General features: G+C 41.3%; 1 protein-coding gene across 3 annotated transcripts; it reads right to left on the minus strand.

The window, feature by feature from the left end:
- Window positions 1–18,735: 18,735 nt before the first annotated feature.
- arid1ab (AT rich interactive domain 1Ab (SWI-like)) lies at window positions 18,736–97,478 on the minus strand. Of its 3 annotated transcripts, none has more exons than XM_038302678.1 (20): window positions 96,178–97,050; window positions 59,895–60,116; window positions 54,727–55,338; window positions 53,919–54,026; window positions 30,706–30,946; window positions 30,536–30,625; window positions 28,977–29,147; window positions 26,657–26,960; window positions 26,438–26,583; window positions 26,258–26,355; window positions 25,966–26,175; window positions 25,656–25,860; window positions 24,739–24,871; window positions 24,250–24,425; window positions 23,662–23,791; window positions 23,457–23,576; window positions 23,287–23,383; window positions 22,374–23,196; window positions 22,166–22,296; window positions 18,736–22,092 (listed from the first exon to the last, which is right to left on the minus strand). In XM_038302678.1, exons 1-20 carry the CDS (start codon window positions 97,048–97,050, stop codon window positions 20,170–20,172), a joined length of 6,813 nt encoding a protein of 2,270 aa, XP_038158606.1. In that variant the 3' UTR covers window positions 18,736–20,169. The 3 variants fall into 3 exon arrangements, with proteins under 3 accessions (XP_038158606.1, XP_038158607.1, XP_038158608.1); XM_038302679.1 differs by having other exon boundaries at window positions 20,170–22,092; window positions 54,727–55,029; window positions 96,178–97,478; XM_038302680.1 differs by lacking the exon at window positions 96,178–97,050 and adding an exon at window positions 97,175–97,477 and having other exon boundaries at window positions 20,170–22,092.
- Between the last annotated feature and the right edge of the window lie 46,701 nt (window positions 97,479–144,179).

Here is a 144,179-nt window from a genome sequence, read left to right on the forward strand (position 1 = left end):
TTTGACCATCCATGTGACGTCACGGTGCTGTTGATCAAGTCCCAGTGCTGTATCTGGTGTTTGTCACAACGCAATATTAACCGTTATGGTGGCGACCAGTGCACTATGCGAAGCAGAGAGTAACGGGTTTATAACGTCTTTTTTCTCTTGCCAGAAGTTTGATGGCAAATCCTCCATCTTCAAGTTGGCAATCCAATGACATCCAGCTGCCATGCACGTGGGCATTGTCAGTTTCACTATAGCTCTGGTGAATTTCAATGGTGAAGTCCTCTGGAAATCTTCAATAATTGTTGTTGATAGCAGATGTGTCTAGTAGTTCCCATTGATTTTGCTTGTAAAGCGGGGAGAATGGCGCTAGGCTTACCGCACCGTGACGTCACTGCTGGAAGATGGCAGGAGTGAGGTGTTACTATATTTGGGCAAAAATGGCCGCTCCTAGACTCAGTGATTTTAATTTTTTTACTAATTGATGCTAAATTTATTAAGTCACCACAAACGTATTAATTTTAGGTGTAAATAATGATCCATTGACTTCTCCTTTAAATGGTCCGCTTGTTCTGATAGCTTGGTTTTAGAGTGTTTCCTTAACATGATCTTACCGATTTGTCTAATTCCAGGAGAGCTCACAGGGTTATGAGCCTGAACCAGTCTGCTAAACTTTTTTAGTGGGGTGTCTTATTTATTTTTTTTGCAGCATTGTAACCCAGGAGAGAAAAGCACATGCTGGCTTCCTGATTATCAATGACAGGGTGCACAGAGCTTTATTTCCCTCCTTCAGTCTAGAACATTGGTTATGATCTCAGACTTTAAACACATCCTCAGTCACAGCCAGCAGCGTACATGGAGGAGTCTAAAACAACGCCTTCAGGTCGGCCTCTTATCTGTCTGTAGTAGGGAACCCTCCTCCTGAGGCTGGATGAGCTCACCAACCAGCCAGCTTGTTAGTCCCAGTTTTCTCATGGCCCATGTAGTTCTGTTTGGATGCAGTCCCTGACCCTGCCATAAGGGCTCATCCAAGGCCAGGGGAAGCTCACCCCCTACTGCAGCTGGGAAGTCTTATCTTATTTGGTATAGTATGTTAGAGCTAATTCTGAACATTTACAGGATAATGTGTGACAAACTGTCCCTAAAACAAGAAAATCATTGGAACTTGGAACAACAATGTCCTGTGCTGATCTTCGAGGTTTATTGTTGCTCTTTTTGGTTTTTAAGGAAGATCAATGAAAGCCTGAAACCAGAAGCTTCCATCAGAATCTGAGAATCTGCCATGTATTTTAAAACCTGATTGCTGCCAGTTTTAAAGCTACGTTACCCATGATGCAGCAAACCTTAAAGGTTACATGTTTCTGCATTACTGCATTTGTTTGGATGTTCTCAGATTTGCTTTCAATATCAAAAGGCTCAAATATTTTTAAAATATTAATCTATCTGATCATTTTAAACCTGTGCACACATTACTGCCACAAGTGAACAGTTGTGGCTTCAGCTCGTCTGTTCTGTTTGGCGGTTTTTCCGGTGTGGTCCTGTTTCTCTGGCTGTGACTGGCTTAATGTGCTCTCTTCATCCTCTGACATGGGACATTACAGTTGCCAGTTGAACCCCAGTCGGCCTCTGCGGTTGGCGGCTCACACTGAGCCTGCTTCTGCTGGAGGTTCCTTCCTGTTAAAAGGGAGTTTTTCCTCTCCTCTGTCACTACAAGCATGCTTAGTGTGAGGGATTGCGATCGAGTCAATGAAATCAACTGGTTTTCCTCAGATAGAAAACTTTGAATCAATCTGACTGTATGATCTGGTGAACTGTAACTGTAACTGAGATGACATGTGTTGTGAATTGGCGCCATATAAATAAACTGAATTTAAAGGCAATATTTATGTGATGCATTCAGAAAATGTTCCCAGTGATCATTTTCCTTATGCCAAAGGAGTCACACGTTTGCAGCACAGTAGGACTAATCACTAGTGTTGCACCGATGCAATTTTTTGGCCCCAATACCGATATCTGGCTTTGCAGTACTGGCCCATAACGAAACCATCGGTTTGAAAATGATGTGTGTGGTTTTATATATGAAGAACTGCATACTGCTTGGATGTAAAATAGTTGCCATCATGGCCGTATCAGGCTGCTGCCTACCTTTGCGAAGCAGGAAAAAGACTAATACAAAGTGAATCCAGTAGAACTTTTTATATCCTAACTGGAATGGGTTACAATAGTTGAATAAACCTTTGGCTCTCAAAATGGTATCGGTGCCCTATTTGTCTGTACTCGTCGATACCGATGCCACTATTTTAGTGCTGGATCAGGGTGCTGCCTGATATTGGTATCAGTGCAACACTACTAATCACTACACAGGTACTGATCAAATGTTGGTATGTTAATGAGTAAAATACAAAAATATTCAAAATATAACATAATCAGAAATAAATTCAGTTGTAAGAAACTCTTTTCCTAATCCTTTTTTAGGATTTAAAACACAAATAATTACAGCAGCTAAAAAAAAGGAAAAGCATTTGGGCATCTGCTCACACATGTATGATATTTGTTCAATTATGAACGTCACACTCAAGCAACACAGTTGGAGTAAAACAAGAGGTCTCACTTTGACATAAACTCTACGACTGTGTGTTTCTCTTGGCATTTTGCCCAAAAAATAGCATCTTTTTTTTATTCAATAAATAATAATAATAATTAAACTTTATTGATCTCACATTGGAGAATTTTACCCATTGTGTGGCGCCTGGGGAGCAATCAGGGTTAAGGGTCTTGCTCAGGAACCCAGAGTGAAGGCAGTGGGGATCAAAACCGTGTATTTACAATCTTCTCAGAGCAGAAGCCCACTGCTCAACCCAGGAGTCATAAACGTTTTCTAGGCCAAGGACCCCCAAACTGATGACAAGATGGAGCAGGGACCCCCTAATGATATATATGGTATGAAATTATGTTCTATCAAACTGGTCCTATAGTCCCTCTATTACAGATGGAGTCATGTAACGAAAGTAATTTCTCCCTGGGATTATTAAAGTGTTTCTGATTCTGATTCCTGGTTGATGGGAAAGGTGTTGTGAATGAAACGGTGCCCAGCTTGAAAGAGCTCCTGTGTGTCGCTGAATGTGTGCATTGATGACTGAAAGACATCTACTGCCTCCATTTATCTGTTTGCTACAGTGAGTTGAATTCATTTTAATGTCAATTTAAATACATTTCAATTAGTGGAAGAAATTGCAGTGGAGAATTTAAAAAAAATCTAATCAACCAAAACTATTGCGAGCCCCATGCAGTACCTCTGTGTGCCCCCTAGGGGTCGCGAACCCCCTGTTGAAGACTTCCGCTCTAACCCACTAGGCCAACACTGCCCTAAAGTTATTTATGTAGGGAAGCACAGCCAGAAATGTTATTCAAGAGTAGTGACCTAAACCATAAAAACAGTAGAGCAGATCTTCTCCTCAAACAACATTTTGTTTGAAAAGTTAAACAGGTGAATGTATCACGTGTGAATAGTAAAAGATCATTGGTAAGTGCAGGAACAAATGATGACGTCGATGTTTTTTTTGAGAAACGAGCTGCAGGTTGTGATTCAGTTCATTTCCACCATGTAGGGAAGCAAAAATGACTTTATGTTGGTTCGGTTTGTTTCTTCTGTCCATGCTTCCCTCAGTCTGACTGATCTTCCTACTCTCAGCCATCAGCGCCATCATCATGACATCAGCACCATGGGATGTATTTGGGCCACAGTATCACTATCATGGTCAAAGTCATGTATTGTTCATTCTAATCTTGTTGTTTACCACATGTAGGGACAGAGTCTTGATAAAAACATCAGCTCTATCCAAGGTCTAGTTAAGTCATTTAAAAGCTTGAAGTAGCAGAAAAGATCAAGGACATTGTTTTAATGATTATTCTGCATTTGAATCAGTTTTATTTTAAAATACTGAATCAGTAAGGTGCTTTTTATGAATATTAAATAAGAGTTGACAAATTTTTTATTAAAATTTAAAGAAGAAACACAAAAAGATGAGAACAGAAATATCAGTTTCTTTCAGTCTCTCTGTCTATCTATAAAATTTATAACTAATTTATAAGAAAAAAACATAAATTGTTCAACTTTCAGAAGCATCTCTTCATCAGAAGATGATAAAGAGAGTTTGTCAGAAGAGGCTGAAGTTTGTTAAGGTTCAAACAAAGAATCATAATATGGACCTATATACTGTTATATTTTAACAGTAAATAATTAGATAACATTTTAGTAAAATAGATCGTTTTTCACAAACATTTTATTATTTCACTTCATATTTATTTATTACATGATGTCACCATAAATAAATAGAAAATTCAGTAATGAAAAAGGATATTTATTTATTTAATTTTACATTTCATCATATATTTACATTTATTCATTTTAGGTCATACTTATTGTTTTCAGTTTGGTGATAGATGTGGTCCAAATCCTTCTGTACTAATTGAACCTCATTTGTTCCTCTCTCCATGCCGCCCTCACAGGCTCTCATCCTTTGTTTTAGCAGTCGGGGAAATGTCTGAACAACTGGTTGCTTATTTATCCAAACGTCAATCAGAGTGGATGATAAACTGACCAGCCTTCACTGTGTGTGTGTGTGGTGGTGTACCTGTCTAGCCCTCAGAATGAGGACCATTTTCCCAATTTCACCATCAAATTGAGGACCAGTTGTAAAGTGAGGACATTTTGCTGGTCCACACAAGCTATTTTGCTAATGGTTAGGTTTAGGGCTAAGGTGTCAGTTGGTTTAGGGTTAGGGTGAGGTATGCATTGCTAATGGTTAGGTTTAGGGCTAAGGTGACAGTTGGTTTAAGGTGAGATATGCATTGGTAATGGTTAGATTTAGGGTTAGTTTTAGGGTTAGGGCATAGAAAGGGTTGAAAATGCCTGAAAATCAATAAAAGTCAATGGGAGTCAACACATGGTCCTCACTACATATAGCATAACAAGTATGTGTGTGTGTGTGTGTGTGTGTGTGTGTGTGTGTGTGTGTGTGTGTGTGTGTGTGTGTGTGTGTGTGTGTGTGTGTGTGTGTGTGTGTGTGTGGAGAAAAATAAAAAAAAATCAGCTTCCTAAAACAGCTTTATTGCTCCCTTACAGCTTCCATAGATAAAGGGACTAATCGTTCGAGGGTATTTTTTAAAGTCACAATTTTCATTTTAGAGATGTCCCCTTTATTTTATTTTATTTATTTATTTTTTTCAGACTCCAATCTTTAGCGGTAGTTTCAAGTCAAGTCTAAAGTGATGAAAATGTTCTCACCAAATCCACCGCACCTTTGCTGTTTTGCCTCCGGCCTGAATCCCTAAATGAACATTTAATATTTAGCTTTGAATCCATTCATTTTCATGAAAAATTATGTCTTTTTGTTTATTTACACTTAAATAAGCATGCCTACAGTAAGTAAACATGTAGTGTTTACTGAGCTGTGCAGCTCAAACATCCTTTAAAGGAGAATTCCGGTTTTTTACACTTTAAGCCCATTTTCTGTAGTGTCCAGGATGAAATCGAATACTCGACACCAAAAGTTTGACAATTGCTCCTGTCTCTGCTTTTTGGCTCATTTAGAATCCACCCCTGGCTGCTTCATAATGGCTGCCATAGTGCATGTCCAATAATGTCCTTAAAACAACCTTAAACGTTCTTTTTTTTAAATATGCTACTCACCGTGTCGTCAGCGCTGTTCAATGACGTTCCAAAAAAAGTTTCGTGAAGAAAAAACGTTCCTGTAGTGTTTTATTTAGCATTTTGTAAATCCCATTGAGTTCTGTTGGAATAGTCAATATTCCCCTGCCACCAGAAACGGAAATGGGGCCTGTTTACACAGTTGTAGTCTTTTCGCTTCACTCTGTGTACTCCAACGTCGAGGTGCTAACGTCTCTGTTAAACACTTTAAAAAACTCTGAAAATGGAATACGAAAGGTGGATTCTTGATTCTCGACGTCGGAGTACACAGAGTGAAGCGAAAAGACTACAACTGTGTAAACAGGCCCCATTTCCGTTTCCGGTGGCAGGGGAATATTGACTATTCCTACAGAACTCAATGGGATTTACAAAATGCTAAATAAAACACTACAGGAACGTTTTTTCTTCACGTAACTTTTTTTGGAACGTCATTGAACAGCGCTGACGACACGGTGAGTAGCATATTTAAAAAAAAGAACGTTTAAGGTTGTTTTAAGGACATTATCGGACATGCACTATGGCAGCCATTATGAAGCAGCCAGGGGTGGATTCTAAATGAGCCAAAAAGCAGAGACAGGAGCAATTGTCAAACTTTTGGTGTCGATCATTCGATTTCATCCTGGACACTACAGAAAATGGGCTTAAAGTGTAAAAAACCGGAATTCTCCTTTAACTCCCAAGATCCCTTCAGGGTCGAGTCTCAGATCTGGAGTCGGTCTCTCGGCTCACACTGATCCTGGTTCTGCTGGAGGTTTCTTCCTGCTAAAAGGGCATTTTTCCTCTCCACTGTCGCTACAAGCATGCTTAGTGTGAGGGATTGCTGAAGAGTCAATGAGTCGATGTAATCAACTGGTTTTCCTTAAATACAAAAAACTCTAAATCAATTTGACTGTATGACCTGGTGAACTGTAAAGTGCCTTGAGATGATGTGTTGTGAATTGGCGCTATAGAAATAAACTGAACTGAATTGAATCTAAGTCAAGGCTCAAGTCTTTAGGTCAGAAGTCTAGGTCCCATCTGACCTGGTGATTAGTTCTTTAAACAGCAATGGGTGGCAGGATGAAACAAACCCGTGCTGGTTGATACATTATAACGCATGGTGGTGGCAGCATCGTGGCATGGGAATGACGATTTCCTACAGGCTCATGGGAGTTAATGTAAAACCAATATTAGTGTCATACTTAGTGTGAGGAATTGTCTTTGAGTCAAAGAGTCGATTCAACTGTTTTTTTCTTAGAAAACTTTTACTTTCAGTTTTATTGTATGATCTGGTGAACTGTAAAGTACTTTGAGATGACGTGTTGTGAATTGGCTCTCTATGAATAAACTGAATTAAATGGAATCTAATTTGAGATTAGATCTGATCTGATTGAAAATTATAAATGCCAAACCTTCAGAAGCGCACTTGAATTAAATTCTTGAAATCTGAATAGATAGGCGAATGGTTTAGATCAAAGCTTCTGCATGTTTTAAAATGGCCTAGTCAGAGTTCAAACTCAAATTAAGAATATGTGGCAGTGCTTTAGAAACATTTCCATTCAAAATATTTTCCCCCAATGCTGACAGATTTAACTTCCTGGCTTCATGTAGATTTGTTTAGGCAAAGATAAAGTATAAACTTGTTGAAATATATAATAGAGTCCAAATATGAACTTTGTAAACTAAAAGAAATTAATCAACAATAGAAACCATAAAAAACTGTGTAGTTTGAAAGCAGTCCACGGGTGAGCAGGCACTGCTGCGCTTCTTGTTCTGAACAGAGGAGGGCGCCAAAGCATCAGAGACACTAGAGGATCCAGCTGAAATGAAAGGTGATGTTTGGAACTTGATCTGAAATTCAGTGAGTTTCTGAGCGTGTTAATCAGAATGTTGGATGTGTCTGGATGAGTGGGACTGAGCTTTGAGGGATTTGTTCAGTATTCTCTTGATGGGATTATAACAGCTTGACAATCTCTTTACTGGGCTGGGAAAGCTTTGGCAGCATGTGTTTACCTCTGACTGTTTGTCATGGCTCTGCAAAGAATCCGTGACAGATGTCCTTAGTGCTCTCTGTTCTTCAGGTGACAGGATGAATGAAATTTGAAGCATGGACAACTTGATGTTTCCATGGAAACCTGATTGTTTGGGTTTTGTCTGGGTAGATGTGAGCGGAGGAGTCCATGTTGAATCTAAAGGGGAAATTGTTTACTCATAAATTAAATTAAATTTAGTTCAGATTTCTATAGCGCAAATTCACAACAGGTCATATCAAGGCTTTACAGATACAATTCAACCAGATCATACAGCTGAACTGATTCAAAGTTTTCTATCTAAGGAGAACCAGTTGATTGCATCGACTCATTGACTCGAAGGCAATCCCTCACACTAAGCATGCTTGCAGCAACGGTGGAGAGGAAAAACTCCCTTTTAACAGGAAGGAACCTCCAGTAGAACCAGGCTCAGTGTGAGCGGCCATCTGCTGAGGCCCACTGGGGTTCAAGGAGACAGAAGCAGAGATACAGAAATAAGCAGAGATACAAAAGGAACTTGTCAACCAGCTCCACAGGCTGCTCCCGTCCAGGAAACACACAGCCATGTAAGCCAGTCCCACGTCAGGGGACGAATCTTTAGGGATTTGATGAAACCGATCAACATCACCCCATCATTAATGGGTTCCTACGTGTGAAAACAGAAGAAGCTGCAGAGATCTGTGGCTCAGGTGAGAGAACCTGTGATCGGAGCAGGTTGTAGCTGGGAACTCTCCAAATGTGGATTTATAGAAGAGTAGCAAAAAGAGAATTACCGAACTACAAGAGGAAAGGAAAAATCTTGAAGTAGTTTGAAACAAATCGTGTAGGAACACAAAGGATGCGGAAGATTCTCCTCTCTAAGGAGAACATTGAGTTTTCACACTTGAAAACTGACAGGACAGCTCAGTTTGATCACAGCATCCTTAAAGTTGTGTGTGTGTGTGTGTGTGTAGGGGGGTGGGGTGGGGGCTGTTGCTCCGTTTTGAAGATACAATCAGTCTGCTTCACCAACTAATCCTGGATCCTCCACCTTATCCTGGCGTTCGTTGGTATCTGAGGTTTTCAGAGCTTTTTGGTTCACTTGGTGTTTCAAACAATGAGCAGTCACCTTATCTTTTGTTTCATTCCTGCGTCAGGTGCACCAAGCTGCCCCCCGTGTAAATGTGGTCTAGAATTGCCACTGGACTCCTCATGCTCTGTAGCACCAGAAACATTGAATGTCCCAATGCTAAAGGACCTGAGAGAGGAAACATACCAGCTCGTTTTATTTTTGCCAGCACTTATCATGGCGGCTGCTCTGATTTGCCTATTGAGTTCCTGACTGATTGGACCATTTCTGACAGGGATTGAGACTCAAGTAACTTTGAGTAACTTTGCTCTTTCCTCAGATTTTTTTTTTTTTTTTTGCTTTTTACATTTTTCTCATATTTTATTTTTTCCAATTTCTCTTTTTTAGATTGAGTTTTATACATTTGGTTTTACAGATAGCATTTTATGGATTCCTGTCAGTATGCATAGACATTGGTGACATTTCAATTGATCAAGAGCTAGCGTTCGTACTGGGCCAGAGAGCAAAGACAATATGAGGTTTTTATTTTTCCAAAGTAAGGACTTTTTTCTGTATTGTGCTTCACTCATCAAATCTAGAACAGCTAGTTCTACACATTTATTTCACCACAGTGCCACCCCATGTGCGTGGCTGTGGCTCTGTGCTGATTGTTGACATGACGTCAAACATTTTCCCCTTTCTTTAACCCTTATATTATGTTAAGGGTCAATTTGACCCATTTCAGTTTTTGTGTTGATCAAAGTACTGGTTATCTTTTTTTTTTCTTCATGAAATTTGGTGACTTTTCCTCATCTGGGCTCATGAACATGTATGGAAAATCTGGCCACTCTGATGTGTAGTGGAGTGTCTGTGCAGAGTATGTATACAAATATGATGTTGTGGGTCATTTTGACCCGGACACTTTAATGTGGGTAAGTAGCCATTCAGGTAAATAAAAATGGCTCTTGATGTACTTTACTCTTTTCATTTGCCTCTGAGACACAGACCCAGGTGTGGTAAGGGAGAAAACTTTCTTACAATAGTTCTTTTCACTGCTCTCACATCATCTATATGAAAAAACTCAGCAAAAACTGAGCTCCTGAAGTATTACAGCCGAGTAGTCTTTTTCACAAATTTTGTACTGGGATAGTAATGCAAAGGAAGAGGCTTCTAAGGCAGAGGATATTTGAGAATCAGAAGACAAAGTTATTGTTGACCCACATGATCAATTCTCCTACTATGAGAAGAATTCAGAGGAAGAGTCTTCTATTATCCCCCTTACAGATGAAAGTCCAGGAATGAGGCAATCATCTTCCGCAAGAGTGACAACATCACCACACCAAAGTTGATGCAGACTATCATCAGCTAATTTGATAAAACTCCTGGTCCTACCAGATTTTCGATCACATGAATTGAGGAGATTCAGTCAGCATTTCTCAGAATACCCATATCATAATATGGGCAGCCTGATGTGCAAAATCCAGCTATGCATGGAATATGCAAGTATATACTGGAAAGCTACCTGGAGGAAAAGCTTAGAAGAATCAGGGGATGTGTGTGATGCTGCATGTGAGTGAAGGGCTGCAAGTCATAACATCACTTGTGACAACCACTGTGTCCTACCTCCTTGGAGAAGAACTTTAGAAAAGAAAGCTTACCATGTTGGGAACAGAAGGTTCTTATTATGAGTATAATGCAAGCTGATACATCTCTGAACACAAGAAAGGACTTGAAGGCACAAATGATCCTGGATTATAACTCAAACAGAGGAGGAGTTGACAATCTGGACAAAGACACAGCAATATATGGCTGTCAGGGCAAGACTGCCGGCTACCCAACCAACTTAAAGTGGAGACGGGTGAAGAGAAGAGGAAAAGATCCCAGCTCTATCCCTCTTTAGAGGACAGTAAAACAAGTACATCTTGTGTGAAATGTATGAATTCCATCTGCAGAAAGCAGTTACATTCTTCCCATCATGTGGAGAACTTTAAAATTGTTGAATGTTTAAAATATTAGTATCTAGCGAATTTTAAAGGTAAATTAAAAAAAAAACAAAATTTGTGAAGAGGGAACATTTTAAACCTAAATAAAGTGTGTGAATTAAAACTGTATGGTTTGTCACTTGACTAAATGTTTAAGTAATCTAAAATAAATTGGCTATTGGTTTAACCTGTTTTCTTGACTATTTTGCATGTATTTACACAGTGTGGGTCAAAATGACCCGCAACATAATGAATGTAATTTTTTTTCAACACAATATACAGGTGCTGGTCATAAAATTAGAATATCATGAAAAAGTAGATTGATTTCAGTAATTCCATTTAAAAAGTGAAACTTGTATATTATATTCATACATTACATACAAACTCATATATTTCAGATGTTTATTTTGTTTAATTTTGATGATTACAAATGACAACAAATGAAAATCTCAAATTCATCATATCAGAAAATTAGAATATTACTGAAGACCAATAAAAACAAAGGATTTATAGAAATGTTGGCCAACTGAAAAGTATGAACATGAAAAGTATGAGCATGTACAGCACTCAGTATTTAGTTGGGCCTCCTTTGGCCTGTATTACTGCAGCAATGCGGCGTGGCATGGAGTCGATCAGTCTGTGGCACTGCTCAGGTGTTATGATAGCCCAGGTTGCTCTAATAGTGGCTTTTAGCTCTTCTGAATTGTTGGGTCTGGTGTATTGCATCTTCTTCTTCACAATACCCCATAGATTTTCTATGGGGTTAAGGTCAGGAGAGTTTGCTGGCCAATTAAGAACAGGGATACCATGGTCCTTCAACCAGGTACTGGTAGCTTTGGCACTGTGTGCAGGTGCCAAGTCCTGTTGGAAAATGAAATCTGCATCTCCAAAAAGTTGGTCAGCTGCAGGAAGCATGAAGTGCTCTAAAACTTCCTGGTATGTGGCTGCGTTGACCCTGGACCTCAGAAAACACAATGGACCAACACCAGCAGATGACATGGCACCCCAAACCATCACTGACTGTGGAAACTTTACACTGGACTTCAAGCAACGTGGATGAAGTGCCTCTCTTCTTTTCCTCCAGACTCTGGGACCTTGATTTCCAAAGGAAATGCAAAATTTACTTTCATCAGAGAACATGACTTTGGACCACTCACCAGCAGTCCAGTCCTGTTTCTCTTTAGCCCAGGCAAGACGCTTCTGACGCTGTCTGTGGTTCAAGAGTGGCTTGACACAAGGAATGCGACAGCAGAAACCCATGTCTTTCATACGTCTGTGTGTGGTGGTTCTTGAAGCACTCACTCCAGCTGCAGTCCACTCTTTGTGAATCTCCCCCACATTTTTGAATGGGTTTTGTTTCACAATCCTCTCCAGGGTGCGGTTATCTCTCTTGCTTGTACACTTTTTTCGACCACATCTTTTCCTTCCCTTCGCCTCTCTATTAATGTGCTTGGACACTGAGCTCTGTGAACAGCCAGCCTCTTTAGCGATGACCTTTTGTGTCTTGCCCTCCTTGTGCAAGGTGTCGATGGTCGTCTTTTGGACAACTGTCAAGTCAGCAGTCTTCCCCATGATTGTGTAGCCTATAGAACTAGACTGAAAGACCATTTAAAGGCTTTTGCAGGTGGTTTGAGTTAATTAGCTGATTAGAGTGTGGCACCAGGGGCCATCAATTTTGAACCTTTTCACAATATTCTAATTTTCTGATATGATGAATTTGAGATTTTCATTTGTTGTCATTTGTAATCATCAAAATTAAACAAAATAAACATCTGAAATATATGAGTTTGTATGTAATGTATGAATATAATATACAAGTTTCACTTTTTAAATGGAATTACTGAAATCAATCTACTTTTTCATGATATTCTAATTTTATGACCAGCACCTGTAAGGGTTAAAATAAATGTATACAGTCAATTAAAAGTATTTCAGATGTAGAGGAGGCCGTCGTTGGGTACCAACCCAACAGCAGCACAGTCTTCCATGAAGTTCCCAAATATAGCCCAACCCTTTGTACTGTCTGTACAAAGAGTTAGAAACAGACTCCATGAGGATGGTGTGAGGGCCCAACATCAAAGATGGACCAATACCATGCAGGATGCATTGGATTTGCCAGAGAACACCAGAGTTGTCAAATTTGGCACTGGTGCGCTGTACTCTTCTCAGATGAAAGCAGGTTCAGACTGAGCATATGTGACAGACGTGACAGAGTCTGGAGAGACCGAGGAGAGGGATCTGCTGCCTGCTGCCTTCAGCATGACCGGTTTGGCAGTGGGTCAGTAATGGTGCTGGGTGGCATTTCTTTGGAGGGCCGCACTCCCCTCCATGTGTTCGCCAGAGGTAACATGCCTGCCATTAGGTACCCAGATGGAATTGGCAGACCCCTTGTGAGACCATGTCCTGACCTCATGTGGCTGGAGCAGTTCCTGCCTGACGAAAGCATTGAGGCTATAGACTGGCCCACCGCATCCCCAGACCTGAATCCGATCGAACACATCTGGGACATCATGTCTCGATCCATACACCACAGACTGTCCAGAAGTTGGCGGATCCTTTAGTTCCATCAGTAGACCATCCACCATCTCATGAGGAGCATACCCAGGTGTTGTAGGGAGATCCTAGAGGCATGTGGCATTCCCCCGAGGAAGAACGCACACACTCACAAAATCTTCAGTGTGTGAGTGTGTGCGTGAATGGGTGAATGAATGTAGTGTAAAGCGCTTTGGTCAAGTCTCCTGACTTGAAAAAAGCCGATCTATAATTACATGCCATTTACAATTTACCATGTGGAGGCCACACACAATACTGAGCCTCATTTTGACCAATTTAAGAACATTACATCAAAGTTAGAGCAGCTTCTAGTATTTTTCCACTTTAAATTATGTGTGAATCCAAATCCAGGCCTCCATTAATACATTTGATTTCCATTGATGATTTTGTTGTCAGTATGTTCAAGTTTGTGCGTCACAAAGTATTCAATGAGAATCTTTCATTCATTCAGATCTAGAATGTCATTTAGTGTTCCCATTATTTTATTGAGCAGTGTATAATTTATCATTATAGGGAAGAATGGGTCAACACCACGCATAGTCACCTGTTGATGCAGCGGTATTAAGGTTTAGAACGTGTGTGCCCTAATTAGGGCCAATGAAATATTTTTGTTAAAGAACTCAAACAAAAAAGTTGTTTTTACAGAAAAACATATGAACAATAAAAAATGCTGTATTAATCAAATAGAAAAAAATAATTCTTATAGAAACCAAACATCCTTAAAGTCTGTAAAACTTCTACATGTTAATTTAAATTAACAGGCGTTGCTGTGGAGAGTAAATGATTTCTATTTAGCACAGTAAAAATAGGATGAGCATGGAAGATGGATGTTTCTAGGAGTACAGTCTAGCCAGGCATGATAAAGTTCACTATTTCTACATACAATTTCTAGGTTTTTAAAACTTGCTCAATACCTTTTCTAATTACCAAATTACTGACTTGATCATTCACGATTGCATCGTATCTAAGAGTTTTGCCAAATACCCGACAAGCAAAGCAGAAAGCTGCATTTCTCTGAGAAGCATATTGCAACTATTTAAAGCAGGGGTCTTCAACGTTTTCCAGGTCAGAGACCCCCAAACTAATGGCGAGATGGTGCAGGGTCCCCCTAATTATATATATATTGTATTAAATTGTTTTATATTGAACTGGTCCTATAGTCACTCTATTACAAATGGACTAATGTAACGGAAGTAATTTCTCCCTGGGATTATTAAAGTATTTCTGATTCTTATTCTGGGTTAATGGCACAGGTGTTGTGAATGAAACGGTGCCCAGCTTAAAGAGCTCCTGTGTGTCGCTGAATGTGTGCATTGATGACTGAAAGACATCTTCTGCCTCCATTTATCTGTTTACTCAGTCTGTTGAATTCATGTTAATATGGATTTATAGACATTTCAATTAATGGAAAAAAATTGCAGGGAGGAATATAAAAAAAAAAAAAAGTCTAATCACCCAAAACTTTTGCAACCCCCATGCAGTACCTCTGTGGACCCCCTAGGGGCCGCGGACCCTCCTGTTGAAGACCTCCGATTTACAGTATTTGAACCAGTTGTCATGAAAGACTAATTTCTGTGTGCCAGAATGAGCGAGGAGGAACTAGAACAGTTCTAAGTTCACCTCTTCCTCTCTGGAGAATTATAATATGGATTGTATTTAGCAAGATGAAAATATACAGTTGAGTTTAAAAGGTTAGACACAATGTCATTAAAGAAATGACTAAATTCCCAACAGATTTTCTAATAATAAGAAACTGAAAAAATGTAAATGATAAGTAAAAGAAACAAAACAATCCCAGACACACTGGAGCACATTGCTCATGATTAATTCACCAACAAACCATCAACAGGTGCAGGAATCTGACAGCATTTCTGATTGCAGTGATTCCCTCAAAGTGTTGCTAAACATTTTAGTTCAGGTTTAGTTTGTTTATCAGCAATATTTCTATTGAACCATCACTAGTTTTCCCTCCTTTTTGGTCACGTGACTCCAGCTGCCCGAACAGTTCCTACACCATCTTTGTTCTCCTTTGCCCGAAAACAAATCCCATGATGCTTTGCGAGGAGAGCTCTTCCACATCATTCTAAGATATATCTGCGCATCTATGGACCATGGATGCACCACACTTTTCACGGTGCATTGTGGGAAATTTAGAGTCCACTACCTTTTCCACCCCTAGATATTCGAACACTCAGGCTGTGTCCAAATGTCCTCCCTAATAGCGGAGTGTTGGCCTGGTGGTTAGGGCAGTGCGCTTGTGCTGTGAAGGTTGAAAGTACCCGGTTATCAACACAGCCTTCACTCTTGGTTCCTGAGCAAGTTCCTTAACCCCTGGTGGCTCCCTGGGCGCCACATAATGCCTGCCCACCACAACCCAAGCAGACGGGTTAAGATGCAGAGGTAAATTTCCCCAATTTGAAATCAATAAAGTTCAATTCAAGTGTCATTATATATGGCACTATATAGAGGCTAGTGGTGTCAAAAGTACACACATTACTTAAGTAGAAGTATAGATACTGCAGTATAAAAACACTCTGATAAAAGTTGAAGCATCAACTTGACCTCTTTACTCAAGTAAAAGTGAAAAAGTAACTGCTCCAAAAACTACTTAAAGTAAAAAAGTATAAAGCTACCTTTATGAACTGAAAGCTCAATTTTTCGACTATTTCAAGAAATTCTTTGAGATAGGGCCAAGGATGAGGGAGGTCTTGATGGTCTCCGTCTCCCGATACGCTCTCGCTTGAGTTCGACCTTTCAGACATTTCTACATCTTTTTCTGAATCCATCATTGTAGCATGGTATAGACAATTCACGTCTGCAGTTTGAAGAACACCTGCTTGCTTCTGATGATTTCCTTTAGCTAACCAATGAGTGTTTGCGTTCTATGACTCATCCAATGACACTAGTTTTCACTAGATGTGGATGGAGCCAATGATCTGCATTGGATGGAGCACATGGCATGAAATGAATATTTATAAACATTAAACCAAAGCCAAGAGTAACACGTAACGTTTGTTTTAAAAATGTAAGGAATAGAAAGTACAGATACTTCTGTGAAATTGTAATGAGTAGAAGTCAGAAGTAGGAAGAAAAATAAGTAATGGAGTAAAGCATAGATACCTAAAAAGTGTACTTAAAGCTACAGTGTGTAATAATTACAGGGATATACAGTCAGAAATGTAATATATTATACATAACTATGTTATTTTATCATCATCTACGAGCTCAGCCTCTTAACTTAATATTTGCGTTGCCTTAGAATTCGTTATTTATAATTACATAGGAGCGGGTCTCGCAGCCATGGAGGCAGACATCTTTGCGCTACGCAGCGCAGAGCCAACAAACTAGCGATTGCGAGATCGCCCATTACGCTCGAAAGTAACTACGGCAAGTTGAGAGAGATGAACTGAGACGGTACTGAACAATAGATGGCAGTATTATGCCTGAGAATACTATCTGTAAAATTATCTATGTAAACAAACCTCATCACTTGAGAAGGTAGGTGATGCGGACGTCGTGGAAGACATTTTGTCCCGTAACGCTCGCCGTATTGTTGGGGGGGGAGAAGCGGTGGGGGGGAGATGTTCATGTTGCTGCGGTCTGCAGTCTGACCGCTAGATGTCGCTAAAATTACACACTGTAGCTTTAAGTATGGTAACAAAGTATTTGTATTTTGTTACTTGACACCTCTGACAGTGGTTGTGCTATTGTAGATGAGTCCACATCTAGTGGATGAAAAAGTAGTGGACCCCCAAATTTACCACAATGCACGTTGCAAACTAGTGATCATCTGTAGTGATCATCTAAACAGTAAGTCCACTATATGGTCCCCGCTCTATAAAGTAAGGGACGTTCAGACACAACCTCATATATGGCGTAACCACAGGGGTTAGGGCGAAGGTTAGGACACAGCCTTCGAATCCGGCGCCGCTCTATGATGTAATCAGTGGACGAATCTGGCCTTTAAAGGACGCAGCCGGGGGATTCTAACACAGCATCTGGTTATTTTGAACGTTTTAAACGTGCAGATTAAATCCATGAATTCCCAAATAAACACCAACATGACTTCATGCTGCTCCTCTGCTCTCTTGCTTTTTATGCGCCTGTAGATTCTCTCCTGCAGCAACATTTGTCACTTTGAGGGTTGAACCAACCCCACAAAGTAAACTACCTGCTATCAGCTACCTTTCAAGAAATCCCGCCTCTTGAAATGGTAGTTTTCCTTCTAGATGTTGATAGTTAACGTTAGCAAAGCATCTTGGTGTGTTTTAAATAAATCTAATCCTATTTATAACAGTATTCATTCATTCATTCATTCATTCCCTCCAATCACAGAGTCTAATCCCTCTGTGTTTCAGATTAAGCTAACTTTATGGGATTAATATTTAAACAGAGCTGTTTAACTCAATTGGTAAAAAAAATCTTTTCAAACATTGCTCTGGCCATATATATATATATTTTTTTTTTGTTTATTCAAACTCGCTAAATGATAAAATGAAAAAAGAACCTGATATTTGATGACCTAAAACAAGGACAGGTATGCAGCAAGTTTTTCTCACAGGGTTTATACGGGAATAAGTAACTCTAATTTAATTATTTTTAGTGCTCTTAGAAACAAAATTAATGTCAACCACAAGTACCCACGACTGTGTGTGTATATATAGATATATAAATAAAACACAGCAAAATCCGTCATCTTAACCGTCGACAGGCTGCAGCCATGTTCTGAATTCGTTTTCCAGCCACTTTTGTTGAAATATTCATTTTACCGTTCTCTAACGTTTTCTCCACCTCGAGCTTCTTTTACAAACATACTTTACAGGTTTTACGATCAACTGGAAGCAGTTCTGCACGAACACGCAGAACCAGTTAAATCTGATGTATCGGACAAAATTGTTTTGTAATATATATATTTTTAATAAATCATTTTAAAAGCCACAATAAATACATGTAATTAACTTTAATGCCAATTAAGGCCTTAATTTAAAACATAATAACTTTTAATGACCTGCAGAAACCCTGTTTCAAATGTAAGAGGGTCACAATTTTACATTCTTTACTGCTGCAATGCCCCTTTACCCAACTAACTCCTCCTAGCCTGGTTAGTTAGGGGGTGGGTTGACTTTAACCACCCTGATCGCTGAGGTTAGGAATCTCTGCAGCTCCTCTGGAGAATACCTGCCGGCTATGGTCTTTATGACGCTATTCGTTCTACGATTATGGTTGTTTAAAAAAGAAAAAAAAAAAGAAGGGGGGTAAATACAAATCCACTCCCCACTTTTTGAAATTTTTTTTTGCATAAATAAAAAAAAAAAAAAAAAAAAAAAAAAAAAACTTGTTTTCTGCTTCTGTTTGACATATCTAAAAGAAATCATACCAATGTTGGAATTACGCTTGCAGGTAAAAAAAAAAGGTTAATCCAAAATAAATCCACAGCAAACATGTTACGAAGATTTAATGTACATTTATTCTTAACACGTGGAACATATAGTATAAAGATTTCATACTGAATAAATGATATTCATTAAGCCAAAAAAGGGGAAAAAAGGAATTTACATCAAGTCTTTAGCTACATCTGAGATACAAATATGCAGAATGCGCATCACTGGAAAAAAAAAAAAAATAAAGATTAAAACCGCCTTCTTCATCAAGGTTTAGTTTGTCTTTGTGAGGGCGCTCCAATCAAACCACAGACCTGATCTGCTTTTTTCAACCCTCAGAGCAGAGACAAGCTGAAACTCGACGTTTGTTTAGATGTGGCATCAGACAGCAGCTGGACGCCCTCCGCGGGGCGCTGAACAGAGCAGGGCGCGCCGAAATAACGGAGCGGGGTGGCCTCAAGTAAATCACATGGCGTTACTTGATGCAGGGTGAAAAAAAACAACAAAAGAAAACTCAAAGATTAAAAACCATGAAGAGCAACAGAAGCTGAGAAAGAGAGAAGTGTAATGTACAACGTGATATTTACACTGCAGCCTGGACTGCGTCTAGCGTTAAGGACCAGTCCTATAGGTGACTTTTTAATATAAGCGGGTCAGGTCATACAATCAAGGGACAAAGAGAAGAGGTCGGGGTGTTGTAGGTTCACCATACTTTGGGGGGAAAGCCGTTTTCTCTCGACATGAACTAAAACTGTTTTTAAAAACTACAGTTTGCTGCCAAGCCAGCATATCTCAGTGTGAAACAGTATTATTACAGTATGTTTACAGTTTTTTAAGGTGTACAGTACAGAAAAAAGTCCTACAATCTACTGCACAGGCCTCCCATGATAGATGTCTGTTCACAGCCAATAACGTGGTTCTGGTGAGGCTGAGTATATAGCATCCAAAAAATTACAGCAATTATACCACACCACAGTCCGGGAGTCTACGTAACCTTGACGTGAACCAGAATATTGTTTCCTTTGTGGCCCTGCAGGCCCCCTCCCTCTGAGGGAGAATGCGAGCGCGTGGATCTATCCCCCAAACTCACTGTAAACGAAACAGCAACTTTGGTTACAGTTTGTTGTTTTTTTTTAGCTTTTTATTTTATACCTTTTTTTCCTTTTTAAATGTAGTTTTTGTCTTCCTTAAAAAAAACCAGAGTCCAGTCTGCAGGGCAGTGCATTCTGTCCTATGCCTGGGTCCTGATCGGCTCCTTCCTGCCGCTAATCGCTCCGCTTGAGACGCTTTAAATCCACAGCTACTTCATGATATTCCTTCCTTTAGTGAGAAGCAGGGGGGGTAAAAAGACAGAGTCCGAGGTGATTTTTGCATAAATTAAAAACAAAGGACAGTCGGTTCGTACTCGTTTCACTCATACCACGCATACATTCGCACACATACGAAAAAAGGAGATTGGGAGGGAACGGAAAGAGGCAGAGCGGAACGCCGCTGGCGGCTGTCATGACTGGCCAATCAGAAACAGAACGTCACAGATGACCTGCGACACCAGAGGGTTCATGAGAGGCGACACAGAGATGTCTAGTAGGCGCGACTCGTACAAAGTGAACTCTGAGTGGTTTTCCTCCACCTTAGCCAGGGCGTGCAGCGCCCGGGCCGCCCGCCGCATCATGTCCACGCTGGTAGGCTCAAAATGGGGGCCGCCCTGCATCTGAAGCAGGGAGCTTTGGCTCTGTTGGTACTGCGTGGCTGCTAGGCTGTCCTCCAAGAAGCCCAGCAGGTTTCCCACGCTGCCTTTCTGCACAGCGATGGCCCGCGCTGCTAGGCTGTCGCCCTGAGCTAAATTGGCTAGCAAAACCACCGCCATTTCCCGGCAGACGGCCACTTTGCGTTCGCCGACCAGGCGCACGAGCGAGCCGTAGAGCTTCTCCAAGCGGCTGAACGGCGGCGTCGCCAGGATGAGGTCCACGTTGTTGTCCTGGATGCTGAGCTTACTGAGGGTCTCGAGGACCAGTCTCTGGGGGGAGAGGGAGCTGTGTGGCCCCAGGGTGGGGAAGGGGTCCAAGGCTTCCGCCGAGGGGCACACGGCCCAGTGCAGCAGGCCGTCCAGCAGCGGCAGGCATATACTCTCTGGGTAGATGGAAAGGTCCAGCTGGCCGGAGATGTTGGCCAGAGTGACCAAGCAGTTCTCCCTCAGCACCTCCAGGCAGTCCCACCACCACTCGTCTCTGTCGCAGCTCACACCCTCGTCTTCCTCCTCCTCCTTCTCGTAAGTGACCGGCGCCTGTTTGCGCTCGGGGTGCCTGTGGTGGAGCAGCACCAGGCGGCCCAGCAGCAGCAGGAGGCCCGGGTGTTTGGACAATTCTAGGTCGTTACCGGGAACGAAAGAGAGGCTCCTGATGATGTTGGAAACGCAGATGCAGCGTCGCGCCAACGAGTCCTGCCAGTCCGACAGAGTGCTGAGGGGGGTTTCGTCCTTGCTGTGAGGCTCGTCTTCTAGTATTTTGACGTTGCGCCGATTCTGAGGGTCCGGATTGATGCTGAACAGGTACTTGCCGTTCTCTTTCTGCTCGTCCACGCCTCCTCGGACCACCTCCATAGTGACCGACCCCGGTCGGGCTGACAGTACGTCATCGATGGTGGCGGTGACGGGAGCCCCTATGGGCAGAGAGGAAGGGGTCTTCTCCGACGAGGCGTTGTCGGGATCAGAAGACTGGGCCGGCTGCTGGTGGACCTTGTCTTCCGAACAGGACTTGGATTTCTCAGAGTTCTCCGTCGTCGGGCCCGGCAGCTTGGCCTTCTTACGGCCTTCGGCAGCAGGCGGCGAGCGTTTCCGCAGCTTCAGAAGGTCCGTCTGACTCTCGAAGTGGGTCTGGATGTGTTCAGTAGTGTCGCCACCGCCAATGCTCCAGTGTATCAGGCCGCTGTCAAAACTCTGCCGCTGCCCCAGCTTGGATGAGTGGTTTAACTGGAAGGGGTTCTTCTTTTTACGCACCACCCAGATGGGGAGTTTATCAAACTTGCTCGCCTGCTTGGGCTTTTCCGAGTGAATGTTGGGGTCCTGAGAAGACCCTGAGGTAGAGCTACCGGCTTCCTTGGTAGAAGACTCCTTCTTCTCTTCCTCGTCGTCAGAGGATTTGTCTTTCGGGGAGTTTTCTTCCTCCTCCTCCTTAACCTTCACCAGTGAGGAGGTCTCATGGTTGGGCCTTTTCTCCTCGTTCTCCTCGTCTTCATCCTCCTCCTCATCTGTGTCCATGTCCTCACACTCAGGCAGGGGGATTTCATCGTCAGAGACCTCTGCAGCATTGGGGTCTATCAGGGTGCGCTGACCGGGGTCTCCCACCTCGTACTCTTTCAGGATGTCGAAGATCTTTATGAGGCAGCGCCTGAAGTACTCCACTATCAGCTCCAGGAAGCCAGGCAGCTGAAAACCAAAGAGTCAAATTAATCCGATTGAAACGACCGACTGCTTGAGTTTGCAGAGCGGAGGTTCTCACCTGACAGAGATTAAAAGTAGTAATGCTGCCGTCGTCATACAGTAAGATGTTAATGGTGTCCAAGGCCCAGGTGCTTTCAGCCAGTAAACCGGACTTCAGGGACATCATAACCCTCCAGGCCTCAGGAGTTCCTTTGTAGGCAAAAGAGTCAAAACGATCAGAACTTTCTTTAAGCATCTAAATCACAGAAATGAAAGCAGTTACTCACCGATGTCTTTCATGGTGAGCCTCCGTCTGGGTTTAAGGTGGGGTTGGGTCGCCTCCACAGAGCCGGGGGGGAAGGCCACATCTCTCCGGATCATGGGTTGCTGCACGGGGGCCTGGCCGATATGCGACGCAGGCACCGGAGGGCCGGCTTTCTGCACCTTGATGCCAGGGTGCATATAAGGGGACTTGCTGGGGGACGTCCTGGCCTCCATGGGCCGCGGCATGGGAGCCGGGCTCGACACCTGAGGAATGTGGTTCTGAGAAGTCTGGTAGGTAGAGGGTAAGGGTCTGGTCATAGGTGGTCCAGAACTGGCGGGTCCAAACGGCGGCTGCCTCTGGTTAACGTGGCCGGGCCACTGGCCCTCATGGTTGATGCCCCGGTCTGAAGGCATCATCTCCTCTGCTGAGCGGTTCATCCCGTGGTACCCGGGGCCCTGGCCCGGTACTGGAGGCCCCTGTCGGTTGGGGTAGTTAGGGAAGCCCATCTCGTTGCGACCCTGCCACATGGGGCCCTGGGGCCCATCGTGACCAGAAGGCATGGAGCTGGTCATCATCTGAGGCGGCATGTGGGACTGGGAGTTTGGACCTGCAGATGAAGGTCCTCGATCTCTTCCAAAGGGGAAGGGGAACTGGCCCTGCGGGGCCGGTGGTCTGCGCTCCCCTCCTGGATACGTGTTATACTGGTTATACATGTCCTGCTGGCCCTGGTGTCCGGTGGCCTGGGGCCCAGGCTGCTGCTGACCGCTGTAAGGAACATTGTACATTTCCCCCTCATGGCGCTTGGCTGGAGGACCGTACACGCCGTCTACAGGCCGCTTGTAGTTCTGTCAGCAGGAAACAATAAGAGGACATGTTGGTTTTATGTTTGGAACAACCAGAATCAACATGGTGGTAAAACTAATAGATGTCCTTACAGGTTGCTGCTGTGGGTACATTCCTGGCTGCTGATTCGGGTATGGGCCACCAGGGGGAGCCCCTTGGCCAGGGTATTGATTTGTGTATGACTCGTGCCTGAAAACAAGAGTAAGAGTAAAGAGCAACTCTGCAGCTTGAGATGGGATGATAACCCTGCCGTGGTACTGACCGTTGCTGTGGCGGGGGGCGGCTGGGTGAATACATCCCTGCGTCGGCACCAGAAGGCATCATACTGGGCTGAGGTGCTCCGGGGCCCATGTTTCCCTCAGGGCCCATGCCTTGTTCCTGCCTGTAAAACCAACCAAAAGCCGTCATCAGCTTCCATAACCCTGGCTTCATTAAAGCCTACACCAAACAGCCTGCAGTGTTCTGACCTTCGGTCGTATCCGTATGGGTACTGCTGCCTCTGACCCATTGGCATGGCCCCCATGGGTCCTGGTGGTCCTCTGTTATACTGTTCCCCCATGCTGCTGTTAGGGTTCGGTGGCATGAACTGTTCTCCCGCTTATAAAGAACAAGCAAAACCATAATGTTTTAATTCTCTGGTTTGTTTTTACACCAATTTGGAAGGCTAATGTATGTATCTGTATTAAATAATCTGTATTAAATAATCTATATTAACTAATCTATATTAAATAATCCAATTCAAATCACTATATTTCTATAGCGCCAATTCACAACATGTCATCTCAAGGCATTTTACAGTTCAACCAGATCATACAGTCAAATTGATTCAAAGTTTTCTGTCTAAGAAAAACTAATTGATTGCATCGACTCATTGACTTGAAGGAAATCCCTCACACTAAGCATGCTTGTAGCGACAGTGGAGAGGAAAAACTCCCATTTAACAGGAAGAAATCTCCAGCATAATGGAAAAAGTGTGGCATAGAACACATTTTATTTATTTGATTAGCATTTTTCACATTAATAAAGAAGAATAGGTTTATTATTACAGCTCCTACCTTTCCTCATGCCTCCAAATGGGTCTTTGTTTGACTCGTACGGAGCCATGCGGCTCATCATCTCCGGACCGCCCATGCCCGGCTGGTAGCCCTGAGAGTTAGGAGTCATGGTGTTTCTTCTGGAGAATGCAGGGTCTCCGCCGTCGGCAAAAGGATCCTGAAGATTCACACTACTCCTGCAGAAGGACAATTTGTTAGGTCCAATATCAGCACGGATCATTTCTATCATACCCCTGGATGCAGAACAGGAAGCTCGAGTTCTAAGAGAAAGTACTGCTTGATTGGCTTTTCCTTTCACTGAGACACTAAATAATATGTAATAATTAGAATAAAAGCCTTCTAAGGGGCGATGGGTAGATTGATTACAGAATCCTTCTGATTTCTGCTGTAATGCTGCAGTTCCACCACTAGGGGGGAGGTTTCATGTTATTAATGTGACTCCAGATAAAACGAACATGAAAACATGATTTTCCGGCTTCAGCTTCTTACCTGACGCCGGGCATCGGAGGCATCTGTGAGTGCGGGGTGGAGGCTGGCGTGGGGGGCTTCAGGTCTCCTCCTTCTGCCATGGAGCTGGTGGTTGACTGGGGAGTTTGTGGCCCTTGGAGGGACCCTGAACCAGCTGCAAGGACCACAACATAACACTTTAGCTGCAGCAGATTTCTCCAGATAAACCGTCTCATTAGGATTCAATGAAAGTGTGTTTCTGCTCGGTCGGTGTTCACTGTTCCACCTCCTGACTCTAAACAGATTACTGATGCTTTCTAAAGGGGAGGGGTGTGTGAAAGAGTGACTGATGGTTTGTTTGTGTTCAGAGTGCGTGTGACATAGTATCGCTCATCCTCAACTTGAGCTCAGGACTTCTCACTATTACGTCTGGTGAGTCACAGGTTCCCATTCATTAAATCACCACACAGTCGGGTCACCAGCAGGTCACAGTTATTCACATTTCTCACATCAGCCTCTTCTGTTCTCACACGGCACCTCCCCCCCTCCCTCTGGGCAAGGATTCCCCACCAGTGTAGACGATTGGGGGGGGCAGAGATGTGTGACACGTGTTCATATAAACACAGAGAACCCCTGAAGCTCCTTTAACCACGGTGCTTATCTCCAGGGAGCGTTGCTGCGTTGCCATGGCTCCGGGCCAAAGGCAGGAAGCTCCGCTACGGTCACAGCACCTCATCCTCCTGCCACGCCGCCTCTCTGCATCGGTTCTTCCTCTGAACGTCAGCTAACAACCCCACCCAAAGCAAACACCGGACCACCGGGTTTAACCACAGATTTTGCAGCAGACAGAAGAGCACAGAAAAAGATGGCGGCTCTACTGGGTCTCGCTTTAAACATTACTGAGGGAGTTGATGGGTTTAGGGAGCTCTGTGGGGGGGTAACCTGAGAGCAGCTCTCACCTGGGCTCGGAGGCTGGATCTTGGGCTGGTTCTTCTTGGTGTCTGTGTTGAAGAAGTCAGGGGGCGGGTCCTCGCCGCGCTCAATCTTACACTCAAAGGCGTATAAACACTGGATGTACTGCTTCTTGAGCGAGCTGGCGGCGCTGCTGGACGTTCCCACGTTCAGGCTGGTGGCCAGCTCCCTCCATTTCTTATTCTTGTTCACCTGGTAAGGCAGAGAGACGAGGACAGATCTCAGGTTAGACACTAAACATTCAAAGATGTTTACGTTGAAATTTAAAAAAACAAAAACAAAGTGAACCCAGCGAACCTGGGTGAGGCCACCGATCTCTTTGACAGACACGTAGAGGCGGAAGAGGTCGAGGGGCTTGCGGCCCACGGCGGGCAGGTTGCTCATCCCCATGGCTTTCTCCTCAGCGAAGGCCAGGTATCGATCCACCCACATCTTCCTCTCAGGCTCGGGGCCCAGCTCGTACAGCCGGGTGATCTTCTCGTTGGTGATGGTGGAAGAGCTGGACTTCTGGAGTGACACAAAAACGAGCAGATGAGGAAGAAACCAGGAGAAACAAACCAGCGCTCAGATGACGGTCGTTGGCTCTTACCTTTTTGGATTCAGGTTTTGGAGTCGCATCCACTTTGTTGTTGATCTTCTGGGCGGGGGTCATTTTGTCCATGCCAAACTCAGAGCCTGGCGCCATCCCTGGTGGGGGGGGAGAACAGCGCTATCAGAGCAGGTCTTACAGCAGCAGCAACGTCTGATGGGGAGCAGAGGGTCCACTCACCGGGGGTGTTGTTGGCCATGTTTCCTCCCACTGGATAGGGCCCCGGCCCTCCCTGGTTCATCACACCATGCATGCTGTTCATCCCCGGGCCGTAGGGGGGGCCTGATCCCATCATGCCCTGGGACATGTTGGGATATCCTGGGGGTCTGAGGGGAACAGTTTGATGATGAGGACCTGTTGTTTTTGCTCCAATCAGACTCCAAGTTCAGACACACTCACCTGTTGTGTATGGAGTTGGCTGCGCCATGGTGCATGGAGGGGCCGCCGTCCTTCCTGTTCATGCCGGGAGGGGGGCACATGCCGGACCCCACTTGAGGCGGCATGTTCCCCATGTTGGGGCCCATACCGCCAGGACCAAAGGGCCGGGCCCCCATCTGCCCCGGGCCTATCCGTCCGGGCGGCATGTTTCCGTACGGAGCCCCGCCGCCCTGACCCGGCATGGCGTTCATGGAGCCGCCCATTCCGGGTCCACTGGGGTAGTTAGCGTTGGGCATCCCTGTGTAGCCGGGCTGCCTGGGGTAGCCTGGAGGATTAGGGATCTGGTTAGGCCCTCAGGAGCAGGAAGCGTTCCACCAGCTCAGCTCTAAACTTCAAACCGCTGCTGCCTGTGCCAACAAGACGTCTGATGCTTTAGCCAGCTTCCACCGCTGGCGGCCATGACTCACTACACAACCTCGAAACCCACAGAGACAGTTCCAGACCTTAAAGCAGCGGTTCCTGACCGAGCTCCTCAGGGACCCTGCAGGTTTTAGGGGTCTCTGATAACAGGCGGCGATCCTTTGGATCGAAGGAACCAGAACAGAGACGATCCCTGAGGAGCAGCGTTTGGAACCACTGCTTTGTAACTGAAGGCATTTCAGGAATAATCTGAAGGTTTAACCAAGTTAGGACTGGATTTAGAGTAATAACTTAATATTTTGGGTCTGGAAGGTGATTAAACTGCTTTTATCCTTAAATTGCTGGTGAAGATTCTCAGTCATCCAGATTGGAGTCATTCCAAAAAAGACGTTGAAGACGTTTCGCTTCCCATCCAGGAAGCTTTTTCAATTCGAAATGTCAGAAATAGCGTTGAGTTCGAGGACACATATATACATTAGGGGTGCACTGATAAATCGGCCGGCCGATCGATCGGCCCCGATTTCCTTAATTTAGGGTGATTGGCCGATATATACATAGGAAACCGATCTTAACCACCGATCTATTTACCTCTGCGAGTGTCTTAAAATCAAGTCTCTTTTCCATATTTTTTCTGCTCTTAGAGACGGCTGACTGAAAGACCCGCCCACCGGGTCGAGTGAACTGTAACAACATCCGGTGTCGCAGTTCACAGGTCACCAGGTGCAGCTATGTCGTTGGTTTGGAATTATTATACTGTTAAAGAAGGAGACGAAAAGCTCCCAATTTGCAATTCTTGTAAGGCCGAAATTAGTCTGGATGGAACCACTTCCAAAAGCTTTAATACTACAAACCTCGTTCGCCATTTAAGTAACCACCAAGCCGCTGAATATGCAGCATTTGAAAAGAACAATCAAGCTAGGGCTAAAGCAAAAGCCACCGGAAGTCCGTTGGTGGCCCGCTGTTAGCTCTTATGAGCAATGAAAAAAAAAAAAGCTACTACGAGGAAACTTATCTCTCTGCCCCATGCACAAGCATTGAAAGTGAACGCCTGTTTAGCTTGGCTGGATGAGTAAAGATCGCCTGAGTGGTGAAAAAGCAGAAATGCTTTTATTCATCAAGAAAAACCTGCCACTAATGCTCAAGTGACTCCAATAAGACTGAGATCAACGCTTACCCCTGATAATGTTGTTAGAAGATTTAGTATTGTAAGATTTTGCAAGTTTCTGTTTAGATGGCTTATACATTTAAATGGACATAAAGCTTCTGCATCGGGGGACTTTCTTTTAAGTTGCTAGTATGTTCTCAAAGGACCTTGAACCTTGTGATTTTGTAAAAGCAAAATAATACTGTGCACTTTATTTTTGGTAAGAACCTTAAAACAGTTCTCTAATCTGATCTTTTGTTGAAGTTTTGTTTTTTGAAATGTAAAAAAATCAAAAGACCAATGTTGTAGTCTTAAGTTTGTTTTATTTAATTAATATTTATTATTTAATTCATTTCTATGTCAAGGCTCTACCTCAGTTTAAAAAAAGTTTATAATGGTTCAAGGCTTTTGTTCAAGGGCATGTTTTTCAAGAAAAGATTGTAACATTGAAAGTGAATTGCGATCTTGTAACACAGTGTTGGTTATAGCAAAAAAAGAATCAAATCGGTATCAACCAAAATCAGAATCGTCAGGTCAGACTTTTTAAAAGGTCGGTGATCGGAAATCGGCCAGAAAACCGCAATCGGTGCACCCCTAATAGATATATATATATCCTTAAATTAAAAATTCAACACAGACGGCAACAGTTTAAAGTCATTAAATTTCTCTTACTGCCTAAAATCAAGCAGATTTGAACCCTGCAAACCTTCTAAATAACCTCTTGGAGAATCACCATTTCTTCACGCTACCTGCTGCTCATCGTTAATGGAGCCTCACCTTGTGGGCCATACTGGCCCCCCTGAGGGCCATAGTTCCCCATGGTATTGTTCTGAGGATATGGTCCCATTCCGCTATGCATCTGGCCTCCTGAGGACTGGCGTGGGGATAAGGCAGAGCCAGGCTGTCCAGGGGACCCATACGGAGGCATCTGAGGGTTACGGATGTATGCTGGAAGGGATCCAGAGGGAAAGGTCACTCATGTAGGCAGAACCGCAAAACGTAAGAACGTTTATAGGCAGAAGAAAAAAACTGAAACCATCCTTCCTTTGATGTATGGAGTGGATTTTATTCCATTATTGTTGCAAAGAGCAAGTTTAATAAGAGGGAATTTGAAAAAATCAATACAGAAATGAAACTTTTGGTGGAAACTTTGACGTTTTCTCCAATTATGAAATATGTAGTTTTTACTTTATTTTGGGATTTATTTTCTGACGTTTTTTGGTTTTTAAATCTTTTTCTGTTCTTCGAATTGTGTTTTATGGATCACATTGTCTGCCCCTCCAGGGTAGAGTGAGAAACAAACCTTTGCTCGGTCAGTGTGAGCATTTGGTTTGGGCTTGAAATTAGCAGAATGTGGTCTGGAAAACTATATTTAAAAAAATTATTTGATAACAACCTGAAAGAAATGTGAAAGAAATAAAAATAAAATAAAAAGCTAAAAATCTATAAAAAAGTATTTTTTTTGGGGGGGGGGGAGAAAACATCAAAGCCTTTGCTTACATATTAGACATTTCTCAGTTTTTTTTTTTATTTAATTTAATTTATTCATTTTTTTATTATTATTTTTTTATTATTTTATTTTTATTTTATTTAAAAAAACAAAATTTTCAGTATTATTGCTGATAAATGTCCATTAAAAAATTACTTTTTTATTTATTTATACACTAATGGAACAAATATCACTCCATAAATACTGAAGAAAACAACCAAACTTTGTTCTTTTAGCAGGAACATAAACAGAAGCAGCAATCAAACCACATGCATCCAGTTTCTAAAGATACTAAAAGCTCAGAGAACTCCTGATGAAGACCATGGAAAGATTCCTGGAAGCATAATATAAACATGGAGGCGTGGCTCAGGCTAAGTAACGACCCTCATTACTTCCCTGCTGATGACAGCCCCGTTTAAAAGGACTGCCCACAAATTCTCCACAGAAATTAAAAACATGCCCACGTTGACATTGCTGAAGGTGGAGAACGATCCTCCGCAGCAGATTGAAGAAAGCTGGAAACAGGACTAATAAATCCAGCCTGTATGGATCCAACAGATCAGCCTCTGTGATTCGCCCACTGATCATCACTGTGGGATCTGACTCTAAATCAGAAGACATCCCAGCAGCAGCCTGAGCTCGGATCCAAACGCCTTCAGAGTTTCTGCTCTCTGATTTAAGGCTGGACACGATGCCGGCTTGGCCTTCTGCTAAATGACCCCCACCCCCACCTAAAAGACATTTTCTCAGATCATCTAACAAGGATCCCGCTGCTTTAGAGCTATAGATTAATAGACAATAAATTCTTTTGTCGGTCCTGAAAAGCTGAATTTCTACTTTTCCTCACCTCTATCTGGACCCATGGGTGACTGGTTCATGGAAGAATGCATCATGTTTTCTGATTGGACGCTGGGCGGCCGGGGAGGCATCTGGTTACCTGAGGGACAGCAGAGACACGTTGGCGCTGACCATTCTGGACCCATTGCGGTCCGTTTAACAGTTGGACAAATAACCTACCTGACACGGCGGCCGGGGACAGCGGCCCGCTGCGAGACGGGGTCACGCTGGCCGGGGAGCCCACCGGAGAGGGCGAGGGCCCGCGTATGCCGGGCAGGTGGGGAGGGGTGTGTGGGGAGAAAGGCGACTGGGCGGGGTTGCTCTGCTCGCCCTGACAGCTGGACACACCGGAGGTGCTGACGCCCGGACTCAGGACGGCCTCGGTACCAGTGGGCAGGTCGTCGATGGAGCCGGACAGATCCTGGAGGAAGGAGAGAGAGAGCTTTGGTTCAGTAGGGGTTAAATCAGGAGACCGTGACCTTTGACCTGAAAACGAACTGAGCTGTTGCTTCACGATAGAACCCGCAGGAAAAAAAACTTGGAACAAAGTCGTGTGAAATAAGTGAACCCGGCAGAAATCTCTCGCTTCATTAGCAGGAGTCTCGTTTCTCCAGTAGGAAAACGCTCCACATTCCTCCTGGAAGTCTGAAAATGATCCATGTTGGCAAACAGAGAACTCTGTCTGCATGAGAGGAGGGGGGGGGGGGCTTTTTGAAGCGAGTCATCTCAGGAGGCAGCTGATAGAAGCGGCGCTGGCCGCAGCCTGCGCTGCCATGTGGTGTTGTTATTGAGCCGCCCGGCTGGGACAGAAACAGGGAAGGTGAGTGTTTACACATCGGCCCGTCACGTGGAGAACATGTGCTCGCTCTCAGAGATGCTAGCTCATCTGCCAGTCACACTAAAGGAGGAGGAGGAGGGAGCCGAGGGAGGAAGGGAGGAGGGGAAAAAAAGAAACATGCTTTGGAGAAAGGCCAAGTATTCCCATAGAAATCTCACACTCACGCTGGCTGCAGCCCCGAAGCCGGCGGTTTTGCACTTGAAACGGCGTCCGCTGCTATTTTTGGGATGTGACCTGATGGAGGAACCCCAGAGGGAGTGACAGGAGGAGAACGCTGATTCAGAATCCTCCCCCCTCCTCCTCCACAGGCCTCTCCCTCCCTCGCTGCTACCAAAGCACAGGCTTAAAGCCTCCTGACCTGATGTGGGTTCAGTAGAACCAAGGTTCTTAGTGCAGCAGGACATCTGAGCCCAGTGAGGCAGACAGCGGGGATCAAACAGCACAAGGTTCTGACCCGGCCCGGATCCTTGCTCAGCTGACCCGGCCCTCAGTTCTCCTGTTTGGACCCAACTCTAAGGAGACATCACAAGACCGGTCATCTGACGGCGGGCTGAGCCGGTCCCAACCAGTTTCCACAAGGACAACCTCTTCACTGCCTGAGATTCAGAACCAGAACCAAACAGACCGGGTTCATTTAAAAGGATGGGTCCAAATTATCCCACCATTTCCAACCTTTGTACTGCAGATACATTTAGTTCGTATTTTCTGTCATACTTTGTCCCCCAGAAAAAACAAAGAAAAGCTAGGCTAAGCTAGTTTTTACATTTCTGTCCTGGTCACCATAGCAACACATACAACAACTGGATGTAAAAACTTTTAAAGGGTCTTAGAATGCAAAACAGAGATTCCATTGTCATAGATGAATAACGATAGTTCAGTGGGTGAAATGGACGTACAGAGGAGTTCAAACCTTATCTACGCTTCCTTTCTCTGAAAATCTCACAATTCCAAACTTCCACCTTAAAACGGGAGAATCCAAACATGACGTAAAATCGGGGGTGTTGTCTTATTTGTCTGATTTTCTTCCTCTCAGATGTAAACACAGAAGCATGGCGGGGGTGACCTACGTTAAGTGTCAGTAACTCATAAATTGTGGCATCTAGGTTATCCAAAACCTATGATTAATGTGTGCATAACTTCTGCATAACCTACCGAGAACTTGTCTCCAACGCATATCAACGTATCTGACGTGTTCCAGACGAGCGCTGCACATGTTTCTAACTTACAGATACTGTATAATGGCATATTTGCAGCGTTCTGGTATAAAGGGGTTTCACAAGAGGAAACCGTCCTCGTCCAGACTGCATCCCCATCATAGGATGAGCGTGAAGGTGAGTGTGATTGATCCTCCCTGCATTCGACCACGACCATCAAACTTCCAAGCAGACATGACGCTGAATCTGCTGCAACTGCAAACCTTTCTTTCTTTCTGGCGGGTGATAAACAGCAGCTAGGTTAATACCGCGATCAAAGAAATCTTTTTATCCAGAATGGACGCCTCCAGTGCATTGCTGCCCCTCTCAGGACACTGGCTCGTGACATTCATGGACATTACGCTGCCGTGCGTTATATATAAGTTAGGCTGTCATTGAACATAGGTTCTGGAGAACTTATGTACTCTATGTATACGCCCAAAATTAAAAAAATACATAGAAAGTTCATCTTATGCAAGCACTTTAGGAGATTCTGGGACATCGGGCATACGCTGGCTAAATCTAAGGTGTGAGAGGGCCCTAAAAGATTAATAATAAGTTTGTGGGTTGGTTTCATACCTATAACATAACTGATTAGGCCTCTTCTAATATACCTCCCAACAAGGTGAGCAATAAAGGTGCCTATTATTGGTGCTGATCAGTATCGATATCAGTCGATGCTCAAAGCTGCAGCGTCATATCCAAATGGGACAAAAAAAAGGAAAATAAAACTCCTCAATAACCACATTTAAAACTGGACCAACATATCTATTAGGATCAATCTTCCACAAAAATGTAAACACTGTAAATATTCTTCAAATATGTACAGAAGTAGAGTAACTAGAATCCATGAAGGTAGTTTCTCTACCTTCCAGTAAAACACAACGAATCCAATAAAATAAAGAAAACAGAAAAGCCATAAAGGATTAAAGAGCCAAGAAGCAGATTTTATTTATATACAAAAGGGTTCGACTTTACAGTATATTTGGCCCAAAAGAGGAGCTGCTGGTGAGAAGTTTTCAGGAGGGACCAGAATCAGATGTCATAAGAGAAGCCTGACCTCCCAGTTTAATGCAAACATGAAGGTTTTATAAGAATAATAATCCATAATTCAACAGCGACACAACTAAATCTAATCCAAAAAAGATTTTTTTCCCCTCTCGGTGTGAAAACAGCAGCTCCAAACAAACCCTTCTCAGAGCCTACAGCGGCACATATCGTATGCACGGCTTACAAAGTGAGCTCTCCTGACATTCTGTAAATATCTGACAGCTCTGATTCCTCAGCCTGGCTTTGCACAAGCATTGCACACACACACACACACACACACACACACACACACACACACACACACACACACACACACACACACACACACACACACACACACACACACACACACACACACACACACACACACACACACACACACACACACACACACACACACACACACACACACACACACACAGGCTCCTACCTACTCCCACTCTGCAGTCATTGATTTTTCCTAACTCAATACTGCACAGCACCAGCCTGTTCTGCTGACTGCACAAGCTGGACAGCGAGAGACAGATATGGGGGGGGGGGGACGCTGCTATTGAGGCTCTCCTATTCAACACAGTCATTATTAGACGGCAAATGATGAGGAAAACGTGGAGCAGCCATGAGTGGTGGGGTGTTTAAATAGGTCTGATCTGTGAGTGTATGTGTGTGTGTGTGTGTGTGTGTGTGGGGGGGGGGGTATAATGAGCTCTGAGGAGGGTCACAGCAGCAGCATCTATAGATATAACTGATGCTGTGAATTTAGTGTGAAAAGGAGGATTTTTATTTTTGTTGTTAACATCCAGGAAAAGCAGAGAAAGCTGCTGTGGAGCGAAGGAGAGAGCTGCAGGTCTCTGCTGTAGGAGGCTCTCTCTGTGGCAGCCATTTTGTGCCTTTCCCAGCACTGCCTAACATGGAACTACAGAGCTGAGAACTGCTGAACAGGATTCATCATCGCTAAACATCCCAGAACCGCCCCCCCACCCAATAAAGTCCTGTCTGTAAACATCAGATGTGTCAGAAAAACAAAACAAACACTGAAAACCACCAAGGAAAATTTCCAGGATTGTTATTATTTTGGGTGACGATGCTTCAGTGTTTCCCAGCGTTCCCAATGTTCTCTGCTGCTCTCTGAGTCATCTCCTCAGCTCTCCGCCGTCCTAATGTATTCCATTTGCAGATTACTTCACTGAATCAATCAAGCCTGAACAGAGCCATTAGGCTGCCATGCCCCCCCTTTCTTTTCTCTATTCCCAAGTGTGAGAAGCAGAAAGGAGGCAGCGGTGGAACGTGGAGGTACGACCGAGGCCAGTGGTGTCACCACAGGGCGTTCAGCCCTGCAACTTGTTCTCATCCCACTGCTGACGTTGTGGAGGGTTTATTGGGATTTCCTGCTACATAACGTACGCTAAAGAGCTAAAACAGAGATAGGAGCTGTTAAAGGAGAGCTCTGCGTCTGCACCTTGAGGCTTTCCCACTCGGGTTTGGTTTCCTGAAAAGAGATTTCTCTGAACAAACTTTTTAAATAACACTTCATAATGTATTTGTAGTAAATAACCCTGAGATATACCAACTTTTTTTTGGAGTTTTTACAGCACTAGTGGCTGTTTTTTTAGACAGTAGGCTGACAGGAAAGAGGGTATGAGAGAGGGAAAGACCACAGGTCGGATTCGAACCCGAGTCGACCACCTTTAAGGACTAAAGGCCAATTTAAGCTTCTGACGCGTAGCCTCTGCAACTGTCAAAGCTGTCTCTGTGCGTGACCACGCCCCCCCGCACAGAGGTTCTGCAACTGTCTCCTCAAACCTCAAAAAAATGCTGACTACGCGTTGGACGGTCGCAAACACATGCAGACCTCAAGTGGAAGTGCGCAGACAAAAAGCAGCTGTGATTGGTCCTTGGTATTCTTTTCTTGGTATTCCAATTCGGTGCAGGAGCGCGCCATTTTTAAAAACCGAGGAAAGGCTACAATGGACAACTGCGACGAAAGCTTAATCAAGGAGGTTCGCTCCATTAACACAACCTGTTCCTCTTCGATGTCTAGCAACTCTAGATCCATCTCCGCGACCGTGAAATCTTGCAGACACAACACACTCCCAACGGCGCCGCCAAAGTCCTTGTGAGCATCAACCGAAGTTCTCGCGATTTCACGAATGTGCTTCCCCTTGAGCTTTGGCAGGAAACTGTTTTGTGTCCCTAGAAATTCCAGACCGACGGTGCAGAAGCATAAACTGGTTCGCGATCAGACCCAAACGACATTTGATGCTGCAGAAGTCTAAACTGCCCTTAAGGCCTCCATACATGGGTCATGTGCGCTAACCACTGCGCCACCAAAGCACGACCAAGACAACAGATTTTGATACAAATTGTAATCCTACTCAGATCATAGAAGTTACTTAGAGTTACAGAAGGCAGCTGCTCACCAACCGGGCTCACCTCACGGGAAGTGGCCCCAATTAACAGTTAGAGGCATTTTAAACATCATCACATTGCTACATCATACACTTTAGCAGAGGAGACATCCATGCCTCCAGTCTTATCAAAATATTACACTTCGTTTTTAGCTGAAGGACTCCGCTCTCATTCCAGTCCTAAATTGCTGGAGGAACTGGCCTAATTAGATAAACTATTGAGGAAAACATCAGTTCTGATACGCAACAGGCAGCTAATATTAAGGTGTAATAAACTCACAAATCATCAAGGATAATTATCCTACCAGGACTAAAAGATAAAGGTCTGCATGATGATACATAGTGGTGGCAGCATCATGATGGGGAGACCAGCTGATGCTTCAGGTATTTTTTTTTTTGGAGAGAGAAGGAAATCTCTTAGCTTGGGAGACATTTTAAAGGCGGTTCTACAAAGTTCTGACCCGCAGGTCGGCACACAGAAACACTTTTCAACAGAAATAAATCTGATCTGAAAGGAAAACAGTGAAGTTTGTGGTTTTAGTGGTGAAGCCTGAGCTCACTCCCTCCAGGGTCGACTCAGGCCTTATTAGAGGAGGGGGAAGAAAACTGGCTGCATCTGTATCGCTGCCATGGTTACCGTGATCCACGTGGTTGACACATTAGAGCCAACAGTCCCCCCCCTCCGCCCTCCTCTGTCTGCCTGTCTCTGGGAGGCCTCCCTGCGTGCCTGGCAGGGTCACGGCGCAGTCAGAGACTACAAAAGAAGAAGCCTGTCATTGTTACAGGAAGCGCAGAGCCGCTACCCCCCCGCCCCCCCATCCTCTGTCGCCGCCTGCACTTTAATTACAGCAGGCCTTTCACGCTCAGGACGCCTGACACTCCATGAGAGGACAACCCCCCCCTGCCTCCTAAATATTCAGCAGTTTTTCTCCTGAAGTTCCTGCTCATTTTCCAACCATCTCGCCTCCCCGGCCGGGTGAGGGGGGGGGGGGCATGGCAGGAGGCGTTTCTTCCGTGTAAAAGACAACATCAACTGAAACTCTAAGCTCAGCTACTTTGACACAAACTCATCAGAGCGCCTCTGTCCAGCGTGTTTGGACGCAGCGCCGCCACCGAGCATCAGCAGCAGACAGACAGGTGACCTGTGTGCAACTCGGCCACCTGGCCTCATACGCCGACTCAGAGGTCCACCATGAGCTGGAGGAACGGCAGCTCTAACCCCCCCAAACACACACCGCCCCATGCTGAAGGTTTGCAGGCCTGAGCACAACCATAAGGGGGCACTCCCACCCTACTATGAGGGATAGAAATGGAGAAAAGAGCTAAAGCAAGGCAGCAGCAGCCATTACAGGATGGAGAGGAGCTACTCTGTGAGTGGGAGGGTGGGGGTTTGGCTGGGGGGGGTGCTCATATTTCGAAGGACTCTTCCAAATATGAGCTAGCAGTTAGCAGGTTAGCAGCATCTAAAAGAAACCAGGAACAGTAAATCCATCCTTCAAACTGAGGTGTAAAAGCTTCACTTTAATATTGGGCCTAAAATATTGGGAAACACTTCAGCAGCTACAGAGATGGGGAGGGAGGGGGGCTTTGAATAATGAGGAGAATGGGTGGGGGGTGGTGGCGTGTTTTTTGTATAACAATAGTAGCACCAAACGCAGCAGAGCGAGGCAGCTGCCCAGCCCGAGGTGAAGGCTGCTGGGTTACAACCAGAGGAGGGAGACCGCTCTCCTGGACCGCCGTGGCCCCTCCCCTCTCCTCTAACTTGCACATAAACAACCTGATCTGGGGGGCTGGGGGTGGAGGCGCATGACTATTAGTGATCTAACGAGGAAGAGGGAAAGGTGTTCCTCTGCCTGCGACTGTTTCCTCAGAGCTGTGTTCATCCATCCAGCCTCAGCAGATTTTTTCCTCAGCAGAGGACAGACGGTGCTGCAGTCAGCCACAGTCTTTGTGCTGCAAAACTAGCTCAGCCCAGCAGAAATGGAGGCAGAGGGGAGGGGCGTGTGAGAGAGTGAAGCTAAACGAAAAGAGAGTGTTCTGGGTGTGAGTGAGCGTGAGGGGGGGGGGGGGGGGGGGAGCTAGCAGAGAGCGAAGTACGCTTTTCTGCAGCAGAGAAACAGTCCAAAAACAACGCTCTTCATCAGCAGATTGGATTTTCTCAAGCACGTTAATTAAAAATCATACAGAGGGAAGCAGAGAGAAGGAGAGGGAGGGAGGGAAGGAGGGAGGGGGGCCCTGGAACCTGAATGAGACACGTCCACACAGGAAGCCTGGGCCCCAGAATAGCAACAGGAAGCTGGCCCCGGACTCTGAATAATGTCAGCGTCAGAGGCTTCGCAGAGCAGAGCTGCGCTGCACGGCGTTATGAAAGCTGATTTACTGAGAGGAGGGGGGGGGCAGAGGGCACAGGCGAGGGAAAGAGAAAATGAGACTTTAGACTGAACAGGGACTGAGAGGAGAAATATAGGAGTATTAAACATGAAGAGAAAGAATAAAACAGTAACGTAGCAGAGAAGCTAGAGGAGGCTGGGAAGGACGGGAGCAATCAGAGAAGGCCGACAGCTATGTCGCAAAAACAAGCAGCGCTGCTGCAGGAGAGCCGAGTCCAGGCAAACTGGGGGGGTGGGGGGGTACAGGAAAAATGGAAGATCATTTACTTTCACATCAGGGGGGTTTGTACATAAAATTAAAGGTCATTAAGAGAGAGGACCTGCTGCTGGGATGGAGGTGGTCTATGAGCTCACAGTAACTATATTACTGAGGGAGGGGGGGCTCAGATAGAAATTAGGGGGAAAAATTACCGGTATTAATATATGTCAGTGAACGCAGCATCAACAGCCGTCAAAAACAGACCGGCCTGCGTGATGTCTGTTAATGAAGGTCTTGAAAAAGTAAATTTTAGAGGCGAGGAGAAATTAGGATTTTGATAATCGAATCTTTTTTCTGTAACTTGAACGCATCAGGAGAGAGAGCAATCTCTGCCGAGGAAGTTACCGTTTCTAAAAAACAGCAATCACTAATAAAATTAAGAAATTAAGAAATGGAAATGTCATAAGAGCTGTAGAAAATGAAATGACAACAAAAGATGTCTTAGTGTCTAAAAACAACAACAAAGCACAGAGGGCTATTTATTAAGAAGTTTTGGAAATTAAAAGATATATGAATCTATTTTAAAACTATTTTAAATCCATTGAAATTTCTTTATTACTAATGTTGCACTCAATAGTAGATTTAGGTGTGCCAGTATTTTCTGTAGGTTTATATAACCAAGTTAAAAATGTCAGTGTGTAAGATAAGAACAAAAAACGTACTTTTTGTCCATTGCCAGTAGAGATTATTTTTGCTCTTTATAGCTATTACAGGGTTCATACAGGAATGAGTAACTCCAATTTAATGCTCTTAGAAATAATTTTAATGCCATCAACAAGTACCCAAGACTCTCATGTATACACGGCAACATTTTTCGTCATCTTTACCGTCGACAGGCTGCAGCCATGTCCCGAATTCCTCGTTTTCCAGCCACTTATTGAAATTAGCATTTCCCATTCTCTAGGTTTTTCTCCGACCTTCTTTTCTGAACGTACGGCTTTACGATCAACCGGAAGCAGTTCGGTGCAAATATATTGCAATGTATCTGACAAAATTGTTTTTAGAATCTTTTTTTTTTTAATAAAGAATTTTAAATGCCACAATAATCACATTTAATATATTTTACTACCAATTCAGGCCTTAAAGCTACAGTGTGTAATTTTTAGCGACATCTAACGTTCAGACTGCAGACCGCAGCAACATGAACATCTCCCCCCCACCGCTTCTCCCCCCCCAACAGTACGGCGAGCGTTAGGGGACAAAATGTCTTCCACGACGTCCGCATCACCTACCTTCTCAAGTGATGAGGTTTGTTTACATAGATAATTTTACAGATAGTATTTCATTAGTCTGTGTAGGGTATAGATTTCAGTACCGTCTCAGTTCATCTCTCGTAATGGGCGATCTCGCAATCGCTAGTTTGTTGGCTCTGCGCTGCCGTAGCGCAAAGATGTCTGCCTCCATGGCTGCGAGACCCGCTCCTATGTAATTATAAATAACGAATTCTAAGGCAACGCAAATATTAAGGTTAAGAGGCTGAGCTCGTAGATGATGATAAATAACATAGTTATGTATAATATATTACATTTCTGACTGTATATCCCTGTAATTATTACACACTGTAGCTTTAATTTAAAAAATAATAATTTAATGAGCTGATGAAGGTTCTCAGTCATCCAGGTCATAGTCATTCCGTAAAAATTTTGAATTTTTTTGAATTTTTATGGAATAATTTAATGACTTTTACTTATTTTTAATGACCCTTGGCAACCCTGTATTAAGACCAATTTAATCATGTTTCTACCAGAGCAGCAAATGTTTCTGGATCCAACTTTTGCTATCTCGTCCTTCGGGGACTCGGGTAACCCTGAACTATCTCTATTGTTATGCTGCTAGATGCTCAGGCTCCTGGAGGACATGGGGGACACTATTGATGATTTTGTTTCTTTCCATTTCTATTCTGCACTTATTGTTAGTTTCACTCATTACTTCAAGCTCTCTCTGGTTTTGTGTGTAGCTTCATCTAGTCTGCTCATGTTCAGCTGAAACACCATCCGGGAGGGAAATATAAGCAGGGCTGCTGCCATCAACTCCTTCGGTTGTTGCTTATAGAGTTGGGCCAGCTTTGGGCCAGTGCTTAGTCCTGTTTCCCTTCTAGACAAACAGTAGCAGCCATTCAAAATCGCCCTTCCCAGTTTAACGCCAGCTGAATGGCAGCCTACTACCCTGCAACTCCCAGTAAATCCCCTCCAACTTGCAGGCACTGGCCTTCTCCTGGGCATAAACTGTTTACTCTGACTTTTACTCCAACCTTTCACTAAATTAAAGGCTCTGACCAGGGGTGGAGGCTTCTATTTAGATCTTAATGTCCACAAATTATGACGGAAAGAATATTTTAGTACAAAGATTGATATTTAAAAAGGAATTGTAGGGGACCAGCCAAGGACTCATCAAGGAAAGAGGGAACATTTTGAATGGCTTCTACTGTAGCTATGGGCTCAGCTTTTACTGTCAACAACTTTATGTGCTCCCTTTCATCCCTTTGACATGAAAACTGTCTCAGAGCTTATTTGATTAACCGTTTCTCTCCTCGACAAGCTACCTGTGGAGCTAGTTGATCTTTTCTACGCTGAAAAACTGACTGTTGTTTTCAAAGATTGCACCACAAACTTCGTTTAGTTCAGAATTGTATGAAAAACATTGCCAATATTCTAATGTTGTGCTAATCAGTGATGTTTCCTTTAAATAATAAATGCAATTCTAAACTCATTTGAATAGTTTGTTCCCATGATAGCTCATTACAGGATAGGGATAGACAACCATCCTTCAAGAACATTTTAGGAGAGCTTAGCGTCGCCAATTAGGCTCAATACTGAAAGAAGCAAAAAAAAAAAAAAGTAGGAAAAGGCTGAAAAATTATCTACTTTACTATAAATGTAGGGAGGCGAGCAGGAGAAACATTAGATACGTCAACAAAGAAATGATTTGTTTGACAAAAAACACTTAACCTGCCCTCAAAAGTTGAAACCCATTCAGATGAAGATGTTCAGGCTGGAGTGATCAGAGAAACAAGGAGCAGCAAATCTGAAAAACAAACTTGGGCGTGAGACTGTGGCCACCATGTGACCTTCTTCTGAAACCCAAAGCACTTTCAGGCATGTAAGAGAAGAAGAGCGCTACAAGAAGTGGGCGTCGCTGCCTGGGATTAGCCCCTCAGGGTGTACAAAAGAGTAGAGGGAGGATAAGGAGTAGATGTGTGTGTGTGCGTGGGGGGGGATGTAGAGAGGGAACGAGTGAAAAGAAGTTAATGGTGATCTGGTAGTTTAGCAAACGGTAACTGGAAGTGTTACATCCAGTGAGCAGATAAAACCTGACGGTGACAACAAGAGCCTGGTCTGCCTCCATCTGCTCCCGGCCCCCCCACAGAGAACACACACTGATACAAACTTTCAGGATTTTTATCAAATTGGTGAGACTAAACATAAGGTAGAGCACACGCTGGAGGGAAATGGAGCACAGTGTTTATTGCTCTTTAAACAAGGTTTATACAGAAATATGTAACTCTAATATATATATATATTAGGGATGCACGATATTGGAATTTTGGCCGATATCTGATATGCCAATATTTTAAAACTCATGTAGCCGATAACCGATACCGATACCGATGTTAAAGCTGGACAAAAATAAGTAGTCATTGAAAATAGCAGTTTTGTTATCCATTTCTGACACTTTGAAAAATAATATACTCAAATATATTTTCATATGCCGATATCAAATTGATTTTTAGAAACTCTGTATCGATCTATTTTACTTTCAAAATCTCGTGAAATTTCATTGTTCTGTTACAAACTATCGTGATATTTTGCTAATTCTTGTGAGATTTTGTTAGTAAAATAGATCGATACCGCGTCAATATATCAACATATAAAAATATGGCAAAATTTCGTGAATTTTCGGGGGATTTCGTAGCATAACGATGACATATAGCAATATTTCATTAGTAAAAGAGATTGATATGGTGTTTTTAAATGGCAATATATCAGCATATGAAGATATTGTGATATTTTAATGTATCAATATTTTTTCCCTCGTCTTTAGAAGTTTTTAAGTCTGTAAAAAAGAAGTTTTTGAGGAAGAAGAAGAAGTAGTATTTTTTTTATTTTTTTTTTAGACTTTAGAAACTCAGAAGCTGATCAAATATCGAGTTAAATATCGGTGGGGTGGCCGATGTCCGATATTCAATTTTAAGGCCAATACAGACCGATACTGATAGGGGGCCGATTATATCGTGCATCCCTAATATATATATATATATATATATATATAAAACAACAAAATCTTTCATCATCTTTACCGTCAACAGATGGGAGCCATGTCCTAAATTCCTCGTTTTCCAGCCAAGTTTGCGGTAATTTAATGAATTTAGCATTAATCAGTAAAAAAAATTAAGATAATAATCTTTGTTGTGATCACTGAGTCTGGGAGCGGCCATTTTTGTCCAAATTTAGTAACCCCTCCCTCCTGCCATCTTCCGGCAGTGACGTCACGGTGCGGTAAGCCTAGCGCCATTCTCTCCGCTTTACAAGCAAAATCAATGGGAGCTACCAGACAAGGCAGGCAAAAAAAGACATTTTTGTTTTTAAAAGCCCCTAAGGGGTTCAAACAATAGGCCCCCCCATTTCAACAAATGAGTTTTTTTTTAGACTAGAAGAGTTCTGCCTTTTAAGACAGGGAAGTATAACAGTTAAAGATGCTACTTGAGAAAATACTGAACCATAGAGATAAAAATAACCCTGTGATTCAAATTATAAATTGTATTTGGAATAAAAATGAGAGAACTAGGGGTGCTAAAAAACACATCCTCCAAAGACAGATATTTACATGGGAATGTGGCATATAATTAATTGACATATTACTGATCTTGCTGGATTTTATTCTGCTTTACTTCCATAAATTGCAGGATCTTTACTTTATCTTTGCCAGAAGATTTAAACTTTAAAAGCCTTGCCCTCATAATTTGCAAGTTAATTTATTTATAAAGTAAATATAAACGCTGCTTAAGCTAATTCAAATGAAATTAAAAGTAAAACAAGTAGCCAACCTTATCACTGTCTGTAACCTACTAACAAGGTAAGGAAAGCATCAGATGAGCTACCTGAGAAACTAACGTTACGTTTTCCCACTTTAAAACCAAACAAACATGGTGGTTCCGTGCCATGTTAATTTGTTTTGACAAAAGTTGCATGTTACGACTTTTTTCAGGCTATTTTAATTATTGTGATCAATTTGCGCCGTCAATCCCGGCGCATGCGCGCCTCATTTGCAGTCTGGACGCTGAGGGTAAACATCCTGCTGCTCTGACTGCAGCGCTGAGAGGGACTCCTGCAGAGTAGGAACGATACATGCTTTCACGTAAGAGTCTCCAAAAGCCGCCAGTGACACCGTAAAAAGTCGCCAGATTTGTCGCTAGTCGCTTTTTTGAAAAATAATCGCTGGAGGGGTCTGAAAAGTCGCTGAGTTGGCAACACTGCACCTGCAGCGCTGGCTCGCTCTGCCGTATTTTTCTTCTTCCCCCGCTTCAGTCAAGTGGATGTGATGACGGCGGCGGCGGATGACGCATTAATCACGCGACACAACTAATCGATGATGAAATTCGTTGCCAACGCTTTTAAAAGTCGATTTTTATCGATTTTATCGATTCGTTGTTGCAGCCCTAATTTTCATGATGACTTGGATAATAGCGCGTTGTGACAAACACCAGATACAGCACTGGGACTTGATCAACAGCCGATACCGCACCGTGACGTCACAAACCGGTAGGGGGCAGTAGACTTCTTTGACAAACATGGATGCCTCCAGTAAAGCAAATTCAAATTAAATGACTCTTAATTAAAAACACCTATCATTTATTAAACAGTATGTAATAATTTCATATTTAAAGTACTTTCAGAAGTTTGTATTCTGAATATGACCGGACTTTTCCTTTAAATACATAAATCCCACAGGCTTTGCTGCCACATCAGGGAGACACGCAGTGTTGGTTTCCCGACGCACAGCCTTTCCTCATAGGGCCCCAAATAATGCAAAACGGTAGCCTAGTAAACTAGCCCCACCCGCCAGGGGCCAAAATAATTTTTGCCTGCGAGTGGCCTAGCCTCGATCAAGGCCCCAGGCCCTAGAAGTGGCGGGCCAATCACAACGCAGAGATGTGTTTTGAATTTTTGGATGCAAAGCGGGCGGGGTTTTGAGGGCATGACAACAAAGCTCCACAACGCTGGAGAAAGCACAAGGAAGATGGCAACAACTATTGAAAATTTCTGGTTTGACTCAGCTTTGGAATCAGTTTTGGAAGGTTTAGACTTTTCGTTGAAACTTGAGCAGGAAGAGGTTCTATGCATTTTTAAGAAAGACGTAATTGCCGTTTTACAGACAGGCTGTTTGTTTACTCTCCCCCACTGGATTTCTGTTGCGCTTACTACGTCACAGTCAGTTGTGCTAATTGGCCAATAGGCACAGACATGGTTTGAAAGACAGCGGGTTGTTCTCATCAACAATCTTCCGATGTCTCATTCATCGGGTCCAGACTAAATTACACATTTAATCTCACATTTAGTCTGGTTTACCAGGCTAGCAAAACATGGCTCTTCAGGTGTTTTCTGAGGATTCAGATATCTTTTCATAAACAAGCTGCCCATGTCTGCTGAATCTAAACTAAAGCTCAAGAGGAGATAAAGATAATCAGTAAGTGATTTCTCAGCTGAACATCAGAATCCTGGTTATTCTTTACAAATAAATGATCCTCAGACTGAAAGCAGCCTAACTTCCCGCTCAGCGTTTCTCTCAGCAGCAGTGCTGTTTATTCTCTGGCTCATGATTTGATTTTTCTCCCTTCTTCTGGGTTTTATTTACAGCCATCTGAGTTAACAAAATGAATCCAACATTTTTCAGATGTCTGTCTGTAAATACAGTTTTTTCTTCAACTTTACGATTATCTGCCGTTTGTGTCTCTCTATCATATCAAATCATGTAGTTTTTGTTGCATCGATTTGAATGTGAAATCATTTGAGGACGTGAAGGTTTCGGTTATTAGCCGCCGTAAGCTTATGAAATCCATTCTTTTAAAAAAAAATTTAAAAACACCTTTCTGCTCTGATAAAGCTCCCAGAGAACGTCTTGAAAACATGGCTGAGTTGATTGCACTGAAAGCTCCCAGAGGAGCTGCAGCAGACATTCATCGACCGTTTTCACTAGCTGTGCAGCACTCCTGGTGAAGAGCAAAACCCTTCATGAGTAAAACTGCTGGAGAGCCCTTTTAATCAGCAACTAGGGTTATTCATTACAGACTAAGTCAATAACAGGACTCATTGAAGAGGACAAAAATGTCCCGTTTTTTCCCCCTTCCCTCCTCACAGCACTTTATTCATTTCCTTTCCTAGAAATGACAAACGTTTGTAGGTCACAGGATGAGCTGGAAAACCACGAGGGCTTCGAATGAGGAATTCAGCTGCATTGTTTTGTGTGCTGCCTTCACTGAACGCTCCTCCAGCTCAGCTTTGTGCACCGACTGTTAAAACGCAAAGAGGTTTCAGTTCAAACAACGGTTAGACTGTTCAGGTGTCCCAGTACTGAGGTGAAAACAAACCAGGAACCAGTCTGGCCTGCTCAGCTAGTCCCTCCCCCCCCCCCCTCCACCACAACACTACTGCTGCTCCTCTAACCGGCACCTTCCAGCAGACGCTTCTCAGCACTCACAGCTTTAGCAATGCTAGCTTTAACGACGCCTGGTGGAAGATGACTGGCCTGGATGAGGAGACGTCTGGACGGCTGTTCATCCTGCAGCTCATACCAGATACAAACAACAATCTGAAGCAGGAAATCTGTCAAACGTTTACTAAATACTTTCCCTTTAAAGTCATAAATGTCAAATCATTCTGACTTAAACACGTATAGAAATGTGCTCTTTATCAGACGATATTGTCCCAAAATGAAAAAAATTTCTATATAAAAAAAAAAAAAATCCTGTCTTAAAATCTATTTTCTTTCTCGTTATTTTATGCAGGTGAGTTAGTTATAAGTCAGCCTGAACACCTAAATTCAGCCAATCATATATCAACGGTCATCTGTCAATTACATTTTTACGGTCATAGCATCTTGATTCATATGTCGCAGCTAATATACGCAATGGTTCAAATAAGAATCATTTCCTTTCCCAGTGAGTTCTGTCCCAGTGTTCACGGGGATGGACGTCTGTGTCTTCAGCAGGCGTAGAGCTAACAGAACTGGCAGCGTTGCGAGGCAAGGGCTCAAACATGAACGGCTGGAAGCCTTCTACACCAAACCAAGCTTCTGCCGCCCTGACGTCCGCTTCCACAACATCTTCATCCCGCTTTCCTCCTCTAAATACAAAACGTATGACAGAGGAGACTCATCCACGACCTCCGACACTAAACTCTCCTCCTCTCGCATTTTTCCTCTGTCCATAGTGTTCCTTGACAGTGTCGTTTCTAAGTCACCAATTTAGTGCTACTTGGTCCCAATGGAATTTCCCATTGTGAACCTACTAGCACTAAGTTGCTAACTGGTTAGCAAGATGCTTCTGACAAACCGGCCACAACCAAAAACTTGTGAATCTTTCGGCACAACAATCCCACCCCCTTGATAATCGACCAATCACATTCACTTTTTCCACTCCTGTAAAGTCGTGCACCACTCAGGAGAATTCGGAACTGCAACGGTTAGAACAGCCGCTTCCCGACGACTTTAACGTCAATCTGATAATAATGGAGCTGTTTTGATCAGAAAAAATAGAACTACAAATCAGTTTAATGTTTTAAATCAATACTTTTAAAAGTTGTTGTTTGTATTTCTTAATAAGACTCCATAGAAATTAAATGACCCAACCAATCTTAGTGTTTGCTGGACCACTGAGTCGGATCATTGGTCAATCAACAGGACTAAGACTTGACCGTTTGCCAACAACTGGGCTGCTTCCAACTCATTTTAATGCTGTGCAGAGTAATAAATAAGCTCCACTGTAGCAGAAATTTTATTGCAAATTTACACAACATACTGTTAATGTTCTGTTTATGTAAAAAACAAACAAACAAAAAAAAAACATTTTCTCCTGCTGTGTTTTCATGAAAACATGTATGCAATGAAAAATCACTGTTAGATTAACATGACAACTTATTACAAAAATTAAAAAGTAAAGATTGACCGATGAAGGATTTTTTTAAGGCTGGTGTCGGTCCAACCGATTGGGCTGATCCTTGAAACCGATGTCATTTTCTTTCCCTCCATTTAAATGGTCAGAATGAACCAATAATAAATGTTAAACAAGTCCCATTTTAAACAAGAGAGAGACATTTTTAAACAAACCAAAGAAAACATTAACAATGGAGGGCAAACGAAGGGAGCAGAAACACCTGAGCTTCAGTGTATGGCGTCTGAACGCAGTGATCAATCAGTTGTTCGGGTGGAAGCTGAAACAAGACGAACGCTAATATTTTACAAAAATATCCATCTCTATAATGACCATGAGAAAACAACAGACCATCTAAACAACGATGTAACTTTGTGATGAAAGTTGGAGGAGACGTCCTAGCCCCGAAATCCCACCTCCTCCGTCACCCGTCACCGCCCCGCTGTTCCTCTCATCTTGCTCTGCTCTGATTTCCTCGAAGCTCGAAAACATGAGCGATATTATCAAATTCATAGGAGCAAAACGTGGAAATGAACGCTTAATGTTTAACCCTTAATTTAATATGACATATAAAAAAAATCCCCATCAGCATCCAGCATATGTTCAGTTTCTGCCCCAATATTTTATTCTTGTTGTGGATTTTTCTAACAGGAATAATTAGGATCGAAATACTTTTTTATGAACTGTTTGTTCTCTACTTCAAAACTCAGCATCTCTTCATCCATTCCTGCGATAAGAAGTTTCTTTTAACTTGATTTGATTAAACTTTTAAACCTCTCGGTATAAAATAAATATTTTGATGGAGATGAGAAATCTGCTTCCTGGTATGTTGAAGTATCAATAGTTTGCATCCAATCTTTTAAATAAACGGCTGTAGTTTTTTGTAATATATAAGAATTATGCTCTAATTTGTAGCTACCGATGCGTTGTTAGACTCGTTACTATATTTTAATTTAACAAACCGGATTTTCTTGACCTTCTTTTCCCTGTTTGGTGCAATTGCAAAATTGCTGATCTTGACCTGGCCAGACCAGAGCAAAAATAGCTTGGCTCCGTATTTTGATGGTGACGGATGGAGAAACTGTACGTGGACGATGATGTGCGGAGGAGTAGCGGCGGATGTGGAACAACTCTCTTTGATTAACATGACAGACAAGTAGTCCGCATGACGTACATGAGCGGAGCGGAGTGCTGACGGTTGCCCCTGCAAACGTCAAATCCGTCTCTCAAAAAATCCTGACTACGCATGGGGCGGTCGCAAACCCTCGAAGACCTGAAGCAGAACTCCATTAACCGAACCCGTTCCTCTACGATGTGTAGCATTTCTAGATCCATCTCTGTGACCGTGATATCTTGCAGACGCACCATTGTTGTTTTGGAAGATAAACACTCCTGCCGGTGCCGCCGAAGTTCTCACAAGTTCTTGAATAGACCGACTGTGCAGAAGCATAAGAGCAAAACTGGTTTGCGAACAGACCCAAGCGACATTTGATTTGTGCGGATGCAGAAGTACGTTCTGAACATAAGGGCGGTGGTGACCTACAGTTACTCGACACAAATGCTTTCAATAGGGTTTGTATTTCCAAAATTGAGCTCAAACAAACTTTATTGAATGCTTTCCTATAGTTGAGAACTCAAAAGGACCAAAATACACTGATATTTATATTAATGGGTAGCTGGATATTTACGTATTAAAAAAAGGATAAACAGCCAATTCCGATTCCAACAGCAATATATAATGCCTCCCCAGTATGGACACAATTTCAGTTTCATTCATTCATCCATCAATCCATCCAGAAAAATGTGGATTGGTCGATGGATGTTTTCCCTTTCAGCTACATGAGTGATTATCTTCTTTCAAAAGCGGCAAAATCAAATTTAGAAATTAGTCTCACATATTGTTGAGAGACAAAGTCTATGTATTGATATCATTGGTGGGGACATGTCCGCACCAGTCCTTCAGAAAGTTTAGTCAAATTAGTTCTGAACTTCTGACCGCCTCATCCTGGTGCAAAAAATCTTAACTCAAAATCGTCCTTTGAGCAGTTATTTTTATGATTTAAGAGATTAAAGTGATTTGGTGATGATTGGATCTGTTTTCCAGGTGTTCTTTCTGGATTTGGAAGGAGCTGCAGTTATTTCTGTCTTTTTAAAACACAGACGGAGTCTCTTCAACCTTTCGGTTCATTTTTGGGTGTTTATTTTTTGAGCAGAGCTCGTGAAGCAGTCTAACTCCAGGTGCAGCAGACACCCCAGGTGAACGTTAACCGAAAACACCTGTAAGAATCAGCCCAGCTGTTTTCCACCGCCGCTGTCAGAGGTCTGTTCACAAGGCTCTAAATCTGCACCCAGATGTGAGGCTCTGCAGGGGGGGGGGGTTGGTTCACGTCTTCCTTAGGAAGATTAATGCCTCTCTCAGCCAATCATACGGCACCAATAGGGATTCCCTGAGAAGTTAGGAGGAAAAAAGGCTAAATAAAAATAGCTCTGGCCCAATGAGTTCGGCCCACAGAGAGATGTATAAATAAATCAGAGAAATAAATAAAAGAGAAGGGAAACACATCCTGAGGGCATCCCCTAATGGCGTAGACAGCTCTGCCTCTCATCCCTCCCTCCCTCTCTCCGTCTCCAACTCCAACCAATCATTCACACCATTTAAAGTTATTTGCTTGCAGTACCTCACCCCCCCACCCCCACCTTTCCTCCTCGCCGACTCGACTCTCCTCACTTTCATTCTCTCGCATTAATGATCTCATTTCTCACTCTCCTTCCCCGAGGCCCAGAATGAGGTTAGCGCCACAGTCTGACCTATAAACACTGCCATGGAAACTGCAGCACGTTTCTGCGAGGCACCTCTTCACCGGGGCGGGAGGGAAGGCTAGGGCTCTCACCTTTATCTTAGCCAGAGGGCTATCACAAAAACTGACTCTTTACTTTCTACACAAATAGCTTCCCTCAGAATACTTTGGCCCTGTGAGCCATCCGTCACTTAAAGCGTCAGCCTCTTGGTGAGAGATCTCTCTAATCCCGTTGTTTTGATCAGAACCAGCTCCAGGAGCACAGAGTTAATTCTATAAAGATCCACCAGCTCAGTTTCCACCTCCACACAGACACTGAGATCCAACTTTTCCTTGGATTTCTTCTCCACTTTATGTTCAAACCTTCCTCTAGTAAACACTGAACTTTTAGGGAAACGCTTTACAGCGTTTTTTTATTCTAATTTTTCCCCCAAACTTCTGTACATCAGGTGGAACGTGGTGCTAGCCTCTAAAAAAGGTGTCAAAGCTGACAGAATAACGAAAAAAAGACAATTAGAGAAGAAGAGATGCACCGAGGTAACAGCTGATCAGCACCAGACGACTGAGGCTCCATGAATGCACCATATCCAAGCTCTGCAAGGTGCATTAAGGCGACGCTCTTCAGCGTGACTCAAAGTCAAAAACAGTCAAAAACAGAAACTGTTATTTTCTTCCATTTTTCAAGATAAATCCTGCTTCTCAGTAATGCTGCGACGGAGAGCAAGACTTCCAACAGAGAACAGGAAGGACAGAATTTTAAAAGGAGCTTTGATTTATACTATTGAGCATTTAGCCTCTGTTACAGAGCAGACTAGATTAAAAAAAGGGGAAAATAAAGGTTAGGAGGGACCAAAAAGATCTGCTGCTTTTAGCATCACCATGCCCCCAAACCTGAGGTGGGACATAAGCAACATAAAGCAGAACCACTTCATCAACATCACTAAGGGGAATCATTTCAGATTCTTAAAGGAAAAGTCCGGTCAAATTCAGAATTGAAACTTCTGAAAGTACTTTAAATATGAAATTCCATCCTGTTCAATAAATGATCAGTGTTTTTAATTAAGAGTAATTCTCATTTGAACGTGCTTTATTGGAGGCATCAATGTTTGTCAAAGAACACTACTGCCACCTAATGGTTTGTGACGTCACGGTGCGGTATCGGCTGTTGATCAAGTCCCAGTGCTGTATCTGGTGTTTGTCACAACGCGCTATTATCCAAGTCATCCTGAAAACATTCTTCTTCCAAATGTTAGCTACATATTACAAATTTTTTCTCTGGCCATAAGTTCGATGGCAAATCCTCCCTCTTCAAGTTGGCAATCCAACGATAAACCCGTCCGTGGAGGATCAGGAATCAGAAAGGTGGAATAGCTTTTTCTTTCACTTTTACCCAATTTATTAACACATCCAGCTGCCATGCACGTGGGCATTGTCAGTTTAACTATAGCTAGGGTTGGGAATTGATAAGATTTTCCCAATTCCGATTCACTTATCAAATCTGTGAAACAATGAACTTGGTAAGTGCACGGTGACATTTGTCTACGTTCGCCTGGGACATTCTATTTCCTCTGGGAAAACAGAAGGCAGTCTCGTCTCGTCACAATCATCCAAAAGACAATGGAGAAGGCATTCGTTTCATGAAAAAACATTACTGTACAATTTCGGCAAACAAACTAATCTCCCCCTGATTTAAATAAACGAGCGTCACCTCTCCCTCGCTCCATGAAATGCGGAGCAACTTCCCAGCATGTTTAACAACCCCAAAGAGAGGTAGGAAACTGGTTTACTTCCAGATATAGCATATGATTTACAAGGAACCACATTAAGCATAGCCAGTGATATAAAACTAGCTACTTACCACCAGAGTTGCCTTCCATGCTGTCGTAACTTTAGCTTCTGTCCGGAAGCATCAAAAACACGGCATTAGTTAAAATGTATGCCATGTTGTGTGCGCAGGTGTTTCTGCATGTTGGATGCATTTCCTCTTGCGGATGTAATTGCCACTTTGCAATGATTGCAAAGCTCCTTGTTTCCATCTTTCTCTTCCTTAAAATGAAGCCAAACTTTCGAGCGCTTTGGCCGTCTTAGTTTTGCTTTTCTAGATTTACGCCTGGTCACGTCATATTTGCTTACTGAATGTCGTATGCGAGACTTGCGTAAAAAACGTGATGTAAGTTGTGCTGCCCAGCGCAAGTCTCTGGTGCTGCTCGGAACTGTTAAGAGAATAGTGAAGCAAGCTGCCAAACGGTGCCATGGAAATGGAAAACACGGAACCGGTTCTGAACAAGAACCGGTTTTTGATTTCCATCCCCAACTATAGCTCTGGTGAATTTCAATGGTGAAGTCCTCTGGAAATCTTCAATAATTGTTGTTGATTGCAGATGTGTCTAGTAGTTCCCATTGATTTTGCTAGTAAAGCAGGGAGAATGGCGCTAGGCTTACCGCATCGTGACATCACTGCCGGAAGATTTCAGGAATGAGGTGCTACTATATTTGGGCAAAAATTGCCACTCCCGGACTCAGTGATCACAAGGAAAATTATTGTTTTTATTTTTTTACTGATTAATGCTAAACTATAATTATAGTATTACTTTTAGGTATAGATAATGATCCATTGATTATTCCTCGCTAAACTGACTTTTCCTTTAAACTAACTGGTCTACTGACCAACAAACCCAAAGTAACGCTGTGATGAGGGAGCCTTCCAAATGGCTTCATTCCTGCCAGCAGCTAACCGGATCCGGATTCTGCTCAGCTCGCTGCTTATCAAATCATTTTAGAATCTCTGATATGAAAATCCACAGAATATTAACAGCGCTGTTTTGAAGCTGATACCACACATTTTCCTTTGGACACCAAGAAGAGCCGACCGCAGCGCTGACATCACTTCTCTGCTTCTGTTAAGCACAATCAATGACCAAAAAAACAACACGCAATAGAACGCCTTCTCTCAAACAAAAACAGAAACCACATGGAAAAAGACATCGGCCCAGATATTATTATCAAAACACTCATCTCTACTTCCAACTAAACCAGACTAAACTCACTGTACCTGCTGTTTACCTGCTGACACAATGAGATGATCAGAAACCATCTGGAACCAAATTCCTAAAAACATCTGCCAGTTTTCAAAACTAATAAAGGAGATAAAGGGAGACCATTTTGGGCTCTCAGTGGCACCTTTCAGTCTCCATCTCCCAGGATCTGAACACAGAAACCTTCAGACAGCTCTCAGGGTAAACGTCTAGATTTTATACTGAATAAAGCTGCAAGCCAGACTCAAAGAATAGATCCGAGTCGGAGCGAATTTCTCACCGGCAGGCTGGACGGTCGGCCCTGCATGCTGTCTTCCTGTCCACTCTTGTTGGGCTGGTTGGAGGGAGGAGCGCTGGACTGGGAGCTGAAGGAGTCCTGGGAGAGCTCCTGGTGAGAAGAACAGACCACAGGTGAATTTCAGCTTAAAAAGAACAAAGGCTTAAGCCCCATTTACACTCCCCTTTTGAAACCGTGCTAACTGAGATAACTGATGAATGTAAATGGCCGGTAAAACTGAACCGGATCGTGCCAGACACAACCGAACTGCATTAAACTGATACTAGTTCATCAGTACGGCTCGGCACGGTTCAGTTCTGGCTCGATTCCCAGAGAACAAAGAAAAAGCAGACCGCATCATTTCCTTACAGTCAGCCTACATAATCCTGAAATTTCAGCCATTCATAAAAATACTAGCTTCTCTACCATCCCAGACGATGATTCTGCTTAGCAGTGTGATGAACCTCAACATCTGTGGTCGTTTCCTGCGTCTGTAAGCCCTGATTAGACAATCGTTTGTCATATCTACTTCTCCGCAAACAAGGAAATATCACAATTATAATCCAACGCCGCCATGTTGATTTGCTTGTTTCCCTCTAGAGAGCAGTAGTACCGTGGTTCGTCCCTAGGAGGCGAGGAACCACGCTGGCGTGGCGTGTAAATGGTCGAAAGGAACCGAGCTCGGCACGGTTACCTGATCTAAGCTCGGTCTAAACTCGGCAGGGATCGGTTTTCAGAGGGTAGTGAAAATGGGGCTTTAACCTGGATCTAAGGTGGAAGAATGGCTGGTTTTCTGGTGTGAAGGTTTTACCTGTGGAGGGGGTGGGAACCTCTGAAATGGAGATTGCTGCTGAGGCTGTGATTGCTGCTGCTGCTGGGGTTGCTGCAGGGGTGGAGTCTGGGAGTACGGCGACTGCTGGTTCTGCTGGCCGTGACCCGGGGGCTGCTGGGCCGCAGCGGACGGACCTCCCGGCTGTTGCGGTGGCCCTTGCTGCTGCTGTTGGCTCTGCTGCTGAGGTGTCTGACCCGGTCCGCCCGATTGTTGGTACCCGGGTTGTCCCTGAGGGCCCTGTTGACTCTGCGGACCAGGACCCTGTTGTTGCTGCTGCTGCTGCTGTTGAGGAGGAGAGACGTAAGGTGGCTGTCCTGAATGGGACTGTGGGGGCTGGCTATAGGGGGGCTGTCCTGCAGCGGGTCCATGGGGCCCTTGAGATTGTTGGTATGGGGGCCCTGGCTGCCCATGCTGGCCAGGAGGTTGAGAGGGGTGGCCCTGCTGAGTGTAGGGAGCAGCAGAGCCGCCCTGGGTGGGGCCAGAATATGAGGACTGCTGCTGGCTGGGGTGAGGGGGCGGGCCATGCTGACTGTAGTAGCCCTGGTTCTGTTGGCCGTAGGCTCCTGGACCCTGCTGTCCGTAGGCAGACATCTAGACAGGAAACAGGGGAACCGCTTAAAATCAAATCAACCTTCTGTCATCGGTTAAAGATTACGGGTTTAGGATTTCCCTCAGCGGGTTGGGGGAGTGGCATCATCCTGGTACCGGGGTGTTCTGATCCAAACGGGCTAGTGACTGTATCTCGACAAGCCCTGAACTGTGAACCACTGGTCTCTTTTGCATCATTCATTTCATTAAAAACAGACTTTAATGAATCGTTTGCTCCCCTGCAGTTTTAGTCGTTTTAAACAATTTTAATTGTTTTAGGGATCAAAATGCTGAACCAGAAAAGCTGCTTTAAAGACTCAGCAGGAGTCTGAAAAAGTTATGGTAAGGCTCTAAATTATCTAGAGAATAGTTATTAATTCTCAACACTACAAGTTAAATCCTTAACTTAGTTACCAGTTTGTTTTAAAAAAGGTAAAACCTAATTTTACACCAGATATAAACTTTTCTGTCACTACCTGATCCGTACTGGATGTTATGTAAAATGGATTATTTTATTGTATTTTATTATATTTTATTATAAAAAAACTGAAAATACAGTCATATGTTTATATTACTGTTGTAATGTATTTTTTTACTGTTTTCAAGGCTGCACTTTAAAAAATGAAATTGTCTAGAGCTGTTCTTAATGACATTTCTTTTTGTTTACACTGGTGTAAACAAAATGACAAAATAAAATCTAAGTCTAAACCTTATGAGAAACCAAGAAACTTAAAGTATTTCCAGAGTTTCTTCTTTATTATCAGCAGCATGATGACAAAACACTTTGATTCAGTGTTTTTACATGCATTTAACATCAGCATTATTATTTAATTCCTCAGTAAGTGAGGAACTTGTACTCTTGTATGTATAAGAATAAAGAAAGAGAGAAGAAAAGTGTCTTTTGTGAGAGGGATGGGGGGGAGGGGGGTTGTGAACTACTTGAGGATTCAAAGAAAATCGAGGATGGTAATAAAGAGCTGCGGCGCATTTAAAACAACATCAAGTGTCTGTATTGTATCAGAGCGGCGGAGGCTGTTTTCCTCTCTGCAGGGCACTTATCGAGTTCATGGTCAGACACCAGCCAGGCCAGTATGACATAATCACAGCGCACAATGGGCACGAGACCACCGGCGGCGGACGGGGAAGAAAAGCCTCCGCTCCGCGGGATTCCCTGCGTGCGTCTCTCAGTTCAGACGCCGTTCTGGCTGAGAAGTTCAACAAGGGTCTGCTTTCCTGGCTATGTGTCAGTAGCAAGAGCAAACTGGATGTTTACAGTGTTCAATTGGATGGAGGTGCTGCCCACTGTGCCTGACAGCGCAGCAGGAACCGTCTCCATCTTTTGATTTCATGTGTGAAAATAAGAGCCGACGGTGGAAACCTGATTGCTCCTGTATTTTTCATTGGTAGAGGGGATGGTTGCTCACTTTGAGGGGGAGCCAGCGCTCAAACATCCACTGCTCTTTGCTTTGGAAGCTTTTAAAGGCCTTAAAATGCATCCCAACTCTGTTAAAGAAATCATTCTTTATTAGCTGATACAGGCTTGCAGTGACTGTATGGATCATGGCTTGCCCAACAGTTTTCAATTCAATTCAGTTTTATTTCTATAGCGCCAATTCACAACATCTCAGGTCAATTTACAGTTCATCCGAGCATCCAGTCAAATTGATTCAAAGTTTTCTATCTAAGGAAAACCAGTTGATTGCATCGACTCTTTGACTCGAAGGCAATCCCTCACACTAACATGCTTGTAGCGACAGTGGAGAGGAAAAACTCCCTTTCTACAGGAAGAAACCTCCAGCAGAACCAGGCTCAGTGTCATCTGCCGAGGCCGACTGGGGTTCAGGGAGACAGGTTAGACAGTTTTGGATGATTCCCTGCCATTATGTTGCCTGAACTTTTGTAATCTATGTGCATGTGTGTAATACTGGAGAAAATGTAAACCCCTGTTAGCGAGGAGGGGCTTCAAAGATCCAAACATAATCTGAGTAGAGATCACTGTATAATATAACAGCCAGATGCTGGTGAAGATTCTCAGTCATCCAGGTCAGTCATTCCAAAAAAGTTAAAAAAAACAATCCAGTGGACTTTGTTTACGAGTTTGAAGAGGTTTTGCTTCCGATTCAGGAAGCTTTTCCAATAAAAAAAAAAACAAATTTGATTTGAAAAAGCTTCTTGGATAGGAAGCGAAACATCTTCAAACATGGAAACAAAGTCCACTGGATTGTTTCGCAACAGCCAGATCTTTTTTGGTACGAATGGAGCTGGTTTATCTAGCCTATCCACCAGAATACAACCAGCATCTCATTTTCCTTGCAAACATAAACCTTGAGCTTTAACGCCATTTTTTTTTCTTACATTAACTTTCTGACTTCAGCTAGAAAGAAAGAAAAAAAAAAACGTTGCCTATTGTCTTTGCCTCAAGGTTTGCTGATCATTAAATGTTTCACTACGCTTGCCTTTTCAAGCAGGCTGAGTGACCTTGGTGACACATCAAGAATTAGTTGATGATTATTTCAATAATTGATTAATCAGGTTAAATGGTTTAAGCCCTAGTGAAATTAGTAGAAAAGTAAACAAATCCTTAAAGCGTTAGCAGGCTAAAGGATCAAAGGATAAAGGATAAATAACACAGATCTGTGTTATTTATTGTTAAGCAACAAACAAATTTTGAGCTGAAAAAAAACGTTCCAAACATCATTGGTTGATTCAAATTAAACATGCAACCAGCTGCTAGAATAGGATCCTACTTAACCCTTTCAGTTAACCCCTTAAGAGCAGCCCCGGTACCGCGGCCAGCTGATGTTTATTCATTTATAGAAATGGCTAAATCCCAGTCACATGGTGTTTCATCCACATGCCTTCAAATGGGTCTTTAAAATATCTAAAACATAATTACTACAAAATTATTCTTTTAAAAAATACTTTTTGTTTTATAGCTGTGTAAACAAATAAAATAAGATTTTATTTTCCACCTAAAATGTGTGCGGTAGTAATTCAACAGCTGCTGTTCATTTTTAGCCACACCCACTAATGGCCGCCATCATTGGAAACCAGAGGCTCAAACCTTTCCAAGGAGGGGTGGGAGGTAATTGGGCGACCATTTCAGCTGATGTAACCGGCATGCGTTACATAAGCTTGCTCTGTTATTCTTATTTTCTATTGTTATTATTGTGTGTCAATGGTAAATTTAAATGAAACAACTGCTAAATCTGCAGAGCAAAGGCTTGCCTTATGCAGAAGGTCTCTAATAATGTAAATCAGCACATTTATCTGACCAGATTACCTTCTATGAGGGGAAAGAATTCATTTTTGCATAATTTTTGCCATTGTGCCAAAATCTCAAAAGCCCACTGAAACCTTTATGGAATAAACATGCTTCAACTTATTCAGTTTAAATTTGCTTGAGTTATAGTCAAGATTTGGATTTATAAAGTCTGAGGGTTCATCCAGAGTTTCAAATGGGTTTTCATGGTTCTTTGCAGAGTTTATTTTGGAAAAAAATTTGGCGAGTCTAAATTAATCACCTTTAAATCAGACATTGAGATATTTTAAACAGCGGTTCCACCTGAAAAATATTCCTCAATGCCTTTCTGTTATACAAATACAAACAATTTGATTTCTCATTAATAGTTTGGTAGCTGAACTTTCTTTAATTCACATATGGAATTTCAGGCGGAATTTGCTCTTAACTCCCAGATTCCACATCCTCCGTCAGCGCTCCTCTCCGCGACGTCGTGCGGACTACTTGTCTGCCATTTTAATCAATGAGAACATCATCTACCGCTAGACCTTCGCACATCACCATCCAGGTATGTCTTCTCCGTCTGTCAGCATCAAAATACGGAGCCGAGCTATTTTTGCTCCGATCCGTAATCGCACCAAACCGGAAAAAGAACGACGAGAAAATCCGGTTCGTCAAATTAAGATATGGTAACAACAGATCTGTAACTACAAATTAAGAGCATAATTCTTAAATATTCCCTAAAACTAAGACTGTTTATAATCAGATGCAAACTATTTCTTCTTCAACATACCAGGAAGCAGACTTCTCATCTGGATCAAAATATTTATTTTATACCTAGAGGCTTAAGGGTTAAATCAAATCCAGTCAAAATTAACTTCTTATTGCAGGAATGGATGAAGAGATGCTGAGTTTGGAAGTATATATATATATATATATATATATATATATATATATATATATATATATATATATATATATATATATATATATTTATTTTTTATTTTTTGGTATGATCCTTATTATCCCGGTTACAAAAATCCACAACAAAAAGAAAATATTTGGGCAGAAACTGAACATATGCTGGATGCTGATGGGGATTTTTTTAATACGTCATTAAATTAAAAGGTAATTTCCGCATGATTTGCTTCTATGAATTTAATATTATTATTATGCAACAGTGGAAGCTGTAGGGCGGTCTGGAGCGCAGCGAGGCGGAGCGATTACGGATGATGTGGGATTTCGGGGTCAAATCTAAGTGTTGAACTAAGAGTTTTACAGGAATGGTGAACAGTTTAAAAAGGGACCTGTACTGTACCTGCTGTCCGTACTGCAGCCCACCCATGGCCCCCGGTGTGCGGCTCTGCATCCCCATCGGGTACCTCTGAGGGCCCGGGGGCCCATAGCTCTGCCCTGGGTAGGAGCCTCCTTGTTGGGGGCCCGGTCCAGTGGGAGGCCCTTGCTGATGCTGGGAGTAGGGGCTGGGTCCTCCGTATGGCTGGCCCCGCATCTTCCCTACCTGCTCCATCGGGCTGGAAGGCTGGAGGAAACAGGAGGAAACCATGATTAGAAAACAAACTGCAGCGACGGGGAGGATGGTTTACTGTATGACATCACAAACAAACTAATGATCCAATCCTCCGGATAAAGAGGCTTTTTTTCTCCATTTGGTGGGAAAAAATCATTGATAAAAACACTGAATGGTAGCAGCTAGTAAGTGTGTTGAGAGGATCATCTCATAAACCTGTCACAGTTTAATCAAACAAAAATAGAACAAGATGCTGAAGGGGAGGAAAGAAAAAAAGGAAAACAAGTGGATTAACTTTCCCGCTAGAAAAAGGGGGAAAAAAACTGGCTGAGAGTGAATGAAGGAGCCACAACATCCGCCAGGAGCGTTTTCCTGCCCAGGAGATCATAGTGCCAGTGGGCGGATACTGTTACAGCGCCGTTAGGGAGAGCGGCTGGGAAAATATTGAGAGGGAAGTGGAAGTTGTCTGCGGCGTCTGGAGTCGGGCCCACCAACCCTCAGCCGGAGCCACGCGTGGTTTCAGCAGCCAGCGACGCCGAGCTGCATGATGCAACCGTCTCATCTGGAAACAGCTGGATCAGAATCCGTGTTTACATGTGAGGAGCTTTGAGGAATTCCTCAAAAAAAAAAAAAAAAGTGTTTCTCCTCCAGGAGAAATTAGAGAGAAGACAAACAGCAGCTTCAGTCAAGCGTCACCTGGAAACTAAAAATAAAACCCCTCAGCGTGGGGATGTGACAGCTCGTCACATCCCTGCACGTTCCCATCAAACCCACCGCAGAAACCTGCAGCCGCAAAGCGGGCTTTGAAGCAGCGACACCTCCCGGCCTCGCTGACCTCGGCTAGCAGACACAAAGCTTTCATTGCTTCCCACGGATATTAATCTGAGTGGGGTTTTTTTGTCCCCCCCTCCAAAAAAAAAACATCTCTGCCTCGGTTGAGGGAGACAACCCGCGTTACTATTTATAGCCGGGCAGACGGAGAGAGGGCAGCCTGCCGAAAATGTAACAGGTCCCAGCTGCGGTGCTGTTTGAACCCGGGCCAGGCCCTGCTCTTCCTGGGCTTTAATAAAGCAGCAGGCTTTGGCATCCTATGAATGGGGGGGGTTTACGTGTGGCGGGAAACACCGGAGGTGTTTGGAGGTGTTGGGATTAATCTACAACCTGTGAGTGCAGTCAACCAGCTGGCTAATTCCACTCCAGGTTTTCAAACCTGCCCCCCCCCCCCCCCCCCCCCCTCCAGGCCACACTCTGTTGAGCTCCTCAGGTTCAGGAAAATGTGTGTGTGTCCAGAGGAGGTGTGGAGATGTTACTATGTTCCCTAGGGGGGGCGGTTAGGGAAACTCCTGTGACCTTCAATGCACCTTTAACCCCAGTCTGAAAGGAAGGACAGCATGCAGAACAGACAGGTGCACGACGCACCAACACCAGCCATGCAGAAACAATCAGTCCTTAGAAGTTGGACGTCGGCTAGATTCGACCTCCGAACCTGAAAAACGGCCAAATGCAAACAAGCCGCAATAAAAAAAAAAGCTCTATTCCTCATTTAGAAAAAAAAACCCTCCCAGAGATCCCAGGACCCTAAGGTTAGCCATCTTGGGTCGATACTCTGCCGGCAGTGAGAATATTTTTACAGCAGCTTTATGAACCTGCCTGAGCGTTAAGGAGCCTGACGGCTTACGGCTCAGCGGGGAAAAGTGACCAAGTGCAGCAGATCCACCATCAGGGTGGAGAAGAAAACTCCAAGACCTCACAGAACCACTTCCCAAAAACAATATCTGTATTTGTTCAGTCTGAGGGAAACTTCTAGACTTTTTTTATGGCATCTGGACATTAAACTAGGGCTGCAACAGAAGATTATTTTTTAAATTAATCTGTTGATTAGTTTTTCGATTAATCTGATCGCTAAATGTTCCTTAAAGAAACATTTTTACTATATCAAACCAGGTGAAATTAAAAATTTTCAACTTCAGGAGGTGATAAATGCAGATATTTTTTTTTAAACCTTAAATACAAAATGTTTTTATATTTTTAACAATTAGTGCTCTAAGTGGGTCGCTCTTTCAGCTAAAGGCCTGTTTTAGAGCAGAGGTCACACATTAGTGGATCCGGACCACCTGCTGGCTAATCGGTCCAAACCTGAATTAAACATTTATAAATTACCACATGTAGTCCAACGGCAGTGTCTAACTTTACTTGCGCTGCTTCTCTTGTTAATACGGTAAAGCCCTCCAGAGCGTCCGGCTCCAGGCAGCATGTGATAGAAATTAGCCAATGAGCTGCTGTCAGTCTGGGTTGCTGCTGCTGCCACTTTTAGACACAGCAGGCAAACCTGTGGCAAGCCGGGCGATCGGAAAGAAGGAGAAGATGATGAGAAAAAGAGAGCAGAGAAAGTGTGAACTGCTGGAAGAACTGTGGTGAACTGATGAAAGAATAGTGAAATGGTGCTAAAAGATGACCCTGCACATTTAGAGCATGTTTGGCTCAACCTGCTGCTGTGAAGCAGGATTCTCCACCATGAACAGAATCAGAAATAAATATGGATCCAGGCTCAAACCCAGGTTCAAAGCCTTGCAGGGCAGCCTAAAGCCTTGTTTTATAAAATATGTGAATCAGGAAATTGTCTATAAACCATTTGTTTATATGTTGTTGTTCTCTACTTAAAAAAACACTTTAGATTTTAAAGTGACAAAATTTTTTTTTTAATTTGACTCTGGTTCCAAGTCTTTTATTCCAGGATTTCCCAGGAAGAAAAACCTACCCAATCTTCCACCGGGATGGAAAAATAAAGGACTCAATCAGTCCAATGCTTCTGCTACCATGAGTCACAGAGGAGCCATGTTGTTCATGGTGATGTGCAGCCTCCATTTTCAGCTGATTTCCATGCGAGTCTCATCTGATCAGAGCCACATGGACATGTTCCTGTGGCCCCTACAGGGCCCTCTCTGGGACCCCTGACTAGGGGTGAGTATTGGCATGTGCGTTGGGATGCGATACGTGTCAAAATACTTGGATATTGCAATATTTTAACCAGTTATGATAATGAAATGTATAGATAAAAAAGCAGGTGCTGTATATGCTCATCAATGGGCTCTATGCACAGCTCCACTACTTCCTGAATTTAAGGCAGCTCCTTTGTTTCCTGTCTTTCATTACTGGACGAACTGATTAATCCAGGTGTGTCTGGCCAGTTACTTAGGTCATACACACCTGGATTAATCAGTGCATCCAATAATGAAAGACAGGAAACAAAGGAGCTGCCTTAAATTCAGGAAGTAGTGGAGCTGTGCATAGAGCCTATTGGGGTTTGAGTCGCTCCACTGCTTCTACTGTGACCGCCTTAACTACAGAAATGGTGCTGCAGCTCCACCATCTACCAGGGTGGGGGTGCAGAGACAGCCCATTTTCCCTCACTGTTTTAGATAACATGTTTTTTTATAAAATCAATATTAGGAATTGAAAGATTGAGATTATATTGGGAAGGCGAAAATCGCGACATATCGCAAAATCCATTTATCCCTGACTGAAAAAACGCACTTCTTGTCCATCATTTAAGGCGGCAGATTTGTATTTTCTATATGTTTAAAGGCTCCCATCATACACCTGCTAGAGTTAAAGTGAAAAGTAAAATACACGCAGTTGATTACTATATTAGAGTATCTTTACTTGAGTATTTTTTGGGGTGGGTACTTATAACTTTCACTCCACTACATTTCCAGTAAGCTAGCCGGGGCTTGTTTGTAATCCGCTGTTGCTGTTTTTCTTTCTTGAAATGCAAACGTTTCTGACGGAGTTCAAAGTTCATCCTTAGGAACAGCTGTCCTGGATCTTCTACTCATCTCTTTTCAACACACCAGGGTCAGATGGTAGCTCGTTAGCAGGCCTTAAGCAGAACTTCTTCATGCTGAGGAGGTAGCAGTAAACTAAACCACCAGCCCTGGATTTGGACACTGCTGTTTTAGAGATTTAATGATATTTCACTAAATGAGCCGATATTTGGAGTTAAAAGATTTTATTGAGGTTCGAGTTGTTGCCATGTGGTTAGCAGGGTGAGGCTGAAAGCAGAGTCTCTGTTTCTTTATTGTAATAAATTCAACCTTAAAATGTGAAGAGAAACAAGACTGTTTTCTTTTTGGTTTGTTTTAAATAAAAACTAAATTAAATCAAAATAGCTGTCCTTATATTTCTGACAGTTTTATGCTGACGTTTTTTTTACAGGTGATATAGAATGTGTAGCAGAGCGGTTCTATGCATCAATACATCCGATAGTTAAGTAATAGTTACAAGGTTCTGTAAAATTACTCTGAAGATTATAGAGCAATGTACTGATAAGACAAAAGTTAACATTCTACTTTTTAATACTTATGTATTTTAAAAAGTAGTACTTCTCATTACTTTGTTCATCCCTGATAGCGTTGCAACTCGTGGAGAAGAGCAGCACCTAAAATAGGAAAGTTTTAAGGGGACTGAACACTTTACTAAAGGAAGGAAAAATATAAAAGTTCTTGTTATTGCAAATACTTCGCACCAAATATTTATAAAATTCTTCAAACTGAAACAAATAAAGATGCATAAATGTTTAACCTTTAATAATAAACAAGCATTAAAATCTGAATCCAGCTCTCAACAATTTTCTCAGAGGGAGGGGCGGTAAAGATGGCGGTCACCTCAGACCCCACCAAAGATGCTCCTCAGTCATTTATTTAAAGGCATACTATGCAACATTTTTCAGTTAATTAATGTGTTCCATAACGTTTTGGATGATTAAATGAGTCATTTCAGGTTGAACAAAGGTATTCTGGGCCGCCCTGGTGGTCTGTGGGGGAAATACCGCACTTGCAATTGCAGGAGCACCGACCCGCACCCACAGGCTCAGAAGTCTCGCGAGAGTCGGTCTTGCTTTACGGCGAGAACTGCTACACCCCCCAGTTAAAAGCATGCTCGTTGCTAGCACAGTGGCGATCTTTGTGCAGTTATGCTGCTTTCACACCGGACGCAGCAAAAGCAGCAAAATGGCGTCTGCTGCTTCATTTTTGCTGCTTGTACCAGTTAGTTCTGACGCGCGGCTGAAGCAGCTTTGCTGCTCTGGCTGCGCGGTGCAAAAGTGTGTCTGACGCGCGTTGGGCGGAGCTTCACTATCCTTTCTCTGCCTTGCAGCTATATTTGCTGTGATCAGTGGGAATAAAGTAGTTTTAATATGTGTTTAAGTGAGAAAATACACCTGAAAACTTCATCAGTGCAGTCAGTTCATCCAGATTATCATCCTGCCTTCCAATACTATTTCTGTCGGAGCCGCTCAGACCCCCACATACCAGCGGTGCGCCGACAGTAGGAATCCCTTCATCAGCAGCCTCTGGCCGGGTCGCCTCCTCGCGGTTCACCGCGGCAGCTGGTAGGTGTTTTTCATCTAAATAATCCAAACTGCAGGCAGCAGGATAATAAAAGCGAACATATTCTGCCGGCAGATTTCTGCCTTTTAAGTTAATTTAGGTGTCAATAAACTGTTTAAGAGGAGTGATCATAGCGCTCTGATCATCAGCCCTGTGTCTCTCTCCCTGCCAGCTCCCAGATCAGCTTCTCTGATTGGTTGACGCGGCGCGTCGAGCAGCAAAAATTCTATTTTTCCATCTCTAGCAGCAGTGCGTTTGCGGCGCGTCAGATGCTTAAACGCGCCCGACGCGCTGCTTCAGCTGCTCAGACGCGCTGCGCCTGCTGCTCAAAACTCGCCGCGGGACCTTTTGCTGCGCCTTGACGCACGTCAACCATTGACTTTGCATGTAAACTCGCTGCTTCTGTCGCGCCAGCTGCGTCCAGTGTGAACGCAGCATTAGTCATTCGTTGCGTTCTGCTAAGTTTAAAACAACCGTGCCTGGCTTGACGGAGAAACCAGGAGAACAGCTGTGCATATTTACGACAGTGCACTTTTACTTTCGCCCTCTGGGGGGAGCCTCGCTGGAAAATCAACACCGGTTGCATAGTGTACCTTTAAGTCATAGGGAAGCGGCTGTTCCAACCGTTGCATTTCCAAATTCTCCCAAGTGGTGTACGACTTTATACGAGTGAATACAGTGAATGTGATTGGTCATTTATCAAGAGGGTGGGAATTTTATGGTGGAAGGTTTGAGAGCAAGTTTGGCTGTGGCCGGTTTGTCAGAAGCATCTTGCTAACCAGTTAGCAACTTAGTGCTAGTAGGTTCCCAATGGGAAATTCCATTTGGACCAAGTAGCACTAAATTGGTGATTTAAAACGACACTGTCAAGAAACGCTATGGACAGAGGAAACTGTATATGATTGGACGAATTTAGGTGCACAAGCTAAAGTACAACTAACTCGCCTGCCTAAGATAACAAAAAAACATATTTTAAGAAATAGTTATTTAAAAATATACTTTTAACTTTTGGCACAATATCATCTGATAAAGAGTACATTTATATACATGTTTAAGCCAGAATAATTTGATATTTAAATATGATTTCCCTACTACTTAAATTCTAAAATATGTGGGAGGAAGCTGGGAAATCAGCTTTTCTTCTCCTTCAAAGTTAAACACTTGAAAATTGTTTAAAATCGTTCTTCTAAGCGACGACCAGAAGAGATTTTCTCATGACGCGTCAATGTCTCCTTGGATTTTCTAAATAGGGTTAACAGACAAAGACATTCTGCTGCATCAAAATCAATTGTTGCCCTTTTTACCAACACTTGCTGAGTTCTGGATGGATGAAGAAAAACAAACCTTTCACCGTCGATTTTATGTCCAACTCGTAAATAAATGTGACATTTATTATAGGAGCTTCAACAAACATCTATAGCAAACCTTCACTGCAAGAACTGAAATATAAGCAATTTTTGTTTTTTTTACATAAGTATATTTTCCCTCAATTTGAGTAAGACTTCTTTTCAAAAACATGATTGAGTAAAAATGTACAAATAAAAAAAAATTTCCAGTGCAAAATGTCTAATTATTATATTTTAAGTGCAAAAATACTTATTCTATAGTCAGATTATTATATTTGGTTGCTAAGAGGCAAAAAGATGCATTTTAAGAATTTTGTACCAATGTTAGTTCAGTTGGTACAGAAGTCAACAGGGAGGGAGTTTAAGATTTAAAAGAGAGTTTTTGTTCTGGGAATATTTTTGTGAGCTTTAAAGAAACTTGCAGATTCAAAATTGACGGCATCAAAGGAAAACATGTAATCAGCCAAAGATTTGATGTTCTTTTTGTCCTCAACATGAACCCAGGAGGAGTTGCTGAGGAGTTTCATGGTAAAAAAATGAGTATAGAGGATGATGGAGCAGATGATGAGCACAGGAGAAAAACAGCATCACTGCTTTCAGGAAACAATCACACAGTGAAGAGATCTGGGCATATTCTAGACAACATAGTTACAAATACTATTAAGACATTCGGCTGTAAAATCACTGTACTCATTCTTTTTTCTCTGTTTCCTCTTAAGAAGGGAGGCAATAAAAGAGAGCGGTATTTCCCCCAAACAAGTGAAAGTGAAAAGTTAAATCTGTGAGCAGAACAGTGGTACTTTATCGTCCATTAGGTCCAGGTGGCTCAATGTTCAGAGATATAAAGAGATATGTAAAGAATAGAATTGCATTTAACCCATCTTCTTTGGGGAGCAGTGGGCTGCCATTGTGCGGCGCCAGGGGAGCAGTGTGGGGTTAAGGGTCCTGCTCAGGGACCCAGAGTGGCAATCTGTGGGAGTGGGGCTTGAACTGAGAACCTGAGGATTCCAAGCTCTATGCCCTAACCACTAGACCGCCATTCTCCTAATTACTGCGGTTCTGCACAATGAAATACATTTTTTTGTTTTTTCTACTTTTACAATAAGCGTAGGCTAAGAAGTCGTCTTTTAGGGTTTATACAGGAATGAGTAACTCTAATTTAATGCTTTTAGCAATAATTTAAATGTCATCAACAAGTACCCATGACTCTCATATCTATATATATCTATATCTACAGTATATAAATAAAACACACGGCAAAATATTTTGTAAGCTTTAACGTCGACAGGTTGCAGCCATGTCCTGAATTCCTCGTTTTCCAGTCACTTTTGTTAAAATTAGCTTTTTCCATTCTCTAGTTTTTTCTCCGCCTCGAGCTTCTTTTCCAAACATACGGCTTTACGATCAACCGAAAGTAGTTCTGAGCAAATATATCGCAATATAATATATCTGATGAAATTGTTTTTATCATTTTTTTTTAATTATAAAGATTTAATAAATGCCATGATAATCCAATTTTATGAATTTTATTGCCAATTAAGGCCTTAATTTAAAAAAATATAATTTTATGACTTAATTATTTTTAATGACCCAAGGAAACCTGGTCTTTCAGCCAGCTGACCATCAGTGCAGACGAACAAGAAGAGATACAAGAAGAGAAAAGAATATCCAGTCAGGATCCATTTGACCCCAAAGTACAATTCTAACCGTGATCTTTAAAAATAAAACCAATACATTTCTAATTAGGTCCAAAACCTGCTTTGAACCGTTCGGTTTGAATGTTAGAGGAGAACAATGTTCCGAGTTTTATTTTGTTACCTCGTCCGCTCATGATGACGTCAACAGCGAATAACTTCGTTTTTTGTTTTCTATCTTTCAATCTATTACAGATCCTTCTGTAATAGCTGCTTCCTGCCTACAGACATCACTGGCTGTTCAGCCAACCGCTACTCTTCTTCAGGTCACATGATTCACAGAACTGCCGTGAGCGGAGGAGATAAGAGAAGGGGAGCGCTGCTGCTACGGTAACATCAGGCAGGTTTCTCTAGCTGCAGTTGGTATAAAAAAATACATTTGATGAATACCTCAAGGTACATATGGAGAAAAACGATCAGACGTTTGGAGGGAGTTAAAAGTCTGTTAAAGTTAAAAGATCTGATCAGTCGTGTTGAAATAAATCATTGTTTAAGGCAAAGCAAAGGAGACTGATTGCTGTCTGATGCGTCGCTAGGAAGCATCAGCAGTCGGAGTGAAGGATGGACCGAGAGGAAAGACGAAGACAGGAAACTAGGAAGTACTTTAACTTATCTACAGAAACTTTAACAGGACTGATGTTTCTAGAATTCATCAACCTATTTAGTTCAGTTACAATTTGTATAAAAGATGCACGGCAGTAATGTTTGTTATTTTTCACAGGCCAATTAAAGTTAGAATGTTTTATCTTTAATAGGAAACAAAGCATCTAAATTCTTCCACTGATCAGCGGAACACGCTGGAGCAAAAAACAACTAGAACTTTCTTTTCATTTCAAAATTTGTTAGATCAAAAATAAAAAATAAAATAAAAAAAAAGATGTCCAGAACTGTCGATGTATAATAAAAATTGCAAGAAAAAATATACAATTCCTTAAACAAAAAAAAAAAAAAAAAAAAATACATATATATATAAAGACTGTCAAAATAAGCTCATATAGATGGTAGTTTGCCATAATTACAATGAAACTATGACACGTTGAGCAAATTACACAACAAAACACGGTGGTGGCAGAATCATGCTTTAGGGATGCTTTTCTACAGCAGGTGTCCTGGTCAGGGATAATAAAGACAGGTTTAAGTTAAAAAGATTTAATGATTTTTTTCTCCAATGCCTCAGTCTGTTAACTCCAATCTAAAGCTCTGCGGTTCTGGTCATCTGGGCAACCATCTTGTCCTGAGACGGTATAAATCTGTACCTGGCAGAAACATTTAAACATAGATCATTTAAGAACACAACTTCTAATCCTTTCTTTTATTAATCTGCTTCTAAAGAACCAGCTTAAATCACCGCTGCCCTTTTTGTCCAGTCATCAATCAGATCAAGAGAGATTTCTCATTGCCCTTGTTTCTCTTCCGCACCAACAGAAACAATACATGCATGACCACAATTAGCACGTGGCTAATCTGCATAAAGGGAAGCCTGCTGGCAGAGGATGCTGCCTTGAGAATATGTCGTCATGTCTGGGGGCAAACGCCGGAGATCGCAGCATTTTAAAAACCACGTGCATGTGAGTGTGATGCGTGCACGAAGAAAGGGATTTGTAGGGAGGGTGAGGCGTTGGGAAGAGGACGGGGCCTAAAGGCAGCAGATGGACCACGAGGGGAGAGACGATAAACAACTGCTGCTAATTTAATCTGCCACATGGCCTCGGCTTGGCGGGCACACACCATTGTTCTGCCTGGAAGCCCTGCAACACAAGACAGCGGCTCCAACACGGGCCAGCTAAGGCCGCCACGTCACGGGATATCCCACCGTCTTCAAAAAACCCTGAGAGGTCTGAGGGACGCTGTTTTTTGTTTTTCTGACCATCTATAGAGTCAACTTAAATTTTGAAAAAGAAAAAAAAAAAAAAAGTCAAGCAGTGGAATTTTTTATAATATTTACACAGTTTTTTGTTTTGTTTTTTTTTTTTAGAATAATCTCACTTTTTACTCAAATGTATTTTTTCCAACTATTTTATTTCTTTATGCATATTTCTATTTTTCTTTCTTCAAATTTCTCCTTTAAAGATCAAATTTTATGAATTGCATTCTTTTCAAATAGCATTTTCCAGACCACATTATCTTCGCTTCTGAGGGCGGGCTTTCCTCTGGAGCAAAGAAGCGTTTCTATTGGTCTGCACGGATGTCAGCAACATCAACGGTCAACGTCTGCGTTTGTATTGGACTTAGAGAGAATATGATCTGTAAACTACTACTTAAAAAGAATCCAAATCTAAGATGTGAAAAACAGACGTTGAAAATAAATTAGAAAAAACAAATATGTAAAAAAAAAAAAAAAATTATATGAAAAACAGAATGGCAGCAAAGCTACCCTCAAAACCTTTCAAGTTAAAAACAGTTTATCTAAGTTTCATTAGTGGATTGCATTTTTATTTTATTTTAATTAAAGGAGAAGTTCGGTTTTTAACACTTAGAAAAGTGTTAAAAACCGAACTTCTCCTTTAACTAAATGTGTTCTTTGTTTGCAATAATAATGGAGGAAAATTAACCAACCAGATTCATGTCCTCACAGGCTCGATCCCATTGGGACTAAATCAGAGCACAGAGGGGCAACACCTTTTAATTCTAATGGTTTTTAGGTCCAACAGGCTGAAAGTCTGTGGAAGGCTCAGGAAATTTACTGCCTTCTTGTATTTGCTCCAAAAATTAGAAAACGGATCAAAAGATCAAGACAACAGATCAAATCATTTTCTGGAAATTTCCCAAAAAGTGGCCTCTGTCTTTGCAACAGCAAGTCACACAACGACGCTAACTGCTAGCATCGGTTGCTTAAAGTCGTAGGGAAGCGGCTGTTCCAACGGTTGCATTTCTGAATTCTCGCGAGTGGTGCACGACTTTACACGAGTGAATAAAGTGAATGTGATTGGTCGTTTATGAAAGGGGCGGGATTGTTGTGGCGGAAGGTTCGCAAGTAAGTTTGATTTTGGCCAGTTTGTCGGAAGCATCTTGCTAACCAGTTAGCAACTTAGATTGCTAAATTTATATACATGTTTAAACCAGAATGATTTGACATTTAAATATGACTTCCTTACGACTTTAAGATAGTTTCAAATGTTAGTAGAGTAATAACAGTTTGGGTAATAAAATTAAAACGTCTTAGTGAGCTGTAAAAAAAAAAACTGGTTTTAATGCTGTTCTTTTATTATTTTTTTAAAGCTCCTGAAGAGAAATCAGATGACAGATTTTTTTATGGCAGATTTAAGTTTTATTAAAACTGGAAATCAGGAACTTTGCTTTAATATTGTGACTGGTGACCCAGCATGTAGGTATAAAATACTGGTACTGATGCAGTGAATGATGATGATCGTAGTTAACAGATGTGTGGAGACCATTTCATTTTTTCACTGCAAAGTTACCCAACAATTGGTCATCCAGTGAAATTAAATCCACACGGTGCTTCGACTAGTTTTGATCCTTTGGTCGATCAGACCATAAACATCCAGTAACTTTTATTTATAGTCGACTGATGAAAATCAGTGAAAAAACTGTTTCATGTTCATAACCTAACGCAACCATTTTGGCTTTCTTATATGGTTAAAGATTAGGTGCTGGTTATGTTCTCTGATTTTTCTCCATATTGACCTCTACTCTCTGATGCTGTCTTTTCAGACCTGCGGTCGGTGGCGGCAGATTGCTGCTCGCTCTGAGCCTCATCTGCTGGAAGTTTCTTCCTGTTCCTGTCCACTGTCACCACATCCTTTAATTTTGTTTTCATTTTTTTATTATATAGCAACCGATACAAAGGAAACATAGATCAACATCACCAAAACAAACTGATGCCTGCATCATAGTTTATAACCAGCCATCCCTAAAAAAACTTATAACATTCTATTTAAATATTAGCTGATAATTGACAATTAATAAAAAATAAAAATAATAGAGACATAAAGTTTCAACTTACTCAGCAATTCCAATATTTTAAAATACTTCAAATTCCAAGTTGCATTAACCGATCCTTCAGCCTTAAACATTTTAACCTGGTTTTGTTTTGAACGTCCAACAGTAACGAGGTCGTACAGATTGGCGTTTTACGGACAATTTTTGTGGTCATTTCCTGTGACTCTAGTGATGATCAGCTTAGTTCCGGTGCCAAACGACTGAGATGTTTCTGTCACATTTTAAAAAAACAGAAATGACAGCAGGTGTCAAAGTTCATTAGATTGTAGTTCTTCAGAACAAACATGTTGTGAGGGAAGATTAGTTGTTTTTATCCAAAACTTCTATTGTTTAAAGGAAGTCGGTCAGCAAGGAATTATCAATGGATCATTATTTATACCTAAAACTAATACTTTAGAGGTGATTTTAATGAATTTAGTGTTAATCATAAAAATTTTTTTTTGTCAAAATCACTGAGTCTGGGAGCGGCCATTTTTGCCCAAATATAGTAACACCTCACTCCTGACATCTTCCGGCAGTGACGTCACGATGCGGTAAGCCTAGCGTCATTCTCCCCGCTTTACTAGCAAAATCAATGGGAACTACTAGACACATCTGCAATCAACAACAATTATTGAAGATTTCCAGAGGATTTCACCATTGAAATTCACCAGAGCTATAGTGAAACTGACAATGCCCACGTGCTTGGCAGCTGGATGTTGAAATAAATCGGGTAAAAGTGAAAGAAAATGAGTTATTTTAGCTTTCCGATTCCTGATCTTCCACGGACGGGTTCGTCGTTAGATTGCCAACTTGTAGAGGGAGGATTTGCCATCAAACTTCTGGCCAAAGAAAAAACTCGTAATATGTAGCCAACATTTGGAAGAAGAATGTTTTCAAGATGACTTGGATAATAGCGCGTTGTGACAAACACCAGATCCAGCACTGGGACTTGATCAACAGCCGATACCGCACCGTCACAAACCCGTAGGTAGCAGTAGTGTTCTTTAACAAACATGGATCCCTCCAGTAAAGCACATTCAAATGAAAAATACTCTTAATTAAAAACACTTATTTCCTGATCAGTATGAAATAATTTTATATTTAAAGTACTTTCAGAAGTTTGAATTCTGACTATGACCGGACTTTTCCTTTAATAGAGAGACTAAATGTTCTGCAAATGAAAATCTCAAATTCATCATATCAGAAAATTAGAATATTACTGAAGACCAATAAAAACAAAGGATTTATAGAAATGTTGGCCAACTGAAAAGTATGAACATGAAAAGTATGAGCATGTACAGCACTCAGTATTTAGTTGGGCCTCCTTTGGCCTGTATTACTGCAGCAATGCGGCGTGGCATGGAGTCGATCAGTCTGTGGCACTGCTCAGGTGTTATGATAGCCCAGGTTGCTCTAATAGTGGCTTTTAGCTCTTCTGAATTGTTGGGTCTGGTGTATTGCATCTTCTTCTTCACAATACCCCATAGATTTTCCATGGGGTTAAGGTCAGGAGAGTTTGCTGGCCAATTAAGAACAGGGATACCATGGTCCTTCAACCAGGTACTGGTAGCTTTGGCACTGTGTGCAGGTGCCAAGTCCTGTTGGAAAATGAAATCTGCATCTCCAAAAAGTTGGTCAGCTGCAGGAAGCATGAAGTGCTCTAAAACTTCCTGGTATGTGGCTGCGTTGACCCTGGACCTCAGAAAACACAATGGACCAACACCAGCAGATGACATGGCACCCCAAACCATCACTGACTGTGGAAACTTTACACTGGACTTCAAGCAACGTGGATGAAGTGCCTCTCTTCTTTTCCTCCAGACTCTGGGACCTTGATTTCCAAAGGAAATGCAAAATTTACTTTCATCAGAGAACATGACTTTGGACCACTCACCAGCAGTCCAGTCCTGTTTCTCTTTAGCCCAGGCAAGACGCTTCTGACGCTGTCTGTGGTTCAAGAGTGGCTTGACACAAGGAATGCGACAGCAGAAACCCATGTCTTTCATACGTCTGTGTGTGGTGGTTCTTGAAGCACTCACTCCAGCTGCAGTCCACTCTTTGTGAATCTCCCCCACATTTTTGAATGGGTTTTGTTTCACAATCCTCTCCAGGGTGCGGTTATCTCTCTTGCCTGTACACTTTTTTCGACCACATCTTTTCCTTCCCTTCGCCTCTCTATTAATGTGCTTGGACACTGAGCTCTGTGAACAGCCAGCCTCTTTAGCGATGACCTTTTGTGTCTTGCCCTCCTTGTGCAAGGTGTCGATGGTCGTCTTTTGGACAACTGTCAAGTCAGCAGTCTTCCCCATGATTGTGTAGCCTATAGAACTAGACTGAAAGACCATTTAAAGGCTTTTGCAGGTGGTTTGAGTTAATTAGCTGATTAGACGGTGGCACCAGGGCCCATCAATTTTGAACCTTTTCACAATATTCTAATTTTCTGATATGATGAATTTGAGATTTTCATTTGTTGTCATTTGTAATCATCAAAATTAAACAAAATAAACATCTGAAATATATGAGTTTGTATGTAATGTATGAATATAATATACAAGTTTCACTTTTTAAATGGAATTACTGAAATCAATCTACTTTTTCATGATATTCTAATTTTATGACCAGCACCTGTAGGTGTTAGAGAGGCAGGGGCATCATGGGTTCAGGGGGACTCCTAAACAGTAAACCCCAAACAGCTGAAGGTCACAAGTTATCTTCTACCCAGTAAAACGGTCAGATAAAAAAACCCTGAAAATTACATTTGGTGGGAAAAGTAGATTTCTACCAAGCGGTAAGGACTTTAAATCTTGTCTGGAAATGAACCAGCGCCATTCATCTAGGAATGTACGTTATCCAGTAAGGGTGTGCAAAATAATCGTCATGACGATGCATCGCGATTCTAATTTTTGTGATCTACTGCAGCGATTCTTGAAGGCAAGAATCGATTATTTAAAAAAGAAAAATGAATAAAATACATGAATGGTTGGCGCACATCAGCCAAACCAAGTGGAATACAACTTCCAGTCCAGCAGATGTCGCTGCGGATGTGTTGACGCCCGCTGCTTTGTGTCACAAGCATTACCGGCCGCGGGATACTGCGACGAGTCATATGAAATAAAACATGGAGGACACTATGAAAAATTCGCCCCGCGGCTCCATCACATTTCATGCATTTTGGCTTTAAAAACAAAGAAGGTAAAAACGAAATTGATATGACACACGTCATTTGCAAAAGGGGAAATATACATTTGAATGTTTTCATTTCATTGGTTTAAAGGACCACTGAGGCCATGTAAACGGCTCTGATTATCCTTATTTTGTTATTTAAAGATTGATGAATCCTAAGATCTTTTTGTCAGTGTGTCCACGCCAGTAATAGTAATATTTCTGTCCAGTATTTGTTTCCATGGCAACACCTCCAAAAGTCGTTTCAATAAATACAGCTATGTATGAATTCAGTTGCTTTCAGTTATGTATCAATTGAAGACACAATCCAGATCATATCCAGCCAGTCAGCCACTGGTAAGGGCTGTATTTTTTTCTTACAGTGTTCAGTGAAAATATCGCGATGCATCGCAATATTTCAAGTATCGTGATGCATCGTGATAGAATCGCATCATGGCATGTGAATCGTGATTCGAATCAAATCGTGACTTCTTTGCCAATACCCACCCCTATTATCCAGGTACCTTTGCTTTTGATGATCATGTAGAAACAGGTTTCACAGATTTGAAGAAGAAGCTATGAATTATTGAAGAGGACCAGACTAACTTCACGGCGGCTTTGATTTCCCCAGAGGAAAACCTTTTAAGCTTCCTTTTACTCTGGATTCAAAAGTCTGGTTTTCCAGGTTTTCTTCTCTCTATGTAGAGCAAACCTTGGAGGTTTTCCAAGCTCACCTGTAGTCCCATTTGGCAGACACGAGTCGATTTCTTTCTGTATCAGAGCTATTGAAGCCTCACTACAACTGCCTTAATAAAGGTGGGTCCAGCTGCACATCTGGAAGGTTTGAAAGCTCTTAAACTGCGCAGGCTGAAACGGAAACTATCATTTGGCTCCAGATAAGACCGTTAGATAGAACAGATGACAATGTCGATTAAATATAAAAATGCATTCAATCTTCTACAAACACCATGCAGATACAATCGATTTCTTTCCCCCCCAGTGTTCATTAATAAATAGAATCATCAAAAAGGGTTAAATTGGTGACGCTGAGCTGCAGCGTCTGCAGACTGTGAGCTAAAACCTTCATCTGATCCATTCATCACTGTTCAGTTCAACCACGCTGCAGCGAGGGTGGAAGGCTGATATGAATCAGACTTTTGTTGAGCTGATAAAATCAGTTGTACTTTCACACAAACGCAGCTCGATTCTCACAAGCATAACAGCAACCGTCATTAGATTTTACCACGAAGGAAACCAGAAGATTTTAGCTCATTTGGTGTTTAAATTCTGAAAGTTACAAAAAAAAAAAAAAAAACGACGTTCTTGTTGAACAGAACTCTGGAAACCTGTCGCCTGGAAGCAGGAAGTGGAAACAAGAGGCAGCGCTGCTAATTAAAGCTGGATGCAAACATCCCTTTTGACCGCCGCATGACTCGGAGTAAAAGTGCAGATTAGGAGTGGGGGGGGGGGGGGGGGGGGGGGGGGGGAGCAGAGGAAACGCCACCCCACTCACCCAGATGTTCAACCAGCTGTTCGTGAGAGCTTCTAAAGACGCTCAGCAGAGAAGCTGATAGTTTCTGACACACATGGCTGAGAGGAATAAGAACAGAAACCCAAGAGAAGCTGGAAGACAACCGGGTTCTGGTTCTGTTTGGAAAAAGGAAAGGCAGCATTTGGATGGATCCATAAGAGCCTGAAGGTTTTTACACCTCTATCCACGGGGGAGAAATGAAATCCAAGATCAGATTGACGGCAACAGGATCTGAGCTGAAGAAGCCACATGAAGCCATGTGTGGTCGGAGGTTAAAGACGTCCTTAAAGATCAGCCGATACCGCGATGCGGTTCCAGTCCAGCCATAATTAATCGTCTATGTAAAGTAATAACGGTGAAACAGTAATCGGCAGAAAAAGAAGGAGTGAAAATACTCAGAATAAGATCTGCTGCTGTGTAAATCAAACTCCTCTGGAACATTAAAGTTTCAGCTTTAGTGTTTTGGTTTTCTTAAGGATAAAGCAGCTTTAAGAATTACACAAAACACCAAAACTCATGTAGAAAATCCAGCTTTCTGCAGAAATACACTGGGACACTATTAAAATAGGGATTGCCAAGGAAACATTCTGATCATAATCAACAAGAGGCTTGATTTAGAGCAGAACAATCCTAGATGCTAACTTTTTATATTTCACACAAGTAAAGGAAATGACTACTAAGGAGACATTCCTGCAGACATCTGGTTCATCATTAAGGGTTAAAAACTAAAAGTCGGAGGACAGAGCCCTGTGGGACTCTGGAGACAGTCCAGGTTTGATCCTGTCCTTCTGTTTCACTCAGGATTTCATTTAAATCATAGTTTGTTTGGGAAAAACTTAAGTGTTTCATTTCTAAATCAAGAAAATAATTTAGATTTTAAAAATACACATGAAATTCTCGTTAATGGCTCTTTTGTTGCTGTATGTAAAGAATGTAGAAGAAAAAAGAAAATCTGAAAAATGTTTATGGCCGATAAGTAAATTTGATTAGTTAATTACTGAAATAATCTAGTGATCAATTAATTGTTACCTGGAGTATATAGACTGTAAAACATTCCCTCAAAACAGCAAATATGCCAAAACAGTAAAAAACAAAGATTCTCCTTAATTAGGTTAATTTTCTTTATCCAGAACTCCTGAGGTGGCCTAGTTTTCAGCGTAAAGGATGACGATTTTAAACATGTAAGATCGTCTTTAAGGCCTATTTGATTAATAATCAAAAGTATGATCTACAGGTTAGTAAAATAGTTTAAAGGTTTATATGATCTGCAAAAACTTTAGATGTGTTTAACATCAAAATGTTAATAAAGGTTCCCAAAGCTTCAGTTTTGTTGTTCAACCAGGAGATAGAAGTTAAAGATAGATATACGGCTTAGAAAAGGCAATATAGATTAATTTGATATCAGCCTAACTGATCCCTAATATAACCTGGGCCGATTCTAGCAGCCGGTATTGTTTTTACTTCCTTTACATGATTAAAAATGAAGACAACGATCTTAAATGTTAGACAAACCCAAATTTAAAATAAAAATCAAATGGAACTAAACATTAACTCTAAATCTATAGCAAATTAAGGAGTTGCAATGTATGCAGATCACATGCATTCACAGCATGGCTGCTCATTGAAGGAACATATTATCCATAACGATGCAAGAAAAAAAACTCTAATATCAGCTAATTTGCCAGCCAGCTGATACATTTGTCTTTCGCCAACCTAAATAAACAAAAGAACTCAACAGATGAGTTTAAATCCAACAGAACTGGCTGTCAGCTGGGTCAGCACCAGCTGAAAGAACCGCTGCACTGAGCAGGAATCAGTCCCATCAGGTAGATCAAAGCAGCTCTCTGAGAGCCTCCAATGAAAGTTCAATAGTACATCTGCAAACCAGCCAAGAGTGAACATCCAGCCGGACTGCCAGCTGTCAAACCGTCAGTCCAAACCCGTACTGCCAGGTGACGGCGGCTGCTCACGGAGAGGCTGCTGTTTTCATCTGAAGGGCTCCCAGTTGGGTGAGCATGCAGAGGACAACTTTATCATTTATATGGAAGCTGACGTGGAAAACAATCGTTTTAAATCATCCTGGAAACTTAGCTGTGATTTTAAGGAGCACAGGGGGGGCTGCTAAGCTGCTCAGGTCACATGAGAGGGTTAATGGGAAAGGTGATGGAATAAAAGCAGGAGTCTGAAATCATCTTCTGCTCCAAGCTAAGTCATTCATGACTCTTGGATCAAGCAAGACAGCGAGGGTTACGTCATGGCAGGAGCTGCCGGGAAGGATGCTTATTCAGGCTAACCAGAGGCGCCCCGGACGACCCTTTACGGAAAGTGTGTCACTCACCAAGATGCCAAAAATACACCCACAGCTGAAAGAGGCAGAGCCACTTAAGGACCTGGCTCTGACACTGGCTGTCTGACAGCGACAGACACAACAACATAAAAAAATATCAAACTAATCTAAAGCTGTTCAGAGCTAACAGGGTAAACATGAAGGAATATTTCTACCATGACAGACCGGCTGGTTCGGACCGTTAGAACCCGCCATGTTGGTTATTTGCATACTCCAGGACGCCTGCTCATTCTGATGCAAATCTTCAAATCAAAAGTGAGGAGGGAAGGCAGAAGGTCTGACTTCCACATGAGCTGGGAAACAGTTTGGATTTTAAAGGGGTGATGGAATGAATCTATAGGGCAAAGGTCTTCAACAGGGGCTCCGCGACCCTTAGGGGGTCCACAGAGGTACTGCATTGGGGTCACAAAAGTTTTGGTTGTTTTTTTTTTTTTATACACCTGCAATTTTTTCCACTAATTGAAATGTCTTTAAATCCACATTAACATGAATTCAACACACTGTAATAAAAAGATAAATGGAGGCAGAAGATGTCTTTCAGTCATTAATGCACACATTCAGCGACACACAGGAGCTCTTTCAACCTGGACACCGTTTCATTCACAACACCTGTCCCATCAACCAGGAATCCGAAATACTTTAATAATCGCAGGGAGAAATTACTTTCATTACATTACTCCATCTGTAATAGAGTGACTATAGGACCAGTTTGATGTAACACAATGTCATACAATACATATAATTAGGGGGTCCCGCTCCATCTAGCCATCATTTTGGGGGTCCTAGGCCTGGAAAGCTTTAAAGAACCCTGCTATAGGGTATTTGGTGCTGGTCCTTAAGGTCTGAATAGGGTGTGTAACATTGGTTGGGCTGAAAATGGCATATTTGCTGTTCTATGAGCCCTAATGCAAGCCTGGTTAAAAGCCCCAGAACGGGGGTCAGCAACCAGCGGCTCCAGCAAGCAGTTCAGCACAAACATGTGTAACCAGTTATATTTGATATAATGTGACAAAATTGTTTGTATAAAGGTTTGTTTTGGTTAAATAAAGCATTTTTAATGCCACTATAATCACATAGAATGGATTTGAAAGCCAATTAAGGCCTTAATTTAAAAAATAATAATTATATGCCTTTTAAAGAGCTGCGAAAAGCCTTATATAGTTAAAATATATTGGCGTGTACTTTTTGTAATGCAGCAAACTGTAATACTCTTCATGTTATGGAAAGAATCTTGATACAAGAGAAAACAGTTTTTCTTTTTTTTTTTAAATGTCCAGTTATGATTCATTTCAGCTTTAGCTTCACTCATTCATCCGACAACTTGCATCCTTGCCAGCGACACCGTGATATTGACATATCTGATGCAGGCTTACCAGCAGCTAAACGCTCACAATAAATATGTTTGAAATTCCAACAATCTTTGCTAGTTTCTTTGCCGTCTCTCAAAGAAAACGGATTCATGTTGATGCTGTTTTAAACTGACCACAAAAAGTTTGATTATCTTTTCTACCTTCTAGGATCGAGCAATTCATTACATTTACAATATTATCACAATTTAACAAAACGCCATTTTATTTATTTTATTTTAGTTAAACTGCAAATAAAATAAAATAAATTAAAAAAGACATATTTTCTGGCTCCAGACCTTTAGGTGGTGATAACCAGCTTAAAGTGGACTCAACTCAACAACACCACAAGGGAAGAGAGAGGAGTGAGCAACCATAACAGTAAAAACCACAGCAGTAAGAGTAAAGTCTCGCTACAGTGGACTCTGGGCAAGCAAGGTTAAAGGTCATCAAAACAAAGAAACACTGTAGTGAAACATTAGCTGTTGAGGAAAGAAAAATAAAGTAAAATTGCTAAATATTTTTTTTGCTAAATCATTTAGCCCTACATCAGATACACTGGTAACAAGAAAAAGCTATAAACCTTAAAAACCATCACAATTCAAAGGTTTGACTGTGACATGCTGAGAACAACACATCTTAATTCCTGATGCCTGGGGTGGGGAGCGTTTCACTAAAAAACAAACTATTCGTTAAGTGAAATATGGTGGTGGCAGCATTAAGGCTGGTTATACTCCCACAGCAGTAAGCTTGCAGCAGATATTTTTGATTTATACCCAATATTGAAGCATGTTATTCCACGCCACGACGCAAGAGGGACAGTTATGCGTCTCTAGAGGAGACGTTCATCAGTCTGTACAAGGGCTCAGAAACAAAACAGTTAACTTACACTTAAGGTTACTGCAATACAAATGGTTAATGCGAATCTATATTACACCAGTCAATTTAGATCGCTACAATCCTAATAAACCAGATATATGAACAAAATGTTTAGATGAAAAAGGGACTTTGTTTCATTGTATCTGGGAATGCAGGGAGAATCAAAAATTTTGGAGAACAATAAAAAACTATAGAACATCTAGTCTCTAAGGATGTTGCACTAGATCCGGTTTTCCTAATCTTAGGTTTGTATCCAAAAATAACTTGTTTACCGCATGTGAACAATTATGGATTGATATGTGCCTGCAACAAGCTAAAAAACTGGACCAGGTATCGAACAATGGACCAGGCAGCTGAAGACTTTACCTCTGGAATGCATAATATATCCCCAAAAAGGGCAAAGCGAATTATTTGAAAACATTTGGAGACCCTTCTGGTATTTTGTTGAAGGAGTGGACTTGTCTCAAGATGAAGAAGCCATCTACAGACAATAATAATGTCGTACCATAAGGTTAATCAAGGGAGCCTCAGCAATGGCCTGTTATCTTCTGCATACTTAAAGGAGTTTATACAAATAGGTGTCTAAGAGGGCGACAATCGTGAACTAGGTGAGGAAGTGGGGGCAAACTTGTGCGACAATGGAGGGACATAGGGGCCAAAAAGAGCAGGGATCCAGGTGGAAAAAGCGCCTCAGAGTTCTCCTACACCTCGCTGTTCTACCTGGTCCATCTTCACAATGGCGGTCATACAAACAAACAAGTTGGTAAGGTACCAAACAGAAAGTATGCCTAGTGTTGAGTGGATGTAGATTTGACCAATCAGAGGCCTCCTGTCTGCGGTCACCTACAATTTCAAGAAGGTGCACCAGAGTGTCTGCGGAAGGGGCGGGGTCATTTCTGCATTAACTGAGACAAGCAGATGACCTGAAAGGCCAATTTAAGCTTCTGACGCATAGCCTCTGCAACAGTCAAATCTGTCTCTGTGCGCGACCATGCCCCCCTTTCAGAGGTTCTGCAACCATTGTTGCGTACCTCAAAACAATCCTGACTAAGCTTCGGCCGGTCAAGCGGAAGCGCCATTTTTATAAACCGAGGGACAATGGACAAATACGACGAAAGGTTAATCGAGGAGGTTCGGAAGTACAACCACTTGTACGATGCCACAGACAAATTATAAAAACAAACATATCCTCTTGGATGTCTAGCAACTCTGGATCCATCTCCGCGAAATCTTGCAGATGCACCATTGTTGTTTAGGAAGATAAACACTCCCGCCGGCGCCGCCGAAGTTCTCATGACCATTCACCGAAGATTGCAAGTTCTTGAATAGGCTTCCCCTTACCCCTTGGTGGGAAACTGCTGTGCGTCCCTAGAAATTCCAGACAGAAGTTGCAGAAACATACCAGGAAAACTGGTTCAGACCCAAGCCACCTCGATGTGTGCGGCTGCAGAAGTCTAATCTGCTCTTAAACCAGCCATTAAGATGAGGAAGCTAGTCAGCACTGAACCCTACAGAAGCAGTAAATGTTTCAAAAAGAGAATCTCTGTCTAAGACAGAGACGATTGTATCGAGTGAACACTACACCGAAGCGAAGATGAGCGGCTCCTGCGTCGCTATCTGCTGTATATAGAAACCATTAGCCTTTTCTGCCGCAAATCAAAGGTGAAATGTGTATAAGAGCAGGAAAGAAGCATCCTTCTTCACCTTTAGAGTATCAACAACTGCACCTATTTAAAGGTTAACCACTTTTGTGCATAACACCCCCCCTCCTCCCATACGTCATGTAAATGAGCCTGTAGTCCTGCGCGGGCGAGGAGGCGGATATTACTATGCTAATCTGGAGCATTTTCGAAGGTAAATGTCAAAAGAAATAAATTACTTTTACATTTCAGCGTGCCCTGATGCAAAACCCCAAAGTCTGACATTTGTCCATGAGGTGCTTGATTTCGCCACTGTACCGCCGCATGCGACGCAGAGCAGACCAATTATTCAGATCACGGCCTTTTCACTATCCGATACGTTTATTAACCTCTGAATCTTGGAGCTGTTTCAGCAGTACGGACACAGCTAACTTTACACTGCTCCTCCTTTACCATCTTTTTTTTTATTTCCAAGAATCTATAACAAAAAACCCTGTGCAAAAATTCTTTAAAGGAAAAAAATGAAAGTTTGAGTGTTGATGCAAACAAGAAGCATCACTTTGAAAGGAACTCTGCCTTGTGATTGTCGGTGGGATGAAAAACGCTGATGTGAGTACACAAAGACGGATGGCTGGCGACACGTGGAGTAAGAGCAGGTCAGAGAGGCTCCTGAGGCGACGCGCGAGAACACACACACACACTCAAACCACAAAGTCACTGCCGTATTTTATACACAAATACACACAGCTGTCAGAGGCAGACGAAGATCATTCACAAAACAACCCCCCCCTCCCTCCCCTGGGTATCACTGACACCGTTTCTCCCTCTTCCGCACACACTACCCCACTATCTCACACACAAACAGTTGCCAGGAGGCAGCGTGCTGTCCATGTGGCCTGTGGAGAATCATTACTCAGCAGTGAAGATTGGGAGGTGGGAAATAAACTTCTCCTTTTAACTCTCCTTCCCCGGCTCGCTTCGACAAAGCCGTACAGACCGGAGTCTAAGCGGCAGCGGGGGCCACTTTCTTTGTGCTTTCCCAGAAGTTTTTCATGTGTTCACTAAACACAAACAATTCAGGAAAAAATGCTGTTCTGGTCGTCATAAGCAGCATGAGACACTTAAGTGGCAGCATGGAGCTGGATGAGCTTGAACAGCATGGCAGAGATGGACGGTTCTCAATAGAACAACCTTTTGCTTCATGCCGTCCTCAGCCTGCTGGCCATTGTGGTGACAAACAAACGAAAACAGCAGCAGCAGATGAGAAGAGCACATTCATCATTTTGCTGAAGAATAAACTGACTCCAGGTCTGCCATCTAACCTAAAATCAGCATTAAATGACCAGACAGCAAATGCAGCTTTGAGAAGAAAGTGACAAAACCAAGAAAAGTTAGAAAAGGATGATGAAACAAAATGAGAAATGGATGTCTGCAACCTTTATCAGACATCCATCGATAGAGCGTATCATCACAGCTCACCATGTGTACCTTGATTAGTCCCATTTGGACTGGCTGCGCCTGTCATGTCGGTTAGATTACGAATACAGTTTCATTACCCAGCTGTTATGCTAAGCTAACTTGGTTCAAAACAAGATGTGACCTAAAATTCGGCTGTTTATCTTTTTTTAAACTGTTTATTATCACCAATCTCTCACCATCAGTTGTTTACACAGAGGCATGTTGTGCAACTAGAATATCCTTCCAGTTTATACAATAAATACGACCAATTATCAAACAGCATATTTCAACTAAACTTTAAACAGCTTCTTGTTCTTAGACATGTTTTTTTTTTCTTTTTACAATTGCCCCGACCAGTAGCTGTGTTTCCATCAGCTTTTTCTAATGTGCATTTTGAAGGACGCATCAGGGAAACTCGATGGAAATGGCAAAATTTGAAAAAAACTTTACACTCACTGAGGCAGATTTGACTTTTGCAAAAAAGGGTTTATGTGCAAAATGGGAGATGGAAATACTTTTTCTGAATCCGCTCTTACATGTCTGATCATTTGTTTCTGCTGTCGGCATCTTCCTGGATGTTCCTTTTATCGGTGTAGACCAGGCTAGAAGCAACACCACCTTTACATGCTAATATGTTCCATGACAACAACTTTCCGGCCAGCAACAGACTTACTTAGCCTAATATATTCATTAAAACTTCTTACTGATCTGTGGTCAGTGCTTGATTGCAGCCTTCGTGTTTATTACAGCCATGCGTGAGGAGGTAATGGGGACAATGGCGTATAATCACTTAAAGCTTCACTGAGCTTAGCTAATTCATTTTTCACCAAATGGAAACAACAAATATTAATTTCATTTTTTCACTTTTAAGAGTTTGCTTAAAATTCGCATTTGAGTTGGATGGAAACGCAGCTAGTGACCTAAGCACTGCCACACCCAGCTAACAGCACTTTTTTTTGCAAGTAACCTCAATGACGGAAAAAAAACTCAAGTTTCAGATTTTGTAGAATCAAAGGGGCATTTAAAAGGGGAGCAATGGATTAAAAGAGCTATTTAAAAGAAAAACTAATCTGACATGTCCGCTTTTTAAGCCAGAAAGAAAGTAAGAGAGAGCTTCACTTTCAGCAGATAACAGGAAGGCTAAACACAACAATGTTCCTAAATTGAATAATTTCTAGAATATACACGTGGTTAGACTCACTATTTCACACCAATGACCAACGTAAAATACTAGAGCAAGGACACAAAATCATACGCCTCTGATATAAGACATCTACACTCTATTAAACTTTGGCTTTACTTTAGAATAAGAAAGATGGAAGAACTACAAATTTAATATTTCTACTTCATCACTCTTAAAGAAATGACTGAATTTAGCATTAGCTTGTCAAAGCCAACAACCGGTGACTGGTAATCAGATCTCTGCCACTTTTGCTTTGATGGCGATCTGAATCAGACTCAAAAAGGAAAATGGCTGGCTTCCAACTTGGTCAACTAGATGGTGCATCAGTGTTAGTTCGTTAGTAAACTACCAAATCTCAAATCCTAAAACAAATAAAATATATATTTTTCAAGACAGCCTGATAACCCTGTAAATAAACTACTAGCATTCTTTAGAAAATGAATGGCCCTGATTAACTTCCACTATGGCCCTGATTAGCTTCCAGTTTACCTTTATCAATTTAACCTAAAGTAATGCATTACATCAGATCAATATTCTATGGAAATAACAACCGATATCTGGTGTCTAACTAAGCAGGTAAATCAAAAGTAATCTGAGCTTATAACAACAAAAAGCTGCATTTATTTTTTTCTCCTTTCTTTCATAAACTCTGACATGAAGCTCCATTTACAGTTGTTTATTAGATAAAAGTGCATCTAATCTTGAATAAGTCCCTTTCGTGGGGATTTCTTCCACAAGTAGACCTCAGCTTCTATGATTATGATTCAGTTCATACTCCGTGTGGGATGTCAGCCTCAGGAGGGGCATCCCTGATGGCTCACTCCCATGTGTCAGGCTGGGGAAACACCTGGCGTTTCGCCATCCAAAACAATCCTTACTACAAACCTGTTAATGTGCCAGTCATGATGGCAGCCCACAATATTAGCCCTCTGTTCTCACTCAGCTAACAGATTTATCCATCGATCAATCCGCCCAAGTCAGGTGAGAGGCAGCATTAAAAAAAACCTCTATGGGATTATTACAGAAGATATATCTACTGCAATTAAAAGACCAATGGTGCTGATGAATGAGAAGTTTAAAGCATCTAATAAACTATGCTACAATGCAGCCAGCAGCACTCACAAAGGGCTGATATTGTGGGTTTATAAATAGTACCAAAAAAAAAAAAAGAAAGAAAAAAACCGGCTTGAACTTTGGCTGATAAGTCATTACATGTAATTCAGAATAGTATGAAATATTGACCAATGCTGTGCAGCATCTACACCCTATGATTTGACAGTTTCTCTTCCTTTTTAAGCAGTCTTAAGTTTGTAGCTGTGGAGATCGTGTGTCCACCCAAAGTGCCCTGTTAAAACAAAAAATCGACAAGCTAGGCTTTAAATTTTCCTTTTGATTAAACATATATTTAGAGTTTCAGATTATCCTGAACTATCTCTATAGTTATGCTGCTATAGGCCTAGGCTGCTGGAGGACATAGGAACTCCTTTTCATCCCTCTGCTTCATTCTACTACTGTTCTCCATATGCGAGTGAGAGCTGGGCAATTTACTGCTTTAGAAACATAGATGCAATTTAAATAAAACAATATTCAAATTGCAGAAGCACCCAATTATGGTCAGATTACATTTAACAAGAGTTAGAGATAGGCTTAAAATGGATTTTGTCAGAATACTGAGTTGCAGCCAGCAGGCATTTTGCTGGAGACGAGCAGTATTAAGCCCCAAAATGAAGTCCTAACACTGTGCACTCTAGAAAAAACAAGCTGGACTGTCATTAAAACAATGAAACCCTGGAGTGAAACATTTACATGACTGAGGTCAGTGCAAAGGAAATCAAATTAAAAATCCCAATTGCAATTTTGATTTTGGCAGAAATTGTTCAGTCCTATTCTAGATTATTTGAGTTTACTTTCTTTCTACATTCTTAAAACTACATTTTTGTCCTCTTTAAGATTTCAGCTTCTGCCATGACTCAGTATTCCTACCAGCCTCAAATAATTAAACCAACATCCTAAGCTTCCATCCCTATACAATATGAGTGTTTCCTGGAATATTCTAACCATAAGTACATTTAAAACTTGGTAGAGCATTAATAAATATGAAATAGGGCACAACTGCAGAGCCTCATGTCAGATTTCCCCTTTAAAATTAGCAAATATAGTTATGAGCTGTTATGCAATTCCACGTTATTATAGTCTTTGCTATCAATAGAGTGATTTTAAGGAATTATCAGAATAATTACCAATAAAAATAGAATAAATGAGCATTTTTTTGGTGGTGGTCCTCCTTCCAGAAGCTACCTAAAACGCCTACAATAATCCGCACCCAAACTTTCAACCAGTTGGTGGCAGCAGTGTGCTTTCAGAGATCATTTAAATTCAGAATAAGAGCCAATACTACTACGACCAATAATACACTTTGCAACATTGGATCATTTTCTTATTTTGTCCCATCGCATTTCAGTCTTCATTTAAATAGAAAAAGATACACTGGCATTCCATTGAACAACAATATCTGTTTAAAAATCTTCATAATTTCATCGATTTAAACAGCAAACCAATAAAAGAGCCGTGTTAGCATAACGAAATAGCATTGCTGCAATAAGTCCTGCCTAGCAGCAAGAAACAACTGAAGTAGAAAAAGCAAACTGGAGAGAAATTATTCAATTAAAAACTGTAACTGTATAAAACAGCAATAGTTTGGGTAAAACGGGGAGCAGGAGAGCTGCAGAAATTAAATTAACAAGAATAAAGAGCTTCAGGCTAACACTGCTTTTTACAGCACAGTTTTACAGATTTACTTTTTTTCTTTAAAAAGAAACAAATATAACTGTTCTAGTAGAAATTACTGACTCAACTGGTTAACCAATAATTTGCTTTGACCTACAATACTTTATCTGAAGCACAATAATACAAAACTACACTGAGTTGAAATGTAAAGCAACCCCAGTTAAAAATAAAAACAGAAGTAAAAGAAAAGTCTAAATTAAAAGTCTAAGGACTTCCCACTGAGCAGACTGAACAAGTCGTGGTGCAATATCCTAAGGACGGCCCCCGCTGCAGTCACCAGCCCCTCTGATGACCTACTCCTGTAGTTTGGCCCTGACTGAACCGCACACTGTAGCTTCAAAATCTCCCAGACCCGCGGGCCCGGCCCATCTAATCTGGTTCTGATCCAACCTTCAACTGTCTGAACAAAGGGAAGCTGTAGTGCGGAGCTTCACTTTTCAATCCAATAAGCCACATTAGCTTTAAAAACAAAAACACTCATTCATGCCCACAAATAAGAGAGAAAGAAATGTACTTATTTTATAAATGTATGTAAATTTTAAAGAACTCCACTTTTATTTATCGATGAGTTAAGATAAAGCAAAACATTAAACTACATTTTGATGTTTGTTGAAAATCATATAGAAAAATATTTGCTAAATGAAAAGAAAAATATATCTAAAAACATTATCGGTGCCTTTCTCTTGTTAAGAAAAAAACAATTTATTAATTCAGGAAATGTTAAAAAACTGTTAAAAAAATTTTAGACCAGATGTTTTTATCAGAGTTATTAAAGGTATAGAGGACAATCTTTTATTTCCAAGTGGATCATCTAAATAATTGTCCTCCAAATTGTCAATCATTCTGGTGATATGTTTACGTAAGCCCGTCCTACGCGCTCGTCCCCAGTTAGCCATCTTTTTCTGTGCATGTGCACTTTCAGGCGTATATCTATGGTTTCAGACAGTCATTGAAGCTCACCTTTCTCACTGCGGTTCTTTGAAAATGGCCGGCCGTCATAAGAGAAAAAGTGTCTACAAAGTGTATGAGAAGAACAGAAAGACCTCAGCAGAGGCAGATATATCCCAGAATGCTTTGCGAGGAGAACTCTCATTAACATCATCTCCATTAGATTATTACATTGTGATGAACATGTCTTATACAAAGATGTCTAGAAAAACATTGAATCTGTAAACAGGAGCTGTTTCTAGTTTTGGTCCCTTTGTCTCCACCCATTACCGTAAAGATCAGTGAAGATCGACGCGTGTTTGATTTCAGGGGGCCAACTTGTTTTGATTGAAACTTTGAGCTTAAAAAAGTTTCAAATCCCGCTGCGCGTTTAGTTTTCTTGGAGCGAGGCTGACAAACATTCAGTCCAAACAGTGTTTTAAATCAGGGGGGTTAATTTTGTTTAATTTGTTTGACTAGAGATGGATGGATACCGGCCTTTAAAGGCCGATGACGATTATTCTAACGCCAGTCCAGCCGATCCCTGATTAGTGCTGCTAATGATGCTTTTTGTTTCTCCATTTACAGGTGCTGGTCATAAAATTAGAATATCATGAAAAAATAGATTGATTTCAGTAATTCCATTTAAAAAGTGAAACTTGTATATTATATTCATACATTACATACAAACTCATATATTTCAGATGTTTATTTTGTTTAATTTTGATGATTACAAATGACAACAAATGAAAATCTCAAATTCATCATATCAGAAAATTAGAATATTACTGAAGACCAATAAAAACAAAGGATTTATAGAAATGTTGGCCAACTGAAAAGTATGAACATGAAAAGTATGAGCATGTACAGCACTCAGTATTTAGTTGGGCCTCCTTTGGCCTGTATTACTGCAGCAATGCGGCGTGGCATGGAGTCGATCAGTCTGTGGCACTGCTCAGGTGTTATGATAGCCCAGGTTGCTCTAATAGTGGCTTTTAGCTCTTCTGAATTGTTGGGTCTGGTGTATTGCATCTTCTTCTTCACAATACCCCATAGATTTTCTATGGGGTTAAGGTCAGGAGAGTTTGCTGGCCAATTAAGAACAGGGATACCATGGTCCTTCAACCAGGTACTGGTAGCTTTGGCACTGTGTGCAGGTGCCAAGTCCTGTTGGAAAATGAAATCTGCATCTCCAAAAAGTTGGTCAGCTGCAGGAAGCATGAAGTGCTCTAAAACTTCCTGGTATGTGGCTGCGTTGACCCTGGACCTCAGAAAACACAATGGACCAACACCAGCAGATGACATGGCACCCCAAACCATCACTGACTGTGGAAACTTTACACTGGACTTCAAGCAACGTGGATGAAGTGCCTCTCTTCTTTTCCTCCAGACTCTGGGACCTTGATTTCCAAAGGAAATGCAAAATTTACTTTCATCAGAGAACATGACTTTGGACCACTCACCAGCAGTCCAGTCCTGTTTCTCTTTAGCCCAGGCAAGACGCTTCTGACGCTGTCTGTGGTTCAAGAGTGGCTTGACACAAGGAATGCGACAGCAGAAACCCATGTCTTTCATACGTCTGTGTGTGGTGGTTCTTGAAGCACTCACTCCAGCTGCAGTCCACTCTTTGTGAATCTCCCCCACATTTTTGAAGGGGTTTTGTTTCACAATCCTCTCCAGGGTGCGGTTATCTCTCTTGCTTGTACACTTTTTTCGACCACATCTTTTCCTTCCCTTCGCCTCTCTATTAATGTGCTTGGACACTGAGCTCTGTGAACAGCCAGCCTGTTTAGCGATGACCTTTTGTGTCTTGCCCTCCTTGTGCAAGGTGTCGATGGTCGTCTTTTGGACAACTGTCAAGTCAGCAGTCTTCCCCATGATTGTGTAGCCTATAGAACTAGACTGAAAGACCATTTAAAGGCTTTTGCAGGTGGTTTGAGTTAATTAGCTGATTAGAGTGTGGCACCAGGGGCCATCAATTTTGAACCTTTTCACAATATTCTAATTTTCTGATATGATGAATTTGAGATTTTCATTTGTTGTCATTTGTAATCATCAAAATTAAACAAAATAAACATCTGAAATATATGAGTTTGTATGTAATGTATGAATATAATATACAAGTTTCACTTTTTAAATGGAATTACTGAAATCAATCTACTTTTTCATGATATTCTAATTTTATGACCAGCACCTGTACACGATGAAAAAAAAAACTGTGAAAACAAATGTTACACAAGTGTTGAATTAACCAGAAGAAAACATTGGCCGACAAAAAAATTTAAAGAACGAAGAGCAAACAGAGGAAACCCTGTAAAATAGGCCGATGTATCGGTCTATACGTCCAATTAACGCACTGAAAACCTAAAATGTTTTTAACCCGGCAGGTTCTAGACACCTATACCGATATATTGCTGTTTTTGTTGTTGTTTTTTTTTACTTATTTTGTAATATTAAAAGCCTTCTTTAAAGGTGCCTTTAAATTTGACTAAAATCAATCTTCTATTGTAAAATAATTACATTTCTGAAGCCATAGCATCGCCTCTAAGACAGCGTGAGAAATATTATCTACATTCATGTTTCTGCTCTTCCTGAGTTTATGACCCTGGTCATAATTTACACAAGTTCAGCTAAACGCTGCTGATTGGTTGATGATCCAAGCCTTTTTAAATAAAACTGAAGACACTAAAATATCCGGTCTTGAATAAGGACACTAGTGATGGTGTAAAGAAAACAGAACATTAGTGGCTGAGATTTCCCTCTCTGCTACTTTTTTAACTATATCAAAATTCAACGGAGAAAAAAAAAAAAAAAGAAAAAAAAAAAAAAGAGATTGATTTGACAGAATATTTACAAACAGAACCCATCATCTAAAGCTAACATTTCAACCATACAAGCTTTTTTATTTATGGAAATATGTGCTGAGCTTTAAAAGCCATTTAACAGCATATTGGAATGCATACAAAAACCCACTAAGACTTGGCCTGCATTTCAAGACCCATTTGAATTATGTTCAATGCAACAAAGATGAAACGTTACAAAGGAAGAGGGAGCGTTTTCAATTTGCTGGAGGGTTAATCCAAATTAAAAACAAAAAAAACGATAAAACATCTCCAAGTGTGTGTGGCATTTTACCAACCTTTTGATTATTTTATTATCCATGCAGAGGAAATTTTAAGGCAGGAAATTTAAGTATCTGCTCCAAAATATTGAGTGTTAAACTCTAATGGTCATCCAAAGGCCACTCCAAAACAGCACTAGTGCTGCAAGAGCCCGTAATGTTTGAAAATTTGTCAACGACACCATCACTGGTCCCAAGAAGAAGTCTACTGTAATGAAAACTACTTCGTTTGGATCTTATAAGCAAACCACACCTTTCAGACCACCTGAAAACCACTAGAGAAGCTTGTTTTAACTCAAAACCATACAACTAAATCTGTGTTTTAGGGATTTTATGTAATAGAATACCTCTAAACAGATCAGAATTAGGAAATAGATGCTAAAGGATGTTTTTCCTCTAATAAAAAACCTATAAGCCGGACTTCCATTTGCATTTAACCCCAATTTACTCTAAGAACCGCCCAATTAGTCTCAAGAGCTCAGCGGTTCCTCTGAGAACATCTATGGACAACAAGCATCACGAAGAAGCACAGTCCTGGAAGTAGGATGTGAAAAGTTTTAGGTTTACCCAGTTTCTCCAATCCTCGAACATCTCTGGGAGCGCCTTTCCAAATATAATCAAGGAAGCGGAAGGAATATAGCAGAGCTACCAAGATAAGAATGTCAACAGCAAATATGTGGAAGGAGCTGTTCTGGATGTTTGGTACCAAAACTTTCTGTTTCTGATTTTAAATAAATAATTTAAATGGCAGAAATCTAAACAGCATTCTGCTCTTGACGCACAGCTTGTACTAGTGGTGCTATCAGAGATGGAGACGCTGGATGGAGGTTTAACTTCGCATTCAAGAGCTACTTTGGAGCGATTTACAAACCACCTCTAAAGCTGCCTAGTCAAAGTCCAGACCTGTATCGTATAAAACAGGAGTCACCGATTAAAATCAGCCAGGTCTGAATAAAGAAAACATCAACCAGTAAAGGTCTGGAGACATTTTTAATTAATTATCTGTTACTTTAAACAGAATTTAACACTGAAATAAAATCAGGTTTTCATGCATCCATGTTATACACTGACTTTTTAAATAAAATCAAAAGTGTAGAGAACAATCTTTCAGATTGGTATATAGACAATTTCCTGATGCACATATTATATAAAACACCTGAACTGAACATTTATTTTATTTCTCTTTTATGGCTTAATGAGAGCAGTGGGCTTTAGGCTGCCCTGCACAATATTTATTTTTGTTTATATCCTGCTTCACAGCAGCAGGTTGAGCCAAACATCCTCTAAATGTGCAGGGTCATCTTTGAGCACGCCATTTTACTTTTCTTTCACTGCAGCTCTTCCAGCAGACCACACTTTCTCTGCTCTCTTTTTCTCATCATCTCCTCCTTCTTCTTTCCCATCGCCCGGCTTGCCACAGGTTTGCCTGCTGTGTCTAAAAGTAGCAGCAGCAGCAACCCAGACTGACAGCAGCTCATTGGATAATTGGCATCATGTGCAGCTTGGAGCCGGACGTCTTTACCGTATAAACAGGAGAAGCAGCGCAAGTGGAATTAGACATTGTCGTCAAACAACATGCAGTAATTTATAAATGTTTGAAGTCAGGTTGGGTCCAAATCCGGACCGCGGTCCGCTAATCCGTGACCTCTGTTATAAAGAGCATGTGGTGCCGATCCAATCTAAGGGGCGCAGAATGCAAATAAACCATATTTTATAGCTAATCTGACACTTCAAACCGTCGATGTTCTAATAGAAAAAGTCCTGCATCAAACACAGCAGGACGCCGATTCGGTGTGGCGTAAAAGCAGCTGTGTGGAGCAGGTAATCACCTGGGACATGGAAACCCTGCCAGTCAGAGGAAATAAGGGAAATGTAGAAAATAAATAAATAAAAACTACAAGAAAGCTGTGACGCTTGGCTGACACTTTGCTTGTAAACAGAAGTGCAGCCCAGTCCCTGGGTCACATGGCAGCAGAGATCCAGCTCGCTCTGTGCACCTGATCTGAAAACAGTAGAGAGCAACGTTGTAAACGGAGGCTACGTGACCACACCTACCCCATCTGCTGTGCTAGAGTCAGTGGATACGGAAGAGCAAAAAATATATATATAAACATAATAAAACTCAACCATTAATCTTTGATTCAGCAAATAAAAAGGAAAAATATCTCAGTGGGCAGACACAGAGGGCTTAAACTAATCACAAACAAAAACAAAACGGTAGATCAACAACACTACAGTCAGCATGCAAATTACTGCAGTGGGAGGAAGTGAGCAAACTGTTCTCGAGAAGAAGAAAAAAAGAAGCTTAAAAATAAAAACAAATTCATCTATATGCACTGTTTTTTATCTTTGCAAGGTATATATTAGAGATATGTTTGAACTTAATACCAGAAAAGAGCTTAATTAAAATACAAGATGGGTTAATATTATCTAAATGAAATATAAAATACCAAATGTTATGTGCTGTAGCACACAGTGTGAGCAGAGGGGCTGTTTTTCTGCAGCCTTCCATTAGAGGCAATTATAAATGGCCAAGAGCGGAGGAGCAGGGAGCCAATCAGATCTCAGCTCGCATGTCAACTCAAGACCAACTGTCTCCTGGCTCTGACAGCACGATTTTTACCTCCATAATTCAAATCCCAAAGCAAAGAGCAAATCTGCACTTTGCCAACTCAGAAGCAAAAAGCCACGTGAAAGGAGGAAGGAGGGCATCTCTCTGAAACCAAACCTCCCCCCTGAAAGGGGTCAGTCACTAATGCTCTACAATCACAGCATTTATTCATTATTATTATTATTAATCAGAGATAAAAAAAAAAAAATCAACCGAACATGGGTTCATTTGCAGGAGAAACGGCGATGCAAATGCTTATTAACGGTCATGGCTGTCATTTGCACCCTGTTATAACCCTGACATCTTCATCCTCCCCCCTTCCTCCCCCAAAAAGGGGGGAAATACAAGCAGTTTGAAGGCAGATCCTGACAATAATAAAAACAGGAGCTGCTCTGATGTCAACACAGAAAACCAGGAGCTTTAAGGAGGAATATCGCCTCCACGCACACACAAGCTCCTCTCACAAACTCTTCATCCACTTAGTCAAACTTCTGCCCTGAAACGAGCAGACCCCCGCAGCAACCCAGAGCTGTTGTAGCAGCTTTAGGCTCCGTTAAAAACACCGATGCAGGGGAGGAACAGCCAGCAAGAGACAGGCAGCCATTTTATAGAGCTCCTGCTTCACAGACAATGGCTGATCCGATGCAGAAAAGCAGCTCAGCGTTGCCTCTTTTAGCCACTAAAGTGATGCGGGGCGGCAGGTGGGGTTTACCTGGTTCCTGCTGGGGGGCTGTCCGGTGTTTCCTGGGCTCATGGGGGGCGGGTGATGGGCCCTTTGTTGCCAGCCCGGATGGACCCCAGCATACTGATCTCCTGCCCCCTTATTGGGCCCTTCTTGGTTGTTGTAGTCTCCCTGGGGGTAGCTGGAGTAGCTCCTGGCGGAGCTCGGGGACGTGAGGAGCTGGTTTAAAGTCGGCGTGGATGTGGGCTGCTGGGTCCCCGTGCTGTACCTCTGGTTGTTGTAGGAGGCAGCCATAGCAGCGGTTCCTCCTGCCGGCTGCTGCTGCTTGCCTGGCTGCCCCCCAGCCGCCGGAGGCTGGCTGCTCCGCGGGGAGCTCATGGGCCCGTATCCCTGGCCCTGGTAGGAAGTCCTGTTCTGGAACTGGTTGTAGCTGTTGTGGTAGCCGTGTTCGTGTGAGTTAGCGGGGTAAGGCTCCATCATGCCCGGCCCCGATGCAGCTGCCATGCCAGGGCTTTGTTGTCCGCCATGTTGAGGAAAAGGGCCCCGGCTGTAGTGCTGGTTGTAGCCGTAAGGAGGTGGAGGGAAGGCTCCGGGGTGGTGGTGGCCCATCCCGGGCAGGTTGTTTCCTTCGGGCCCGCCTGAATCATTCTGGTTACTGCTGTTATTATTCAGCCGGGCTAAATTCCCGTTCTTCATGTCAGGGTCCGCTCCTCCTCCCCCCCCAGCATCGCTGCCGTCCTGCAGCTCCTTCTCTCCCGGAGATCCCGCGTCAGGTCCCGTGTCCTTGTTTTCATGCTGCTTCTCGGCCGGTACCGACTCGTCCTGTGGGTCCCGGTCCGGCTTTTTGAGTTCGGATGGCGGGCTAGTGTTGAGAGCGGCGACGCTGGCGACCTGAGCGGCCATGATATCCCCCTCTCTCTCGCCTCCACTCTTTCTTTACCTCTCTTTCAGCACGGCGACTCGCTCGCAGTTAAACTCCCAAGAAGCATTGGATAATAATAATAAAATTACATTTGTAACAACATACCCGTCGTCCCGGTTCATTCCCCCCTCGTTCCTCCGGTCGCACCGGTGTCCGGTAATCCACAGCGACCGCGTTTAAACTTCAAACATGGAGGGTAAAGTTTTGTGAAAGAAAGAATGTATAAATACAGAGGCAGGGAAATGAATTTCACCGACACCAGCCACTGTAGCTGTCTATGCGCGTGTGTGTTGGGGAGAGAGAGAGGGGGTCTGTTACAGAACGAGAGCGCGAGCTAGAAATCAACCAGACCAGCACGAGGCTCCGCGAGACACAGCCATTACTGACCTGCGCGAGACTTCTAAAACCTGGAGTGGAGCACAGCGCGAGGCCTGGACCGGAATGAGATAGCTTCCGTGTTTACGCCTGTTGAAAGCAAACAGGAAGATGATTAGGGCCACTGAAAAAAAAAAAAAAGTTAACTGATTTTTACAATTTATTTCAGTATAGTATGAGAAAAAATCAATTAGTTAATCTAAGAATTTTGACTTTAATCTAAGAATTTTGACTTTAATCTCAGAATTCTGATTTTAATCTCAGAATTCTGACTTTAATCTCAGAATTCTGACTTTTCTCTCAGAATTTTGACTTTTTTCTAATTTTTCTGACTTTAATCTCAGAATTCTGACAGCTAACACAAATTTTAGCATCAATCTGTAGCCATGTCTGTTTTAAAGACTAAACTAGCTCTCTTTTTTTCATCACCTTCTGCTCTTCTATTAATGAAACAGCACCAGGGACCCGTCTTAATGTAGATGGTACCCATATACATTAAGATCCAAAATTATGATGTTAAAGTCAGAATTCTGACTTTGTCCCATATTAAACTGAAATAAAATTTAAAAATCAGTTAACAGTTTTTTTTTTTTTCAGTGGCCCTAGTCCTCTTCCGTAGACTTCAACTGAAACGGCTGTCACCTTGTTTTTAAAAGTAATGCTCCTCACTATACAGTGGTGTCAAAAGTACACTTGTTACTTAAGTAGAAGTATAGATACTGCAGTTTAAAAACACTCTGGTAAAAGTTCAAGTATTAACTTGACCTCTCTACTCAAGTAAAATTGAAAAAGTATGTGCTCCAAAAACTACTTAAAGGAATAGTACACCCAAAACATGATTAGCCTTCATCACCCCCATGCTGAACAACACTCTGGAGTACTTTTTTGATATCTCAAATGCATCTGGAGATCTGGGAGGCTTCTTGCTGTCTGCTGACATTCAAATAATGGAGGTCTATGGTGCCCGAGACAGAAAGGTCCATAAAAGTCCACAAAAAACGTGTCAATATTCCTCCATATTGCTCGTCCAATGTATTCCAAGTGTCCTGAGTGGGTAGCATCCAGAATTTACTCGAAACGAAGTCATTTAGAATGTTTTTAGAGCATAAACAGTAGTGTATAGGATTTCCTGAAAGCGCGCACATGCGTGTTCACGACGCTACGGAAGCCGGCAGACCAAACCAGATGAAGTGCGCATTCAGCGTCTGCTCTGCCAATAATGCAAGCGTAGAAGAAGAAATGTGCTGTTTACCTGTGCAAAGAAAGAAACAACGAAAGAAAAATGTCTGAGGACTTCAGTGTTGAGGAAGAGCATGAGTTCTTTGGCGAGCTGAATGGGCACTTTCATCTGGTTTGGTCTGCCGCGGTTTCCGTAGGCTCGTGAACTCGCAGGCGCGAGCTTTTAGGAAATCCTATACACTACTGTTTATGCTCTAAAAACATTCTAAATGACTTCGTTTCGAGTAAATTCTGGATGCTACCCACTCAGGACACTTGGAATACATTGGACGAGCAGTATGGAGGAATATTGACACGTTTTTTGTGGACTTTTATGGACCTTTCTGCCTCGGGCGCCATAGACCTCCATTATTTGAATGTCAGCAGACAGCAAGAAGCCTCCCAGATCTCCAGATGCATTTGAGATATCAAAAAAGTACTCCAGAGTGTTGTTCAGCATGGTGGTGAGTAGAAAATGAAGGCTAATCATGTTTTGGGTGTACTATTCCTTTAACCCTTTATAGGGCACTCAGTGAAATACCTCGAAAATCAACATTTCAAGCCAATAGTCTTATTGGAATCCTGGACAAGACCTTATTACCTTTGTAACATTCGAAATATATGGATATTTTCACGGCAAAAATGAATGTCAATGTAATAACAAGAAACTCCAACTTGCAACTTTTTAACTTAATTTCCAGTAGGTAATATATCATTCAAGGGCTCATCTAATTGGTCAAATGCCAAAAATAAGATGTACAGCCATGTAGCAGTATCTTTGCTGAATGGCTGGATGTAGATCTTGTGTGTCTCCATCTGTAAGGGGTATGCAAGTGATCAAAAACAGTATCTTGCCCTATAAAGACTTAAAGCTGGGGTCTACAACGGTTTCCCGGTCAAGGACCCCCAAATTGATGGCCAGATCGTGCAGGGATTATAATTATATAATATAATGTAATATAATATAATATAATATAATATAATATAATATAATTACTAATTATATATATTGTATTACATTGTGTTACATCAAACTGGTCCTATAGTCACCCCATTACAGGGATCGGGTACCCCCTGTTGAAGACCTCTGACTTAAAGTATAAAAGTATAAAGCAACCTTTAAAATAAAACAGCCAGATGCCACTATATGAACTAAAAGCTAAGTTTTTTGAAAAATTCTTTGCGATAGGGCCAGAAATGAGGGAGGTCTCGTTGGTCTCCGTCTCCATCTCCCGATATGCTCTTGCCTGAGTTCGACCTTTCAGACATTTCAACATCTTTTTCTGAATCCAACATTGTAGCACGTCATAGACAATTCACCTTTGCAGTTTGAAGAACACCTGCTTGCTTCTGATGATTTCCTTTAGCTAACCAATGAGTGTTTGCATTATAAGACTCATCCAATGACACTACCGTAGTTTTCACTAGATGTGGATGGCGCCAATGATTTGCATTGGATGGCGCACATGACGTGAAATAAATATTTATAAACATTAAACTGAAGCCAAGAGTAACGAGTAATTTTGTCTTAAAAATGTGTGAAAATATAATGAGTAGAAGTCAGAAGTAGGAAGAAAAATAAGTAATAGAGTAAAGTATAGATACCTAAAAAGTGTACTTAAGTACAGTAATGAAGTATTTTTACTTTGTTACGTGATACCTCTGTTACTATATAGTTATCAGAAATCACCTTAGGGGTGAAAAAAGGTGTGATTTGAAAGATAAGATTTCACATTATATCTCTACATGTCTTATATAGGTTGTGTTTTAGTCAAAAAGTTAGACCCACTCATCAAGAGCATAAAATCTGTTTAATATTAAAGTCATAGGGAAGTCATATTTAAATGTCAAATTCTTCATTCTGGCTTAAACGTATATAAATTTACTATTTATCAGACTATATTGTCCCAAAAGTTAGAAAATTTCTATTAAAAAAAAATCCTGTCTTAAAATCTGTGGGTTTTTTCCTTTATTTTTTCCAGGTCAGTTAGTTATATGTCAGCTTGTACACCTAAATTTGGTCAACCATATATCAACGGTCATCTGTCAATCAAATATTTCGGTCCTAGCATCTTGATTCATATGTCGCAGCTAATATACGCAACGGTTGAAATCAGAATAATTTACCACTGAGTTCCGTCCCAGTATTCAAGGGGATGGACGTCTGTGTCTTCAGCAGGCGTAGAGCTAACAGAACTGCCAGCGCTGTGAGGCAAGGGCTCAAACATGTACGGCTGTAAGCCTTCTACACCAAACCAAGCTTCTGCCGCCCTGGCATCCACTTCCACAACATCTTGGTCCCCCCTTTCCTCCTCTAAATAAAAAAATCTATGACGGAGGAGACTCATCTACGACCTCTGACTCAAAACTCTCCTTCTCTTGCATGTTTCTGCTGTCCATAGTGTTCCTTGACAGTGTCGTTGCTAATTCACCAATTGAGTGCTACTTGGTCCCAGTGGAATTTCCCATTGGGAACCTACTAGTACTAAGTTGCTAACTGGTTAGCAACGATGCTTCCGACAAACTGGCCACAACCAAACTTTCTTGCAAACCTTGCGCCACAACAAACCCGCCCCCTTGATAATTGACCAATCACATTCACTTTATTCACTCGTGTAAAGTCAGGGACCACTCAGGAGAATTCGGAAGTGCAACAGTTGGAACAGCCGCTTCCCTACGACTTTAAGAGTCTTAAAATGAAGTTGAATTGTTTTATTTCAAATCTTTGAAAAACATGACAATGCATAAATAACTATAGCTCTATTGTACAGTGTCTAAAAGCATAAAATGAGGAAAGAAGTCACACAAATAGCAGTTGGCATCTAAACCACTTAGTTTCTTTGTTGGACAAAAAGACGTTATCAAAGATCCTTCCCCCTACCAGCTAGTTGAGTTGATAAAAATCACAGCTTTTTATTCTTCTAAATACTCTTCTTTTGTTTTATGCATACAAATACTTATTACTATTTTGTCTCCATGTTTATGCTAAGTTGCACATTTCTTGCGTCTATCACTTTGCTGATGACACACGTGATTTTCCACTGTAGGGTTGATCTTACTGGGGTGACGATTTAGTCCCTTCTCTACTGAGTTACATTTATGCATGTATGAGCGGTCAACTTTAGGCTTTACCAAATGACCACAGCAACAACTGCAACCTTGCTCTCATTGTACTGCTCAGCAGCGCAAAGTGGATTCAGTTTAGAAATAGGAGGACCAACCTTTACCAGAATTTAGCAACTTGGTTGATTGAAACTCTTTGAAAATGTGGAGGTATCATGCTATGGGTTTCTTTTGTTGCCTAGTGATGGCACCATGCATAAACTGAGTGACATAATGAAGTAGCGTTTTATCTTAACCTCAATTCTAAAACAAAATGGTTGTTGTGACCAACCGTTATCTAAATTTAATGTTTCAATAGATAATTGAAGCTTATAATACATGTGCCAGCATTTGCTTTGTGTATTAAACTTCTAATTGTAATGTTGTACTAATAAAGAACTTCAATTCACTGTTTTGCCTTCAAATTAACCATACAGGCTCCCTTTGAATGAAAGGAAATCTGTTTGTGTTCTTTCCTGCATTCATCCAATCATTTCATCCAGGATTCTTACTATCTTATCTTATTAGGTGGTGTAAAGAGTGGAACAAAATAGGCTACAGTGTCATCTGTGAGAGTGGGCTAATGGGTGGAAATGACTGCCTCCGTGTGTCTGCAACTGCAAATGAGAGGAGGGAGCAGAGCTCAGGAAAGTGGAGGAAAACATGAAATTACAACCTGTGTGTGCCTGTAAAATGTGTATGTGTGAGACAGGCAGGGAGAGAAAGAGGGACAGAGAGAGAATAGAAAAGGAAGAAGGATGGGGGATGTACCGAGCCAGTCACAGAGCAGGAAGTGAAGACAGAAAAAGAGAAACAGCACTGGTGGAAAAGTGACAGTGTTTGGGTCACTGAAATGTAATGCACAACATGGTGTTTGATGAGACGCAAATCTCTTCTTCAGCACAAACCAGAGTGAGATGAGATTTGGGTAAAGCATGAAGTCGCTCTATATGGTTGATACAGAAAAGGACTAAAGCTCTTCAGCAGTCTTTCCCTCCCCACCCCCTTTTCTTCATGTTCTCTGCCTGCCTGCCTGCCTCGCGCTCTCCTAGCAGCAACCCTCATGTCTACTTCACGTGTTGTCGGAATTTTCTAAATCACTCCATCAGCAAATAAAAACAGATTCATTCCTAAAAAAAGATGAGATACCAGTTAAAAGGTAGACATCTCATAATAACAGACACTATAATTCAATGTCTCAAACACACAGGGTAGACTACTGTGAGTAAATCATAGAAACCTGCTGGAAATGAGTAAACCCAACTGGTTTTACAAGAATTTCCCTAGAAGACAGGCCTCTAATGGGGTAAACAATTGTCAAAAAATGCACACTTTTAAAATGACATGGACATGTACCAATCACATCATCAACTTCCAGAAGTCTGGTTCCACATGAAAAATTAAAGCAAGCAGGACCACAGCCATTATGGGTTATGGTTAGGTCATTTTGAGTATTCACCAGTATGCCCAATATTCACTAAAGGTAAACTATCCATCCATCCATTTTCTGTCACGCTTATCCCTGCTGGGGTTGTCGGAGGTGCTGGTGCCTATCTCCAGGTAGCTACGAGCGAGAGGCGGGGTCCACCCTGGACAGGTCGCCAGTCCATGGCAGGGCAACACAGACACAAACAGGACAAACAACCATTCACACACACACTCACACCTAAGGGGGATTTAGAGAAGCCAATTAACCTAACAGTCATGTTTTTGGACTGTGAGAGGAAGCTGGAGTACCTGGAGAGAACCCACGCATGCACAGGGAGAACATGCAAACTCAATGCAGAAAGACTCCAGGCTGGGAATCGAACCTTCTTGCTGCAAGGCAGCAGCTCTACCCACTGCAGCACTGAGTAGCCCCCAAAATGTAAACTAGGCTGAGAAAATCAGAACATTTTCTTTGAGATGGCTAACAACTCCCCTAAACAATTGAGGAATCAAAAATTCTGTTTAACTGAATTTAGAGTGATGTATCTACATATTCCAAAAAAGTAAAAAAAAAAAAAACATCCACTGGAGTTGGTTTCCAAGTTTGAAGACGTTTCACTTCCCATCCAGGAAGTATTTTCAATTCAAAATGTCAGAAATAGCGTTGAGTTTGAGGCTTTATAGAGTGGACCAAAAACAAAGCCCTGCTTTTGCTTAGAAAACGTGCAAAATGAACCAGACGAACGGGTCAGCTCCTTTGGAATGGGGGCCGTTTGGTTGCTTTGTTATCCTGCAATACCTGATACCTGCCTATGTGTCTGAAAGTATTGACATACAATGTTATCACTATGAATTTACACCTAGGCATTGATTTACAGTTCAATCCAAATAACTCCAGTTTCCACTCTCCAGGTTAGCTAACAGCTAATATGAAAGAAGAAAAGAGTTAAGCTAACTTCTACAACTTCAGACAGTTGGCACGTTAGCATGACTTGGGTAGAGTAACATGATAGAAAGGAAAGTGAGGGATGGTGTTTAAGTTGATACCAATACCGCTGATACCAATACCACCATTTTAGTGCTGGATCGGCTGCCCGATACTGGTATCGGTGCAGCACTAGCTACAACTTTATACAATTTTATATATATGACACTGTATTATTTTAATATGTAATATAATAGTTTATCTGGCATTACAAGCCTTTGTCTTAGCTAGTGGCTAAATGGCAGAAGGATAACTTAATTTTCCACATGCTCTGCAAGAAGCGGGGAATTTTCCCTTTCTGTCATCTCATTAGGGTAAATTGTCTTTAAATGTGCAGCAAGTATCACAGTTATATCAGTGGATTTGCATGTATTTGTTTACACAGAAGACTTTTGAGCTGTACAAAGCTAGGCAGTATCACTTAATTGATTTGTCCTTGGTTATATCTTTGAAGCATTGAATCTTTTTTGAGTGAGAAAGTTATTCCAGGTAAATCCTGCAACTCACGGTATAAATATGTTGATTTTAAAATGTAAAAAAAAAAAGAAGTTTATGTATTTTTAGTGATAGTTAGTCAGAGCTAGAGATCCTTTAAGGACTTAAGTGGTTACTGCTATTTTAATTACTTAGTTACCATGAAAAAAATGCAACTTCTGATCATTAAAAATAAGCTTTTCCCCCCCAAAATATCTCCTTAGTCTGTATCTGTCAGCAAAAGCAAGAAAATGTTCAAAGGTGGGAAAATGGCTTATGATTTAAAACTGGACAGTGTTATTTTTGATATATAGTGACTTATCTCACACTCCTTTAAATGTTTCTGTTATTTTTGTTGGCATGTTTGACCAAAATATGAATGTTTCAACTGAGAAAACTGAGCTTTCTGGAGTCTCCGGCGGAGCACGTGAAGGCAGCATGCCGCTTGCAAAAGCAGCAGAACTTTGCTATGTGAATGTGGGGGATGGGAAGCAGCAGCTCTCTGCTCAGCTCAGCCTTTTCTCTCTACATTGCAGAGCTTTCTGTGTGTACCGCTCATTCTGTCAGTGGCAAACACCTCATCCTTCCTTTCATTTATTTTTTTTTTGTTTTACCAAGAAACCAGTATAACATTTTGGTGTATTTAAAAGCTGCACACACAGCTTTTGTATGTTTAGTGAAGGAGAGAATGCAGGGTGGAGGGGGCCAGCTCGGCTGCTGTCTGCTTATATAGGCTAAGGGAGGAGTGTGTGTGCTAGCAGATAGAAGGCTGTAGGAGAGGAGGGGGTAGGGAGCTTCTTTTTTCATTTTAGCATAAACTTGCTCTTTATTATCAGGGGGTGCAGTCTGTTTTCCTCACCCTTTCATGCATTTAAAAGGAGCAGCAAAATCTTCTTTCTGTGCTTTGTTGCTCTCAGTTTTCTTTTAGAAGAGGCTTCAAAATGTGCTTACCTTGAAAAAGATTTTTTTTAGATGGCGTTCTGCTGCAAAGTGATTTAAAAGTGTAAAAATACAAATGTTAAATATCTGTCGGAGTGTAACAACATGATGCTAAATATCTCCTATGCAGCCAAGAGGATAATGCATGTATTTCTTTCTGTTATTGTTGTTTTCCAGAGATAAAGCCTGTTTCCAACTACTATAGCATCTATGCAAACAGCTTAGCAGCGGCCAAGACCAAAATAACATGGAAACAGGATCCTTGAAGTTAATTTAGGAAGCAAAGCCGTTTGTTTTTGAGAGGATGTGGTTGTTGCTGAAGTTACAATTGGAACAGAAGCCTAACCATCTATGTGCGTTCTCTAACATTCACACTAGGAAGTCACTTTTTCCACAATCTGCAGTGTTACAAACAAAAAGTGGGTTATGGTGGGATCTTTGCAACAGAACCACTGGCGGAGCTAGAGGGGGGCAGGGGGGGACTGGACACCCCCTGCCTCTGAATGGCCCCCCACGACCACAGGTGCTCTTTTCGACAACTTGACTTTGCACAACAGCAGATGATTCTCGTAAATATGGAAGAGTGTTGACCTAGTGGTTTAGGGTTACATTTTGTTATATACACTGATTCTTAAAAAAAGTGGAAAATACTTGGTTTATAAATGTTTTGTGGCCATCAAAGTGCTCCAGTGTTATTCTATGGGTCAAATAGTGAAGCAAACCATAGCAAAACTATTTGGCACAATTTGGAGAGATATGGAGATGCAGGTGACACCAAAAGTTCAAAGCCCCACAGCTCTGGAACTGGTGTAGCTAGAGGTCTGAAATTTCTGTATTTGTGGTTGACATGATGTATATAAAAATGCAATACAATAAGGCCCCGTCCACACAAAGTCAAAACGAACACGAAACGCTAATATTTTCCAGAACGTTTGTCGTAAAGACGGAGACCCAAAATAAATGTGATCGACCACACGAATGCATGAAAACGCTGCAAAATTTATGCCAGGCCTGTAAGTGGCGCTGTGGTGCCAGAGCAAAAATAGGCGAAAACAGGCAACGAAATGTTGGGCATGCACAGTAATATTTATACAACAACCAAACCGGAAAATGGCCCTGCGGGTCCATTTTCGTGGTTCAGTCAAATTCAGGTGCTGAACTATGTCATCGATATTGCTCTGTTCTTCCTGGAGATATTCCAGAAGAAGAAGATTCTGTTGTAAGCCCGACAGCAGGGTGAGTAGCATGAGCAGCAACCATTCAACACAGTACGGCGCAATTGTTGTTGTGATACTGTGTCGCGCATGCATGTTTAAAGGCTTAATAAAAAAAAGATCGTTTACAGACCCCCGAAACGCCGGCTTCGTATGGATGAAAGGCTGGTTAGGTGAAAAATTTGTGCGTTTAGGCCAGGGTTTGACTTCATGTGGACGGGGCCTTAGTCCCGCCTATTCTTAACCATGTCTTGCTTACTGCTTTTCAAAAAAAGACCTATTATTTTCTAGAATAAAAAGACACAACTTGGAGGGTTTCAGCTTTCAAATAATGTATTGCACATGTAATTTGGGCTTACAGTGCCTAAGTTATTTGCTTTTCCATTTGGGTAGGTAAAATAGGCAAAAATTTCCCAAAATGAGGTGGATGTTAAGAGGTTAGATAAAAGTAAAGTTAACAACACAAGATGTTACTCGAATAGAATTTAAAGATACGTGAGAAAAAATGAACTTTAAGTAAAAGTAAATTTTCTTCCATTTAATAAAAAGTTACATTTGGTCCTTTTCATAAGTAAAATGTAAAGAGATGTTGGCCTTAAACTGTTAATTGATTTGAAGTGATTGAATTTTGCAAAAAATAAAAATTAAAAACTTAAAAAAAAATTAACAGTATTTTTTGCACCACCAATGGTTTATATGGTAAAATAGTAAATATCCTGGTCTTGTGTAGCACTTTATTTAGCTTCTCTGTTTTCAAAATATTCAATCATCCATTCTAAAAACATTCACACGTTTGACACACATATGACAGATTGCTTTCACACTGTTTATGAACAGAAAATGATAAACACATCTTATCTTTTTCTTTCTAATATGTGATTAAGTGTATTTAATGTTAAGAAATTCTCATCGCAAATGACTATAAAAAACAAATTGATTCTCATGTCTGTGGACCCCTGGGAACCAAAACAGGGTAGTGCATAAGCATGTGAAGGGAAAATCATACATGCTGTGCATTTATATGTGAAGTGTTGTACTCTACCCCAAACAAAATGTAAACAACACAAACAAGCAAAACAATTTTTGCAGTAGGAATAAAAACAATATTCAATTCCCAACACATGTCATCTCAAGGCACTTTACAATTCAACCAGTTCATCCAGTCAAATTGATTAAAAGTTTTCTATCTCAGGAAAACCAGATGATTGCATCAACTCATTGACTCGAAGGCAATCCCTCCCACTAAGCATGCTTGTAGCAACAGTGGAGAGGAAAAACTCCCTTTTAACAGGAAGAAACCTCCAGCAGAACCAGGCTCAGCGTGAGCGTCCATCTGTCGAGGCCGACTGGGGTTCAAGGAGACAGAAGCAGAGAAACAAAAGGCAACTGAGCACATCCAGCCAGTCACAGTCAGAGAAACAGGACTACACTGAAAAACAGGCCGATCTCCAACATCTATAAAAAAAGTGTTGATGGCAGCAGCAAAGCTGATATTTCTCTGCAGGATGATGTCAATATATCTGCCATCACACATGGTGGAGGCAGCAACAAATGAAGTAAGTATGTGCAAAGTAAAATGAAAAAAAAAAGAAATCCTTCTACCTCCAACTGCAGATTTTCTTATCTGTCATAAAATCCTGAAAAAACACGTTTTCGGCCGTGTTAGAAGAAAAAAAAACAGCAATTCTTCAAGGGGTTGAAAACTTTACAAGCTACTATATCTGCTGTCAGGCATTGATGAACAAAGGCTGGATGTTAAAAGCATAAAAAAAAACAAAGCAGATCTTATCACACTTCTCAGAAGATCTCCTAATATCTCACCTCATGTCGAGTTTTATTATTTTCTCTCATTTACAATCATTCACACAAAAGCAACAGTCACAAGTTTGTTGATAAAAACATGTTCTGCAGCCACATGTGTCCCTTTTCTCTGACCGTTGATGGTTTGTTTTGATGGAGAGGAGGAGGAGAGCATGGTGAGTCATGTGACAGGCCCCTCCTCCCTGCCCCATCTGTCCCAGGATGATGATTTAGAAGCGTTTACTTGTGCCTCACCACCGCCTCCCTGCGAGGATGGCTGTGATGTATCGCTCTCATCTTTCGGTGGCACGGCTTCCTTTACCAAGGCAGCAGCTGGAACTTCATCCTTGCACTGGAATATTTTCTAAATTGGAAGAGTTTGATCAACTGAAGGGGAAAGAACTGTAGAATAGATCTTGATGAAAACATTTGTCTTGTCATTTTGTCATTAAGCCAAGACAATAAAAGGACCCAGGTAATTACCAAAGCAAATTGCTAGCTTTGTGAAAGTCCAAATTTCCATTTCAGCAAACTTGGACTATTCTCAGCATTAGCTAGTAAAAATGTCACTTTTGTTAGTCAACAGGTGACTTATTTTGCTGGAGTCTTTGCTTTATATTAATCCCTAGGGATCCAGTCTGGGAACAAGGCCACAATATCACCAAGACAACCCAATAATGTGGCATGGAATTTCCTAACAAGAGTGTAGTTAGATTCAGACACACAAGCATGGTGCACAGCCACGTGCACAATGGCCCAACACAAGCCGTACCTGACAATAATGTACACAGCGAGAATTTATGACCGTCAAGAGTCTGTCGTTAGTGCACGCTTGAGCAGAACGGGAGTGTCAATTCCACACTGAAGCTGTCCTGCTGACACACGCCACCCCCTCAACTCAAAGCTGTTGCGTCCAGTTCAGATGGTTGCCAGGCAGCAGTTCAACGCATAGTCTGGAGTGTGTTAAGGAAGGAAGTGCCACTTTACGAAGTGCATTGACTATCCGGCTGGTTCCCAGACAGCGTGTGTGGAAACTGCTGTATGAACGTCCACCTTATAGCCACACACCAACAGCCAAAGAACTGGTTGAATGTCATCCAGACAATCACTTAAACCCAATGGCCGCATTTTTAGGGACACATGTTCGGTTGTTTGTAAAGGCCAGAGTGAATCATCAGATCACTTGGCACTGAGTCAATCAATTTAGGTTCTAGATGAGCATGAATACCACCGAATTTCATAACGAGCATCAACATGAGGAAGAGAGGGGGATAAGTCACTGGATGTTGCTGAATTAGCGCCAGATGGGCTGTTCGCTATTTCAGAAACAATTGATTCAATGGGGTACGTGACCGTCTGCTGTGAAGGGCAAAAACAAGAACAGACTTGGTAAGTTTCAGCTCTGCAACTGCAGGTGCCTTATTTTGATAATAGAATATGTAACAGTCGCTCAGATTAGCACGAGTTCCCACGAGTTCTCTAGTGTTAATAAACACTAGAGCTTTAACCAGAGGAGACTGTAATGGGCCTTTCAGACAGGCTGCGACGACCACACTGCTGCGCTGTGAAACCCATTCTTTTCAATGGCTTGCGCCGCGCCAGGGCGGTTTATCGCTGCGTCGAGCAAAGCGCAAGCGCAGCGCACCGCTTCGCAAGCTCGCGCGCAGGCCAGGTCAAAGTTGAACTATGTTGAACTTTGACGCGGCGCGCCGTGACGAATGCACGCGTGGCCAATAGAAACCATCGGCTGGAAAGACCAGGAAGCAAAATGGAGGAAAAGCTTATACTGTGTGTGTCTGAATTCCCCAAACTATATGACACAAGTTTGCAATTTCTTTCACAAGCAGGAACTCCCCAAGCTGTGTTTCGTGCACCCACAGCCTCTTCTTTCTTGCTGCTCTTTTTCTTCGAACTAGCAGGGCTAGTGCTAGCGATTGCTTCTTAGCACGGGTCAGATACATATTTGCTGCTGACCAAAAGCTGGAACAACAAACAAATGACTAGACCCGGCAACCCAGCCGGCGCAGCGCAGCGCAAATGCGCTGAACCCCGCGGCCAGCGCAGCGCAAATCGTTTCCTATCTGAAAGGCCCATAATGTTCAGCGGCGTAGGACCAAATTTGGCCAAATGGCTGCATCCATCAGAGGCTCACAGTTATTGAACACACTGCCAGCTCAAGTTAGGGGCTGTGTAACCTACATACGTTTTAAATTCTCTTTGAAACATTGGTTGAAAACTAACCAGACATGTGTTCACATGTAAATTGATCTGTTTCCATGGGCCTGTTATCCTCATTTTATAGTTAACCTAACTTTATAGTGATTTTATGTTATTGGCATCTTATCTGTTTGTGTCCACTCTGTTCTCTCCTGTAGCGTCTTGTTTAATGTTCACTGTTTTTACCAGCCTTAGGACAGCAGATGCAAATTAGCTGTTGTGCTAATTCTGGCATATTTACATTGATTCTTTATGCTGACATGTTGATGAATGTGCATTGTCCTAATTCAAATAAATAGAATAAAAAAATAAATAAAAAAAGCTGTGCCGAATACCACGTCTGGCTGTACAACATTTGAACTGAAGTAGGCTAGAGCATCAGAAGACCAAACTGGGTGCACCTCCTAAGATCAGAGCTCCTAAGGCACTTTTTCACCAGGCTGTATCAGTTGATGTAAAGGTGTGGGAGATGTTTTTGTGTCATACTTTTGGGCCCCTACAAATAGAGCATAATCAAATACCAGTGTGTACATTTGTAGACTTAAATTCAGACAACATTTATTGTCATGTATTTGTGTGTTTATATAATGTGAAATTTAATTTTGTAAAGCTCTCATGACATTTCTTTTTGTTAAGGTACAGCAGTGTTAAGATGTAAATATTTTGGGAGAAATTGTGTGTATTGATTCTGATCATGTCTGGAAACCTTACTTAGTGTCCAACCTAAACATCACATTAGTTAAATTCCACTGAGATATCAGCACAAGCCAAAGGTGTTGACTTTGAATTGGTGACTTGACTCGAGCCAGACTTATTTCATAGATTTGATGACTTCTAACTTGACTTAGGCATCTTATTTTAAATGACTTCATAATCTCACTGAAGTCAAAAATTTGCTACAAAACGTAATAGCAGAAAATAAGGATAGCTCATCATGACTTGTACATTTTAGACTTAGACAGATTTTATTTTGTCATGTTGTACACAAGTGTAAAAAAAAATTGCGATAAGTACTACTCTCTAGAGTAGTTCATTTTGTAAAGTGCAGCCTTGATAAGGTAAGCAGCAGTGATAGAAACATTGTGATAAAAAATGTGATGTAAACATATCAGTGTATAGTTACAGTTACAACATTCTTTTTTTTTTTTCCATAACTCATTTTACATAACATTCAGCAGTCTATGGTGGAGGTGTCAGGGGTCATTGATGATGTTTCGGGCTCGGGACACGCAGCGCTGGGATGAAATGTCTTTAATGGTGCGAAGAGGAGCCCGATGATCTTCTCTGCTGTTCTCACCACTCTTCTCACTTTCTTCTAGTCTGAGGAGCTGCAGCCTCCACACCACATAGTGAGACAGCTGGTCAGAACGCTCTCTATGGTGCTTCTGTAGAAGGTGGGGAGGATGGGTGAGGGCAGGTGGGCTCTCCTCATCCTCTGCAAGAAGAATATGCACTTCTGTGCCCTTTTGACCAGTGAGGTGGTGTTTATCTTCCAGGTGAGGGTGTCTGTGATGTTCACCCCCAGGAATTTGGTGCTGTTGACCACCTCTACAGCTGAGCTGTTGATGACCAGTGGAGCATGGTTAGGACGGTTCTTCCTGAAGTCCAAGATGATCTCCTTTGTCGTCTTCATGTTCAGGATCAGGTTGTTATCTTTGCACCAGTCCACCAGCTGCTCCACCTCCTCTCTGTAGTCCAGGTCGTCTTTGTCTCTGATGAGGCCCACCACCGTGGTGTCGTCTGCAAACTTCACAATGTAATTGGTGGTGAACCTGGGGTCGCAGTCGTGTGTCATCAAGGTGAACAGCAGGGGGCTTAGGACACAGCCCTGTATTCTGTCTCCTTGAACCCCAGTCGGCCTCAGCAGATGGCCGCTCATACTGAGCCTGGTTCTGCTGGAGGTTTCTTAAAGTTAAAAGAGGGAGTCAATGAGTCGATGCAATCAACTGGTTTTCCTTAGATGGAAAACTTTGAATCAATTTGACTGGATGATCTGGTTGAACTGTAAAGTGCCTTGAGATTACGTGTTGTGAATTGGCGCTATAGAAATCAACGGAATTGAATTAAATTAAAATATTCATTAAATAACTAACTAGTCAGTAGCTTCAAACTTTGCGATTAAAACTGAATCAAACAAAAGCGAAGAACAAAACAGTTATGTACTTTAGGTTTGTCATCAAGCACTTATAAATCTTTTTAAGAAATATATACTTTTAAGGATGCTCAGATAACAAAAAACAAAACAAAAATATCAATAGAAAGGAGTTAACAAGTCTAATCAAGAGTCGTGTAGCTTATCTAAGGCTGGAGATCGGGAGGTTCTGGATGGGGGTTGATAAAAACAGGATAACCTGATAATCATGTTTACTAGACAGTAATGTAACAGGTCATCTTCAGACAGAGGTCTCTCCCTGAGCTTTTTATCTTTATTTACACTTGGAAGTTTTTCTTTTGTTTATTCAAACAAGCAAAATATCAGCAAATACTTAATTATGCACTAATAATAATAATAGTATTAATAATAGAAATCGAACTTCATTGATCTCACATTTGCCCTGCGATGGACTGGCGACCTTTCCAGGGTGGACCCCGTCTGTCGCCCGCAGAGAGCTGCAGATAGGCACCAGAACTCCTCGTGATCCCTCTTGGGATAAGTGTGATGGAAAATTGATGGATGGATGATCTCACAATGGGTTTACCTCTGCATTTAAACCCTCCCCCTGGGGAGCAGTGGGCTGCCCCGGTGCGGCGCCCGGGGAGCAGTGTGGGGTTAAGGGTCTTGCTCAGGGACCCAGAGTGGCAGTCTGTGGGAGGCTCGAACTCAACACCTGAGGATTCCAAGCTATCCCAAAAATAATATACTATATGTGATTAATATTTGATGAAGTCTATAATAAAATCTCTATTTTTCACCTTCATTAACTCATACATACTATACATAAAAATTGATAATTGATTGATAAATTATGTCACCAACTTTGAACTTGAAGCAATAACATTTCCAAATGTCTTTCTTTTTTTTCTCAGTGTCCTGTCTGGCAATGTGGCAATAAGAATAATTGTCTTAATGCCAAAAGGAGCCCAACAGATTTTACTTTCACAAGTGGAGCAGTACGGCTATCACCATAGGGTTCTGCTTGATTTATGCATATAAATAGCTTTATTATAATTATGCAGGGAGTTTTACAGATTATATGGACACTGCAATGTAAGTAGAACAGGAAAGGAAAAACAGGTAAAAGCAGAAAATATGAAAGAAAGAGGTGATAAAAGGGAGACAACGATAAAACGTATTGAAGATCATACTCATATTTCACTCGGGGAATCATGACCTGTGAGTTTACAATAAGCACTTCTAATAAGGGGGTCTTGATTCATGAGGTAGCAACTCATAGAAACTACGTGAAGGAGTTCATGATGAGAGCCTAACTGGGCGGCTGCAGACGGGGACATTTTACTGAACAGCACATGATCATGGATCCAGTATAAACCGTGTCAGGCTGCATAATGATGAACTGGGCTCCTATGAATGGAAAAACCTACCTTTCCATCAGCACTGCAGGTAGCTGTTATTCAGCATAAAAATGAGAGTAGAAACCACAGAAAGGTTTTGTGGGAAGCATTTTTATGTGTAAATTCAACATGTTGATACGCAGGAGCCATGATGAAAAATGGCTGAAGTGATTCACTCCTAGGGCCCCCGAGACGCTCAGGAGACCAATCTTCTCAAATAACAAAACGGGATGTATTTCACCTGCTACCGGCTGAATCATTTTCTTGTCCCACTTTTCCAGCCTTTTGTTTACTGATGCACGATTTGTTGTGCCTTTACTCTTCCCTCTTATGGGGGCTAATGTGTGTGCTGTTTCAAGCATGACTGCTTCAGCTCATAACGGGTAAGAGGAGGTAAAACGGAAGATGAGATCGCGTTAGCACGGCAGTTTGATGTGAGTTAGATGCTGGAGTCTACGATGAAACAGCAAGACGGATGTGCTTGAAACACCACCAAAAGCCTAGTGAGAGGAAAATGGGAAACAAACTGTGTTTGTTCCACATAAGCAGACTGTTTGCAAGGTGACATAAACAGTCAGGATAGGAAGAAAGTAAACCTTCAAATAATTTCATTTTATAAAAGGACATGAAAAAGTCCTGTGGTGTTTTCCGAGTCTTATAATCAGGTACATTCCAGCTCAATAATTATCATCTCTATGACCTTGTCATTTCCTTGCTTCGTTGTAGAGAAATTGAGGCCCTCTTCGTCATTAAAAATGCTGCTGTGACCTTAAGCAGGATTAAACAGGTACAGAAAATAGATGGTTCTAGGTTAGGAACAAAGTTTTTAAATACATGCTACCTTTCAATTACTGCAAACTGGCAACATCAGTCAGCTCGGCTTTAGTGTAAACATGTATTTCCTTCATTTTTTTATGCATCAAATACAGCAGCTCTCAAAAGTTTACACCCTTCTGTTAAATGAATCGTTTTTTTCGACAAAAGAAAAACAAATAAAACTTTTTCCTCCCATCAGGCAGTGAGAAAATTTCTTCAGGTCGCCCCGCAGACTCGCTCAGGTCGAGTCTTGGACTTTGATTCTTTTCCAGGTTAAATCCACTCTTCCGTTGATTTGAATGCATGGATGTAATCACAGGGAGGCTGAGAACGGTTTAAGATTTCATCCACCTTGACCAAAAACATTCTTAAACAAAACATCCATCCATCAATTCTCCATCACGCGAGGGTTGCTGGTGCCTATCTCCAGCTGTCTATGGTGAGAGGCGGGATCCATCCTGGACAGGTCGCCAGTCCATCGCAGGGCAACACAGAGACAAACAGGACAAACAACCATTCACAGACACACTCACACCTAAGGAGAATTTAGAGAAGCCAATTAACAGTCATGTTTTTGTACTGTGAGAGGAAGCCAGAGTACCCGGAGAGAACCCACACATGCTCAGGGAGACCCCAGGCCAGGAATCAAACCAGGAACCTTCTTCCTGCAAGGCAGCAGTACTGCTCACTGCTCCACTGAGCAGCCTAAACAAAACGAAAAACTAAATTCTGCCGTAGACAAACACCACATTACAAAGATATTTATTCTTAAATGTTCTCTGTTGTTTTTTATTGCAAACCGTTCTGACAAAGCCCCAATTGAACTGGTCCACGCCCTGGTTATAGCCCCTCCACTGCAGACCTAATATTGCAAACATTTCTTACAAGCATATGCACTGGCCCAGAAACTGTATTCAATTAGTCTCTGGTTTCTATTTCATTTTTTTTTTTTTTTACTCTTAAAGTTTTATTTAGACAATGATGGAAACATAAAGGTTTTGCACTTTTAGCTTCAGATAAAATGCCAGTTTTAACAAATCTCCCACCTTACCAGCACCAAAACAACCCCAGACCATCACATTACCCCCACCATGCTTAACAGGTGGCATCAGGCCTTCTTCCAGCATCTTTTCATTTGTTCTACATCTCACAAACATTCTTCTTTATGATCCAAACACCTCAAACTTGGATTCATCCGTCCACAACACTTTTTCCCAGTCTTCCTCTGCCCAATGTCTGTGTTCTTTTGCCCATCTTAATCTAATTTCTTTTATTGGCCAGTCTCAGATATGCCTTTTCCTTTACCATTCTGCCCTGAAGCCCATAATCCCGCATCTGCCTCTTCACTGTAGATGTAGTTGACACTGGTGTTTTGCGGGTACTATTTAATGAAGATGCCAGTTGGGGACCTGTGAGGCGTCTGTTTCTCAAACTAGAGACTCTAATGTACTTATCTTCTTGCTCAGTTGTGCAACGCGGCCTCCCACTTCTTTTTCTGCTCTGGTTAGAGCCTGTTTGTGCTGTCCTCTGAAGGGAGTAGTACACACCGTTGTAGGAAATCTTCAGTTTCTTAGCAATTTCTCGCATGGAATAGCCTTCATTTATAAGAACAAGAATAGACTGTTGAGTTTCAGATGAAAGTTCTCTTTTTCTGGCGATTTTGATCGTTTAATTGACCCCACAAATGTGATGCTCCAGAAACTCAATCTGCTCAAAGGAAGGTCAGTTTTATAGCTTCTGTAACGAGCTAAACTGTTTTCAGATGTTTGAACATGATTGCACAAGGGTTTTCTAATCATCAATTAGCCTTCTGAGCCAATGAGCAAACACATTGTACCATTAGAACACTGGAGTGATAGTTGCTGGAAATTAGCCTCTATACACCTACAGTATGTAGATATTGCACCAAAAACCAGACATTTGCAGCTAGAATAGTCATTTACCATATTAGCAATGTATAGAGTGTATTTCTTTAAAGTTAAGACTAGTTTAAAGTTATCTTCATTGAAAAGTACAGTGCTTTTCCTTCAAAAATAAGGACATTTCAATGTGACCCCAAACGTTTGAACGGTAGTGTATATAATACATTGGGTAAAAGTGGAAAAAAAAAAAAAGTGTTATTTCACCTTTCTGATTCCTGATCCTCCACGGACGGGTTCGTTGTTGGATTGTCAACTTGAAGAGGGAGGATTCGCCATTAAACTTCTGGGCAGAGAAAAAACACGTATTCTGTAGCCAACATTTAGAAGAATGTTTTCAAGATGACTTGGATAATAGCGCGTTGTGACAAACACCAGATACAGCACTGGGACTTGATCAACAGCCGATACCGCACCGTGACGTCACAAACCAGTAGGTGGCAGTAGTGTTTTTTGACAGACATGGATGCCTCCAGTAAAGCACATTCAAATGAAAATTACTCTTAATTAAAAGCACATCATTTATTGAACAGTATGCAGTCATTTCATACTTTAAGTACTTTTAGAAGTTTTAATCCTGAATATGACCGGACTTTTCCTTTAAGGAAATCTAGGCAGATAACAAAGTGCACCCCAATTTTTTATCTACTATATCTGAGGGTCTCCAGAGTCAGATGTTGCTCTTTGTTTCTGATTCTCAATTTTAATAAATGAAACAATGAAATACTAAACTGTTTTTAGCTACATGTTTTTCTTCTGTGCCCTCATGAAAAAACACAGCCCCCCCCCTGGTAAATCTGGTCTGTAATCACCACTGCTGGTCACCATCAGACCTATCCTCCTTCAGCGTTCGGGAGACTTCAGGCTGCCCTGGATCTCTTCTGCTCCAGCAGATTGTTGACACATGTTGAACACAACCAGTTGGAACCAGAGAATCCTGCAGCTCTTTTAACTGTTTGTGGAGAAACAACCAGTTTCAGCTTTCTCTGATAATGGATCATGTCTGAGCTGAACCAGAGTACTTCATGGATGTTATGGGCCTTTTAATGGTTATGTTTTTCGATAAAGTTTTTCAAAATGTCAGTTTAAGGATGGGCACCTTTAAACAGACGGGGTTGTTACATGATTTTATTTCCCTTTGAGATCAATATTTTTGAAAAGGATAGAATAAAAGCAGCAAGTTATTGATTTTGCACATTTTTGCTTTTAACAGATTTATTTGTTTGCGGCTGAGTTATACAGGACAGCCGATCATGATCAATGAATTAGAGGGAGAGAAGCTGGTTTGTATGATCGGAGGTCAAATTTAAGAAATAACAACCTTTAAGCAGGGATAAGCAACACTTTTCATAAATGTTCTCTGCTTTACTCAATAAAGTACAGAACAGCTAAAGGTAAATTAATCTGCAAACCTGACATTTACAAAAACAACTTCATTTGGTAGCATCAAACTAAGGATAAACCTGATTGTATTTGATGATTTAGTTCATTTTTGTGTTAAATAAATGTAGATTGTTTAGGTTTTTTTATCCTTTTTTTAAAAAGTTGTGCTAATATGGGGAAATTATGTTATTTCCAACGTAATGATTTCTTTTTTAAAATTTGAATTGGGGCTTGTTACCCTTTGGACTATATGGACATTTAGGCTTTTTGAGTTTTAAAAACTTCTTGATTATTTGTATTGTAAAACATCAAAACTGTCGCTACAAGCATGCTTAGTGCGAGAGATTGCATTCAATCAACTGGTTTTCCTTAGAAAACTTTGAATCAGTCTGACTGGATGATCTGGTGAACTGCAAAGTGCCCTGAAATGACATGTGTTGTGATTTGGCGCTATAGAAATAAACTGAATTGAAAAAGAGATTTAATGACTTTTAGCTTTGTAGAAGTGCTTGCTGGACATGGAGTGACCTTTCTAATCTATCTAAAGAGGACAAGCTCCAGGTTATGGGTGGAGATTGGGGGGGTCTACACCACCCACCAGTCAAGAGTGAAAGCACAACTTTATCTCTACACTGTGGGGAGGCTACAAAGCCATTAAGAGCCAACATATCCCTTGTTGCCTATTATTGTCCTCAGGGGGAGGCTGGAGACCAGGGCGGTTCTGGTCGGGGGTCAGGGCTCGATTCTTTACATTGAAAAGCTGATGAAAGGGAGGACATTCAGCTTTAATTGCTCTTTTTGACATCATCCAGGGCGACACACCTCAGAGCTGAAAAGCTGGGAAAACAAACCGCTGAGGCTGATGTGCTGCAGCTGCTACCTTTTTTTTTTTTTTTTTTGCTGGCTAGAGACGACGATTCTGAGATTAGAAGACAAAACTCACAATAATGTTTGACAATAAAGTAAAATGAGGCGGTGCATATGACTTTCCAGTTTTTTCTCCATCTGTTGCCAGTCGGGTTGATAAAACATAATCCGCCGTTTCCTCTGAATGTGATACGAGAGCTTACAATTTGGAACGCATCATTTGGATCGTTTAGGACTTGGAACGGGTTCACATTTGAAGGTGGTATTTGAACTAGAACCTTAAGAGACACTGCTACGCTCATCTCATGCCAAATAGGGCATTTATAAAAGGTTGGCACAGGCGCTTTGGAGCGAAGGCTGGCAAAGGCATGACGCCTGCATCCTGGTGCCAACCAAGGGGTTTTGTTTGGCATGTGTCTCTGTAGTATGGCTTGTCTTCTCCAGAAAAAAAAAAAAACTAGCCCAAACAGAGCTTTAACATTAGTTTGCAGAAACATTACAAACTGTGGGTGATTAAATAAAAAGCTCCCGGCTTCTGTTTGAGTCAAGGCACAAGAAATTAGAAGCGATAAATGATTTTATTGAAGCCAGTTTAGCCTCAGCAGGGTTTGGGTTTCACCTGTGGAGGTTAGTTTAAAATTACGCTATGATGTCCACCAATCCTAAAAAAAAAAAAAAAAAAAACTGGGATATTGTTAATTCTCGCTGAGTTAGGGCTGGGTGATATGGTCTTAAAATGTTATAACAATATTTTAATCTGGAGAGACACAGAGAAAAAGCAGTAATTACAAAATATTATATTTATTTATACGGGTAACACAATCATATTTAACTTCAAAATATTTGTATCAAAGGAAAACCAGCTGATTGCATCGACTCATTCACTTTCTACAAACCCTCGCACCCAGCATGCATGTAGCGACAGTGGAGAGGAAAACTCCCTTTTAACAGGAAGAAAACCTCCAGTAGAACCAGGTTTAGTGTGAGCGGCCGTCTGCCGAGGCCGACTGGGGTTTAAGGAGCCAGAAGCAGAGGGAGAAATAAATGAAATAAGTTATTTGGTGCTTGGGCCCTGGCAGAAGACTTTGATGCTGTGAATCAACGTATGCTTGGATGAGTAACCTCGGAAAGGATTAGAGTAGTCTACCCTCAGACACTTGCTTATTCCACTGGTGGTGGAATAAGCCAGAGGGAGAGTGGGACTGAGAATAGTCTGAGAATGAGGGAGGAGATGGGGCGGAGCTGGGCCTGGAGCTAAATGAAGGGGATCTTGTTGGATGTTAGAATGCATCAGGTAAAAGTTAAGTATTCCAACATCCAACTGCCATGCACATGGGTATTGTCAGTTTAACTATAGCTCTGGTGAATTTCAATGGTGAAGTCCTCTGGAAATCTTCAATAATTGTTGTTGATTGCAGCTGTGTCTAGTTCAATTTTTTCGTTATCAGGTAAAAGTGAAAAAGAAAAAATTAGTTATTTCACCTTTCTGATTCCTGATCCTCCACATACGGGTTCATCCTTGGATTGCCAACTTGAAGAGGGAGGATTTATCGAACTTCTGGCCAGAGAAAAAACACGTAATATGTAGCCAACATTTGGAAGAAGAATGTTTTCAGGATGACTTGGATAATAGCGCGTTGTGACAAACACCAGATACAGAACTGGGACTTGATCAACAGCTGATACCGCACTGTGACGTCACAAACCAGTAGGTGGCAGTAGTGTTTATTGACAAACATGGATGTCTCCAATAAAGCACATTCAAATGAAAATTACTCTTAATTAAAAACACTTATCATTTATTGAACAGTGTGTAATAATTTCATACTTAAGGTACTTTTAGAAGATTGAATTCTGAATATGACCAGACTTCTCCTTTAAATAAGTATTCTATTCACAAAAATTGGTTTTAATTATTCAACTTTGAAGGTCGAGACGTCCAACTCAGTTTGAGACTTGACTTGGACTCCTGGACTCAAGTCGTAGTAGCTGCTGTGGATGTTTTAGTGCAAAACGGACTCATTAACCAGCAATGTTGGTGGATTGAAGGAATCTAAGCTCATTACCTGTTCATGTTAGCCTTATAGCTTCATATCAATGACCAGATTAATTTGTCTATAATTGAGCCAAACCTTTAAATGACCTTAGTTCATTTTAGAACAAAAATTATTAAATCATACCTGTCACGAGTACGAGCTGATCAGCTAGCTACGGCATTAAAGGTACACAACAAAAATCTAAATAAAAGCACTTCCTGTGCCGATTATTCACAAATGTATCAACAATTGATTTACTTACAACGCTTTTTCTCATTGATTATGTTGCAATTTATACTCTGAATGTATTCATTTTTATTGTTTAGAAGGGAGGTTTTGTTGATATCCTTAAAATTCTCCAGTTTAGAATGAGAAGTTTAACAAGTTTCTTTCTGTTACTTTCTTAAACCAAAAATGCCTTTTATATTTCTAAAATATTACATTTGATCAAATTTATTACTAGCTTCTTGATGATAAATCAAATCTTAAATATGACTGCTGCTAAATATTCAGACAAAAAAAAATTAAAGAGGTATTACAGCATTTCTAATGATACTGCCACCTGTGGCCAAAACACAGTACTACAGAATTCTTCTGCTTGTTCTTGTAGCTTCCCTTGTACTTGTCACTTGAAGAAAAAAAAAAAAAAACTTTTTAAAAACTGAGTTGAGCCGGATGGCTGTCGACTCTATCCACAAAATCCATTGTAAATATAACGCTCTGATTGTTTGCTTGGTCTGACCCATTTAACATGACGTCACATCCACTGAACCAAAGGTAGAAACAACTATCCAATTCAGTTGATCTATGTAGCACCAAATCACAGCACATGTCATCTCTAGGGATTTTAAAGATACAATCAAAGAAGATCATCAGATTGGTTCAGAGTTGAGAGTGGAGAGGAAACCCTGCCAAGGATTTTTACCTTAGAAAGGTAACATTTAACTAGCTTTGGTGGCCCTGTCTGAGACAGTAATTGTTAAGAAGATTTCAATCAAAAGCAATGAAAGAGAGCTGAGAGAGTTGGACACAATAAAAGCTGAGCCCATAGCCAAATCTAGGTGAAAAAAGGGCCTGTCTTTATCATCTACAGGTAGAGATGTTGCTGGCAGCAGCCTAGCTAATTTTTCCCTTCCGGATGTTGTTACAGCCAAAAAATCTCCAGACCAGACAAATGTAATATGATGAGAAAAAGCAGAGAAAACATTGAGTTAGGGGTTGAACTAAGAAATACTGCAGAAGGAGAAAATAGATGAAATTTGATTGAAGAAAATAAACCCTATGTCCTCCAGCAGCCCTAACCTATAGCAGCATATCTCTAGAAATACTTTAGGAGGGTGTTGCTATGGCGTGTGCTGCAGGTAGAGTGCATGACTCATATACCAGCTGTTGCAGGTTCGAGTCCCAGCCCTGCTGACTTTTGCCAAATGTCTCTCCCATCTCTTCAAACCCACTGTCCTGTCTCCATACTATTGAAAATAACCAAATAAAGGCCACTAGAGCCTAACAAGAAATTATTCAGGAAAGCCTGAGCCACGCTTTATGAAAAAGGAAAGTTTTAAGCCTAGTTTTGAAAGATTAGGCACAAGGACACCTGTTTGTAGTCGGTTATGGGGATAGGGGTATCCTGACAGGCATGGCTTCAAGCTTTACCACTCGGGAAACAGGTTTCAAATGCTGTAAGTCTCTGGTTCCACCTTTGTCTAGACAGGGCCTAAAATGAGGTGAGAGACTAGTTGTTCTATGAAGATCACAGAGGACTTATGGATTTTTGAAATATGGCATTAGGGTGACCATCTTGGTTTCCAAGATGGAGGAGGGCTACATACAGGTAAAGCTCCCAAAGAACAGACTTGAGAAGGGTCAGAGGTTCACTGACACTCAGTCAAAGCTTCAATGCAATGGTTTAACTCAAAGACTCAGCCTAAAGCCAAATGATAATTGAAAAGCAAGCGGTTTTCTTTCAGTCTCAAGAATAAAAAGGTGAAAATATCAAAAAGGTGTTGTTTTTATTTGTAGGTTTTACACAAAATTTTCCAAGAAAGCGTCTATCTAAAAACTTTGTGCCTAGCTTAAAGGAATAGTACACCCAAAACATGATTAGCCTTCATTTTCTACTCACCCCCATGCTGAACAACACTCTGGAGTACTTTTTTGATATCTCAAATGCATCTGGAGATCTGGGAGGCTTCTTGCTGTCTGCTGACATTCAAATAATGGAGGTCTATGGTGCCCGAGACAGAAAGGTCCATAAAAGTCCACAAAAAACGTGTCAATATTCCTCCATACTGCTCGTCCAATGTATTCCAAGTGTCCTGAGTGGGTAGCATCTAGAATTTACTCGAAACGAAGTCATTTAGAACGTTTTTAGAGCATAAACAGTAGTGTATAGGATTTCCTGAAAGCGCGTTCACGACTCTACGGAAACCGCGGCAGACCAAACCAGATGAAAGTGTGCATTCAGCTCGGCAAAGAACTCATGCTCTTCCTCAACACTGAAGTCCTCAGACATTTTTCTTTCGTTGTTTCTTTCTTTGCACAGGTAAACAGCACATTTCTTCTTCTACGCTTGCATTATCGGCGGAGCAGACGCTGAATGCGCACTTTCATCTGGTTTGGTCTGCCGCGGTTTCCGTAGAGTCGTGAACGCGCTTTCAGGAAATCCTATACATTCTAAAAACATTCTAAATGACTTCGTTTCGAGTAAATTCTGGATGCTACTCACTCAGGACACTTGGAGCAGTATGGAGGAATATTGACACGTTTTTTGTGGACTTTTATGGACCTTTCTGTCTCGGGCACCATAGACCTCCATTATTTGAATGTCAGCAGACAGCAAGAAGCCTCCCAGATCTCCAGATGCATTTGAGATATCAAAAAAGTACTCCAGAGTGTTGTTCAGCATGGGGGTGAGTAGAAAATGAAGGCTAATCATGTTTTGGGTGTACTATTCCTTTAACCTTTATTTTCTAAAAGTCAGCAGTTCTCAGTACATTAACAGCTCTTTTACCATGTTTAAGGACATTAGAAATGTTTAATTTAGTCAGAGGAGATAATATTTAAAGATAGCTGGATGGCAAAGGCAAAAAGCTCAAGTTGCTCACTGTGCCTCATTTTAACCTGCAAGAGAGGCCTACTTTAAGAGGAAATAAAAAAAGAGGGAGGAGGTGGGGAAAACAATGCATTTTAAAGGCAGCTCTTCCCCCAGTGAGCTTTTATCTGTCACTCAGAGCCAACAACGTAAACACATATTATGGGGTGGGGGACACAGAGGGGTTTCCATAGCCACAGTTTTAAATGGCACGGTGGCGCTGAAAACAAAACCTTCGTCTCCCTCTTACATGTGTGTCTATGTGAGAGAGACAGGGAACAAGAGCCTTTGCATTTCTGCTTATTTGCTGTGGGGGGGAAAAAGCATGTTATGTAGATATCTCTCGCTATCTTGCGCTGCTTGCACTGAGAAAAAAAAGGAATAAAAGAGGGAAAGAAAACAAGATAGAAAGAGCGCCTAGTAGACTGAGAGGGGGGAGAAAAAGCGAGCACACACGCACACACACAAGGCCCGTTATGCAGAAACACAGATTTAATGTAAGGCTTGGCTCTCTGGTTATGAGCAGGAGAGAGAGGAAAAAGCTGGTCTGGACTTGAAGAGAAACACAAGACAGGATGTGGAGGCAGAGTTTCATCCAAAGAGAAGCTCTTGGAGATGATTTGCAGGAGAAACAGGCTTTAGCCACTGGATGGGATCTATGTTCTAGTGTCTTCTTGAATGGGGCTCAATATGGACTGGACTATAAACAAAAGGCCTTTAAGAAATCAGGTTCCTGGGCAATAAATTGGTACAGATGGTTTTAAAATTTCACGTAATAGAGCTGGAGTCACACTCTTTCAGTTGGCATTTAAAGATATTGGTCTAAATTTTTGAGAAATGAATAAAAATATACCTGTAGTTACTCCTAAAGGCATCAGTAGATCCATGTGTGGCCTGGTTCTGCTGTAGTTATTCATGTTTACTGTGAGTTGTTTCTTTCCACTGTAACTCTGTGCATGCACGGGACGAAAGGATTGGCTCAAAGGGAAGATTAAGAGCAATTGTTTGCTAGTAGAGAGTTTTTTTATAACCTGTCTTCAGTTTGGAATTGGATTTTAATTAGTTGTCTTGGAATTTGTTTTTGAACTGTAATTCAAATGGATACTTTTACTTAAAACGGAATCAAGGAATTTTCTAATGATACTGTCACCTGTGGCCAAAACACAGAACTGCAGCCCTCTTCTGCTAGTTCTCAGAGCTTGCGCTCGTGCATAACAAGGCTTTTTTTTTTTTTTTTACCTGGAGTTGCCACAGGTGTCTCAGTTAAAATGGATGCCGGCCACTTCTTATTATCCACAAAATCCGTCTTTAATAACGCGCTTTGATTCTTTGCTCGGCTGGATGCATTTAACATGCAATGCTTGAGGATACATCCCCCGAACTATTTGACTTCCGGCCTAAAGTAAATGAAGGAAAATAGCCACCAGGCTTATAGATGCATTTGTGTGGAACTACAGTACTCAGGTGTCAGTCTGCGCATCAAACAATGTTTTAGTCATAAAGGGCCAAATAAAATTTCTATTATAAAGATATTTTTCAGTAAAAACGTACATAATGTCTCCTTAAGTTCTGCAAAGTTATTATATAGTTAGGGCAGTGGTGACCTAATGGTTTGAGCTAGGGATGTCCCAATCTGATATTGCTATTCTAAATAGGCCTGATTTCAGCCAAACAATGAATATTTTAATATTTCAACCTGCATCTAAAATCTTCACTATAAATAAGCTGACAGACACACTTCTCCTCTATCCACTTCTGCTTAAAGTTTATGTAATGCAGTGGTTAATATTAAAGGCTCAGTTGCTCTGATGCTTGTTGTTGAGTATTGTTCTTTAACTAATATGACTTGGTCAAAGCTTTTCTGACATTCTACTCTACAAAACGAGTAATTAAAGTATTGACTTTATTGACTTGTCAATACTTAATATCAGTATTTTTATGACAATGTTGTATTGAGTATTCTCTAACACAGAGCGTGATGATTATGGCTCAAAGCTGAGATGAAGTGATTGTTTTAGCAGCTAATCTCCACAGGGCAGCTGCCTTTTTTTTTTGGACTAATGTCTAAAAATCATGAAAATTTTGTTCAGAAGTGGCTTGGTACCGCACTGTCATGAAATGAGCGGCAACCAGAGGGAGCTTCTGTACTGAAGGCAAAACTCATAAGGTTTACCCAAAGATGCATGAAACAAGCAAAATACCACTTTGTGCATAATTTAGATGAAAAAAATAGCATTTTATATATGTTTTAAAGCCCCAAAAGTTGACTTTGCATAATATCGGCCCTTTAACAGTTGCAAAATGGTTTGGTCATTGACCTTAAAAGTTTTTGAGCTGCATGCCTCAGGCACCCTTAAACTGCAAATCAAGCCACTTATATTCTGCACACAATAGCATGTTCCAAGATGGCTGAGCCTGAAGGCAGTAGTTTGCTACAGCTCCAGACAAATACCATTTGATCACTGCTGCAGTTAATGAAATGGAAATAAAAGTTGTCTAAGAACCGCTCCCTGCACAATGAGATGCCCTATCCCAACCTCACTTTGTCCATTTTGTTTTAAACAACATTAAGTGTTTAGAAATGCTTAATAATTCCAGTCATCAGTGCTGCAAAACGGGATTAAAACACCATTTACAGGAATTTTTAATCAACACCATCTGATAACATAAAAACGGGTTTAAAATGCTGGGCCAGGTTACATGCACAAAGAATTCAGATTGTGCTCTGGTTTACCGAGTGATCCGATTTCTGAAGAGGTCACGTGAACACCAAAATGTGATAAACAAAATCTGAGAACAGCTTTATCTCAAATCCCACAAATTACATTAAAACAGCAACTTTGACCCACAGCTGGGATTTCCTGTTGCATATAGACAGAATTCTCTGTTAAGTTCTCAGAATTCTCTTACATTGTTGTTCATATCTGTGCATGGCTGAAGAAAAATGGAGAAAGAACCTCTGGAGCTTTGGTTTGAGCAGCAGAATAAGAACATCAACATTTGTGAAAAGTAACAAAAGTATTTAAACATTATCTACAAACAGAATATAATGCAGTGATGGAAAGATGAGATTCATGCTAGACAGCATGAAAACTTTCTCACTTCCCTAAAGATACAGTGGCCAATCTTCTTTTGGCTTCTAGTACTGGGGAAATTATCTTAATGGTATTCTATATGGGAATCTTAGTGACGTGTTTGTTTTCACCACGTGTGCCTGGATATTTCTATTGATCATGTACCCAGTGACCTTTGGTATTAGCCATTCATTCTCCACTGCTTTTACTGTATACTTTTAAAATGAGATGATCGGAGAAGCAGGAGGAACAAGATAAACTTTTCAGAAGAAAGAAATAAAAACCGAGGCCATTTCTTCATACAGTGGCAGAAGAGCGGGTAGGAGGGTCTTGCACATTGTGAGCTAGTACGGCCAATGATCAGCAAGGTGAACAACAAAAAAAAACAGCATCATCAACCGGTTCCAGATTCTTATGATGATTTTTATTTGGTATTTTTAACTTTGATACCCATTCTCACCAGCTTCCAAGAACTCATTGATTTTATAACCAATTGGCAACACACCTCTACTTGAGTGGACCACTCCACAATTAAACAGGTAAAGAAAAGAGAAACAAGAATGAAATGATTAATCTAATTTTCAAATGTATCAACATAATGAAAGGGTCTACAAAATAAACCATGATATACAAGATAACTCAAAAAGTTACTTTAAAGAAAACCAAGCAAAGCATTTCTCCAAAGAAATCCTCTAATTGGTAAAACCCAGCAAGGTAATCGATGGCATCCTCCAGCCATTTTAGCAGGAAATACCGGGACAAATAATAGTGAGTAAAAAGGAAAACAAATACCAGGAAAGTACTTTGAAACAAAATGCACAAGTTTGACCAATAATCTAGAAGTATTAGCTTTAACCTAAACATATAAATAGATTGAAACTGCAACATAATGCTAACAGAAACAAACCCGGGATAGTAAGTGAAGCAATGCTGCAAACTAAAGTTTAAATTTAAGCATTATGAATCTGATATAAGAATAAGGGACAAGTAGTTAAAACAAACTTAACCACTTAGTCACACACATGCTTCTTATATTTCTAGAAAAACCATCCACTATATCTTTAATGGGGAACACATAAGGCTATATGAACATGTAGATACAGATTTTCTTGAATATTGCATTAATTTAGTTCATGTAAACCCATCAGATCCCTATTCACAAAGAATCCCAAAACAACTGTAACTCTTCATGGCTTTCTTATACTATGATTGTTGTAATACTACAAGCTGCTGGTGAAAAGTAACATTATAAGATGATTCCAATGCTGTACCAAATTCTTGATGCAGTAATTTTCAATGGTATAGAAGGTTGATGTATGCACTCTGTTAGTAGCAGATTGTACTTTATGTCATGAACATCTCTGTTTATAGATGTTAGAGTTTGGCTTGTTTTTCAGTGTAATAGTTTGGTTTTACTGTGATTAAATGTAAGTGTAAGTGCTGGTGTCAGAGCTTGTCTGCCAGGCTGTGTCTTTTCTGGATTGGTCCACCTATGGAGCTAGTTGACAGCTTTTGTATCTCTGCTTCTTCTTGTATGTTTTTTATTTCTGCCTCCTTGAACCACATTCGACCTAGACAGATGGCTGCTCACACTGAGGCCGGTTCCTCTGAAAGTTTCTTCCTGTTAAAAGGAGGTGTTCCTCTCCACTGTCGCTGCATGCATGCTGGGCATGGGGGATTGCTAAAAGATCAAGAATAAAATGTAAGCGAAAATTGTTCCTGCAACCTCATCCAGGAAGGTTATGGAGGAGCTCTCAGAGAGGACCATTAGAACCATTGACAATATGGATCTTTCCTCTGCCCCAGTTCTGATGTGGTTCTTTAGAAAGAACCAGTTTATGACCAAAAGATTCTAAAAGCAAAAAGGATGGGTCCTTATTAAGCTCTGGGACCCGGTTAGAATGGGAACTGGCTTAATAGAAAATGACTTTTGTTGTCCCCATCCTTCTGAGAAATGGAAAGGATCAAGGGGGAATGGAAACTGAGAGATGTAGAGGAAACTTGGATAAAAAGGCTTTGTTTTAGGTTCAGTGATTAATTGAATTACAGTTGTAAAGCTGTATGAAACTTTTAACCATAGGCAGTTCAGCTTCTCCCCTGGAGATCTTTACTTTAAACCTTTAAAAACATCAAGGTTCAAAGCATGAATACTGTTCTCCAGCGCTATGTGCAGTGAGTAAAAGTGATAGGATTGTGCAGAGCAACATTAAAGCCCTCTCCACACCCCTCTGATTCTGTTTCGTCTGTCATCTCCTCTGAAAACCAGGTAGGAATCCTTAACTGTGGCTTCTCACCCGCCGCTTAATCTTGCCCACAATCACATTCAGTGACAGGCGCACAAAGCCAACCGGCGAGCCCAACAAGTCTCTGCTATTATGTAACCACTGACAGCTGGGCCTTTCAAAGGAGGGGTGAAACCCCCCATCCGTGTGGCAGCACTTTGTGTCAACCAGACATGGCAGACAAGAAAAGGGCCTGGGTAGAGAAAGGGAATTATCAGGGCAGCCTGGGGCATCCAGCTCCAATAAAACATGCACTAAGTGACACGGCTCAAACCAAAACTGCAGCATTGACTCTCCTCTAACTATCCTTTAGATCCTTTACCAAGTGTCATGTGAGATGGGGTATTTAGGTGTCACTTAATACCAATTGGGTCGCCATCAATACTTTGATGACATATATATATGAAATTCAGTGTATGATAAAGTAAATATTAACAATAACTTTGCCTTTATCTCTCTGCTGATAACCTAACCCCCCCAAAAACAAAGAAAAACAAACACCAGACATCTTTTAGATGGTTATTTAGGCTAAATTTGGATCGTCCGTCATAGTCTAGATTTAGTCCGACAAATTGGACTGTTTTTGGTCGCTCTGATTTTTTTCCACTTTGGCCCAATAATACACGTGTAAAAGAAAAAAAAAAGATTCCAAACCCAGTTTTCAACGTCTTTTGAATTATCTAGAAATAACGGCTCTTTGCCTTTCGCTTTTCAACCAAATGTAGACGTTGTTTGGACGTAAATCATGTCATCTTTTCAACTAATTTTTGCTCGGTGGGAAAAACCACAACACATTGTTATGGGTTGCATTTCATCCAAATACACCTTAATTCGTAAAAAAATGTTTTTTTTGTTTTTTTTGAAGCAGATAAACGGATAAACATGAGTACAAAAGCATATGTGCTGGTTTAAAGCCAAGGGGGTGATGTATCCTGATTGTTTTTCCTAATATTTCATTCCATTGAAACGTTGGCACATGCCGCTGAACACGGAGGCACACGAATGTTTGATAAACTGCGCATCAGCTCCCTTTAGGCCCAAGAACGGAGCTTTGATGCTGCAAACGCACTGCGGAGCCAAAGGAGCCCAGAATAGCAAGGGGATAATCGACAGACGGTGTGTTTATTTTGTCACCCTCCTCTGAATAGTTCCCCGTTGTCCAGAGAAAGAAGCAGCATTGGCCGTACCGTTCCAGAGCAGACCTACTGGAGAGACTGTAAAGAATGGGGGTCGTCCTATAGGCCCTGTCCACATTAACAGTGATATCTGGCTAAATTAGTTCTGTATTTTCATCTCCTGGTTACATCAGTTTGAACAAGGACACCCTGGCTCTTCTGCTTGAAACCCAAACCAGGGTGGAGCTGTGTTTTATGTGTTACTCTACCATTGTGCTGCTAACCTATTTGCCAGCTTGTTCTCCTTTTAGGGGATTACTCTTTCTCTACCTATAAGCTATTCTTGTTTGCTACTTTAGATACTGTGGCTCGGTAAAATTGCTGATCGATGTGTACTGTTAAGAATAATTGGAGATAATTAATCAGAAAATGCTGTCCATTTTGTTTTAGAAATTATGTTTTCTTTTTATCTTTTGGGTTCTGATTTTCGATAGTAAAATGGGCATGAATTATATCACTGAAACATCCTGTCACCCCCCCCCCCCCCCCCGCCCCCACCCTCAAGAAAAACCCCCCCCTGTAAACTCAGTACTGCCTTGGCTGTGCTAAAGATCTTTGTTTTAATTTATTTTCTTAATTATTGCCACCTGCTGGCACATTCTATGTAGGAGCCATTTGTCCTTTCCTGTGTTTTTCGCCACCAGGGGGCGTATTTCATTTTGAGTTCTGAGTGTCTGATAGGAGGATAGCGTTATTTAAAGGAGAATTCCGGTTTTTAACACTTTTAGCCCATTTTCTGTAGTGTCCAGGATGAAATCGAATGATCGACACCAAAATTTTGACAATTGGTCCTGTCTCTGCTTTTTGGCTCATGCAGAATCCCCCCCTGGCTGCTTCAGAATGGCTTCCATTGTGCATGTCCGATAATGTCCTTAAAACAACCTTAAACGTTCTTTTTTTAAAATATGCTACTCACCGGGTCGTCAGCGCTGTTCAATGACGTTCCAAAAAAAGTTTTGTGAAGAAAAATTGTTCCTGTCTTGTTTTATTTAGCATTTTGTAAATCCCAGAACTATTTTTTCCGATACATCACAACCGCTTATAAACTTCCGCTTCCCGTTCGAATGTGAAGCGTTGCACACTCCAGACCACTAGTTGGCGACGGTATCCTCTAACGTCAAACTCAAAGTCCAATATGTCCTCCTCAAGAATCCACCTTTCGTATTCCATTTTCAGAGTTTTTTAAAGTGTTTAACAGAGACGTTAGCACCTCGACGTCGGAGTAGACAGAGTGAAGCATAAACACTTGGGCCTTGCGAAAAGACTACAACTAAGTGTAAACAGGCCCCCTTTCCGTTTCCGGTGGCGGAGGGATATTGACTATTCCAACAGAACTCAATGGGATTTACAAAATGCTAAATAATACACTACAGGGACGTTTTTTCTTTACAAAACTTTTTTTGGAACGTCATTGAACAGCGCTGACGACCCGGTGAGTAGCATATTTAAAAAAAAGAACGTTTAGGTTGTTTTAAGGACATTATCGGACATGCACAATGGAAGCCATTCTGAAGCAGCCAGGGGGGGATTCTGCATGAGCCAAAAAGCAGAGACAGGACCAATTGTCAAAATTTTGGTGTCGATCATTCGATTTCATTCTGGACACTACAGAAAATGGGCTAAAAGTGTTAAAAACCGGAATTCTCCCTTAAGCTCAACCATGATTCTGTTCAGGTGTTGTTAATGGGAGGAGGCAACAGTTTTCTACTGTGTTTGGTTCTGATTAATGTTGAATTTATGTATATGCAAAGGAAATTAATAAAACGATGGACAGTGTTCTGTTAATAAAGGACTTTATTATAAGAAAAACTAAAGATCGGGAGGGTAATCTTAATTGAGCGCACGTAAAACCAACGCCTTTCATGAATAGCAACTAGTAGCCTAAAATATAGGATTTTAGCCACAACATCCTGGATCTTTCAGAGTTTGAAATATGACCCTACAAATGCTGGTGAAGATTCTCAGTTATCCAGGTTATAGTTAAAAAACAGTTAACAGTTTAACAGAGTTAAAAAAGTTAAAAAACAATCCACTGGACTTTTTTCCCAAGTTTGAATACGTTTCGCTTCCCATCCAGGAAGCAGATTTAATTCAAAATGTCAGAAATAGCGTTTTGAATTGAAAAAGCTTCCTGGATGGGAAGCCAAACGTCTTCAAACTTGGAGACAAGGTCCAGTGGATTGTTTTAAAAAAATACTTTTTTATGGAATAACGCTACACATTCTTTGTTTGTTTTTATTCTTTTTATTTTTTAGCTGAATGTGCTTTGGACTCCAGGTTGGTTTGCCACACCAGTTTAAAATCCTCTCTTGTTGCACTAACAGACAACTATTCTGTGAAAAAGAATGTTCACATCTCATATAGAACTTATAACATAATAATTTATAATAATTTTCAACATTTTTCTTTAGCTTTGTTTGTATCCCCATTTGGATCTGTTCGTCTGATCAAATTAGATAATAACTCTTGGCAGAATAAGAATTGTTCTGACATAAACATATTTTCCAGACTTAGGTATTAAGACCAGAATATAGAAAATTCTCAAATTTTGTCTCCCCCTGCAATGCATCTGCTCTGATTAATGACCAAACTGAGTGGATATGAACAGACCAACCACTGAAGCTAAAAGGGCCACAACTGTTCTAGTTCAGTGTGTTTCCATTGACTTCAAACGTAAGGTAATAAAGGTGGTAAATAATTAGAGTCAACACAAGCAAAATGGTTTGAGGAACGTTTTACCCTAGAACTGCTTTAGCTACACCAAGAATTATTTTTAAAGATAAATATTTTAAAGATAACTGTTTACGCCACCTGCTGGCACGGCATATGCATTACAGTGACTAATTCTGACTTAAAGCTACAGTGTGTAATAATTACAGGGATATACAGTCAGAAATGTAATATATTATACATAACTATGTTATTTATCATCATCTACGAGCTCAGCCTCTTAACCTTAATATTTGCGTTGCCTTAGAATTCGTTATTTATAATTACATAGGAGCGGGTCTTGCAGCCATGGAGGCAGACATCTTTGCGCTACGGCAGCGCAGAGCCAACAAACTAGCAATTGTTAGATCGCCCATTACGGGTATATTTATTATCTTAAGTCTACATGAAATCTATACCCTACACAGACTAATGAAATACTATCTGTAAAATTATCTATGTAAACAAACCTCATCACTTGAGAAGGTAGGTGATGTGGACGTCGTGGAAGACATTTTGTCCCGTAACGCTCGCCGTCCTGTTGGGGGGGAGAAGCGGTGGGGGGAGATGTTCATGTTGCTGCGGTCTGCAGTCTGGACGCTAGATGTCGCTGAAAATTACACACTAGCTTTAAAGGAAAAGTCCGGTCAGCAAGGAATGATCAGTGGATCATTATCTATACCTAAAACTAATACGTCCGCGGGGATTTAATGAATTTAATTTAATAATTTTTTGTTGCCATCAACATTTTGTTTGCCCAAATATAGTAACGCCTCACTCCTGACGTCTTCCGTCAGTGACGTCACGGTGCGGTAAGCCTAGCGCCATTCTCCCCGCTTTACAAGCAAATCAATGGGAACTACTAGACACATCTGCAATCAACAATTATTGAAGATTTCCAGAGGACTTCACCATTGAAATTCACCAGAGTTATAGTTAAACTGACAATGCCCACGTGCATGGCAGCTGGATGTTGGAATACATCGGGTAAAAGTGAAAAAAAAAGAAGAGTTATTTCACCTTTCTGATTCCTGATCCTCCACGGACGGGTTCGTCGTTGGATTGCCAACTTGAAGAGGGAGGATTTGCCGTCAAACTTCTGGCCAGAGAAAAAAAAAACACGTAATATGTAGCCAACATTTGGAAGTCACCAAGTCAACATTTTCATGATGACTTGGATAATAGCGCGTTGTGACAAACACCAGATACAGCACTGGGACTTGATCAACAGCCAATACTGCACTGTGATGTCACAAACCAGTAGGGTGCAGTAGTTTTCTTTGACAAACATGGATGCCTCCAATAAAGCACATTCAAATGAAAATTGCTCTTAATTAAAAACACATATTATTTACTGAACAGTATGTAATTATTTCATATTTAAACTACTTTCAGAAGTTTGTATTCTGAATATGACCGGACTTCTCCTTTAAAGTAAGCTATCAGCCTAAATGTTTTTTTTGTAATGCAGCTAGGTCCAAAATAGGCTTAGTTGTGAACACTTTCTCATACATTTAATTTTTTTCATTGCATGATATAATTGCACAAAGTTACTGTTATTGGGGAGTGGCAGCCTAGTGGTTAGAGCATTGAGCTGACTGTCTCTCTGGGTCCCTGAGCAAGACCCTTAACCCCAGACTGTTCCCTGGATGCCACACAATGGCAGCCCACTGCTCCACAAGAGGGATGGGTTGAATGCAGAGAGTGAATTTCCCCTTTGTGAAACAAAAATGATTTACATTACATTTGACTAAAGTTATTTATTATCTTGGAGCAACCTTTTAAGGTTGCACATTTGACCATTTCTGACTTAAATACTGCTGAATTATAAGGCACCACATATCCACCAATTAGTATACATGGACATGTTTTTTGATATGAAGGTTTCCCAGTTGAAGAGGCACCAGTAAAACCAGTTTCTTCTCCTGTGCAACGTCTCACTGTTGAGCCACAGACTGTCAAGTCTACATAGAGGTCATAGTACAGAAACTGTTCCCTCCATCTGCAGGAAGCTCATTAGTAAACAGAGGCTAGAAATCACAAAATATAAAGCCAAACTACACATTTTACAGCCGTGTTTTATCTAAATGTATTTGCAAAGCGTCAAACATTAGTGGCGTGCATAATTTCTTTGTTTTTTTTTACTTTTAAAACCTGCTTTTGCATCAGATTAGAATCAAACTCCAGTCCTGGTTTTCCCAGTAGCCAGAGCCTCGATTTACTGTGTGCTTTCAGTGCCGCAGCACTCACTGGCAACCTTCAGTGATCCTTCCGCGGCTCAGTTGTGTGCGAGTGTATGTGACTGTTGTTTTACAGCACGAAGCGACAAGTTTCCAACGCAGTGCTCAAAACAGCAAGGAAACAGAGCCATGTTTATTTTTTTTTTAAGTTCTCTTAACGGTTTTATGAAAATAATGATTTTTAACCCCTCCTATGTGAGACTCGAGGAACTTGGCGCACTATTTCGTCCCAGCTGTCCTGTCTTTGCAACGCATACAATACATTCCAGCCTTGTTCCGCGGTGTGACAAGGCTCTGGCTGCCTGCTGTTCCTGTAAACTCCCGCCTTGACTCAACGCGCGAGGGAGGCAGACAGCCGGAGCGCGAGGAGGAAAAGCCCCATAAAACAAGCAGGCCCGCATTATTCTGTTACACACTACTGGCTGAAAGAAAAAAAATACAATAATCTCACATTTTCACATGGGTTAATAATTCTATATTTGTATTTTTATCTAATGTGTTTTTATGAAAATTTAAATATTTTAATTATATGAAAATGAATAAATAAAGATTTTAATTGATTTTAGTTATCCTGCTATTTTAAAATTGAATAACTTTAATGAAAGTTTATACTTGGTGGAAAGTTTATACGCAGGTAATATCTTCAGTGGATGTTTATTTGAATATTTCTTAAATATAAACCTAGATTTATAAGAAGCTGATCAAAGAGGGTCTCTGATATTTGCAAGAAATAGTTTTTTGTTGTTGTTGCCTGATAAAGGTTGAGAGTGAATGAATAGGAATTTATTTCAAACAATTTTGACAAACCACAACAAAAAAAACAGTGGATCTAGGGGGGGGGGGGGGGGGGGGGGGGGCTACTTGGGCTACAGCCCTGGATGCTTCCTCAAGAGCCCCAGATCTCGCTTGTGAGCAGTAGTGCATTTCACCACATACTGGCAGCATGCACAGGAAGGCAGCCTGTAGCATCCCCCTGCAGAAAAAGAAGTTATCACCACTAGCTGTTGCTAAACTACGGAGCCCCTCTGATGACATGGTCAAAAAAAAAATTTAATTGTGGCCACGAAGTAATATTTCGTGCGCACGAAATACTACTTCGTGGCCACGCAATAAGTTTAACGTGCGCACGAAATACTTATTAATAATATTAATATCATTCCTGGACAACTGGGTAAGCAAAATCTCTAGGGTCTAAGGCGTGCTCGATTTGCTTACCCAGTCGGTCTCCGCCAGTCACGTGACATTTGTTGCTAAGACGCCATTTTAGGTGGAAAAGGCGTAGTGTAAACAACCACAGCATAGCTAAACGAAGGACTAAAGGCCCGTTTACATAGCAGCCCGTCCAAGATAAGTCATTACAGTTAACATAAGCCTGAAAACAGGGGCGGATTTATTGATATTATTAATAAGTATTTCGTGCGCACGTTAAACTTATTGCGTGGCCACGAAATACTACTTTGTGCGCACGAAATACTACTTCGCGCACGTTATACTTGTTGCGTGGCCGCGAAATACTACTTCGTGCGCACGAAATACTACTTCGTGGCCACAATTAAACATTTTTTTTGACCATGTCATCAGAGGGGCTCCGTACCAAACAGACTGATGTTCCAGGGATGTGAAGCTCTTGTATGAAATTCTGTTCTCCTTGTGTCGGGAGCGTACATTGAAGCCAGAGACATGGCGGATGGGACCCTTTTTACGGCGCTTCTAATCGATTTCTCACTAAAAACAGCTTATATAATTGTGTCATGATTCTAACATCTAGTTTAATCAGCAGCTGTTGTTTATAAAATAGTAAAATAAATAAATAGAACAGGTCCTTTTTAAGCTGTTTTGTGTTGTTTTTTTAAACGCCAAGAGAATATGTCTTTTTCCAACAACTGTCACTTAAGCTTGACAGAAATAAAAGTCCAACACATAGTGTGTATTTATAATTTTTAATTGCTGCTATAAGAGGATGGAAACTGGCTGATAGCAGGGCACACAAATTAAGAGTTCCTGAAAAGATGAGAGTGTAGACTTTCTGGTGAATCCCGTTCTAATGTAAAATATGAAAGATTACTAGATTAATGACTTTTCTAGCATACTACCTGCTATCACACATAACAAATTTTGAGAATTTGAAAAAAGATTTTCTTTATTTCCCAAAGATATGGGAGGAGAGGAGAGAAGGGATATTTCAGCTGCCTTAAATATTAATTTCCCCCTCAATAACATGGAAAACAATGTATTCCCCTGAAAGTCTTTAACTTTGTTTATTCCTCTCTTCATCAACAACAAACCCTGTTGATATGGTGACATTTGATCATTATGTGCCAAAATTAAAGGAGGGGAACCAAATATTTTAGCTTAGCTAAGCCCCTGATCATCCCCTGTAAACAACAATAAATGAACCAACCAAATAAAGACAAAAGAGACTAGTTAACATCAATCAAACCAAACACCAATTTTCAAACAAACTAAATTCACCTAAAATATAAATTACACAGAGAGGAGCTCTATTTACAAATAAGGCTGACTGACAAATAAGGTTTCTATCGGGTTATATTTTGGGTTAGGATACCAAATAAAAATAAACCTGTTGGTATATACAGCCAGAGAAATGACATTGATTAATGGACATTGTCTGAAAAGGGGGTATGAAGAATTAAAACTTATTTTTACTACCCCCTCTTCCTCTAATTGCACTTAAAATTTGCTTAAAGTATAGTAACCTTCCTGTTAAACCTGTGTTTTGGCCAATATTCACACACACACACACACACACACACACACACACACACACACACACACACACACACACACACACACACACACACACACACACACACACACACACACACACACACACACACACACACACACACACAAATACAAAAAGAAAAAAGAAAAGAAAAAGAGGCCCTTGTTTTTCGACTGGCCTAGTCAAAGTCCAGACCTAAATCAAATGCAAAATCTTTGGCAATGTTTGCAAATCGCTGTTAAGATGTTAATCCCACCAATTGGAAGCTTTTATACAAAGAACAGGAAAAAAAGCTAAGTTTACAAAGAAGTTACACCATTAGACTTGCAGAAAGTGCAGCAGTGATCAGAATGTAAACATTGTAGGAGAAAAAAAACCCTACTAAGAAACAAGTTTAAATAATGGTGCAAAATAGCATACATATGAGAATGTTCAGTGCAAAAATAAAAATTTGTTGCGAAATGCAGCAGAAATATTGGGTTGTGTCCTATTTAAAGGGATTATAGACGTTCAGCAGCGTTGATAGTGCAAAATAATGTGATGCAAAGTTAGAGGTCTAGCTTGAGGACTTAAGGGAAAATGTAAAAATACTGAATGTGTTCCTTCTTCGTTTCTTGAACCTCATCAGCTTATCTGATCATATCTCAGCAGCTTGGTGTGATGTCGCAGTGTGATGACCAGAGTGTCAGCAACTGCTCAGAATGTCCTCAAAACCAGATTCCGCTGCCCCTAAGTGACAGTTTATGGTCTTTGATTTGGTTTGGCCAGAGCATTGCCTGGCAACAAAACTTCCCCGAGTCCTGAATGAAACAACCATCTGTTCCCTGGCCCGGTAAAACTGAATTAATTTGACACAAGCCCTAATCCTGGAATTCAGCTGTAGATTGATTTTTCTTTTAAAACCCCGAACCAACAAAAGTCAGAGGGACTTAAGGTGGAAACCTTTGAGAGGATTTTAGATTTCTTCTCATACATCTGGACAAATTGTTCGTGTTTTGAAGCCCTTCTCTAAAAAAGAGACAAAGGATCTGCTATTGTTTGCATTGAGTGTGAAGCAGGTCAGGACGTCCTAATCTCCTTGATGCAAACCTGTGGTTCTTGTCTTTGTTTTTAAAAACAGTGCAGAGCAGAAATATTTACAACCATAAAACTTTCCACGTAAAAAGGATGAATGTTCTTTTACATGCTGCTTTTTTCTTAATTTCAGACATTTTAAACACTTTAAATCATTTTATTGCAGCTCTTGCTTTATGTTTAGGGTATTTGTTCTGCTTACAGTTTTAGGTCACTCTTAAGTCTCTTGCAGCATCCAACAGGTTTTCTTTCATTCATTAGAACCTTTTTTTAAGCTTCACCCCTTTCCCATTAAACAGGACTAACTGACCTTCTCCAGTCTAGCTAAAACAGCAAAATGGTCTCGCCTCCGTGGTTCACTATTGAGATGGTACATTCCAAGTGCATGAAGGTTAAAATGTAAACTTTAGTCCCACTTGTGCAAGCATTTGTTATTTCTCACACTAAAGGATGTGATATAGCTTTCGTCTTTTATCCTTACCCGTCAGTGAAGGATCTAAGAGTTGCCTGTCCGATCATGTCTTTAAATCATTAAATCCATTTAACAGATTGATTCTTTTTTCCTAAACATCTCCATAACTTTTCCCCTGATTGTTCTAACATTCTCATGGTGCTGATGTTCACCAATGTTCTCTAATAAACATCTGATTCCTCAGAAAAACAAAAGAAAACAAAAAAACTGCTGGATTTATGCCAAAAGTTTGGCCTGTCAGCAGGGGTCTTTTTCATGAAGCAGGTTTATAAGATTTCTAAAGCTGAAAAAAGGGAAACTCTGACTTTTCCGTTTCACAAAGAGGGTTTCTTCAACTTGTTTCAGTCGCCATAGTAACATTCTCCTCAGCGCTAACCTGGTTAGTAGCAGGTTTTCTTCAGTGAACTCAGTGTCCTTTGTCTCCGCTCTCCTTACAGCCAATCATGCTGTTTTATTTCCTGATTTAGTTAGGTCTTTGTCTTAGTTTAGTGCATAAAAAACACACACACATATATATATCTATATGTATAATTGACTTGGTCCGATACACACATTAGGTTTTAAAAACAAACATTGCATGTCCGTTTGATAAGATCAGCACTTTTTCACAAAGAATTAATAATTTATAGTGAGGATTCTACAAGTCAGTTGACAGGGCATGAGATTGCTTGTTTTTGGTTGGTTTATTTTGAGCAAGATACGGATCATTTTATTTTTATTTTGTTATTTTTTACAGTACATGAAGGAATACTGAAATTATTTTCAGATTATAAATAAATACATTAATTCCACAGGAGTAAAGGAATCAGTTTAGGGTTAGTATTAGGATTCACTCAGTGATAACAACCTACTTGCACAATCTGAGGGCATTCTATGGGACTGATAGCCGCTAATAACAACCATTTATTGGGATGATAACATCTGAAGCTCGGCTGCAAACAGCCACTTAGTATTAGACCTACTGTGTAAAAGAAGACTGAATCAGCATGAGGAGGGACCCATGAGATGATGCACAGGTTCTGTGTATTCGAATGTTTTTAGACTTCATTTTCACCTGCTGCCAGAAGATTTCACGTAGATACATTGATTGATCCACTACCATTCAATAAATTATCCCATATTATCAAGGTCACAACAGGCTATGGCAAGCCGTTTTGATAAGTATTAGTTTTATTGAATATGTATTCCTGATATCTGGGGGGAAAAGTGTCTTTGTCTAAATTATCATTTAAAACAAAATGTCATTTTCCAAATCTAGAATAAACATTCTGGATGTCTAGAAAGTCATTTCAGATTTCCATATTCCTAATATTACTGGTCAGCATTTGTATTATTTTAACTATGAAAAAATGTTTTCAGATATCATAAATACAGATTGTCATACAGTGACATATTAAGCTTATGAATGTCAGAACAACCAAATAAAGTGTGTAAACATTTCTAGCTATATAAAACTTAATTCTTACTAGTTTAATTTTGTTTTTTTACTTTTTAAATTCAGTTTCTGCTACAAAATGTAATTTGGGAAATATATTATTACAGTTAGAACTAGGAGTGTGATTTTGATCAGAAAGAATCTTATTATAGTGACCTACAATAGGAACAAAAGAGAGGAGAGGGATTTTAATAAATGTAAAAAGGCCTGCCATAGCCCACTTCATATACTTTATTATGACTGTATGATTTAGTGAACTGTAAAGTGCCTTGAGATGACATGTGTTGTGAATTTGCACAATATAAATAAACTGAATTGAATATAAACTTACGCATTAACTCGAGCAACAATCTACTCCTTCGCCATCTTCCTCTTCTTTGCAGCCGTAGCGCTGTTTCTCTTTTAAATACATTCTCCAATTTTTTATTTTTACATTTCTGCGTTAAAATCTCTAGTTCCAGTGGATTGAAATAGGCACTTCCTGTTGCTTGTTGTCATGGTGACTGGTCGAATCGGTGCTCCACTGATAATGGCTTTTCATACTTGTTACGCACGTGCTAAACTCTGAGAGGTTCTACTTGGAGTTGATTAATAATAATGAAAATTATGGAACTTTATTGATCTCACATTAGAGAAATGTACCTCTGTATTTACCCATCCCCTCGTGGAGCAGTGGGCTGCCACCGTGGGGCTGCCACCAGGGAGCAGTGTGGGGTTAATGGTCTTGCTCAGGGACCCAGAGTGGCAGTCTGTGGGAGTGGGGCTCAAACTCAGATCCTAACTAATTCTTGGCAACTGTTGTGAAACCGAAAATTCAGAGTTCTTGACATTAGCTCAGATTAATTGAGAGTGGAGGACTTGAATCAGAGTTTCTTAAACCTGCTTCGTGAAACAGACGGCTAACTTTATCCGGCCCTCAAGAGCCAAAAAAGGCATAAAGTAGAGGCAGATTCTTTAGTGTATGAAGTGGAGAAAAACTCAAAACAAACTGGAGGAAGATATTATACCAAAGCATTTATACAACTGTAACCCGCCCCTTTAAAGACCTTATGAAGCATAAGTGGTGCAATATAAAAATGAATTTTTACACCCCTAAATTACACAGAGAGTATCTCTATTTACAATAAGGCTGACTTCTGAAGGCTTCTATAGGGTTTTATTTTGGGTTAGGAGACTAAAGGACACCAAATAACAATGCATGTGAATGCCTGACTAGTAATCATCTCTAAATATTGAAAAAACACATTTTTTTTCTCTCTGCTTCATTTTTTTGATGACTTTGTGTTGGTTTGTCACCTAAAATGAAATTCTCTTTTTGAAAAGGTGACAAAAGGTTCATGTAGCTTCGCCTCGTCTGCTCCTGTTTGGCCTGGAGAGAAATATCATCTGTGCTGGTGCCATCAACACTATTGTTTATAGATGTTCGAGATCCGCCTGTTTTTTAGTGTAGTCCTGTTTCTCTGACTGTGACTAACTGTATGAGCCTGTGGAGCTGGTTGACACTTCTGTATCTCTGCTTCTTTTTCTATCTCTGCCTCTGTCTCCATAAAGACCAGTTGACCTTGGCAGATGGCCGCTTACACTCAGTCTGGTTCTGCTGGAGGTTTCTTCCTGATTTCCCCTCCACTGTCGCTACAAGCATGTTTAGTGTGAGGGATTGGCTTGGAGTCAATGAGTCAATGTAATCAAATGGTTTTCCTTAGATAGAAAATATTAAATCAATTTGACTGTATGATCTGGTGAACTGGAAAGTGCCTTGAGATGATGTGCTGTGAATTGGCGCTATAGAAATAAACTGAATTTAATACATGGTAGTGAATATGTTGTATTCATACTAATAAAGGCTTTGATGCTCATGAAGAAGACAAAGCCTTCAGGTGAGGTGCTTCAGACGGCTCTTTTCAGGCCGTCTGTGAACTTTTGTCCGCTCCTCTTGACCTCCTGTTTCCCCTTTTAACTCACGCGACAAGCTTTTCTCCCAGACCCATCCTCCCTGCTTCATGCCTGTTAAAGCAGTGCGGATTGTTTTACCCTCGGATGCACGTGCCCTCACAATACCCCCTGAGAAGGGAGGGGAGTTTTAAGTTCACCACTGCGACCCCGACCAAAGGTTTAGTTTCCTGCGTGTGGAGTTAAGCTTGTATCCCATCCTCCACCCGCAGCCTCCACCGTGCAGCACAAGGGACGCTCTGAGGAGACAATGGAGCACCAAGCCGATCGGCAGGCGGCTGTTGTTTCCCTCCACTCAAAGTGGAAATGTTCACTAAAGGGGATTCCTGTTTTTTTAGGGGGTGTTATCTTTATTAGCTTTATGCTAAGGGACTGGGCTCTACAAATACTGCCAGAGATCCACTCATATGGTTCTGTTGGGTTCTGTTTGGTTGGTGGAAAGCTGGGTTCGCTTCACCTGTTTTTTTCTTTATTCTCATGCTTTCTTGTCAGGGGAGGGATTGACCATTATGGCAATACTAGACAGTTGCCTAGGGCCCCAAGTTCCTGGGGGCCCCATTAAACTCTGTTTATATG

Source organism: Cyprinodon tularosa, unplaced genomic scaffold (genome assembly GCF_016077235.1).
Source record: "Cyprinodon tularosa strain WSP-4 unplaced genomic scaffold, ASM1607723v1 ctg498, whole genome shotgun sequence".
Lineage (NCBI taxonomy): Eukaryota > Metazoa > Chordata > Actinopteri > Cyprinodontiformes > Cyprinodontidae > Cyprinodon > Cyprinodon tularosa.

Bases quoted from the DNA above. Each gene is read 5' to 3' on its own strand.
- arid1ab (XM_038302678.1), bottom strand. From the start codon at position 97,050: ATGGCCGCTCAGGTCGCCAGCGTCGCCGCTCTCAACACTAGCCCGCCA. The intron at 23,792-24,249 runs GTAGGAGCTGTA...GTTCTTTATAAG, and splicing joins ATTTGGAGGCATGAGGAAAG to CGGGAGAACAGTTCATGCCA. The intron at 23,197-23,286 runs GTAAGGACATCT...TCCTGCTGACAG, and splicing joins TGTACCCACAGCAGCAACCT to AACTACAAGCGGCCTGTAGA.